Source organism: Anas platyrhynchos, chromosome 37, assembly GCF_047663525.1.
Source record: "Anas platyrhynchos isolate ZD024472 breed Pekin duck chromosome 37, IASCAAS_PekinDuck_T2T, whole genome shotgun sequence".
Classification (NCBI taxonomy): domain Eukaryota; kingdom Metazoa; phylum Chordata; class Aves; order Anseriformes; family Anatidae; genus Anas; species Anas platyrhynchos.
The window spans coordinates 932,048-1,076,226 of NC_092625.1; the positions used below are offsets into that span (position 1 = coordinate 932,048).

Genomic DNA, 144,179 nt, shown 5'->3' on the forward strand with positions numbered 1-144,179 from the left:
AATAGTTCAGACCCATGGGCCATCTAGGTCGCAGCCAGAGAGAGGGATATCCAGTGCTATCCAACAGTCATTTGCAATATTCCACAAAGGAAAGGGCAGCCAGCCAACAGACAGTAGCCTGGATTTGGTCTGTAATTCACACTGATTAAGGGTACAACAATGATGACCTCTGTCTGATATCAACTACAGAACACTGACATCACTGTTCTATGCCTTAGCTTTCAGTTTGAGATGGCTAGACAATAGCTGTTGAGAAATACTATCAGCTAAGATAGTATATCTTAACATACAAAATAACTTTAACTAAGAAGCAGAAAGATTTCTTGGATTTTGGCAGTCCTGGCTACCAACTTGAAAGGAAATTGTAAATATAACAAACACTCAGGATAAGACCTGAGTTTCGTAAGAGGACTGTAGATTCCAGCCAGATATTTGATTGAAACAAGGAGCATCCTTCTATCACTAAGTTTCGTTAGCTAATAAATTTTCAAACTCCTATCGAGCTGATGAAAGTCACAAACAAAACACTGTTTTTGGTGGCCTTCCTTAAGCACAACGGCGGTTTCCCAGATAATATTCCTCACAGCCTCCTCATCGTCTAGCACTTATCTTCTGTTTGACTTTGACTATGCTATTATAATAAAATGCATTGCAGAGCACTTTACCATTAAGCTTTAAGTCTGTGAAGCATATTGCAATGATCTTTTTTGCTTGTGTTAAAGGACCATGCCAGATTTAAGAACATGACATCTCATGGCATACAACTTGTCATTTGGAACACAAATGCATGTTGCAGTATGTCTGGTCCAGAAGACAGAAGTTTCACATGGTGAAACTAGTAAATTAACCGATATTGCAAGATGACCTCAGATAGCTTCACTGCAAAACACTCCCTTTCAGTAGACTGATTTAAGTAGTCAGAAACAACTTTCAGAGAATGAACCACCAAAATAAATAAAAGCCTTTTGTGTCCCATATATCTTTAAAGAACCAAGAGCCATATCAAACAGGTTGCACATTTTTTATCTCAGGCGTTCCTTGGTAAAGAAAATATACCAAGTTTATATTATTTCAGCTTCAGTGAAATTTCATTTCTCCAAGGCTAAAGAAAAGAAAAAAAAAAAAAAAAAAACAAACAAACAGAAAAAGAAAAATTAATCCAGGCAAAGTTTAGCTACAGTTGCATATTGTACACAAAAACTACTCTCCGCCTCCCACCCCTACATCCACCTTTTAAAAATCAGCTTGCCAGTTGCTATCTCCAACACATTCCTTGAGAGTTGAGGCATATCTTCTAATTTTTGCTATTTTCTGAAGCACCGGACATGTGCCATTTGCAAGCACCTTTTAAAATAGAGTTCTCCAAGGACAGCTTATACAGTATGCATCCAAAGTTTTAATAGAAGTAAAGGCAAAGACAGCTATTTGAGAACAAGATACGGGTATTGATCCATTAATAGAGTTTTAATCTTCACATAGATTATGATTAGACATTTTTCCTGTTTTAATAATATATTACATGAAGGATGGAATAACATTATACTGAAAAAGTACATTTGCTTCCAATTTGATTAAACGTAGTCTGTCAAAAATACTTTATCTCCTCCAGTATTCTTCCCCTTAAATTTTTGTTTCTTTTGTTCTTAATAAGCACAAAGCCAAACGTTAGTGCCCTGAAATCCTTTAAGAAATGAAAATTCAATCCTCAGCACACATGCTTTTGTCACACGTTTCTGGTTTTATTTTATTACAAGCCACAGCACCAACACAAAGCTTGAGTACAAGCACAATATTTCATGACTGCTGCAAAGTAAGCAACAAAATATAAAAATCTGTTTAGTAAAAAACTCGAGCAGTGTCTGCCTAGCTATAGTGGTGCTTCAAATATCTTCGGATTAGTGCCAAAGTAGTGCAGTATATGATTTAACAAGCACTTCAAATGAAGTGTTTATTTCATTGGTTATTTTATTTCATACACCATTCCCCCTAGATCTGCTAAAACATTTGAGAAACAGTAAAATGTAGTGGCAGACACACTAAGCCATACAACAATCTACTGAGGACTTTCTCAGACAGAAAGCTACACAAGGAACAATAATGAATAGCAAAGAAAAAAAAAAAAAAAAGAATATTGTAGTATGTTCAAGGAGCCAAGGATGTAGGCAGAAGAGGAGTGATCTTTTGGCATAAGGAATAAATTTAAGAAGCAACAGCTTTAGCTTTTAGATCCTGCCTCATCTGAACCAAGGCTTGTTGGACACTGTAGAAAAAATTGTTTTGATGTCCACAGGTTAGCAGTACTTTGCCTGAAGCCATCCAGGGGTGAAGCCTGATTTTTTCTTTGCTCAGGCTGCCAGCACATAAACCTGAACAGAAAAGGTGAGGGCCATCAAATTAGAGCAACAAATTTGCTGATTCCCAGAACACAAAAGACAAAATACCAGGAATCTTCAGCAGAGATGTATCCCAAAGCAAAGAAGTGGGATATATTCCATATACTGTGGAAGTGCTTATTTCACCCTTTCTTTTTCCTCCAAACCTTGTAGACTTACACCACACATAAAATAAGAACAATGATGCCTCTCTAAGTATGGGAATGGGAAGAGGGAAGGCTGCTAGGCACAATGGTCAGGAATGTGATTCCAAAGCCAAACATAAACACCTATCAGTTTGTGACAGATCATCTAACCAGACTGCTTCTGAGGAGTGGAAATAATAGAGGCTATCTTATAGAGATGCTTTGTAGTATTGATGATTCTCCAGGCTCTTATTTTTTCTTCACAACAAACTGCATTTATTAATGCTTCTGCATTTGCTCTGTTCTAAATTCCCTAACTACTTGCATCTTTTCCTCATGTAGGGTTCATTTTGAGGGTTCACTTTCTTTCTTTCTTTCACATACACACATTTTTAAAAAAATGCAAACCACAATGAGCTGAATATTAGTTGGACTCTAACTACAACTCTACTAAGCTAGTAGAGTTTTCTGTGCCTACCAGCAATTGACATCCATGCCTTACTAGAAGTACATAATCTACAAATTTCATAGGCATGAGTAAGAAGATGTCAGCTGTCCAGTTGCCTGCCTGTATGAATAGCTCTTCCCCTTTGTATTCTTTTTCAGCAAGGTTTTTGACCCATTCTCATCAACTCTTCCTATTAAAAATGATATAGAGGAAATTTGTTTATTCATTTCTGACATTTGTGGGAGTCTTGTTCATTCGTTACTAACAAAATAGAGCATGATTAGTCATTAGCATGTTGCCTAGCAATGGCAACAAAGAAAAAAAAAGAACCTCCAGTGCTCTGCAGCAGGCACAGTCCTTTGAAGTGTTAATATTAAAATTTCTGAGAATGCAACAGAGTTCCTGTGCCAGACAAACAAACAAACAAACAAAAAAGTGAGGAAGAGGCCTGCAAAAATGGAAACAGAAAGAGGGAAGGGAGACATTTCCTCAGTTTTCCTGAAATTTTTAATTGGTATTACTCAATCAGTTGTTAGCATCATTATTTTTAATTGCTATTACTAACTTTACAAATTAAATACATTATTTTGTAAACACACTAGTCCTTCTCTGAGAATGTGTTGGGAACAGCCCTGAGCAGGAAGCACCTCTCCTATGAAGACAGGCTGAGGGAGTTGGGGTTGTTGAGCCTAAAGAAGAGAAGGGTCTGGGGGGACCTTACAGTGGCCTTCCATTACCTAAATGGGGCCTACAGTAAAGCTGGGAAGAGACTCTTTATCATGCAGTACAGTGAAGGGGACACGGGGTAATGGTTTCAAATTTAAAAAAAAGGTAATTTAGATTAGGTACTAGGAAGAAATTATTTATTCTAATGGTGGTGAGGCACTGGAACAGGTTGCTCTAAGAAGCTGTGGATGGGATGCCCCTGGAAGTGCCCAAGACCAGGTTGGATGGGGCTTTGAGCAACCTAGTCCAGCAGAGGGTATCCCAGCCCATGGTAGGGGATCAAACATGATGATCTTTAAGGTCCCTTCCAATACAAACCATTCTATGTTGATAAGACAGGTGGAAAATTTAACCCCTTAACTAATACTCTTAAGCGTTGAGTTTGGCTCCTAAATTCACTAGGAGAATATGGGAACAAACAAACAAACAGCGAGACAAACAAACAAAAAAAACAAAACCAAACAAACAAAAAAACCCTTTGAACAGTCTTTCTTGCCATTTCACTTTAGCTGCAGTGACTCTGAATCTAAGCATAGTCCTGTAAGAGTTAGGAGGAGGTGGGAAGGAATAAATAAAGGAGCAATAAACAAGATAGCACTTTACCCTGAAATTAATTCAGATCCTATGAAAGAACAACCTTCACGTGACAGACTTCTGGGTGCCATAAAAAGGTGGTTGTTAGAATATTACAACAAATTTCCATAAGACTAGAAGCTTTGTGCTATCTCATTAACATGGCTAAAAAAGTAAATATCACTCCTGCAGAGGTTTTAAAAAATATTAAACAACAATAACAACGAAGCTATGTTTCAAAAGAAAAAGCCAACCTTTTTTTTTTTTTCTGTGAAACAGATGCTAAGCTTTCCAACAAAATTTACTCAAAGAAAACAACCTTTTTGTTTTGAAAATTAATTTATTAAATGCTCTTTTAAGGTTTTAGAAAATAAATACTTAGTGATCAACAACATATTTCCAACATATGGCTTAATTAAATCAAATTGATTTGTAATCTTACAAAGATACTAAGGAATAAAACTAGCTCCTTAGCCTTTAGAAAGGTCGTTCTTTTTTCCCCTGATTAAAACTCATAATTAAATTACAGCAGCTATGTTTTTCATCAAGGAAGTGGTTAAATTACTAATGTTATATAAATACATTACATGCTAGCTCAATAAATTAGAAAGAACAAGGATAATCTGGTTAGAATCCAATTCAGAGGAAACTGTGGGCGGATCCTTGTGTGCTAAGGATCCTTGAGCTGTGTAATGGCATTATTGGATGTGCCTAAATAGTTACAAAACTGTGTCTGTAGGAAGCCTGGAAACTATCAATGCGTTCTGCCAGAGCGAACTGGCAGCAAACAGAACTGGAGGTGTGCAGAAATTAGAAACGAGTGGGAGATAAGAGGTGACAAAGTTTGTAACATGGTAGAAGGGATCATAAAAACTAACTTAATGCCTTATTCGAAAAAAAAAAAAAAAAGTCTCTTTACTAGGTGAAGCTGTGTCAGCTGTGTCCTGTTGTTTCTGTACAGTTCACAGAACAAGCTTTAGAGACTCTGACTCCTAGTATCTGAAACTTTTAGTCAGTTTTTACTGAATACAAGATTCAAAATCTCAGGTGTATTTAATGATATGCATCCATTTCCTGCAAGTGCAAACTTGCTTCTGATCAACTTCTTAGAGACACTAGAAAAAATGAGGGCTTCATGGAAACTGGGCAGGTGTTTGTGGTCATCTAGCACAACTCTATAACTTGAAAGCAATTACTTGGTGTAGCTGGGAACCACTGAAGAACTAGTGAAACTGTTTCAGCTCCGTGGTGTGCCAGGTTAGTTCCTTGCTCTGTTTAAACAAATGCAAGAATTTTTCACTACATCTTTATCTCACACTTTGCATTTTGATTTTGAGGAAATGCAATATTTTTATTTAAAAAGAAACCAAAAACAGGCATATGAGGCCTTAAAAAAAAATAAAAAATTATATATATCATCCAAGTAAACTGTATATTGACAGATTCCAAACTTTGACACACCTCAAACGAGAACATCTGTAGGTCCTCTGCAGTATGTGAGGCAAAATGCACTCCTAAGACACAGCTTGAGGTTGCCTTAAAGTAGAAACTGTTGGTAATTTTTGTTTTTTGTTGTGTTTTTTTTTTCCCCACGTGCTGACTTTGCAAATAAGTAACTTCTTTGGAAGCCCGTAATAGAAGGCTGTGAACATTGTGTATGCAGTATTTTCTTAAACTCGTGTTCCTACAAAAAAAACACACTTCTAAGCATGTAAAAGCTTACTTTTTCAGTGGCTATGGCTGTACAAGAAAGATATATAGGGAGACCTTTTAGAAATTAAAAGAAAATCAAAAAAAAAAAAAATTGTAGAGCTTAGGGATATGGTTTAGTGGGGACTGTTAGTGTTAGGTTAGAGGTTGGACTCGATGATCTTGAGGTCTCTTCCAACCTAGAAATTCTGTGATTCTGTGATTCTGGATGGCCATTTACATGAGAAAGCACAGGATAAATAAGGTTCATAAATTATTCACAGCTCACCAACAAAATTTAGGGCATCAAATCTTTTTAGAAATTAAATGAGAACTGCTGGCAGAGTGATTCAATTTATTCCCCCTGAAGGGAGAGAAAAAATAATTTCCAATCTTCTAATAATTCTGATTTCTTTATTTTGTCAAAATTACCCTAAAAAGGAACCAATGACACATCACACTGTCACCAGTACTGGTATTAACCGTCTTGCTACAGTTCCGATGTTTCAAGGCAGATAACATAAGATTTTTTTGATTAAGTCTTTCATTTAATTAATGAATAAAAATGTCTGGTATTCCATTTTCTGTGTGAGTTACTCACATTAAATGGAATTTGGCCAATTCAAAAGCCAAATTTTTTTTGCAGCTTTAGAAAACTGCTGGTAGTGAAGTAACAGTCTGCAACCCTGTCAGAAAAGCAGTCTGTGGTGTGCATCAGAACATTCTAACAAGCTGGTTTTTAAGCTGTTCCTAAATCTTCCTCTGTTCAGGATCTGAATCTACCACTATTATACTATGTGAAAAGTTCCAAATTTAGGTGTTATCTTAAAACAGAGTAGGGCTTTTCACCTCCAGAATCTTTTTTTTTTCTTCTTTCAAAAGAAGAAGAGCAAGACTTTGCTCTCCCTCCTTCCAGCTAAGCTAAGGTTCTTGCTTCTTGTGCCGCAATAAAAGTTATGATGTAATCCTTATTTTTCCACATATACTATCAAGGCTTTATTAAATTAAATCTTATGATTAATATGGCAGTTACAGAAAGGAAGCTGCTGTCATCATACAAGGAAGCATTTCCAGAACCATTACTCTCTTCCTCCCTGCCCTGCCTTCTTTAAGCCCTTTCCTTCTTCATGCCCACACTGTTTACAGAATCTGTCTTCAATAACTAGTTAAAGCCAAGAAATATCTAAAAGGGAACGAATTGTACCTGCTTCTTCAATGCCTGAAGAAGGTGCAAAGTTCTGCAAAATCTGTGAAGTGTGAAGTATAGGAAGGTATTTGAAGCACAAAATCTGTCATGAAAATGAAACAGGCTGAAAAGGCTTTGCTATTTTGAGGCACCTCACAGGACTAGTCAGATTAGTGAGTTAGTTCTGCACAGAAGCCGTTTGATTTGTTTAGAATGTAGTAATTTCTTACCGTATTTACAGTACCCCCAAACCATGTATCTCTTCTCTTTCTTTTAGGAGGTAAATAATGGACAGAGAAAAATGGCTTCTCCTTTCCCGTACAAACTAAGCCTGGGCCATAAAAACAAAAACAACCACAGATTTTACAAGTTTCTGAAGTTGTGTATTTTTTAATGTATTTGTTGTATCTGCACATACGGATTCAGTATTTATGTACTTGCAGACTGTTATGGTTTAATTTGACACTTCTCATCTTTCAAGTGGAAAATTTTTAATGATGTGTAAAAGTCAAACATAAAATTGTGAACAGGATGGGTTTTTTGTTGTTTGCTTTTTTGTTGTTGTTTGTTTGTTTTTGCAATCATTTTTAAGCATGTTTCTTGAAAGAATCTTCCCTTAGTCCTACCCATAGTTAAAAAGGTTTTTCTATTTGTCAGTGTTTGCTTCATTTAAACAAGCTGGTACCTCGATTTTCTAGTGCACTTCAGCACACTGAAGTCATTCTGACTTCAAAAATTAATTTACCTGCCTGTCTATTTCATGAGTAATTAGTTACCAACTACTTTTATTAAGAAGCAAAACAAAACAAAACAAAATGTAATGTGTGCAATGAAGTGACCTGGATTGTTTTCTGATAGATAATCTATGCAAGTAGATTGAGGACAGTATCTACCCTAGACCTCCACTGTAGAAGAGCAAACTTGGCTAAGATACAGGCCTGTGGCACCAGGTTTCATATTGGTCTATGCAGATTATGAGGTATTTTATCCTACAGAAATAAATTACTGTTCTAAATCTTCAGAGTACAGAAGAACAGATTGGAGTGCAGTTTTGTTACATTCAACAATAAGCAGCCCCATATCATTTTAGAGCATCTAACAAGTTTTTCCACCCTCAGCCTTTGACAAAGATTTCATTTTACAGACTTTTTACCTGTTGAAATCTTTTGGATACAGAACCAATGACTTGATTGATTCTTCTACTGATTTCTTGTGTAAGTTCATCCTTTGTATAACAGGAATAAAAAAAGATGAAGCACATAAGAATTCAGCCTCACCTTCACAACCAAAGTAGATTGTTTGCTGACTCTCAATGTCCAATATGGACTGTGTGGATATTTGCCAGGCTAGACTTAAACAGCAGAATATGAAACGTCATAAACTCATATTCTGTTTCAATTTTTCCTCTTCTCAAAAGACTGACAGCAGAAGGTGGTCAAAATAATGGTATTTAACATGATCAAATGATTGCATCTGAACTTCCCAGCTAACCTTCTAAAGGGGCTAGTGCAATCTTTGGTTTGGGGCAGAATACAGAAAAAATAAATAAATTTTATTGAAAATTATCAGTGCACTTATGCTGCAGTCACTAACCTTTCAGATAACTGAAAACCCTTTCCAAATTGTGGAAACTACGTTAAAATACTTGAAGTCTTCACGGATTCTTGCCTGCTAGCTGTCTTAATCTCTGCTAATACAACTGTATACTTCTACACTACTAGCCCTGCTATGGAATGTGACAAATTAGTATTTTAATTTGGGACAGTCACAATAGCAGCTTCCACTGGCTATATGTATATTTGGTAATCATCATTTTCAACTCAGATAACAACAACTGGAAAAAGAGTCAACCGCTCTGAGCAACCATATATTCATGATATGTCCATCCCTGGAGATATTAAAACTTGACTGGACAATTCACTTAACAAGCCAATCTAAACTGATCTGGCTTTGAATATGACAGTTAACAAGATGTCTTTCAGAGACCAAATTATATACTTCTGATTTCTGTTTTGTACAAGTCCAAGCAAACATTCCCAGCAAAGACATAATTTTTTCCACTTACAGGTTTGGTACTATGGAAATGGACTGTAGGAGCACACATATTGATGTGATGGAAATATAGAAGTTCCTGTATTGTGCCTTGAATTGGTGTTACAGCAAGACCACAGGGACAGACTCTGAAGAGTTGAAGACTTCTAACAGTATTTAAAGGCAGTTCTCAGTGCTTTTGTATTCTAACATATGATGTTTGGATAGATATTATTTCCTCTCTTCATTTTCAAAATGCATCATTTTTCTCTACTCCTGCACAGAATTTGATACAACATGGATTTTAAGATATTTTATCTGCTGTATCCCAAACAAAAATTAATTTATTCTTTTCCATGGGTAGAGAAGGAAGGAGATGACACTGGCCTAAAGCACTTGACTTTGCCCTGCATCATGTAATATTTCAAAATGATGCAATAGGAATTTTCTTCAGATGGAATCATTCTGTCATCAATGGTCTTAGCCTCAGATGTATCATAGCATCTATCTTCAGTTCTCAAAAATGTCCATGTAATCTCAATGGAACAATGATCCTTGAATCACAGAATAGCAGGTGAGACTGGATACAAAAGGGCCTTTCAGCTTGTGCTCACCAAAAATGTTATGACTATATTTCACAAAGCCATCTTCATCACTTCTTTCCTATTATGTCCATCTCTAGCCTCTACCACGCCCACAACTCTTCCTCTTACTACCACAAACTCCGTTTTGAAGCCAGCCTATTCTATCTGATCACAACTGATAAGCACTGGCTGTTGATACTTGTCTCAGCTCAGCACAATGAGAAGCCAATGACAAGATAAAAACAGATCTGTTCGAGAAGCAACTCAGATGATCTTCCAGTGGTACAAACTACAACTAAATATACACTCTTCCTTCAGCTGGAAAGACAAAATATATGAGCCAACCCTTGGCAATCATAAACATGAGCTTTGAACTCGGCAACCAACACTACCCTATTAGCTTGCATATCAAACACATTTCCAGGGGTTCATAGACAGAGATCAGAAAGCCAGTCTAATAAATATAGTTCTTGCCTTTGAAGTTGGAAGTGTTGAGGCCTACTTTGATTTATTTTTGCTAACAGAAACTGCACACGTAGTTGAAAGGAAATAGTTAAAAAAAAAAAAATCAAAACAACAACAACAAAAAAAACCTGCTGAACTGCTGCTGGAAAGAAAACAGAAGATTACATGTATATGATTGATTACTAGCCAGCTACAGTACATTGCAGAGCAGCCATAACAATTGTAAAACAAAATAAAATCAAGTGCTACACATGCATAAAAAAAAAAAAAAAAGAACAGACACTGTCAGAAAATAGAAGTGATGGGCATCAAGGGTTCACTTATTCCTTGATGTTACAAGTGATACTGATGCACAGCATCTGGAGCATGCGCTGCCAAGTTCCTGCTATAGTTTGAGTAGAGAAGATGAAGGTTCCCCTCAGCTGCATTCACTTCCAAAAATGTATTTATATATCTCTCAAAACACTACGGAAAAATAGAGCCAATTATTCTGAAACAGAAAGGCCATGTCCTGGCTCAGTACCCATACAAACATAATGGATTATCCAGTTGATTTTAAAAGGGCTTTAAAATTTATGCCGCTGTTCTCCCTCTATTTTCTACAAAATTTTCTCTGCAAAGGTTTGCACTCAGCTTCAGGGTGGATATAAAATTCACACCACCTTATCTCCTTCCCTCAGCTACATCTGAAGCTGTGCTTAAAACCATAAATAACCCCATCAAGATGGCTATTTTACTGCAAGCTTTCAAACCTTCATACACATTTTAGAAAACACGGACAACCTGTGTATTGATTACTGTTTTGAGGTTCCATTTTGCATGGACCTAGCCAATTTTTTGGAAGGGTCCGCAAACCAGCTGCCCAGGTATACAGAAAAAAATCTGCATGGAAAATTCTTTGTACACTGTCCTCCCAGTTTCCTGCATTATCTGCTCCCTTGTGACACTGACATAACACCTACATGCTGTTGCTTCTTTACTTTCTGTTCAGCATCACGTGTTCTCTATCTACTGACTGTCACTGTAAATGAAGCAAGTTATATATTTTTGAATGACACACTAATTTTCAGAGCAAAACAGTCAAACTTAGGGACAAGGCTGGTGCAGACCAAAAGTAATATTCCCCCTCTGCTGTACAGGTGACAGAGCACTGGCACAGGTTGTCCTGAGAGATTGTGGGGTCTCCTTCCTTGGAGATCTTCAAAAGCTGACTGGGCATGGTCCTGGGCAGCCTGCTGTGGCCGGCACTGCTTGAACAGCAGGTTGGACAAGATGACTGCTAGAGGTCACTTCCAAACTAAAATAGTCTGCAACTCTATGAGATGTGAGATAAAGTAGAGAAGAAAAAAATAAGTCCAATTTGGCAGGAATTTTGGATAATCTTCTATTTGTCAGAGAGATCAAAGTAACTGTTTACTATAAGTGATCAACTGTGCACTAAGGCAACAGACAATAGCTTGTAGGTGTTGGCTTTGTAGGTGTTTTTGTGGCTTTCTCCTATCACTGTCTATGACCAGAATAAGCATTTGCATGACTATATGAAAGAGGATTTTTTTGGTTTTCATCTTCATCATTAAGAAAGAAACCACTAACAATTTACAGAGATCACAGACAAAGGAACTAAATGACAGATGGTTCTGATTTTTAAGCGGCACAAAGTACCCCAAAACATTGGAAAGTAGAATTTACAAAAGGCCTGGCTGCCTAAACTAATGCTGAAATTGGTAAATTTCAGTCCCACAACTGATCATTCACCTGTGATACTACACATAGCTTTACAAGCAGCACCTGCTTCAGGTACAGTTTCAAAGAAGCACATTTCAAAAGTTTAATATCCTTTACTCAGGATTCATTTTGCACTGTTATAATTAATTGTGTGTGACCTGTACATAAGCTTAAAAGGTTCTAAGACATATTATCGACAGCTATGGCAGGCACAGAAGATTTTGAATATTGAACATTAGAAACTATTTTCTCCTTACATTTACACCTAAATTTAGCAGATTTGTTTTAAAGAAAAAGTTTAAGTACATGCCTATTTGTTGAGAAGCCTAGATTACAATTTTTTTCTTTTCCAATCTTCTGTTGCAGAGGTGGAACTAAGCGGTTGGTTGCTTCCAACCTTACTGAACTGATTCCATCTGTTTACAAAGAAAACAGCTTGACTTTTTTCCTCCTGGATGAAAAACAAGATTTTGTTTATAGCAGGATGGCATAAACCATCTGCAAGGCTCCTTCAGATCAGTGAGAGTGATTTAACTTCCGTTCAGTACAGCTGTAGATCTTGTACAAACTTAAAGCTGCTTTCATTTATAATTCATAAAGGATTGACCCCAGTTTTCCAGATGGATGTATATGCTGAAAAAATGTGTCACAGTCTTCAAAGGCTGTGATTTTGCCATAGCACACACTCGTTCAAGTTATGGCCTATTTTATGCTACTACCAGTTCAAAATAATTTAAATAGCTCTGACTAATTTAAACAAAGCAACAATAACATAGGCAAAAAAAAAAAGCCCTCTCAGATGCCATTAGTATTTATGTAAGGTATCCTTCAGCTAGTGTATGTATTTTGATAAATAGATTCTTCATTTAGTTAAAAGAAATATTAGGGTACCCCAGTAAAACAAACCAAAAGTGAAACCATGAATTTGCAAAGTTGCTTTAGAATTTGACATTTCTGCTATTGGATTTCAAAACATATGTGGTATTTGACAACAATAAAACAAAATTAAAAGACCTTATAGTATACTGGGAATTACGCACTTATGATTGTATATATTCTAGAAAACAGCTTTATTTGTTGTTTTCATAACTACATACATTTATAAAACAACAGCAGAGAATCAGGAGGTAAGTACTGATATAAATATTTAGGTGTATCTCTTTAAATAAAAAGCAATTAGCCTTGATAATAATTTTGTTCTTCTGTCATATATGAAATGTTGACTAAGATAATGGATGTCATTCCCATATGAATCATTATACTTACATATTTACAGAGGAGAAAGTTTCTTTGTTTTAGAGATAAAAACACTAAATTGTGATCCTACTTGCTTAGTCTTTGCATTGAATTTAATCGGAAAATTTTGTCTGACAATTCCAGATATTTAATACACATACAGCTGAGGAGCAAAAAAGTAAATAAACAAACAAACAAAAATCTGTAAGATCACTAGAACTACTAGTATAATACACAAAACAAAAAGTTTAAATATAGTTTTAGGATGAACAAGTAGATGTTTTAAATGAGTACATTTGGATGTCGGCATTCACACTGATCAGTTTAAAATGGCTTCTGTCAGAGAGGTAGAGATAATTGAGCTTTCTTTAGCTGGCAATCTTGAATCTGAGTATTAGTCACTTTTTCATTTCCAAAGTCATTCTTAGGGAGAAAAAAAAAATGTTTTTTTTATTTATATATTCAGCTGTTCGAGACATTTATGCATTAATATAGAAATTAATGCATTAATATGGAAAAAGCATTATGTTTCAGACTGAATATGTGTATGGAGAAAAAGCAATAGGAAGTTTTTATGATTAGAATAATCAGCTACAATGAAAATAAAATCTGTAACTAAAAGAAACCAGCAGAAATCTTTGAAAATTGCTACGTAAACTGGTCTGGATGGATAAGTCTGTATGCACAATTAGCAAGAGGGCAAAGTTCTGATCTGGACATTTACTGACTTGCTTCATGGAAACGCTTCTTCTGAAGAAGAAGCCAGCATACTCTCTTGTGTTAGAAAGGGCCAACTGCAGTGTGCTGTTTGACACCTATAGCAGTAACACTTTGGTATAAACATAAGCCATCAAGCCAATAGCAACAAAAAAAGTTAAATAAAAATTCACAGGAGATAGTATATGCAACCAGTGCTTTGATGTGAATTTTTAGTTTTAAGGCCACAGTAGCTGATAAAATGTTAACAACAGAGCTATATGATACAGCTTGTAGAGTAACCTGGATAGGAATAATCATATTTTATGACACCTCTCCATCCCCACTACCTCTGGAATATTGGGTAATCCAGAAAGTATTAAGAGACCCATTTGAATTTCCTCTCTGTCACAGTGAAAATCACAAGGTACTAATAAATATTATATCACAGCCACCTGCTATAAGTGTTACTATAACCCAAGGCACTGTATGTCCTTCTCTACTAGCACCATAAATAACTGATTATGACACTCTAGGGAAGGTGGGTGGTTATTTTCAGTTATAAGCAGGATCCATGTTCAAAGAACAGATTACAGATAATTATGTGTGCATTTATCTCTATTAATTATTCATTAATAATTATGCATGTTTATGTCTCCTGTCAGCTCAGCCAGCAAATCACTGTTTTGAAGACAGTCTCATCATAAGACAGCTGGAAGCAAAATGAAGGCTTACACTCCATCTTTCAATAAACAGACACTATGCATTTTGTAGAACCTAGATATCTTCTAAATCAAAGTGTGTTCTACCTTACTAAAGTTTCACCTTCACCTTGTAAAATGCAAAAAGCTGAAACAGGAATACGACCAAAAACTTATATGCTTTCCTGATATTTAAAAAATAAAACATCAACATACATGTATATGCAAAATAATAACTACCAAACAAACAAAAACACTTATGAATATTTGAAAGGGTCAAGCCAAAGAATTACTAGAACTTGACAAAACAGTAACAGTCCACAGTCACTTTACTGCAGAGTACTGAATTTCTTTTTAGATATCACTAAAAAGGAATGAAAAGGAATGAAGGGTACATCTGTCTTTTTTCCTGTTGGAAAGAACAGAATTTTTTTTGAGCCATAATTACTAGAAATGAGCAACAAAAAGGGAACAGGTCCTTCATATCACTCCCGCAGTCATCTATGCCACAGAACCACAAGTTCCAAGTCTGTGCTTACCAGCAGTAGCTGTAATGATAATCAGCCTCAGAATATTGCTGTGTCAGGACAGAACTGAAAATACAATGATTCAGCAAATCATGAAAAAGTTCACTGCTCTGTCAAGAGAATGTCACAAGATTTCACTGTTACATACTTTCCCATCTACTTCAATTATAATGTACATTTTAAAAATAATCTAGTTTATATTAATTAATACTAATTAAATATAAACACTTTACCAAATCAGAGCTATTGCTAGATAAATTTATTACATAAAATAAAGTGTAGGCACTTTGTAGGTACTGAAATCTCTAAATCTTGTTAACAGTATGCACTGAGCATGTATGGTGAATGTGTAACAGGAAACTCTGTACCACAGCATGCCAGAAGATGAAGCATCTTATCTGCACAGTCCCTTCTCAGGACACTTCCCCAGCTGGCTCCAAAGGCAGAGTTGCTCATGGAACTGCCACCTAGGCTGGCCATGACAAGGTGCATGTGGAAAGATAATTGGGAAGTCCCAACATGCTAGTCTTGTGATTTCACCACTGAATTAGACAGTGAGAATCTGCTCTACAATTGTGCACTTCAAGCTTTATCTTTTAAAACTAATCTGAATGAGGTAGGCTTTTGTTTTTATATTACCCCATCAGCTGAAAAGAGTTTGATTCTATCATGCTGTCCTAACTTGGAAAACCTTACCTCTGCAGTCATTTACACAGAATAAGCAGATTCACTCTGCACAGACATCAACTGACATGATAGTTCAATCTCATTTCTCAACTTTTTTTTGCTGGAAACAGTCTCTTTGTACTGTTGAAGAAAATTCCCCTGGAATATACTACTCAATTTTATTCAAATGTACTGTTACTTTTCAAGCATTTCCAGATAAACATACCTTCATTTTAAAAACAGCAACATAGTAACACAGAACACACAAAAGAGGAAGCCGGTGCGTAAAGGACATATGCCTTCAGTTATAAACCGAAATGATAAAGTTATGGGAAAAAAAAATCCAACTTGCAATGCTCTCTTCTTTACTCCACACCAATACATGTATAACTAATTAAAAGGGAAATTTATTATTTCTGTAGCTTCATTTCTTCTACTCTGTTACCACAGAATTTTGTTTTACTTCTGTTATTAACAAAAATGCTTAAGAATAGCAGTATTTATTATACAAATACTGTTGCTTAGTGCGTTTTCTAATACATTTACGTTAATTAGGAAGAATTTATGCTTGCACAGAAAATTCAATATATCTTTCCCTGTTGCATTTTGTGTCTCTTAATATCTCTTAGTTTTCCTCCTCCTTTTTCTTCATTTCCAGGAAGTTTCTTGATCTTTGATTTAAAGTCAAAATCTTAAAAGTTTTGGCTCTCCTCATCAAATCATCATCATCATCTAGAAGAAACTGAGAACCATAGCTTGCTTTAGTTTTTTGAAAACATTTTGGGGAAGGAATGGAATAACAATCATTAAATATTTGTAGTCATCAATATAAAAATAAGCTTTGTTTCTGCTTCATTTCTCTCAGTCATTCTTCACGAATCTTCACCCATCACCACCACAACTAATACTTCATACTAACAGCATCTGCTTAGCATATTCTTTTCTATAAACTTCTTGTGGAAAGCTTTACCTGAACCTTGTTATGTAACTTAACATCAACTTTTCCTCACAAGTCCATTTAATGACATTATTACTTGCAGTCTTGGAAGCAGAAGGCAATCTAATCCTTGTCTTTCGGTTCTACTCAGTATTTTCCCCAGTGAACAACTAGTCTGAGTACAACGATTTACAAATACTGAGCTAGTGTCTTCCTACACCTCCCAATTTGTCTCAGAAACTATCCTTTCTGAAGGTCTTATTGCCTGGCATAGGACGCTGGTGCAATTGCTAGGCCATCCCTTGTGAAAGCAGTAACTAATGCTCTTCTTTTAAGAAACGCAGCATTCCTCTGAGTTAATAAATACAACTTACCTTGCCTGAAATTCCCTTCTTTTAACTATTCTTGCCATCTTCTCCCAAGTCTGTAAAGCAACAGAGGCCATAAGTGAAGGAAGAAGAGGATAAAACATGGATGGAAACACAAATGGCAGTCACACACTGTGCAAGCAGAGATGCACTTTTCACACTGTGGGAGGCCTCAGTAGCTGTTCAAACAGCAGGGTCTGAGTAAATCTCAGCTAGTCTGCCATGAAGAGAGTTATTACTCCCATTTCCAGGGAATTATAGGCTACCTGGTATAAGAGACTAAGAAGCAAAAGAGGATGATGTCTCGAACTCTCAGCAGAAAAGGTTGTAGCCACATTTTAAATTGGCTTAGAAAAGAGCATCCTGCAAAAGCAGGAGAGCACTGTTCCAGGGCCAGCCTCCTGGAAACCATCTGAGACATCTCTGCAGCTGTGGTCCTGGCAGTGGGCAGAAGGGAAGGCCTTAGCAACACCTTTCTCCAAAGACCTTTCTAAAAGGTTCTGCACATGCAAAGTAATGGCTACTGGCTTATTAATGTGGTTATAGCTTGTTTTGTGATTACCTGAAATACATGAATACGGATATGCATGAGATTTTATGCCAGACCTCCACAAATCCACAAGTGAGTTCACTGTGAACTTCTACAGAAGAATTTTTTTTCTTCTAATAGAGAAAATAGTTTACTAAAAATAAATTTAACTGGAAAATACATTACACTTCTGAAGATCTAGCATGTTGGAACTTTGGATTTCCTGTCAAATGTCATTGAAGCACGAAACAGTAAGATTTGAATCCTGTTTTAATTGAAAATATTGCTACAATTTCAACCAGGAAACTGCTAACAAAGCTTTCATAATAAAGATTTTAAAACAAAATTGTTTGTTTCTAAACTCTACACATGCACTCAGTTTTATTTTGACTGAAAATGTAATTATATTCTTAAAGGCAAGAATTATATTCTCTTAAAACTGAGACTACTGCTGAATTATGCCAGTTATACAGCCATTTCAAATTCATATTGAGCTTTTTTTTTAAGAGAAAATAAATACTTCCAAACAATCCTTTGCTTCAGAAAATATAAGCATCCTTTCATGATAAATTTGTGTGTGTGTGCATGTACAAACACGTATATGCATGAAAAAATAATTCTTCCCACAGTACTTGTCTTCAAGAATCTCACTGATCAATCCCTTATTCTATCATCCCTTATTCTATCATGGCAGCAACTAGGAATTAGTTTTATGCCTTGCAGTAGATGGCACCTTTTGTGTTAATCATGCTACAAAGCTTAAATTTTATAGCTAATAACTAAAATTCAACAATGTGAGCGATATGCTAAGGGCCACTTCAAACTTCAGAATAGCAAATCTATTTTCTGCTCATGGTTAAGTGTATTTACATTTCTGGAGGCCTGAATAAAGAGGTCCTATTTACACAAAGGGTCAGCCATTCTTGAATTCTGCATATTGAATGGCATATTTTCTTTTGTCACTCATGGTATGGGTACAGGACAAACAACTCAAGTTCAGGATTTCTACAGATATTCTTTACTTTTTGCAATGTGGACGTGTGTCATTTCTCTGTTGTTAATGTTTTTAATTCAACAACCTTCTTAGCAAAGAGGGAGTTGTTACATAAAATACAAGGACAGCAGTAACATGAAACTACTTAAATTTAAAACTGAATTATGTTGTGATATTATTGCACACAGACATGAATTCAAGCAAGAAAATGAAACATTTAATAAAGCAAGATGAATAAAAAATAAAAATAAAAATAAAAATAAAATTTGCAACTTGTCATGACCACACTTCCTCTCAAATCACTTTTGAAACCTGTTTTCATAACTTAACCAAGACTCTAATCTTGACTTCCAAAGCTTGAAGTCATTTTAAAAAATAACCAACAAATCAAACAATGAACAAACAATTCACAAGAATCAACTCACTTAGTTTGCTACACTGTCCTGGGTTCAAATGATATGACTGAGTTTGGGGAATTACACATCCAATATTGGTATACTACAATTTGAACTTTTGAATTTTTTGAATTTTTGATTTTTTTTCGTTTATTATTATTATTATTATTATTCCTATGGCTTCACAAAGATGGAAACAATTTTGTTTCAAGGGAAAAAAAAAAGTTTTTCTAGTTAGAAAACATTCTGGTTTAGGCCACTTACTTATTCACATTACACTAAAAGAGACCTCAGCATTTCACATGCTTCATTTCTCAGCACTATGACAGGAAAAGCTGTATCTCTAGATAGTCCTGACAATGATATTTCTAGAATTCTGGTAGGAAAAACTCTAAAAACTCATGGACACATGTAGCCCATTCCTGTATGATTCCATTACTTTTATATATATATTTTTTTTTCTCCTGAAGTGTTGTCTGAAGTTCTTTCTTTCAGTTTATATCTGTTACATATCTTAAAATACATTGCCCAAATCTGAAATGGACACCTTTCTCTGTGTAGCAGACTTTTTTATGGTCAAATATCTATGTTTCTAAATATTCAGAGTTTTTCTAAACTTCTTGGACTAAGCAGCTGCAATTCATTCACTTGTACCTAGCAGATAAAGATTTCTAGATCTCTGATCATGTTCATTTGTAGCTTTTGAGACACTGGGGATCAACTATCTGGGGGCTTGGCCAGAGTAATTCAGTTAAAATTCAAAGCTGAACTTTGAAAAAAAGCAATGCTGAGCACTTCCATTACCAGGGCTATAGCCCTGTTCATTCATCAGAGAAACAAATTTGCTAAACATTCCTTCTCTCAGTTAGTTTTTTTCTCTAGTTAGTTTGTTATTAAGCAGATAAATAAACAAATCTAATTCTTGTATATTATTCTAGCACTGGCAATTAAATAATGTCTTTCACATTTTTGTGTTTTGTGTTTTTTTTTTTTTGGTTGTTGTTGTTGCTGTTCTCAAAATCATGTTATTTTAAGTACATTCCATTTGTTCTATTTTTCCTGTTTTTGTCACTTTGTTGACTTCTTGATTAGACAAGTCTGTCGCTAAAAATGAAGTTCTCAAGCCATCCACCTTTCTTGTTCTTGCTGTACAAAAGTTGACCTACAGTCTGCAGTATCTAATGTTTTATTTTCTACTTTCTAGTTAGGGATTAAATTCTAGACCTCCTGCTCTTAAATTTTCTCTGAACAGAATGATCCCTCTGGCGTTATTCTCATACAGCACATTTCTGAGTTCCTCGAAATCACCTGTAACCCCTGATGACTCTCATGGAAAAGCATGTTTATGTGTTAAAATATGTATGCTCAGAGACAGCTAGATAAAGAAGCCCACTTTATCGTGCAACCTTAAATCTGTGTGTGTGTGTGGTGGTTCTACTGTGCTAGGCAGCCAAACACCACAGCCACTCTCTCACCCCACCCCCCCAATACAGTGTGCAACAGTGTTATCCACCTTTTCTACGATGCATAACTTACGAGCATCACCTGCTATTAACAAGTAAGCAAACACTTTCAAGCTTGACATTTCTTACAAATTGCTATAATTGTCTCATACGCAGAAACAGAGCAAAACCTGCCTCAGTTGTTCTGTTCATGCTCTGTAATACAACAAAACAAACTAACCAAGCATTTAATTTTACCATTTAACAAATACACTACTTACAAACACAGAGACCACAATACTGGCTTGTGAAATCAAACCCGATCTCCTGCTTGATTATTTACGTTTCAAAATCTGTCTTCCCTACTGAGACTCTACAGAGAGGTTCAAGTCATTGCAAGTTCTAGTGGAGACAATTGCCTATTCATTTGAAACCACATAAGCATATTTCATCTATACAGCTAAAAAAAACCCACCCATGAGATGGTAAGGTCTTGCTGTTTTATTACAGGGCTGCCTATGAATCAGTCGCTATACAGACAAAAAAGTTTCAAAAGTCTTTTATTATCTCTGAATCAGAAGTGATCCAAGAATCAGCATTTTCTCATTTATCTTCCTTCACTGAACATAATCAGGAATCCTCACTGATCAACAGAATTATTTTGCATAGGTTGGCACATCTGGAAAAAATGGATTGCATCACTCTTCATGCTGATAAATATTTTAAATTACAAACAAACTTTGATTATCATACTTATCCACTTATCCAAAGCATAGAGAAGCATAACTAGAAACATGGGAAAATGATATGCATAAAAGCAACAGACAAATGCAGCAAGCATAATTTAGGTGATTTAAAATGTAAGGATTTGGACCTAAGAAATATTCTGCCAAAAGTCTGTAAAATTTGGTTTTATTATTTACTGAACTATAAAATACAAAGTTTAGAAATGTAAATTTTGCACAGTGCAGATGACACACGATGTGAAAGTAAGCAAGTCACTATCACATTCCTTCAGAGACTGATGACGTCTAGTTGCATGATAAATGTGCCTTAGGGAGGCTGTGGTAAGCTCTCATAGGACTAACATGAAGATCAGTGTTTGCCTTGTGGCAAGCAGGTGTTGGAATAATTCGTTAAGTTTTCCTTTAAGAGCACTGTGTAAAAACAATAAGGCTATGCAAAGGAATAGTAAATGTTGTGAAATAAAAGGAAGCTGATTATGCTAGGTGAAAGGCCACAATCTCCTTTAAGCACCTGCAAGAACAACTGCAAAAATGCTGATGTTTATAAAGTAGCCTGCTGGGACTATAATGAAGATGTCAAAACCTCAGGCGGGCAGCCTTTCTTTAGTCCCCTTAAACCATCTGTGGATAATGTGTGGAGGGGGGGATGATCTCACAAACCATGTAATCACAAATTTCGTGTCTTTTAGTCTCTTAAAACAAATATAAAAACAAAGATCAAAGCCACCATCTAGACTGTGCTGATTGACTTTTTGAAGAACAGCCCAAAGCTAGCATAAGCAAGCACTCAGAGTTCTAAACAATCAGTATCAAAAAAGACTAAACAAGAACATGTTTATCTACCAAATATCTTCTTGTATCCTTTTTCTGTTTAAATCTTCAGCCAGCTGGACATTCAATTTATTGAAAGCATGCCTTCATTTACTAAGAACATGAGTATATTCTTATGGATATGAAAATATATATTTATAGACAAAGTAGAGAGAAAATACATATTAAGCTGTACATAAAATGAGGCAAATGGCTGAGAAAATATGTACTCAGGCAATGCATCAGCTGGTTATCTTTATTTTTTCTTTTTTTTCTTTCTTTTTTTTTTTTTTAAATGGGAAGTTTTTATTACAACTTATTACATAGCTTGTAAAGTAATGTAAAATCTCTGATGTAAAGTCTTATATTTCATATTGAAATGCAAAGAACCTGGAATTAAAACTACCACTTAAAGATGATATTTTTATGGAAACTTGAATCCTATCACTGTTTTTGATTCGAAGTGTTCTGAATCATTATTTCTCATAATTACATGCAAATTAACATCTCATATGAACACATGGATTTCTATTTTATTTCATTAAGAGACAGAAAATAGCAATCACAAACAAAAAGTAACTGAACTCTTTCCAAAGTCTGAAAGTCTACAGACAAAATTTGCTTTGGTCTTTCAATAACCCAAGCACTTGCCCAAATTTTTAATCTTTCTGGATCCTGCTTCTCTGCAAGTCTTCCAATGTTTTTGCTAGACATAGCCTGATTTCATATGGCAATAAATATTTAAAACAAGAACAGACCCAAAAGCACAGATTTCCTGCAACAGACACCGAGATTTAACTCTTAGTTTTTCACTAATCCAGGAGCTCCAATCGTCAAAAATAATTTACAGCTTTTTTTGTCTTGGTCCCTCATTAGCTATGCTAAATGTCCTTGGCATCAAGAAATGAAGTAGCCATTTGCTCACTGTAGTATCCTTTGAATGGCTGTAAACCAGTAACATCAGGAAAGGTACTGCTTTGCCTCATTAGATTTATTGAACTAGCAGGGAACCATTCTGTTGCATGACTGAAGTCACTATTTGACTAAGTAAACATTTAATGTATTTTAACTAATGTTTCATGCCTACTCACAGCTTACAACTATTGCAACTATATATTTCAGCCATTTTCCTTTTTTTTCCATAACTGCCTCTGATTTTCTTCAGTCTAAACAAGACAAACTATAAAAAGGTCTTGCTCTGCCAAACTGCCAACCTGCATTGGTAATTTACATATTAATAATTACATACATAAAAGAGTAAAGCATTACTTAGCACAATTCATTAACAAAAAGCAGTTTGCATGTTGCCAGAGTTGAACATCACACAAGAATTGCAAGACCTGTCGCCTTTACATTAATATGCAATGCAGGACTTCAGCAGGTGCTCTACCTCCTGAAATCATTTTCATGAACAATTCGTCATGAAAAGTACTCTGATGGAAATATAATTTGCAATAGAGACCAGTGAAAAAATCAGATGTTGTCTCTGGCAACTGTACCAAAATTTCCAGTCACTTGTATGGGTCAAAAAAAAACTTAAATCCAGTTCCATACCCTCACGTCAAATAAAAAGATAAACTTATTAAGTACTGTCCATAAGGATATGAGTGTTTTTATCTGCTTTTCATGAAAAACAAAGAAAGAAAAACACACGCACCCTATCCCAAAGTATCACCTCTCCTAAGGCTTGAAATTTGCTTTTAATTGAAGTTTTAACACATCTGTGCTCCATTCCTACCTCATCTCTGTGTGCCAATGGTGTCCATACAGAAATACATACTTCATAAGAGAAAAAGAAAGATGATGACAGTTCCCTTGATCAATTTTTAGCAGGCTCCTCTAGGCAGCTGTAGCTTTAATCCCAGAGTCAGAAATTAAGACTAAATCTGTGAAGAAGTGCATTAAACAAATTTCACCCACTATGAGGGTGGTGAGGCAGTGGCACAGGCTGCCCAGAGGAGCTGTGGGTGCCCCATCCCTGGCAGTGCCCAAGGCCAGGCTGGATGGGACTTTGAGCAACCTGGTCTGGTGGGAGGTGTCCCTGCCCATGGCAGAAGGGGTGGAACCAGGTGGTTTTAAGGGCCCTTCCAATCCAAACCATTCTGTGATTCTATGAATTGTTGGAACTGTACTGTAGCATTCCAGCCAAGCTTTGTGTACTGGGTACACATGGTAAAGGTTTGGCTGCAGGGGTGAGCAGAGCCCAGCAGCTGCCTCATGTCAGAGCAGAGCTAGCTCCGGCCGGCTCCAAAAGGTTCTGGCTGCTGGCCAGAGCTGAGCCAGAAAGTTTAAATCACGAATTTAAACTTTCCACTTACCACAGCAAACTTCTATGTATGTCACCTCTTGGTTGCTTAGATCTCTTCCTGATGCACAGTAGCGCAAGGCTCAATTTTAAAAAGTCCCTTATTAGGAAACCAGGATGAATGTGACAAGGAGGGAACAGTTTATCACTTCATTCTTTCTCTAACTATCTCCCATTCTTCACTTCTAGGGCAGGACGCTCAATTCACTATAAGCAGTAAAAAAAAAAAAAAAAAAAGGCAACAGGCTGTAGCCACCAGGAAAAAAACAGCTATGATGGAAAGCCTTCAAGGTAAATCATTAGCTCCTAGACCTTTTTAAGTCCAGTCAACTGATCTCGTCATAAAATGAAGATGAAAGACATGGTCAATACAAATTCAGAGAATGGTAGAACAATCTGTTTCTTCAGACACAGAACGTCTGCATCCAGCTAGTTTGCAAGTAATCCGATGTGCACAGGAGGATCAGGTGGAGCAGTCAGTTTACTGCAATACCACTTTTCTCAACTTATAACTTTGTAAGTGCCTTGTTTTATCTCTGCTTGTCAAGCCTTTTGTACCAGGTATGTTTTTGTACCGTGCCTTCTGCCTATTCAGGAGAAAGCAGAATGATAAGGACAATATGCTTGCTTGCCTACTGCATGCTACAGTAGACAAATCATGGAAACCTTAAACATGGAAGTTAAAATTTTCATGAACGTCTTAAAAACAATAATAGGAAACTTCTTTAATAGTTGCTATGATCAATCTAAGCACAACTTTTAATTTCCAGACCACTTGTTTTCAATTTTTCATTTCTAGACTATGTCTTTCTAACTGTGGGATGGGAAGTGGACAATAAAATTAAAAAGAATCATGGATGGATTGAAGATAAATTAATACTGATATTACTGATATATTTTTATTAACAGGCTGTGAGCTGTGTCTATTTTCAGATTAAAGTTTGCTATAAAAATACGAAGCCAGCATAAGTTTAAAGCCTTCAAATATATTTTGGGTATTTGCATAATTACACTTGCAAATTAAAATTCCACTATTAATTACATATATATACAAGCACACCTTTTTATTACTTTTTTTTTTTTTTAATGGATTGGCACTGGACATTTTCTGTAACAAATCTTTAAATGACGTTTAGATGTAGAGCTTAGTGATATGGTTTAGTGGAGGACTTGTTAGTGTTAGGTCAGAGGTTGGAATAGGTGATACTGGAGTCCTCTTCCAACCTAGATGATTCTGTGATTTTGTAAAATATGAATGACCGTGATTTTACCACACTTATTACAAACAATTAAATATCATGCCAAGTTTATTACATCAAGGCACATATCTTTGTTGAAGAAGATAACCACAATGCAATTTTAACATTTAAATGATAGTACCCAGCACCTCAATTAACCTAGTGCTCATGGCACTGAAAGGAAAAAAAAAAGACAAAGAACTCCATATGCATCTGCACATTTCTTAGCAAAGAGCAAATTAATTCTGAGTGAGCAGTTTTGAAGTTAGATACATCATGCATTTGTGTCTCTTGGTAAGAAGTCAGTTTCTCTCGTATGCACGGTTGAGCTACAAAATAAGGAATTACCAAGCACCTGACCTGTTGTATGTCCACACAGATATGGAAATCAAGCTGAATTGTTTGCAGTTTCTATCTTTTCTAGAAACCCTAACAGAACGCAATGAGGATAACACAGGTTTAATTCCTATTTTCCAGACAAATGGCAGTCCTCCCTCTAACATAGTCTATACTTATGGGTTTAGCTTTAGACAAGTGTACTTCAGAGAACTGAAAGGATTGGCCATCTTAATAGTAACAAAGGAATTTCTCAGAATTACTGACCACAGAGATTCATAGGAGCAAAGAGTAAGAAAAGATTTTGTAAAGGTTTGTGTACTCTAGGAGACCACAATCTCTTTGTCCCCTCGCCCCCCCCACCGCTATAGCCAGAATTGCAAATGGCTCTGTAAATGTTATGGAGAGCTTTTCTGAAATCAATTCTAATAGCTTTGAATATAACTATAATCAGATTTTGTTTAAAGCTCTTGATATGTTCTTTGCACAGGATGGCTATCAGGCACATATAATTGAACATTATATAATAAAGAAAAAATACATTGGCTTTTTGTTCTAGGCACTAGTTTCCATGGACTACTTCTCATTGTATATTACCATTTTCATAAAAGCAGCTCCAAACAGTTGCAAAGACTTATATATGTAGTCATTTTTTTGCAACGCCCACAAGCTTTAACATTTCAGTTGTTCAGAATCTTACTGGCCTATGCCCCTTTCCCCAACAAAGGAAATAAGGGCACAAAAATAATTTCTCTTCTTGTTTTCTAATGTCTTAGAACAACACATATTCTACCTACACCTGAAGAGGCAACAAGTCACCAAATTTCAGGAAGCATAAAGCATTTAAGCAGGGAAGTCATGCATACACTATTTGGCATGTGTGAAAACCATTCAATTTCAAACATTCTTATCTGTATGGAGAATTTAGGCACTTCAGCAATTCCATGCAAATGGTCCAATACTGCTTTCACCATGTTCTCTCTTAAATAATGTTAACCTCATTCATCTCCAGAATCACAAAATTGGTGCAGTTTACTAAAATTTTGAATGAATTCTCCACCTATTTCCAACACTTGCTTGGAAACAGAGCTGAGAGTGACACCTTACCAAATATGTTTCATTTAGAAAAGATTAGAAGACAAAACGTAAGTTTACTGCAAGGAAGTACATAAATTTTAAATTATTTAGAAATATTAGTACACACAAAAAGCAATATACTATTTTGAATAAATTCCTGGTGCATTACTAAGTAACTTTAGGTAAAATAATGTTTATCTAAGAGAAACACGGAATTGCTTTACAGGCAAGGAGTAACCTAAAGAGGGGAGGCTTAGTTTAGATATAAAGAAGAAATTATTTGCCCTGAGGGTGGAGAGGTACAGCAACAGGTTGCCCAGAGAAGCTGTGGATGCACTTACCCACAGAGAAGATGTGGAACACTTCCCCACCCCTGGAAGTATTCAAGGCCAGGCTGGATGGGTCCTTGGGCAACCTGGTCCTTGGGCACCAGGGAGGTGTCCCTGCCCTTGTCAGGGGGCTTGGAACTCAATTATCTTTAAGGTACCTTCCAAACCAAACCATTCTATGATTCTGGGATTCTCACATCCTCTTTCCTTACTACCCTTTTGGAAGTCAGTACTCTTCAGACAGCTGCAGGCCCTCTTTCAACCTACATTTCTGGGAACAAAAACAAATTTTCATGTTGAATTTATGTCTCACTTTTGAGTATTTGGGCTCCTCAGTGTTGTATTTGTAAATATTTAATTTCTCTGAGTTTGCCCTTTAAAAACCAAGGGCATTAAAGATCTCTTCCTGTTTACCCATTTAAGTTAAAGCAAATCAATGAAGAATCATAGGATCTAAAGTTCTTTTGTTTTTTCCTAAAATTTTTCTTAATCCTCAATATCAGATTTGTCATGGCAAAGAAATCAATGAAGATACTGGTTGAATGTCAGTACCTAGGCTCTTGGATTATTACTACCATTTTTTTCCCCATAATCCATATTTAGAAAGCTAAAATGTCATATATGACTAGAGTGAACACTCCTATCTACTTTTTTCCCTTTAATACTGTTAGAGAGATCTACAGTTTCCAAAAACTACCTCATCAGAAATTCCTTAGTATCTCTTCCAGACTTCACTGACTCAAGAAACAATGTTATTGACCACACATCTTAGCTTCCTTTCTATTTTCTCTGAACATCATCTTAATTTTTGTAATTACTTTCGTTAGTTAACCTATAGAGCTGGGGTTCAAGCAGATCAAGTTCCTATGTCTAGACATATGTTCCTATGTCTATGAGACTTCCCCCATTCCACACGAACACCTCTATAGTGGCATGCTAACCACAACTAATTAATAATCAAATCCATTCTTCAATGGAGTTACATATCTGGTTATCCCTATTATCAGTATTTATATCTTCCTTTTTCCCTTGCCACTTCTCCTATTACTCTTTTGCTATTTTTACTACATTTGCCATTTTCTTTTTTTAATTCTTCTTAAGTACTAAGTTAGTTTAAAAGAATTCATTACTTCTTCCAAAGTCTCATTTTTGACACTTTCTTTTACTATTTTTCCACTCTCAATTTGAAGATTACACTATTGCAGTGGAATCTATCCATCATGAAGAGCTTGATTTCGTTGAATGTTACCTTGTAGTCAGGTATTCTAAATGAATCTTGAAGTGATTTTTGTTTCTTTTTTAACTTTTATTTATTTATTTATTTATTTATTAAGGGGATTAAAATAATTTCACCCATATAGCCCCAGCACCTTTCCTAATCTTGGGCAATTACTCGTTACAGCAAATAATTGTCATTTGTTCCAAGTACCAGTCTTTGCTAGTAGTGACATTGTTACCAGCTTACCGTCCCCCTCCATACTAGACACCCAAAATTTTCTTTTTAAGTGAAAGAATGTCCTTCTAGAGAATGGAAGTTTTTACCCTGACATCTTTTAAGGCACTGATCCTTTATTTCCGTCTTACTATTCTAATCTTACTAATTACTATTTAACCCCCAAACTACTCTTTCCCATTATGTTTTTGTTTGTTTGTTTGTTTGTTTTAACATAATTTGCAAATTGCTTTCAGGAAAGCATTAAAGATAATGTTATTTCATTAATTTAAAATTAGTCAAGGTGATTCTCATGATATTTTCTGTTGTTCTTATGCACAAATTGCAAAACACAACTTTTATTAGCCTCACACTGAATTACTTAATTACAGGATGAAATCATATTCAGTAATAACAACTAAAGCACTTAGCCGTGTTCAAGAATGAAGTGAAAATCATTTAGATTCTTGCAAGTGGGTTCTCAGAGTTCCAATACATTTTTAAAGATACTTTTATATCACATAAAACGCATTCTTTTATATGATAGGACAATCCATAACAGAAGAAAATGAAGATCTTCATCCACTACAGCACTCTTTACTCTGAAAGAGAATGTCATGCTATAACCATTACAAAGAATTTCATTATTCTCTCAACCACAGCAGCCACCCAGTGGCTACTCTTTTTAATACTCAGACACGCATAAAACCAGGAATTTAGGAGATGGTCAGAACCTGCAATTTTCAGTGATAGCCTCTTGCATTAAATATTCCTTTTATGTGAAAGAGGAAATAAAGCCATCAACATTTTTTCTTTGGAAGCAGACTCTACACAAACATTCAGAAGAAGAGGAAGAAGAAAAAAACAAAGATATGGATGTAAATGTTGTGAGGCTCTTTTGTCATTACTGTTTATATATATATATATATATATAAACATATATATAAACATATATATATATAGTGTCTGTTTGCTTTTCTTTAAATAAGAGTGTTAATAAGAAGATATATTGTTAATAAAGTTTTAATAGGAAACTATTTCTGTGTGATAGGCTATTTTTTTTCTTTAAACTATAAATCTAGAGAGAAAAAAAAAAGTTATTAAATGGAAAAAAAGTTATTAACGGATGTTAAAAGTATCAAGAAATTTAGACCAACAGCACTGACAGATGTTTCTGAACTACATTATAACTCGTTATGAAAGTTTTGCAACAGTTCTCAATCTTGCAGGAACATAAGAGAATTTATTTCATGCCTTATTTAAGTGTCTTTTTGCGTAGGTGCCAGAAAATGGCTTCATATCCAAAAGTTTGCCTGTTTTTTTTTTTTAACTGTATTGGTCTAGCTAAAAATGTTACTCTCCCTGCCATTTTTGCCTTGAAGATATCTGTAAACCTTCACAGTTTCAATATTAGTGATTATTAGACACTTTAATATTTATAAAGCAATTATATACAGCCAAAGAGGAACTTAAATAATAAAATTCATTTAAGATGACAAGAAGCATGAAGTTCTTCATCCACATTCTTATGATCTTCCAAATACTCTACTTGAAACCACTTCTTTCCATTTTCTAAGTTCCAAGTTTAACAAAATCTGTGTACATAATGTTTCAATAATGAGGAAAACCTCTATAAAATTCAAAAACTATAACAAATATAAATTATTATCAATGAATAATGCATGTTACTACCAGACAAGAAGTGACAGACGATTACAAAGAAAAGAACCAATACACTTTGTTGTAAATGGCATCGGTTTCTGCTGTGCATACCTAAGTATGTTGGAAGATATATACTTATTGTTACAGGAGTTCCCTCCAGCAATCTTAATATTTGGAAACTGCTATAGTGCACTCTCATTTCAATTGAATGAATGCCATTCTTTGATATTCCTGTATAAGAAACAGAATCAGGAATGATTCTTTGAAATATAAACTTGTGTAATAATTTTGCATTCTTTCACGTTATTACTAGCCTCTACAACTGTATTACTTGTGCTTTCAGTAAACTGATAAAAATTTTTGCCATTTCATCTATAATGATAATGATCTCTAGGAAACAAAATACATAATTAAAAAATCATAAGCTGACCTTCAATGTATGTTTGACCAAAGTCTGGAATTTCTCTTTGAACTGAATCTGATAATTGTGTTCTGTGCTAGAGACGATCACGTACAGTCAGGACTATGCTGCAGCTTCCTTGACACAAAGCTACACAGTCAGTGTCACCAGTCTTCCATACATGTGTAGGACAAGCCCACTTTCTGCATCAAGCTGAGTGAAGGTCTACATGAAGTCTTTTAGCAGCACCTACAGATTCCTGGTTTTTTTTTGTTTGTTTTGTTTTGTTTTTCTCTCAGAGATAGCCACTTCTTTTTGTCACATTTTCTGCTTACTTAAATTTCTTTTTCTTCTCCATCATTATTAGTCCCCAACTTCAAGATGACCCATTTATTTCTGCCCATTTTTCTTTGTAGAGGGTTCAGAACCTCTAACTGAGAACCCAGGAATCAAACATTTTGACACATCTACTTGTTGGTTTGACACCTGGAATTTGATATATAAGTTCAGGTTGAGGAACTGGTATGTTCTCCAAAGCAGACTGCAGGCAACACACAAAAAGTTAATGGAAATATGTAATTTCTTCATACATCATCCCTTCTCATGGAGGAAAGTAGTTACTAGCTTATCTTTGTTCAACTCCTTAACCTGAAACTATTTGCTCTCAATAATTTATATTTGACTTTAATTACGTTTCAGTTCTAAGTTCCAATGAATTCTGATAGACCATATTACTGAAAACATTTGCTTAGTGTTTGCATCATTTAACCAAGGCTAGGGTCGATAAATATTAGCTAGCAGTAGGCCTACAGTCCTAATTTTTATTTTTTTTTAAATTCCTTCTGCTGGACTACAGTACTACCTGAAGCTATGACTTCAGTTTTTCCACTGCAACATGCTTAGCCACTGACAGACTAGGCTGTTGTATGGATAATACCCTTGCCAGAATTTTAAACCCTGCCCAGTGAGATTCAATTTTTATTGGACATTGGAATTAATAATGAAATCAGTTCTTAACTGAATTTAGCAAATCCCAAAGACCTTAAATTCTCTAATACTTGATTTTTTATTTTCCACTTGGAGTTTCTAAAACAAAATGAGAATAATATTAATAAAGTAGTGGAAGTAAACAAAACCAAGCATTAATATTGGATTAGTATTAATGATCCAATTAATGGAGCAGTTTGTCATTCACTGATGGATCATCAGATTAGCCATAAAACATGCAACATGTTACAAAGAAGGGTTCAACATATCCACTATTTAGAATAAACAACTGATGTAGTGTATGCCTCCGTACCTGATGTACGTAGTGTATAAGTGAATGAGAAATTTGGAAGAAGCAATAAAGTAGAGTGAGCCAGAGCACAAGACGGTATGAGAGATGAAGAGGGACAATGTGACTGTGTAAGAAAAAGACTTGGGCAAGCACACAAGACTAAGCATGAAGAAGCACGTGTGAGAAAGACAGAGCAAGAGAGCACGTGCCCATGACTGAACACAAAGGAGCATACAGAAGACTGACGAACAGCAAGTGAAAAGGCAAGAGCCAAGACAATGAGAGACAGCACGTGAGCAAGAGGTAAAATGAAGAGAGTGCGTAACAGAGGGCACACGGGGGAAGGGGTGCACACCCAATGATGGCATGAGAGCACAACAGAGATACAGAGCACAAGGTCTCTTCTCTGGTATCTCTTTTAAAAATCAGCACATTATAGCATCCAGATATTTTCTCATATTAGGAAAAATCAGGCAATGTTACCCACATGAGTGATCACCACTCAAACACTGTAACTTCACATAGCATTTGGCATGAAAGGCAAATTACTGGTTTGGAAGGTGGGGGGGTTAAATCTGACAGGGAGCTAACACACACACAAGTGAAAGAGGAACTCTTCACACGCTACTTTCGTGTACAAACAAGAATTTCATCACAGTGGAGCAAAAATATATAGTAGCAATAGCACAGGTGTCCTATGATCAGCAATATCAACAATAAAACCACAATCTTACCAAAGACAGGAGAGAATATTTAAGGTTTTAAAAACAGAGTCAAAAGTTAGTAATTATTTAAAAAAAAATGACTCACCCACTCACCTAGTGCATTTTAAATTGGAGAGCAAAGTTAGGAGAAAGACAGCAGCTGTCTCTTTCACCAATTAACTGCCAGTGCTAAAGTACTACATTTGCATCCACAAAATGCAATGCAAAACTAAATTTTACTGCATTAAGAGAACTGCTTAGTCTATCGCTTCACAGTTCAGAGAAAACATAGAAGACCCAGAACAGAATCTTGATGCACTTCTGTTTTAAAATGCAAGTCCTGACAACCTGACAATGTTTCATGTAGCCCCTTTATCTCAAAAAATATATAATAATAATAAAAATTAAAATTAAAAATCTCTCTCTCATATGAAACTTGAGCTATCCCAGAATGTATTGTTTCATTTCCAGCACACATGAAATGTAACAAGATATTGCACTTTGGTTGCCTTTTAAAAACAGAAGCACAGCAGAACTCAACATTATCCATAATCCTTTCATTCACATATTTCCTCTCACCTCTTTCATTTTTTAATCAGAGAATTGAATTATTATTGGCCTTAAAAGGCTGATACTTTACCACATCTTGCAAAGTACAAAAGCAACTTTACCTTTTCCCTGCTGCAGCCTGCCTTTTGTTCTTCTTAGATTAGTCATTTTTAAAATCTTCTCCACTGTGAAATCAAACAGGTCGCGCAGGCAGGGCGAGCAGGAAGGGAGGAGAGCAACCCCCGCCCACACGAACGCCTCTTAACGACGGTCTTTAGCTAGGCGATAATGGTCTCCACAAGGCACGGAGCGCTCTGCAGGAGGTCGGTACACACCCAGACCGACTGACCGTTAAAGAATGCAGCGGTTCAGGTCACCGGATGCAGGGAGTGTCAGAGCCTGCTGCTGCCGTCGGCGTGAGGCAGAGACACTGCGTGCGTGAGATGTGAGCAAGTGGATGACCTGATCCGCATGGTGGCGGAGCTCAAGGAGGAGGTGGAGAGGCTGAGGGCCATCAGGGAATGTGAGCGGGAGATAGACTCCTGGAGCAACTCCCTGCAGGGCCTCAAGGAGACGTACCGGGGTGAGACACCCCAAATGGGGGTGGACCCCCTGCCCTGTCGCCGTCGGACAGAGGGAGGGGATCTGGGAGTTGAGGAGGAGTGGAGACAGGTCCCTGCGCGACATGGCAGGCGATGCCCTCCCCTTCCGGCCCCACCTTCCCAGGTGCCCTTACAAAACAGGTTTGAGGCCCTGGAGATTGAGAGACCAGCAACTGAGGAAGAGATAGAAAGTGTTCCCAGGAGGATGCCTAGGGCGAGGAGGTCGACTCTACGCATCAGGACTGCCTCCACCAAGAAAGAAAGAAGGGTGATTGTCGTGGGAGGCTCTATCCTTAGGGGGACAGAGGGCCCTATTTGTCGGCCTGACCCTACCCGTAGGGAAGTCTGCTGCCTCCCTGGGGCCGGGGTCAGGGATGTTGCCAGGAAGCTCCCCAACCTGGTACGCCCCTCTGATTGTTATCCTCTCCTGATAGTCCAGGCGGGCAGTGATGACATTGATGACAGAAGCCTGAAGGCTATCAAAAGAGACTTTAGGGGGCTGGGACGGTTAGTGGACGGAGCAGGAGTGCAGGTAGTATTTTCGTCCATCCCTACGTTGACAGGGAGGGGTACGGAGAGGACAAGGAAAGCCCACCTGTTAAACACATGGCTCCGGGGCTGGTGCCTACGCAGAAATCTTGGTTTTTTTGACCATGGGGCAGTTTACTCAGCACCTGGTCTGATGGCCGTAGACGGGTCCCTATCCTTTAGGGGAAAAAGGATCCTGGGCCAGGAGCTGGCGGGGCTCATTGATAGGGCTTTAAACTAGGTAAGAAGGGGGATGGGGCTGAAGCAAGGACTGTTGGGGCTATGCCAGGGGGAGCAATGGCAAGGCCGGAGGATAAGGTAAAGGCCCAGCTGAAGTGCATCTACACCAATGCACGCAGCATGGGTAACAAACAGGAGGAGCTGGAAGCCATCGTGCAGCGGGCAGGCTACGACTTGGTTGCCATCACGGAAACGTGGTGGGACCAGTCTCATGACTGGAGTGCTGTGATGCCTGGCTATAGGCTCTTCAGAAGGGACAGGCAGCACAGAAGGGGTGGTGGTGTGGCTCTCTATATTAGAGAGTCTTTCGATGTTGTAGAACTCGAGGCTAGGAATGACAAGATCGAGTCCCTTTGGGTTAGGATCGGCAGGGACAACAAGGCTAGTGTCCTGGTCGGGGTCTGCTATAGACCGCCGAACCAGGATGAGGAGACGGATGAGGAGTTCTACAGGCAGCTGACAGAAGTTGCGAAATCGTCGGCGCTTGTACTCGTGGGGGACTTCAACTTCCCTGACATATCCTGGAAGCACAACACAGCCCAGAGGAAGCAGTCTAGGAGGTTTCTGGAGAAAGTGGAAGATAGCTTCCTGACGCAGCTGATTAGTGAACCTACCAGGGGTGGTGCCCTGCTAGACCTTCTCTTCACAAACAGAGAAGGACTGGTGGAGGATGTGATTGTCGGGAACAGTCTTGGGCAGAGTGACCACGAAATGGTGGAGTTCACTATTCTTGGCGGGGCCAGGAAGGGAACCAGTAAAACCACTGTATTGGACTTTCGGAGGGCTGACTTTGGGCTGCTCAGGACACTAGTTGGTGGAGTCCCATGGGAGGCGGTTCTGAAGGGCAGAGGGGTCCAGAAAGGCTGGGCGCTCTTTAAGAGGCAAATCCTAATGGCGCAGGAGCGGTCTATTCCCATGCGCCCAAAGATGAGCCAGCGGGGAAGAAGACCAGCCTGGCTCAACAGAGAATTGTGGCTTGAGCTTAGGAAAAAAAAGAGGGTTTATAATCTTTGGAAAATTGGGCAGGCCACTAAGGAGGACTATAAGGATGTAGCGAGGCTGTGCAGGGACAAGATTAGGAAGGCCAAAGCTCATCTGGAGCTCAATCTGGCTACTGCTGTTAAAGATAACAAAAAACGCTTTTATAAATACATCAACACCAAAAGGAGGACTAGGAAGAATCTCCATCCTTTACTGGATGCAGGGGGAAACTTAGTTACAAGAGATGAGGAAAAGGCGGAGGTGCTCAATGCCTTCTTTGCCTCAGTCTTTAGCGGCAAAACTGGTTGCTCTCTGGATACCCAGTACCCAGAACTGGTGGAAGGGGACGGGGAGCAGGATGTGGCCCTCACCATCCACGAAGAACTGGTTGGTGACCTGCTACGGCACTTGGATGTCCCCAGTCAAGGGTTTTTTGGCCGTGATGGTAATTGGTGATTTCCATGTTCTTATCACAGGTTAGGAGCTTTTCCACCCTGCCCTGTCAAGGACAGGGTGTGGGAGGCTGGAGGAGGCTAGGTGGGCACCTGGCAGTTGCCACGGTCAAGCTGTTTTACTGGTAAATAATATTCATGGTGTATTTGGGTGACCCCTGAAGAGACACTCCAGAATACAGACCCAAGTCTGTATTTCCATGAAAAATACATGCCAAAACAAGCTCATTTTAAAAATCTTACCCCCTTTGCAGAAACATACCTGTCTCTAAAGGGAAAGAGGAAAAAAAGAAAGAATTAAATGAAGCATTTGCCCTGCCAATAACCATTATTTATTAATGGCAACACCTCACACATAGTCTGAATTAATCATATTGCTTACAGAGTTTGCATTTACTGCAAGGTAAGTTTTAAATTTTTATAGATGGTTAAAATACAAATGTATCCTAAATTCTCAGAAAGTTGCAAGCATAGAGGAGTAATGACTCTAAATTTCTTTACGAGCATTACGTGGGCAAAAATATATGCTGGGTTTTGACTGCGGATTGGATTCTCGTTAGAGAGAATACTTTTCTTCTTTTTTTTTTTTTTTTTTTTTGAGCAGAATAATAAGGGTGTATTCTTATAGCTCCCTTTCTACCTCTACAATTACTTTAAAATGTTGTGAAGACTCAGCTTCTCAGCACAAGCTAAATAGGCAGTTCTTTGCCAAGATCCCTGTCCATTGTGCATTCATGAAAGCAAACATGAATGCCATTGATCCCAGCAGGAAGGCTTGCAGGCTTGACACACTCTGTGCCAAAGCAAGGGCTCTAATTAGTGATCCTTCCAGCTGGACAGTAAAGGCCTTACCCTTCCTTAGGGAATAATAAGACAGGCCATGTCTGAAGTCCCCAAGTAAGCTTTATAGAATAGGGAGCATGCAGAGAACTGCATTAAAGGCACTAAACCAGCCGACACAGGTGACCGAACAGTGAACTGTGCACTTGGCAATGAACAGAAAAATGCCTGCTACACAAGCATCATCTGGTCTTTGGTTCCTCCTGTTTGCCTGAATTACTGTCAGAATTCAAAGGACTGTAATGGATGGCGCAACTATTTAAAAGAAAGCAATAGATTTGTTGCAACAGTGATAGTTTTGAATATCTTCAAACCTTTTCTTCAAAAACAATGCTTGTTGACAATATAACATACCAATTCATAACATCACCATTCTTTGCAGAATAATGATAAAAAACTCATTAGCAGTAACAGGCTTTGAAAAATAGGCAGCATGTGTAATTTCAGCACTTCAAAACTGTTCGCAATAAAGTCACTTTTAATTATATTTCTTTATAAAGAAAAATTATCTAAAGGATTAAAAATAGAAAGTCCTTTCATAGTAAAGATTACTAGCACTAGACTGCAAACACTGTAACCAGAGAAAAGCACTTATACATATATGCAAAGTGTACATCTAGGTTTCTGTATATAAAAGATCTTATACAACTTCTTTTATTGCATTGCTGCTTCAGAATTCTGACAACCACAATATTCAAAACGCGAGTTTCACTGAAAAAGCAGGATCTACTGAAAACAGTGGCTTATTTAAACATACTTTACATATAAGCGCATGAAATGTATAAAGAAGCATTGACATCTTGAAAGATTACAATGCCAAAAATTGCGTGAAGCTACAGTAGAAAAAAAATCCAAATGGTATATGCATATCCATTGTATACATCAATTATCTATTAACAAATTCCCAACGTAGATAAATTCCTCCTCTGTTCAAAAATAAAAATAAAAAAATCCTAAGTTAACACTTTTAAAAATAAACGAGAACGTACAAGTTTACACCCTTCTAATCCAACCACATTTGCTTTTTGAAAGCAAATGCAAATTCTAAAAGTGAAATATTAAAAGTATTTAAAAACGAAAATTTTTCACTTAGAATTATTATCCTACCTTGAGAACTGCAGTTTCTTTAGCCAAGCAAAATGCTTGGTCCTTCTGATGTTTGTTCCATTTTCACATCAAGTGGATATTAATTTTAACTACTAGCTTTCACTGAGAATCTTTCATTCTTGAAGAGAAATAAGAAAATTACTTATTGAAAACAAACAAGTCTCATTTCAAGATAGCAGCTTTTAGCCAATAGTTTTCTGATTTTCTACCTTTTGTTTAATACTGGTTATTCTTACTTGCCTGAAAGACTGCTACATTTCTCTTATCAGCAACATTATTATATTTTTTCTAAAAATAAGATTGAAAAAAGAGAGGAAGAAAGGCTGTAAACAAAAAGCTGTAGAATACAAAGGCAGTTAAAAGTTGGCTTCACAGCTCCTCAAAATAAATACTGAAGGATTATGATTCTGTAACCACAATCAGGATCTTTTTTACATCAAAGCTAGAGAAAAAGTAATGATATTAGTGCTTTGGACTCTAAATGGAACATACTGTTATTGCTGGGCAATAACTGTCCTTGTGCTGAGTGACAAAAAAAAAAAGGGGAAAAGGCGCACTTCCCCTCCCACATTCCCTGTATATCTCTAAAAATAAAGGACAGGTGAATATTCAAGGTGAAAATCAATATAATTTTTAAGATAGCCAGGAAGCCTTTAAATTACCTGAAGCACATTCTGTGCTCATTTAAAGAACATTCTGTATGCAGGCTGTAGTAAGAAAAGTATCTGTAGAATTAAGCAAAAGATCAATGAACAAATTTTCAGTGTACCACAAACACAAAGAATTCATAATGTAATAGTTATAAAACAATTGACTTTATGATTGTTTAATATTATCACAGGCTCATAGAGATGTATATTCAAGGTATTATAAGGTTGCATTAAAGAAGGTCACATTAAAGTGAGGACAATAGCTCTGAATCTCAAAGGATTTGGTCTAAGAATGTATTGGAAAACGAGAGATTCATAATAGTTTTTTCAGCCTGTTTTAGCATGTTTTCTAATACCATGAAGTCTTATGACATATTTAAAGTCAGTTTAAAGCTTATTTTTCTTCATTAAGACAATGAAGTGTGTTTTTCCTACATTCATGCTATCTATAGCACTTTGGTTTGCACTTCCGGATGCAGCCCAGCTAGTATGCATTTTCTTCTACATTCACTAATGAGGTGGTACAAAAATAAAAATAAAAATCAGGGAATAAATTAGGAGACTAAAATGCAACCTACAGTGAGATGCAATCTACAGGTGGAAAAACATAAAAATTGAGAAGTATGTCAGCGTAAATTCATAGAATCATAGAATATCCTGAGTTGGAAGGGACCCTTAAGGATCATCAAGTCCAACTCTTGACACCGCACAGGTCTACCCAAAAGTTCAGACCATGTGACTAAGTGCACAGTCCAATCTCTTCTTAAATTCAATCAGGCTCGGTGCAGTGACCACTTCCCTGGGGAGCCTGTTCCAGTGTGCAACCACCCTCTCTGTGAAGAACCCCCTCCTGATGTCAAGCCTAAACTTCCCCTGCCTCAGCTTAACCCCGTTCCCGCGGGTCCTGTTGCTGGTGTTAATGGAGAAAAGGTCTCCTTCCTCTCGACACCCCCTTACTAGGAAGTTGTAGACTGCGATGAGGTCGATTGTTAATTGATTGTTAATTGATTGTTATGCTCTGGTAAAAGACGTATTCAAGTGGAGAGAATATCTGTCCAGGCTTGGAGTCAATCATATGCAGTCAGTAGAACCTGGCTCAAATAACAAAACCAGTTTCTGACACTAGGTCCTTACTACTTCAAAAATGAGCAGCTAGGTTCATTTGATGCTAGACACTGCCCCTCTGGTAGTCTACCCAGGGCCTAGAAGGGACATACCTCCAATCTCTAATGACCTAATAGGTGGGCTGGCAGGAAACTGGCCATCCAGAAAATGACAGGTCCAAGTTTGAGGTTTGATAGGAAGGTTTTGAGAGCTCTCGCTTTGTCACAGCCTGCCAGTTTTCTATGCCCAGGAGAGAGCTCTACTCTTTTTCTTCTCATGGTTTTATTCTCCATCTGAACACATAGAAACTGGCTTCAAAGTCTCAATTCTCCCCACACTGTGATCAAATAAATGAAGTAGTATCGAGGCTCATTCTGATCTCTCCACTCTAATTTATGTACCAGAGCTCTCTAAATGGCATCTGACAGACAAACTCCCTCTGCACCCATGTCTCTGGCTGGACAGCAATTCAAATTCAAATAATAATAATAATAATAATAATAATAATAATAAAGCTCTCTGTCTTTTCTTCCTTTTTTGAAAACTAAGCAGTTATCACAATGACAAAGAAAAATGACTGCCCTCCTTAAGACATTTGCAAACAACAGATGATTGATGATTATAGAATTTGGCTTACAGAACCTTAGTAACCAGTCAGAAGAACTGCAAATGGCATATACATGTATACAATTTTACCACATGGCATCAACTTGTACCCACCTCTGACTGCCACACACCTTAAGTTAGCACCACTCAGTCTGCAGGAAGGGGCTGTTACCTGCCTTTAATGTTAAATGTTTAATGTCTAAAAAACACACTACCGTGTATAGAACTTGTTGGAAGTCTCTCACCAAACATAAGAAACTTAACTAGCTTAGCAAACGAGCCAACCTTTCAGACTTTATGTTTATCCCTACTAATGAGAGCAGTACCACCACGATGAGGCAGAGCTGAGAAGCCTGCATGTGTGGAAAGAAACCTCACTAATGTACTGCACGAGCACTAAGCTTTACATACTGCTCAACATGAGCATTAAAATAATGGTGTGCTTTGCAAGCCCTATAGTTTTTAACAAATAAAAGAATCTGAAAAGCTGAATTAGTAAGTATTTTAGGAAAGACTTAAGTGTTAAATATTCTGTATCACTGAATTAAAGCTGAAAGGTTCCCATGTTATCCACTCTAAAAATATCCACTACCCTGCTTTACAGCCTTTTGGAGGCTGTTTTCAGCTACGATGGGGGAATAGACCCCAGCTAGACCTCACACGTATCAGACAAGCCTCAACTCCAATGCAAACGGAGCTGTCTGACCACCAACTAAGGCTCATGAAGTGACTAAACACTTCCTTGACAAGTGCCAAATGCTGATCTAAAATTCCAGATATAAACATGTAGGTAACATAGAGCCACCACTGTGGGCTCTTTATACATACAGCAATTACTTTTTTTTTTTTTTTTTTTTTTTTTTTTTTACTAATTCACACACCTTAGCAATTACCTAAACTATAAACTTTAACGCTCCCACAATCTATTCCCTTTAGGTTTATTACTAATTTTCATTTGAAACGGAACACCTGAAGCAATAAAACTGCTAAGCATTCATATCTATCTTGAGAACAGTAGTTTCCTAAAACTACTATGAAAGAGCCCACTATATGAACTGCACTGTTCAAACCTTACACTAACCTACAGCTTTTGGGGATTTATAAAACTCCTTGCAGAAGAGAATGTGCAACATTTGTACACTTGGCATGGATTCTGCTATTCATTAGAAAAACTTTATAAACACTGAGTTTTTTCTGACACCACAATGATCATTCATGTACATACACATATACATGCATGCATATAAAATGGGTGAAACCTATAATGCTTAAAAATACAAAAATTTGAATGTACTTATGTGTATTCTTCATGATGTCAGCCAGGTCCTTAGAAGTATACTGACCAGTCAAAAATAACAGTATTTTTTACAGTGCTTATTAACAGTTACATCAGTACAGACTTCTAGAGAAGTTTCATGGTTAAACTTCTGACTTTAAGATCACATTTTGTTTTTTGCTTTTTTGTTTGTTGGAACTGTTCGTCTGTTCATGCTGAAATTTAAGATCTGATTTCACAAATTCAACTTTCCAGATGCCTTAAGAGCCAAGAATTAAATTCTGGATAGCCTTACTGTCCACTATATTATGCATATATTGAAACAGCCAGCCTCTTAATTAGCTGATTATACAGGGAGTTAACATCCCCTTTTTTTGCATGGAGTTACCTCATTTGGATACTCACGTTGCAGTCACATATTCCTCATGTTTCTAGCAGAAATACTTTATAGACTAGTCCATATAGGCAGCTTATAAGAAGGACTACACGAGGACCTACATGAGAAACCAGAAAATAATTTCTCTGCCATGCCATCTTGCAGGACGGAGGGGGAAGGAACCACCACCAAAAAACACTTCAGTTTCATCTCTAAAACACTGCCGCCCCCCAGAGGCAGCGGTTCGCGAGCTGCAGCTCTGTCAGCTAAAATTTGCAAAATTCGAGCAAAATTTGAGCGCCTGAGAAACATTGCTGGGCGTTTTCGCGTTAACCGGTGCAGACAGAGGTAACCGTGATAACATATAATGGAAAACCAGCCTCCATGAGCAACATCACACCGCAGGTTAGACATGATTTGTTCCCAGGTATTGCTACCTAACCACACACGGATGGGATGGCTGCAGCTGTATTTCTGCCTCTTTGGGCCCCGGTATTAGTTATGGCAATAACGGGGTGTCACGGCGAAGAAACGTGTCCGCCCCGGGACTCGAACCCGCAACCCCCGGGTCTGGAACCGCCCCGCCCCGCCCCACTGCCCTCTGCGTGCGCACCGAGCGGGGCTGCCAGGCGCATGCGCACTGGGAGCCTCCACCCCCCCCCCACACACACCCTCATGGCCGTGGGCGGTGGCCGCGCATGCGCAGTTGCAGCCGGGGGGCAGCGCTCTGGGTGTCTGGTGCCGTGGGTGGTGTTCCCACTGGATCGGTCTGGGCAGATACACATGCAACCCCATTAACTCTTTTAGAGTAGAGCGAGGGGTTAAGCCATCACCTTAAGGCTTATTCTGTCTCGATTCGTAGAGGCTTGTTTTGTCTCTATTTTGAGTTGTAAGTGACTTTGCTACCGGCTCGGTATGCGAAGATACATCGGAGGACACGCGTCTCTATGTAGCTGCCAGGACCCAAAACAAGCTCCGCCGGTAGGGCGAGGTAGGGGAGAGGGGGGCGTGCGCATGCGCGGTGCGTCCGCGTGAGGCCGGCCAGCCCTGTGAGGGGGGTGCGGGCGCGGCCGCCATGGGGAAGCTGAACGTGGCCGTGCTGCGGTACCTCAGCGGGCAGCACTTCAGGGTGCTCACCGCGGTGAGACGGGACGGGACGGGGACAGGGGAAGGGAAGGGAAGGGAAGGGAAGGGAAGGGAAGGGAAGGGAAGGGAAGGGAAGGGAAGGGAAGGGAAGGCGCAGCTCCCCCCCCTCCCCTCCCGTCCCCTCCCCGCTGATGCCGCCGACCGTTCCCTCTCGCCCCCCGGCAGGTGGAGATGGGCATGAAGAACCACGAGATCGTGCCTGGCAGCCTGGTGGCGCCCATCGCCAGCCTGAAGCACGGCGGCTGCAACAAGGTGCTGCGGGAGCTGGCCAAGCACAAGCTCCTGGCCTACGAGCGGACCAAAAGTGAGTGTGGGGCCTGCGCTGGGAGCCTCCTCCCGGCCCTCCCGGTTCTTCAGCGCCGCAGAAGTGCGGTAGCTTGGTCATTCGGGTATCCGGGGCGTTTGTGAGCCCCGTCTCGCCTTGGGGCTAGCTGGGGAATGTGAACTCCTTCAGCAACAAATGGTATTGGTGATTTCTGAAATTCATGGATTCGTTCGTCCAAATTCGTGGATAAAATAAATAATTGTTAGCTAAGGTAGTATTTAAGTTCACATAGGGATCAGCCCAAATGTGTTACAGTCTTACAGCAGACAAACTGGAGCGGACTGCAAAAGCCTTATACCTTCAGCCGGTCAGGAACGATCACTAAAGTAGTATTTATTCTGTCCCATTCTGTTAGTAGCGTTGGATTTCCTTTAGTCTTGCACTTGCATCTGGCTTTGCAAGCACAATGTGGGAGTCTTCATGAAATTCATCTCCTTTTTGTCTCCGTTTTTCAGACCATTAAGGTTTGGTTTAGGTCTTTGAAACAATCCTGAATCCTTGCCGTGTCTCCTAAGTAATCATCTTTCAAAGTAATCCTATGCAACTTGAACCATTGTCACTGCCTGCGTTACCAAGGGGCTAACAAAATGTCTACTTTTTATCCAGTTAGTTTTCAAAAGGCTTGCACGAATTTAAACTTACTGTCAAGTTGGGTTGATACTAGCCAACAGTGAAAATACTATTTGAGTGTTGTGTACCATAAGCAGGAAAAAAAAAAAGAGAGACCAAAATGAAACTTCTTTTAAAAGAAACACATGCATAATATGGAATGAAATGTTGTGTAATTTATTTTTTCCTAGCTGTCCAGGGCTATCGGTTAACTAAGGCAGGATATGATTACCTTGCCTTGAGAACTCTGTCTTCCCGGCAAGTCATCAGTTCTGTTGGAAACCAGATGGGTGTTGGCAAAGAATCAGGTAATTTAAAAAAGTGTTTTCAGTATATAATTTTTTTTTTTAGAAGAAATGGGTCTGTATTTTTGTTAATTTGTTGGAAACTTGGTGAATTTACCTTTGGATAGTCATATCAGTTAATCTGTCAAACACCAAAATTTATGGTCACTTCAAGTTCTGTGTGAGTCTTGACTACATCTGATTTTTTTCACAAGTGTTGTTCCACTTTGACCATTTTGTACAATTCTTGGATGGTTCCTTAAAAGGTATTTTGCAAACAGGTGACAGTTGTCTTGTGACTTGCAAAGAATTTTGAAGCCTTCTGTCAAAAACATCAAATGTTTCATCCCACCTAAAAAAAAAAAAAGTAATATACAGTCCAAACTACTGGAGTGCTATCTTGGTTTCTCATGCTCATATGTTGATTGTAATTTGGCACAGCATGTCTTTTGTCATTAAAAAATGACGAAAAAAAAAAAGAGGATTATTGGGGACAAATGGTAAAAATGAAACATAGCCAATTGCTAACACTGTTTTAAAGTAAGAGGTACCTTGAGTTTTCTGTCCAGTCAGGAGAAGTCTTTTCTAGTGTGCCATTAAGTTACTTCTTATCCCCTAGTCTGAAATATGTTTCAGATCAGATGGATGGTTCAACCAGATGATCTTGGAGGTCTTTTCCAACCGTAATGATTCTATGATATTCTACTAGTGGAGCAGCATAATCTCTTCACCAATGACTTCTTCTTGTTCAGATTTGTAATACATAATATACAAATTTGGTTGTCTTTTCTGTTAAAAGAAGTGTAGTAGACTTTGCTATTCCAGAAATAGCAGTTACAAGAAGTCAAGTAACCGATTTCTCACTGCACTGTTGCATTATATACCTGTCAGATACCATTTATTTCTCAGATCTGTGCTGCTGTTTTTTCTCCTAGATATTTATATTGTTGCAAATGAAGACGAGCAGCAGTTTGCAATGAAATTGCACAGGCTTGGAAGAACTTCCTTTCGCAGCCTGAAAAATAAGCGTGACTACCATAAGCACAGGCACAAAATGTCATGGCTGTATTTATCCCGGCTAGCAGCAATGAAAGAGTTTGCCTACATGAAGGTAGGTGGTTGTTTGCACCATATTAACAACGATGTAATAGTCTGGAATGTACTTCTCAGATTATCTTCTCATCACTTCATATTTGCAGTATATGTTAGGATGTATGCTTTTTATTTGTTTTTTTTAGTGGACTTAAAGTATACATTTCAGAGAATGACAGTGCTGATGCATTTTGTATACTTTCAAGTGACAAAATCAAACTTTGCCATGGAAGTCGTATGGAACTGAAGCAATTTCCATAAAATTTCAGGTGAAGCTGTCCAGTCATCTGAGTCTTAATAAAGGCAGTGAATAAACTATCGCCATTTCACTTAACCTTGTCTTAGGAAAGACTATATGCTAGGGAAAATTCGTGAAGTATCTACTAGTATTTTAGTCTTGTCAATTTGGATCACTTCCACAAACATAATTACAGAGTATTTGTTAGGTCTGTAAGCGATGAGTTTCAAACTGGGAGGAGAGCACACTGAGAGCAGCCCTGCAGAGAAGGACTTGGATGTTCTGGTGGATGAAAAGCTTGACATAAGCCAGAAGTATTTGTTTGCATACCCGAAGGCCAGCAGCCTCCTGAGCTGCATCAACAGAGGAGTGGCCAGCAGGTGGAGAGAGGTGATTGTCTCCCTCTGCTCTGCCCTTGTGAGGCCCCACTTGGAGTGCTGCATCCAGGTTTGGGGCCCCCAGCACAAGAAGTATGTGGAGCTGTTAGAGTGGGCCCAGAGGAGGACCACAAAGGTGATCAGAGGGGTGAAGCACCTCTCCTGTGAAGAAAAGCTGAGAGTCAGGGTTATTTAGCTTGGAGAAGAGAAGGCTTAAGGGAATGCTAATAGCAGCCTGCAGTACTTAAGGGGGCCTACTGGTAAGCTGGGGAGGGACTCTTTCAGGGAGTGTTGTGATAGGACAAGGAGTAACAGTTTTAAATTAAAATAATGGTAGATTGAGATTAGATACTAGGAGGAAATTCTGTGCTCAAGATGGTGAGGCACTGGCATAGGCTGCCCAGAGAAGCTGTGGATGCCCCATCCCTGGAGGTGTTCAAGGCCAGGATGGATGGGGCTTTCAGCAGCCTGGTCTAGTGGAGGTGTCCCTGCCCATGGCAGAAGGGGTGGAACCAGGTGGTCTTTAAGGTTCCTTCCAACCTGAGCCATTCTGTGAATCAAGTGAATGATTTGGTAAATATGGTTAGAGCAAGCTAACAGAGCTACAAAATACTATGGCCTACCTTTAGTTAATCTTTAATGTAGTGTAATACTGGATATTAATATTTAAGAAGAAACTTTTGCCTTACTGAGACTGAGTGTGGATTACCTGACCAGGCCAAACTGTATTTACAAGAACTGTTGAACCTTTTTCTAACACCCTATTCCCAATTATCTGCTGGTGGTTTCTTAAGCTAACAGACCAGATACGATTCTGCTGTTTTTCTATCCTGTTGTGTTTTCCTGCCACCTGCAGGATAACTAAACTCTGGAAAATACAGAAGCATAGTTAGTAGTGAAAGTTCAGATTGCTCTTCCTCCTTAAGCACATGATTTGACTTTTACAGTTAGCAGTTGAATAATGTGTAGGATGCTGCTTCCGCAATGGTGCTTAACTGCTTATCTTATATTTGTAGTTTGTCAGGTATGTAATGTTTTCTTAATGGTTATCTTTTATTTTTTCAATATGTTGTCTCTTTCCAGGCTTTGTATGACAGAGGATTTCCTGTTCCAAAACCTGTAGACTACAACAGGCATGCAGTTATTATGGAACTCCTTGATGGCTACCCTTAGTAAGTTTGGAAGCTTGAAGTCTGTTTTACAGAAACCCTAACAACGATAGGTTCAGTAAGACAGCAGGGATGACGTTTTTCCTTATCGTGTGAGTCAGTTCTGATCATGCTGAATAAAGCATGAATAAAGTCAGGCCCAGAACAGCTAGGGTTCTGCTTCATTATATTTGGAGAAATTGGTGAGAGAAGGAAAACTAAAAACATACTCTCTTTGTCCAAAAAGACTGGTGGAAATAGACTTTTTTTTTTTTTAAGTACGGAATACATCAGAGGAGCAATGTGATACAGAGGTTAGTGCTACAACCATTTTCTACACAGAAATTTTATGTTCTATATGTTATCTATTCAATGATATTCAATATTGATATATTCAGTATATCAAATATTCAGTATTGAGTTGTGTATCCTCCACGTTCTGAGCTCCAGTTCATGATCCATGTTGTGGTAAAGATTCAGGTAGGATTACAACTTGTACAGTTGCCATTGTAGAACTTCTGTGTTGATTTTTTTGGGGGGTGTTTGTTTTTTGTTTGTTTTATTTTTTATTTTATGTATTTGTGTGCATTGAACGCTGTTTTTTGCTCAAGGAAGATTACTTTTCTTCAGTTTTTCAACATCCAGAAACATGAAAAAATGTTGAATTTTGTATGTGAATGAATGGCTTGTTTTGTTTCCATAGCAGAATGCAAAATAGCTATTTGATACTCTGTATAATGTACAGTAACAAAGGTTCAGTGTAATTAATCCCAAAGTATACAGTTGAAGAGTTACATTGAAGAAGTGCCTTTTAAGACTTTATTCTATCCCATTTCCCCGCCTTTGTTAAATAGTTCCACATCTGTCCTGTAGACAGAAAGCTTTAAAGTTACATGTGGGCATTGCAGGTGAGGCTTACCATGCTATCCCAGTTCTGCAATTTTAACTAAGCATTTCCTGAAGGAGATGCTGTACTAGATGAGAAATTATTTCAGGTGATCAGCATCTCAGAAGATACCAGTTTAGATGACTTCCAAATTCAAAGAACAAATGATATATTTTATGATACAGACCTCTGGCTATAAGAAATGTCACCAATTAATTTTGCTGTTAATATGAAAATATTCAACAGCAGCCTATTACAGAGCTGCTTGAATTCCATTGTGTTTTGTTTGTATGTGCAACTGATATGTTCTCATAACACTACAGTGTTGCATTCAGGCCAAAATATATCACAAATTAGCTGTAAATGACGGCTTCTTGACAGCTCCTGGTATAATAAGACAGCTGCCTATTTATTCTGCTTGTAAAAATAAGGTGATGTCTATTCTGCGCACTTTTGGGGCAAAACATATACTTTGCTTTTATTCTGGAGTTTATGCTGGAGTATATTCTGGAGTGCTTTAAGCTATTTTTTTTTTTTTTTTTTGGCTTTGCCTTATCCCCAGCTTAGTCTTGAAAACACTTTTTTGTGAGACATTTGAATGGCATTTGAATACAAGAAGACCTAAGTTACCTAAAACAATCCAGACATAAAAATTCGCTGATCCATTGTTTAAATTAGGCAGCATAACCATCGTGTTTGATAGGAGTACAAGAGACAAAGGGCTTTAGTTAAAACGAGGGATTTAACCTGGAGATAGGAGAAGCTTTCTCCCCATGAGGGCAGTGTGGTGGAGATTGCACAGTATGTTTCCATCCCTGGAAACTTTCAAGCCCGCATTGGTAGAGCTCTGATTAGTCTCATCTAATCTCAGAATTGACATAGCTATGAGCAGAGTATTGGACTAGTAACCTCTGGAGATCCCTTACGACTCAAATTGTGACCCTGTCATTCTCTCAGATGTAACTCATATGCCTTGTCTATATTTTTAAATTAATTCCTTCAGGGTTCAGGATATTTTCTTTTTTATTTAACTTTCCAGATGCCAAGTACACCACATCGAAGACCCTGCCGCTGTCTACAGTGAATTAATGGATCTAATTGTAAAACTTGGCAATCATGGTTTGATTCATGGGGATTTCAATGAATTTAATCTCATACTGGATAATGATGATCATGTCACTATGATTGATTTCCCTCAGATGATATCAACATCACATCCAAATGCTGAATGGTACGTACAAATGATGTATGCAAAATAAACCAGTTAAGTGCTGATAACAACAAATAGTCAACCATGATTTGTTTTCATAAGCCTGCTTCAAATTCTTTTTCTACTGTTTTCACCATACATTACAAATGCAATTTGTTTCATGAATGAGTAGAAATCTCCTTAGGATAAATGTGTAATTAATTGCTTCTCAGTTAATATTATTTCTTTCAATTAAGAAATGAATAGAAATAATCTGCATTTATGTATGTATACCTACACGTGTACTTTCTCACTTCGAGTCACTGATGGTTATTAATATTCAAATAAAAGGCAAGAAAGTAGAGTAAAAGTTTGTCATACCAGTAGACTTAATTTCCTTGATTATTGCATTTTTACAATTCTGTATTTTTTAAACAGGTATTTTGACAAGGATGTTAACTGCATTAAGGAGTTTTTTAAGAAATGCTTCAACTATGAGAGTGAGCTCTTCCCATCATTCCAAGATATCAGGTAAAAAATGCCAGCTGACTCGTAATTCCCCCATGTTATGGTAGTTACGTTGGTTTTCTGAGAAAAATGGATGCCTCTGAGAGATGATTTTAGAAGTGAACAGGGGGAAAAAGAGCCAATTTGAAATATTTTTGTCATTCTTACAGTAAAAAGGATACATACTTTCTTCACTGGCAGTTACTAAAAGTGGTTTCCAAAAACTGAAGCACGTCTTAAAATCTGCTGTCTCCTTTGTCTTACCTCTTGCAGCTAGGGGAAGGAGATACATCCAAATGCCGTAAATGTTACGGTGACGCAGAATTAGTTTCTCTGACTCTTAAAACCATATTTAACAGTCCTGGGGGATCAAGTATTAACTTAGTTTTTAATTTTAAATTTAATTTTCAAAATGCTAGTACATGTGGTGACTGCCTCTTCAAATATTATCTTCAAAATTTTCCTACTGTAGCTTGTCCCTTTTGAAAAGCAAACAATTTTCTCACATATTTTAAGAGCAAAGCTGATTCAGTTAAAAGGGTTTTATATCACTCTGAGCCCTTTCTCAAAGGGGAATTGTCTGTGTGTGTGTCAACATGTCCTTCATCGTTCTGTTTGCACAAGCATAATTTAAGTATTATATTTGTTAAAATCAAATTGTTTGCTTTCAGTAAGTGCTGATTATGAAGATGGAATCATCTTGTATGAAAGTCTGGTTCTGTCAGGCTACATTCTGCTAACTACCCAAAGCCCTGCACTGTAATATGTTACCTATGTTCCAATGGAGTATACTCTTTTTGTTAATAGCATGGTAATTATAGTCTAACTGGGTAGTATTTTTAATCCAAAATACAGCATAATGATTTGATATATTAAAAGAAAGCTCACTTCTATTTCTTTCAGGAGAGAGAGTTCTCTTGACATAGAGATTGCTGCCAGTGGTTATACAAAGGAAATGCAGGAAGATGATGAGCTGCTTTTCCCAGAGTGCTCTGATGAGGATGATCATACAACAGAGGAGAGGGAATTTGTAGAAGATGCTGAAAGTAACGCCAACTTCCTCAGCCAAGATAAAGAAAACAATGCAGACTTCATATATGAAGTGGTTTCTGAAAGCAGAACCTCTGAAGACTTGTTATCACAGTGAAGATGCTGAAGCCACAGAAAGTAGTGAAAATTCACAAGGACTGAGTATGTCAGAGTTGAGTTCAGCCTTAGAAAAGGTTGAAGGGCAGCCTGTGCTTTCGAAGTCCAGTGAAGATGCAGAGAGTTGTGCACTTGGTTTTTCTGAGCACAAAAGAATACCTGACAATGCTGCTGAAAATCAGACAGAGGGCAGCAGTGATAAGGACAACGATGAATGCCCTGATCTGGTTGACTTGTCAACTTTAAATAAGGAATTGAGACCTTACAGGTAAATACTTATATTTACTGTCTAGTGGTGTGGTGAAATTTTCTTCTTTTTTCTTTATTTCTAGTAATAATGTGAGTAAAAGGTTTTTTTTATATTAAAACGCTGCTGCTGCTAAGTAGCTTTGACAAGTGAGTTTATAATTAGAGTGCTCTTTCTCAGCCTCTGCCCCTCATTCGGCTGAAATTAGCAAGAACAAGCTCTTTGGAATATATTATTCAAATATATTTTACTGAACGTCATACCATGTGGCTTTTAATGCCTTTACTGACACACTTGGAAATTCCTTCTTACCTTTAAGCTAACCCCTTCTTATATAAAATTCAAACTATTAGTTTGCAAGCTCCCCATGTACCTGAATGCATATATAAAGTTCATATACCCTGTTTTCTTTTTGAATTTTTCCTTTTTCGTGAAATTCTACGCCTAGGCAATGTACAGAATCTGAATTAATCTTTTTAGCGTTCTGAAGCTTCTTTTTCTTACACTACTTTGTGTAGTATGTATGTGGCTATTGCACTATAATCCTTCCTGTCATAAAATGTGTTTTTTGAACTAGTGTTAATATTTCAAATGTAAATGTTCTTTCTGTAGTACTCAAATGTTCTGCTAGCACTTTTGATTGTATATCAAAAAAATGACTGAAACATGATGCTCACTGAATGGAATAAAACATTAATTTACATATTTTAGAAATGAAGACAGTATGGTTCATATTGCGGAGCACAGAACAAGAACTAAAAGTACGTCAACCAGCAGTGTTGGGAGCTGTTCAACCATTCCACCGGTAATTATTACTGCTACTGTCTAGTTTACTCTGATACCATCTTAGGACGTAGCTGTTGAAGATATTTTTACAAATACGTAGTTAGCAGTAACTGTCTTTAATTGATTACTACTATGTACATCTTTGGTTTGTAGTTCCATGTTCACAGAAAATAGGTCTGATGCTTTCTACATGTTTACAAGTGAATTATATCCAGTGCTGTACTTCATGTGTTGTTCTTTGCTCTTTCACAAAAGCTCTACTCCGGCATTAGCAACTTTAATTTCATTTCTGTTGCTAGAAATCAATTCTGTTGCCCATAATTAATGTTTTTGTATTTTAAATTTGCATGCGTGAGTAAAGATTTAACTTGGCCTTTTTTCATCTGTCTTTTTAACACATCTCTTACCACATTTCTGAAACATAGATATGAATTCATTGTAGTCATGGTGTCTTTGGCAATATGAATTTGACTTTCAGCATTACATAAATCAATACTTTGTGGCAGAATTTTACATCTTTCTTCATCCCTACTCAGTATACTATCCAGTATGGCTACCTCTATCACATTTTAAAGAGTGTGTCTAAATTTTAAATGGAAGAAAGGCCAGTTTTATGCATAAATAAATGTGTTAGGGAACAGCATGTTTGCAAGTTGTGTAAGACTTTTACAGGACTTCGTGTGAAGGAAAGAGAGACTTTTGTTAGTCATCCCTGTTCTTACTGTAGGACATGGCCTTGTGCCTTATTAAGGAGAAAAAGAATTAGCCTTGAATTATGAAATGAAGTAAAGAAGAGCTAGGATAAATGCTAGGATAAATGCTAGGAATCGCCTGGCTTCTGATCCATGCGATACATATTTTTTCCCTTTCAGTTTGCTAACCTAAATGTGTAGGATTTCTTTTGGAATCGCCTATAGATCCCTATTTGAAATTATATTTCTGTACACCAGTAGGTGGTAGCAGTGGTCACTCACTGTAGAAACCTTCCTGATTGTTTAGCAAACACATGTTTTTTCTGTAGGCAGACACATCGAACTTGTTAAAATATTCAAATGGCATTTAAGTACCTAATATTCTGTTCTAAAAGAAAGATAAAAGCAGAAGCAGCTTTCAAGAGATTCAGCCACATAAACATCCTGTGTCAATTTACTTTGTGTAATCTTTCCATTTATATGCTCTTACGCTAAGTAAAATGTTTCTGCCCATTGTTAAATCTTATTTGAACTTTTGAATACTAGAACTAAAGAAAGGATATGCATGATGAGCTATTTGTAACATCAGAACGTGATTGCAAAACGAAAAACACAAAAGGCACTGCAGTAAGACCCACTGAGCTGCTTAGAGCCAATGCCTGTTACTGCTTCTAGCACTTCTCTGTTGTTTATATAGCTTTCTCAATGAAGAAACACATTAAAACATAAGCAGGTTTCCAGATTAAACACACAGAAGGAATTCATATGGGCATGTATAAACAATAGCAGTAGGTGCAGTCATAGCTGGGTGACTGTGCCAAAAAGAAAGCCTTATGAGTTACAGACAATAAGCTATTCCAGACAAAATAAAATGTCTTGTTGTGCTTGTACAAATCTTTGTAGGGACTGCTGCAATTTAATTATAGGAAATAATGCAAACTATGCAAAAATTTAAATAATAAATGATAGATTTGTTTATTCATTTTGCTTACAGTCAGGCTTAGGATGATGGAGAGACTAGTGAGACTTGCATGCTGTGGTTGAGCAGTAGTATTTTGTGAATTTACATTTTTGCATAGTGAAAATATCTGGTATTTGTATTGCAAAGTTTCTTCTAGCGAGCCTTGTATGAACTGTGAAGGAAGTCATCTGTCCACTGAAGTGGGAGAAGTAGAGAAGCCTTCTTTCAGAGCTCTGCCTATAAAAAGCAGAGGATGACAATTGTCTTACTGACAGAAGAAAAACATCAGTGGCCCAGTTTAAACTAGTTCTTACCAGCTTTCCTCAGGAATTTCTTCTGGAATATTTTTAAAGAGCATTCACAGATTTAATTTCCAAAATGCTCTTGTTTAAATACTGAGTTCTGCTAAGCTTCCGAGGAAAGAAAGACAGATCTTATACTACTCTTTTTATTCACATTTTTGATAGTCAACCTGCATGTGGTAAAGCTTAGGAAACTACTATTCAGGTGAATACTATGTAATTACTACAGCATTCTTACTGAAATCAGCATTGGGTACCTGGATTTATTTACTACCTTGTATTTGCATAATTTAGTTGTATTAGTCACAGCAGTTTTTAAACAGTGCCAAAAGAATTCTTTCTGGTTCCTGACTTAACTACCAACTTACTACTTAATGTGCTGACAGTATCATAAACAAAAAACAAGGCAAGAGAAATTGGGGTAAATGCAAAAGAAATGTTACTAGATTGTGGGGTAATTTTGCACCAGCAGGTACCTCAGCTCCTCCATGCTTCTCTTAGCCCTGTCCTCAGGTGGAAAAAGGGGGAGAAAACATGATGATGTAAAAAATATTCATGGGTTGTGATAAGGACAAGGAGATCTCTCCTTGTGCTGGAGCAAACTCTCTTGGTCCTTTTTCTACTTACAAGATGTTTGTCAAATCTCCGAGCACAGGACATTATCATTTTTGCTGAAGGCATATGTTTTGCACTGAAAAGTACTGGTTCATTATGATTCCTGAATGAAAGGCACCTAAACTCTGCAAGATATCACCTAAGATGCTTTTTATTAGAGCTAACGCTAAAAGAAAAAAAAAATAGCACAGGTGATCGTACACCCCTTCAAATGCTAGAGCCCTGACCCTGACTCCAAACCACATAGCTATACTGTAGACCTTGTCTGTAGCAGAGGTTCTCCCCTTTCACTCAGTTGAGATAATTACATGATTTTCTTACAAAGAAACAACTCTGCTTGCTCAATTTCTGCTGTTGAGAAGAGGTGAAGTTCTTATTATAACTTCTTTCTGCTCTGTTAGATAAAGGCAAGACCACAGAGCAGTGGTAATCACTGGAACCAGGCGGAAGCTGCCTGCAGGCTCCTCTGTCCCAAGAAGCTGGCTGAGTTTGCCCCAGGCCAAGGGATTTGTGCAGCCCCACAGGGGGTTCTGGGGCCACACAGTATGGGCAGCACAGCACAGGGCAGACTCGAGTTAACCCTGGTGTGGATCACCAGCTGCTCAGCGCATGGTGGTCTTCTCGACAGGTTCACTACCACATGTTCATGTTAGTACTGAGAATACAGTATCATTATGGTAATGTTAGTACTAAATGATGTTCAAAAACTTCTGATACTGAATTGTTTATTTATTTGTAGGAACTGGTGAAAAGGAAGATAAAACGTCAGCTGACAAAACAGCAGAAGTCTGCTCTGAGGCGACGACTACAGAAAGGAGAGGCAAACGTTTATACCAAACAACGTCGAGAAAATATGCACAACATTAAGTCAAGCTTGGATGCAGCTAGTTTCTGGGGATAATTTATCATAGCTGCCACCGAACATGAGAAAACTCACAGTACATACAGCTAAAACAGTTACCTAATAACCAAGCATCCTTTTATACAGTGGAGGAAAAAGTTCTTAACGATACCGTGTATTTTTGGAAACTAATAAACATCACGCTGGTTCCTCTGGTTTTGTTTGCATGATTTTATTTTGTGTTCCTAGTTAAAAATATCGACTGTGATTTAAAATAAATTAGTAGTACTAGGTACGATCATTTAAGTACAGTATTTCCAACAGTATCTTGTTTTAGGTCAATTTTACTGTTTTTGTATAGATTAAGAATCTTCTGATGTGCAGAGGATTCCTCTTTAAAAATTTTCCTTTGTTCCTACAACATAAAATTTAAATGTGAAATTCTGCCCTCAGGTTACAAACAGATATTTGTTTGATTTAATTAAAAATCAAAAGGAAATAAAAACTGATAGCTTTTAACACTCTAAAATTTCTTTTGAACCTGTACAAGGATCATCAAACAACATGATAATGTACATTCTTTGAACCAAGCAATTCTTACTTGTTTTTCCTTTCACTCCAGGATCTTGTATAGATCTTGAAAAGATCTATAGATAAGAGAAAAGGAATAAGTCAGTGCTGTAGAGATCTGGCAGTCACTCAGGTTTTGAATTTGGCTGTGCAGTTACCAATAAATCTAATTCATTTAACAATTTACATAAAGTGGTGAGCATTCTGAACTTCTCTTTTTAAAAAATATTACCATGTTTTTTTTTATGTTATTTTGGGTCTCTGAAGACCTAGAAAAACAAGTATCTTGATGTATCTGTGATTTAGGTGAAGAGCCTTCCTAGAGACGTATGACATGGTAAAGTTTGTCATCAACCCATAGTTTGCAACGTTTTAAATCTTTTACTTGGCTGGGGAAATGAGGAAGTTTGGATTTGAGGTTGATTTTTTACTCACACCTGATACTATCTATATTCTACTTTACCCTAACTGAAAATCAGCTTTTAGTCTATTGAGAATTACAGCCTCTGTCCTGTCTTGCAGCATGCTCTGCTTTGAAAGTTTTCAACTTCTGTCTTTTTGCTTTTACAATAAAAAAACTAGTCTTAGCTAGCAGCGGTATACATTCTTAAAAGCATGGCAGGCCGGAGCAGAGATGTAATAGATAAGTGTTTCTTTTAGCATCAAAGCTGCAGGAAGGTCTGGTGACAGAAGTAAGGAAGTCCAATTAAATCTTAAATGTGATTGTTATCAAGGTATGTAGGGCTGTTTCCTGATGCAAATAGCTCTTTTTAGCACGGGCAGAAAAGCAGCCTAATTGAATTTAATTTTATTTCCATTTTAAATGTAAAGGGAAAAAACATACTTTTATGTTTCTACACTCTTATCTGTTAAGGGGTTGTTTCAGTGACTGCTTAATGAGATTTCAGTTGAAGCTCTTTGCATAAGATGTGCACACACTTTTTGGCTTCTAATTTAGAGCTTTTCACAGTGGGTGAGTTCTTTCTGGTGCATGACCTGAAGTCTGTCTTGGTAATGGGTTCCAAAAATATACAAAGCCTGTCCCGTTTTATTGTGCTCCATGAGAATAGAAAGGATGGAATGATGGAAATCCATGCTGTTTATTTTCAAAACGTTCCTTTAAAGCATCCATTAACTCTTTTAAAGGTATTCTAATGGATGGCTGTAAGTTATCATTTTCATTTACTCTGCCAGACGAGACTTTTCAGAGAGTAGAGTAAGTGAGGGAGTTACAGCTTAATATATCTTTATGAAGCCTTTTTTTTTTTTTTTTTTTTTCAAAGCAGCAGAATTCCTGAAATATCTGAAGTCATCAAAGGTCGCCACAAAGTTTACACATGGGATGAAGTTTAGAGTTCTCTTAGAGTGAACTTGGGAAAATGCAGAGGTTAAGACAATAGCATTATTGATTATCTTAGCGAATTCACCTAGCAAGGAATGTGCGGGTAATAACAAAATGGGTTTTAAATGTTTTAGTAAACAAACACAATGTTAGTTCATTAATTTGTAAACAAAACATGAAGATAAAGAGTAGATACACCTTGTGCAACGCACACTCTATAAATGAAACAGTATGTACTGAAACTTGCAAGTGATGGAGATAAAAGGTTGCCCAGCAGTTTTCCACTGCTGCATCTTTAAAAAGAAAAAAAGAAAAAAATTTTTCTTTGGGAAAGACTGTACAGTAATTAAAGAACACACATCCTTACTTTGGGATTTTTTCCAAATCAAAAAGAAGACTTTACTGGAATTGAAATAAAAGTAAGCTGAGCAAAGCAACTATTTTGTACAGTTTATGACTCTTACACAAATGTGTGTGACAGCAATGTATTTACATTCGTGCTTCAAGCTTTTGCCACTGCATCTGTGTTTGCCTTGATTGGAGTGCCTCTTCAGACCTCTGCATATCCCACAGGTCCTTTTAGATGTAAAAAGTTTAATTCACTGGTATTTTAATACATTTATTGTATAGGGAGTAAGGAAACTGCTTTTCAGGAAACCAGATTCAAATTGGGTTAACCTAATATATCACAAGTTTAATTTTGCTAATCGGATTAATTTTCTATTTGCCATTAATATCCTTCTTCTCCAGTTACATAGTTACAGGAAGAAAAAAAAAAACACCATACTTTTTATCGAATTTGTTGTTTTCAAACAAGAGCCTGCATGCTGCTTTCAGGCTATCACGTTTAGTATAGCTTTACATAAGTATTTCCTTATATTTGCAATCTTTTCCATAATTTGAGGGTTTGGGTGAGCAAGAGAGTCTCTTTATTCATTTGGTATGAACCAGAGAGGTCTTTGCCTCAGCACATCGCCAATAAACCGATGAAACAAACTTCTTTCTGGTGATTAGCTTCTCTCCCTGGCCTGTAGGTGGGTGTGTTTAACAGAAGGAAGGAGTAGGAATGCGCCTGTCAGCCTGCCTTTGCAGCTAATTAGCTCAGCATACAGCAAAGATAAGCAGTCCGGGGAGGTGGACCCTGCGGAGGGTCGTGGGGTTTGAGGCAATGCCTGATTGGGAGACGTGGGGAGATTCCTCAGGAATCCAGAGTTGGTACAGGACTTGCCTGACTCAGGCATGAGGGCAGCTTGTGGCTGCTTTCTGGAAAAGCAGAGCAGAGATGGATAGAACCTTGGAGTCTCTGCAACTTGTAATTGCCCAAGTTCTGCCTCATCGAGACCCTGCCCTGGTTTTTAAAGACTGTAATTACCAAAGATAATGATTTTATTTCCCTGATAGTGAGTGTATTTAATTCAAATGTCTGTTGTACCCAACAAATTAAGAGAGAGAAGTAATTAACATGCTTGTACATGTATTCGTGTGCATACCACAAACTATCATTATTTTATCTTGCCTATTTGAAGGCAGTGTTGCTGCTTATTTTTTAAGTTTGCATTTCAGAAAACTGATTCACAACTTTTACCTAGGATATTTAATTACATTCTAATAACATGGTAAAAACTTTACTGCTTGACAATTTTGGAAAACTTTATGCCAACTCTCTTTCTGTGGTTAGTTTGTCCTATAAATTACCTTTCTTGACTGTAGTACTGCAAAATATCAAATATTGCAATCTTAAAACATAAGATGTTTTCCTGCAAGTATATGGAATGTGATTTCCCTCCCCCCCCCCCCATATCAGACTTGACTATGGATGCACTTTTTAAACCTGGCCAAAACACTTTATTCTCTCTTTCTCTCTCATTTTACAAACTATCCCTTGTGAAATGTTCTGAAGTACCTTTCAGTAGATGGCACATAATAAACTGGCCTGATACATCCCTTGAAACAGAGTTCAATGCAACTCACATCACGGAAATAAGAGTATTTAAATTTGAATTTATGATTTGAGTGGGGCTATGCATGGAACAAAGTGCTATTTAATTAGTAATTTCTTAGAAAATACATCCACAGATTTCATACAATGGAAAAAACCCTCTTCAACAGATCAAATGAAACAATAGTTAAATTCCATTGTTCTCAGTTTTCTTCACAGGTGAATGAGATCTCTTGATGTCATGCCCCCAAATCTGGTCCTACATAAACAATTTGATTGTAAAATTAATATTTTGCTGGGTGTCATTTCAGTCTGAATCACCTAGTCAATCATTTAACATGCAAACAATGCTGGAACAATGTTAGATTTTTAGAAGGGAGTTTTATTTATTTATTTATTTAACATTCACTTCTAATTGTAATCTCCCGTGTGACCTGAGGCACACTGCAGAGACATTTATTTAATCTCCACTTCATTCTTTTGTCAACAGCTCTGTTAGAGTTAATAAAATCAGTCTCATACTGATGACCTCAACTGTTGCCTTCTAAACTTGCTGTAAAAGGAATAAAGACTTAAAGACATGGCTAGTGATGGACCTAGGGGAAAAACCCATGTACATCTGCATTAAACAACTCCACTTGCCAGATTCTTATGCTCATAGCCACACTGAAAAGTCAGAGGCTGACCCAGTAGTTCCCTGGGACTAAGTTGGATTTACTCTTGTAGAAGGATGCTACTCTTGTGTGAATGTAGCATAAGGATCTGTCCCAGAGCTTAGGAGTCTGACATCTGTTTCTCAGGCCACCCTGCAGGAGGTTTGTATGCTGCTGGGTAGGTTTGTATTACTGTTGCAGTCTTGGGACCTCGTGGAGCAGTCTGTGAATGTACACACATCACAGGAACAAAGAATTTGATCGGGGTGCAGTGTGGGGGGTGGGCTCGAGGAGAGGGGCATTCCCTTTCATAAGTTTCCACTGGTAACCAGTTCCTGCAGGTCTACTAACAAGGCTTTTATTGAAAGTGTATGTACAAGCTGCTTGGACAATGCATTTGTAACCACCCACAGATCTAAGGGAGGGAGAGATGATTAAATAGAAACAAAAGTGCGAGTGGATTCGTGTAGTTTTGTTTTTTTTTTTTTTTCTACTTTAGATTTTCTGAGGTATGAAAAGAATTTTGAAGGCATTCTAATATAAATTTAACCTATACAGGCTTGAAGTTGCTGTGAGTGTGTGCCACTAATTCTGACTGGTGACAGACATTCATAGTGCTTTGTCTGTAAGTCAGATGAGAATTTACATGCATTCTTTTTATCTTCAGCAAAAAGTCATCTTTAGATCTAGGTGGTGTCCATCTCTGACTTTTAATCAGATTTAAATACAGCAAGCAAGTATTAGACTAGAAAGAACATAGTGTCTCATGTTTCCCCATGGGACCACGTCCACATCTCTTACAAACGCATTACTTTCAGACCTTATTGGAAAGAACAAAGTAAGAATGAAGTCCATTCAGGATCTACTTTGTTGCAGCAGCATCTACCCTTTTCACAATGTGGTGTGACTCAGTATGTCAACAGGACTGAGTTTTGCTAGGGCAAGATGTCAGAGCAAGTCTGCTCATCACTGCTCAGCACCACATACACTTTTTGTTCCCATTCCAACCTAGAGGTCTTGGCTTGCACTGTCCCAACACTTTGTTCTGTTGGGAATGTCTCACAGAGGGCTTTCTTCAACAGCAGCAGGGAGAGACAAGATGTTCAAAAGTCCCTGCCCTCCTGGGTGCAGCTTGCAGGAGCAAATACAGTGAGTGGTGCTGTGCCTGCTGCAGCAGTGCTCCTTCTGGGCTAGCATCTGCCCAGCAGAGGCAGAGATGATGGGATTTGGGAAAGATGCAAGATCATGGCTGGGTGCCCTGGCAACAAGACAGCAGGGATAATTTGTTTCTCACAAGTTCCTCCCTGCCATGAGAATGCTTTATCCTTATAGTGGTAAACAATCTTTGGCAGAGAGCAGGGGTCTGAGCAAGGCCCCGTGGTGCAGGCCTGTCACCAGCCCACCGATGGGGGACGGGGAACAGTGGGCTGCAGAGGGGCTGGCAGCTCCAGCAAGAATGGGACAGGCAAAGACATGGAGGAGGAAGGCAAGAAGAAGGAGCCCAGTGCTCAACCCATGCTACTGCAAGAGTTGTGTTTGCTTTTTGGTGTGTGTGTTTCCCTGAACTGTGCGCTGTATGTAGCTTCCATCCCAGATAACATGATAAAAAGATAATGCTTTCTACCATGCAGACCTAATTAACCCCAGCACTGGTCTAATCCATATGCTGACCTTATTACAACTTCGTTTTCATATCAAAAAATATTATGGTATCAGGTAGGAGTTACGATAAAGCTTGGAAAAAAGCTAAGTACTTCCAGAAAGTCTTTTTAAGCCCTGACTTGAATTCATGGTTCCTAGATGGATTGCTACTTGGTTGGTTTGTGAACATTTAGCAAAGTGATTTTACATCAGCTGAACAGCACTGTGTCTCCATTTCTTTTTACTGGTAGCAACAAATCGCACATTTTCCTTTGCACGTTTTGCCAGCAAAGATTTCAGGTCAGCAATAGATGGACAGGTTAGACTGTAGAGTTTTTAATAAGAAAGTATGTTAACTTATGGGGATCTGCCCATAATTTTTGGTAGAATCAGCCCAGCTCACTTTTCTTCATTTAACATTGAAATAGATTTGTCAGTGGGTACCATACTAGCTCTCTGATACAAGCTTTTAAATTGAAGTGCACTATAGCCAGAGTAAGTCAGTTGCCTTGGAGAAATATTACAAGATTAAAAGTTTTATCAAACAAACAGTCTTTTCCTTTCTAGATTAATGTTATTATTACTATACTATTCCTGTGCGAATCAGTTATACTTCTGATTATCACAGGAGATTGACCAATTTATAATTCTTTATTGCTATATTCAGATGCTGAAATTATACCAAGGTTCTTATCATTTTCCCATGTAATGCTACATAAGAATGTAGACCAAGCCAAGCTCTTCGGCAATGATTAACAGTTGTCTTCAGACTATCAGCTTAAAAACACCTGACTTTAGTATGTCTACTCATTCTGTTCCAAGTGATAACCTGCTTACTCAATTCATAATGCTGCAGGGATTGACTTTTTGCCTCAGTCCAACGGTGGTGTCAGTGAAACCCTCCCAGTCTCTACCCTTCCTTTCCCTAGCTGCATCTAAATCTGCTGTGACTACAAACATACCAATGGTTCACAAAGCCTACACCATTCTCTGAGCTGCTTGCCTCCAACATCTTCTTCTTTCTTCCTTTACTTGGTAACATGTTCAGAATGGCTCTTGAGGAGGCCATCCAGTTCATTTATTTAATTTTATTTTGTTCTTTTTCCAAATCCTTGAAGTCTAGGAACTGTCAGTCAGTGCTGGATTTAAGGTAGCCATTGCCAATTAAAGATGTTGCTTCTCACAAGTGGAATCTCACCCCACAATCAGATCTTCTTTTCCTGAAACAACATCTTGCTACTTTTTGTGCTTTTTAAGGGTTTTAGACAGAATCACCTAGTAGTCCACTGCTAGATCAGCTCACTCATATAGCATCCAAATCCATCATGGAGAAGGAAAAATGCCCCTGAAGTCCTCTCAGCATATTGTTGGTGTCCCAGTACATGATACTTGATAATGTTTTTATATATATTTAACAATATACCTAATTTCATTAGGTTTAGTAAGGATATGGGGCTTTTTATTTTTGTACATATACATGGAGAACAGAATAGTATAGCATATGGACCAGAATATCCTAACAAAATCACTGCTAACATGCTAATACATAACATAATATATATGATAAATGCATAGTAAGATCATGGGAAAATTAATTGATATTGCCTACTCACATTTGTACCTTTTTTTTCCTAAAGCTATTATTTATATGTTTAAAAATATGCAAAATAAATCAAAAGAGAAGCAATAAAACCTTCCCTCAAAACAGCTGGATCCCACTCCAGTTGCTGCCTTTTTTTTTTTTTTTTCTAGAGATTTAAACAGTATCTCTTTGCTAGCCTGAGCCCAATTTAACAGCTTCCCTAAGATGTATGCATTAAGTTACAAGCCTTAATAGGCTGCAGCTGGGGAAGGGTGCACTTGTAACTTATGAACTTTGTTTAAACGATATAGTTTTACTGATTATGTGCCATGGCTTGATTTAAGACATGTAAGGGAACTTTACTAGCCTCTCACTGAAGAATCTTCTTTAATAGATTTCATATTACATATTTCTTTCATTCAAAAAGCTTGTATTTTTCTTCTGCATTCACGTATTAAATTAAATCCACGAAGGCAGTTAAAAGGACTTTTAGAAACAGCTGTTTTAAGTTTTAAAATGACAAAGTAGGTGGTTATCTTGTGTGTGTGTTCTTTATACTCCACTCTCTCGGCAGTGAGACGTTGTCAAGTATATGACTCCATTCCACTTCAGTGGCAGAGTCACTTGGCTCCCACTCCGATTTGCCCTTCCAGTCTTGGCCAAAACACCCCCCTCCCAGTTGGCCAGCCTCCTGTTTATGGCATTGTTTGTTTGCCTTGGTTGAGGTGAATGCCTAGCCAGTATTTTTAGCAGTAATTCACAGAAATCTGGAGCTATTTTTTTTTCTGGCATCAATGCAGTGCAAACTTACTGACATAATCCAAGTTGGAGAGTTCTGTTTCCCACTTAGAATGATATTTAATTTGACTCACAGACTTCCTTGAGCAGAGGCAAGACAGTTGCTACTGAAAGGTGAGAAATTGTCTGGAAAACAATGTTGTGTTATAATAAATGTGTTATCATTTAATCCTCTTTCAAACACAGTTCACATCAAACTGTATTTCTGAACTCTCAAAAGAGCTCAGGGTTCATTTAGGGTAAATGCAGCTGTATAACCCACATATTTGTTGTTCCACAGAACTCGCAGCCTGTCCTAAATTCAAATATATATATATATATAAATAAATAAATAATAAAAAGTCCTTAGAGTATAGGAAAACTTCAAGAACTCTACCAGGATTTGCACTTGGGGACAGCTTCATTTGGTACAATGCTCAGCCCCTGGGCAAGAGGCTTTTCCAGCTGAGTAAAAAGCAAAGTAGAGAAGAAAAATCATCTTCTCACCTCGTAACTAGGCATTACAGCCAGCTTCAAATAGACTGTTGTGGAACCATTAATATTCACAGATGGGAGAGTACTAAAGGAGGGTATATGGAATTCTTGCTCTTGAACTTGGTGATGCACGTACTACTATGAAACTCTAACTGAGAAAGATCTGAGGTATAAAGTGGATAAAATATTGTCTGAATGGGGTCTTGGCATTGCCTACAACAAAATCAATACTGTTAACTAATTCAGCAACTGACAGTGTACAAAATAAATTGTTTTAAAGCATGGATGATTTAATCCTGAAGAAAATTGTTTGTCATTGCATACAAATACTATAAGCATTATCTTAAAAACTCAACCACATCATAGGCATCTTTCAAAATACGAAAGTCAATTACAATGAGAATGTCCTTTCAAAATGAGACGTAAATTACAGTATTTTGCTGCATTAAACCATGAATCTTGTTGTTTCATTTATGTACTTCTGAAAATTCTCATTGTTTTCCATACTGCATTTTTAGACTTAAGCCAGTTGGATTCCAAATACCGATATACAGCATAGAGACTGAACAACATTCTGCCTGGAATGTTTAGAAATGAAGGCAAACAATGCATGTGATTGCAGGAAAAATGAATATTGAGAGATCTTAATACAACATTAGTAATCATCATATTAGTAATCATTAGTTACTATCTTAGAATAGTAACTTAGTATATTTGATTGTGCATCTGATCATATGTATACATTTTTCACATCTTCCTAAACTACTACAAATCCATGTGATACATAATGAAGGAAAAAAAAATAATAGTGGCTGTAGTGGCTGTTAGGCATAAATAAAATCTTTTTTTTTTTTTTTTAGTAGAGAACTGTTTTCACACACACCGAATTTTTACAAGTTTAGCTGAAATTGTTTTAATTATATATTTGAAATTGATATGCTGTTTTAATTTAATGATGATAAACATACTGATTCAAGCTAAACAGTTGAGTAAAATAAAATTAATTAAATCAAAACATAAAGAATTCTTGGGGAAAAAAAAGTTTGAGGCTTTGATATCATGGCTGCATTCTGTAGTTTAACCTGATGCATCTTCATGTTCATCACTGTTTTGAGGTGCTAGTTTTGGCTAGGATTGAAAAAATCACAGCAAAAACTGCAGTGATAATTTGATGCTGCCACTACATATATACCACCAAGTATTTCCTGCTACCATCCTCACAGCTAAGCCAGGTTTTATGTTTATCCAATTCAGTACAAACCCAGGCACTTTTAATTACTTAATTACAGAGATATCCAGCTGCACTGTGGGATAGGCACATAGCTTTCATTTGACAGAAATTCTAAACAGAATAAAAATGATGCTGCTCAGCTACTGTTTCTGTGTTAGTCATACACGTATTAGTTTAATCTGTAGCAGCTACTCACTGCTTACTAGTCCTCTGGTAAAATATTGCTTTATCTGTAAAATTTGAGACAGCTTAAAGCATGTTTCAGGATTTCAGGAAAAGAAGGGAAATATATTTCTGTTGGTGTATTGCAGTGAAAGTAGATACCTCTCTATAGCTCTAAAAAGTCTTTTGAATATTAGTTTTCAGAGTGGAAACTTTCAGCCAAGTGAGAGATGCAGGCTGTCTAAATGCTGAATTACCATCGAAAGGACTCATGAACAAGAATGGAAATTAAAACAGAAATTTTACACTCTGAACTCTTAATTTCTGTAAAACTAACAACAGAAGAGAAGCAAGGATCAGACACACAGCAATTTAGGTCACTTATTGCTATCATTGATACTAAACAGTTTAAATACCTGTTTCTTTTATAGACCACTATACCAGTATAATTTCCTCTTGGTAAGCAAAAGCACGCATGATATTTATGGGTAGTTTCCCCTCCATCAATGAGGGGCTTAGGATACTAAAATCTAGGGACTTGGACTGGACAAAAAATGATCATGCTTGGGATTTCCCTGTGCAGCTTTGCCAATTGCATTGTACATCTTCTTAGAAGACTCAACAGTTTATTACCTACAGAATAATCGATCTCATCATGATGTGGGAGAAATCAAGCTTTATTAAAATTTATTTATTTATTGTTTTACCAAAAGTTGTATCATACAGGCTGAATGATGAGACCAGAAAGAGTACTGTGGGTTACCTACACCACCAAATTCATTATTCCTGTGGACTTTGCATTATTGTTTTTAAGGACTGCACTCTTGGACAACAGTTGTTTCAAAAACCAAAGCACTTTATGGAAACATCCTAAATCAGTGATATTCTTAAAGCTGATACTTTCTGTTGCTATCTATTTCAATACCAGTAAAGGACTGAATGTCACCAATACCATTCTCACACTGAAGCAACAGCTCCTACTGAATTGTCATGTTTAAACTTGGAAATTTTACATTCATGAATTTTATGTTCAAATATCAGTTTTCACTTAATGGGTTTAAAATTAGATTGTTACCCAATGTGTGCATGCTCTGTGGAGCAGAAGGTCTCATAAAAAAGAAAAAAAAAAAAGAAGAAAAAAAAAAACACTCAGATGTTTACATCAGTGAGGTATTCAGCCAGAGACCAATTTCTGAAGGTGGATTACCATTTGGAGTCCGTACCGGTAGCAGTTTCCCTGGCTAGTAGACCAGTTTTTCTCCCACATTCATCATCATTTAGAAAAGCAGAAGTCAGTTTCTGTGGTTAAGAGTTCCTCAATATTTCAGTTTTTTCTCACAGCTGCACTGAGACAGTGGTTATCCCAACGTGTTTCCTGTTACAAATACAAAATTTATTCAGATAGCTTTCTTCTTTACGGTGAAGCAATATTCCAATGCCATGAGAGTTCTGCAGCTTTAAATGCCCAAAATGCCAGAACTGGTAGGAGCCAACACTGCTGCTGCATCCGTGACACCATCCAGTGGCAGACAGCAGTGTGCTCCAAACACCCTGCCTCGCCTCCCCAGAGCTCAGACCACGCCACCCGCACTTCCTCATGGCTTGAGCACAGCAAAAAGGGAACTGGTGATGACCACACTCTGTGTGTCTGCCCTTGTCATGGCTAAATGCCAAGAAAAGCTGTTGTCTGTGAGAGCAGTGCAGCTGCCAGAAGTCAGGAAACAGGCGGTGACAATATTGGAGCTCACATTGCTCACCCTGCAGCAAACAGAGCAATGCCCTGTCCATAGATTGCATGTGAGCTACCACCAGGGTGACACTGTCTCAAAATGGATCACTTCTACATTATTCCACTACTAACAAGGTCAGACGAGATGAAGAAAGAGGAAAATTATACATGTATGAGGAAAATTATCTCTGCCACTGATTCCTGTATGCACTAACACTTGATACTGAACCAGTATCAGTACTCTGAAGGACCCATACTGCTGCCTAGGGCTTCCATACTTCCACTGGAAGGTCCAAATTAAGAAACATACTTCTTACCTTCTGAATTTAAATTTTCAAGTGAGAAATGATGAACATCATACACAGCTGTTTTTTTTTTTTGTTTGTTTGTTCATTTGTTTGTTTTTGCATAGTGTTGTGGTTTAACCTATTAGGCAGCTAAGCACCACGCAGCCATTTGCTTACCCTCCTCCCTCCCTCTGTGGGATGGGGGAGAGAATCAGGAAAAAGAAAAAGAAAAAAAAAAAAAAAGGAAAGAAAGCCTGTAGGTTGAGATAAAGACAGTTTATTTGGAGAGAGGAAAAAAAAAAAAAAAGAAGAAGAAAAAAAAGGAAAATAATAATAATGATGATAAGAGTATTAATACCACTAATGTGTACAAAACAAGTGATGCACAATGCAATTGCTCACCACCTGCTGAACGATGCCCAGAAAGAAAGAAAATTATCTCTAAGCTACACATGGCTCTGTAAAAGGAGTCTAGATAAACTATACTAAAATTCTTTTCGAGTCCAAGCCGAAAAGTGTTGAGAAAACCCCAACACAGAACGTAAAACTTTGGAGTACTGGCTCAATAGTCATGATGTCAATTGGATTTCTGGTTTTCACATTTCTATTTTCACATTAGCCTGCAACTATTATCATCATAATATACAACACCTTTTTTTCCAGCTACTTCATAAAGTTTTGCATTAAAAGTCAGCTGCTTTCCTTGCATGACCATGTGTTTTTGTTTTTGTTTTTGTTTTTGTTTTTTTTTTGAGAATGGAAAAGAGGAATCTGAGTATAACATTTTCTCATGTTTGAAAGTGAGCAGCTTAATGGCTGCTGTGATATCAAAGTTCCAACACATTGACTTAATAGTACAATATTGCTGACCTGCAATTTATGTACTACAGTAGCCTGCAATCCCAGAAAGTCCAAAATTGCCACAAAATCATATTTTTCACACCAGCAGAAATAATCACAGACATTTTATTATCAATAATAAATGTATCAAGCTCATATGTCTGCATTTCTTGTGTAACACAGAAAACACTAAGATCAAGGACATGTATGCATCCTACATTCAGCATTTTTATGTCTTTGACAGTGAATGTCGTAGCAATATTGCAGGAGTTCTGGGAAAGCAAACAGAAGCAGAAGGCCGTATTCCCAAGTGAAAGCATCATTGTGTATGAATCACTGAGCTCCCTGGGCCCACCATTTGTGAGCTATGTTACCTTGCCGGGAGGAAGTTGCTTTGGTAACTTTCAGGTAAGTGTCAGCTTCCAATCTTTGCCAGGGGAATTTTATCTATTTATTTATATATTTATTCAGGAAAATTCTTTTGCCATAGAAGATACAGGACAACTACTTCTGTAACAATGAATACTACACTTGACTTTTCCAATCTCATTCTGTCCCAGCCCTCACCGACTTGAGAGACAAGGTACCTGAAGGAAAACAACACAGAGTTCTAGGAATGATTTTACCAGTCTTGTCTCTGGTTTCCAGTCATATCTACAATGAAGTGAAACATTATGAGTAACTCAAGTCAGGCCAGATATGTCCCTTCTACGTCAATAACCAAACCTGTCAAGTTAAGAACATGGAATTAATGAAAAGGAAATCCTTCTATTTTGATCTGAGTTCACTTTTTTTTTTTTTTTTTTTTTTTTTTTCTAGACCAAGAAGAACCAGCAAAAGTCGGGTGAAAAATGAAATGAAAAATGTTAAGGCCAGGCAGCTTGCTCACTGCAAGTGCTAATCTGAAAGCAGATGGAGTGCATCTTCATACACTCCATCCTGAGACACTCCACTCAACAGGCCAGACCAGCTGATGAAGTGCATTGCTGTCCTGAAGTTTCATGTGATGGGCTACTTTTAAGTCTCTTGTTTATGCTGTAGTACTTGAGGTCTATGGCAGGACCACAGCACACTCTTATTTGTCTACCCTTCTTTCTTGATCGTGTGTGGGAAAGAGAGAACGTGCAGAGGCCCTCAGCCACATGGTGCACCTGTCACTCTGTGCAGCTACATCCCTGAGCCAAAGTACCAAACTTCATGCTTGTGAAAGGACTTTACACAAACTACAGAAATCTAAAATGAAGCATCCAAACACTTACAGAAGGGTGGGCCCTCTCGATGCACCTCAACGTGGGATCCACAAGTCCTCACGTGGTTTCATCCAGCACACTTCTCTGTCCCTCCTCGCTAAACTTGCTCAGAGGCAGCTGTTACCAAGGTGTCACAGTGACATCATTCAATTCTGTTTCTGAAGTCATCACCGTAGGCCCCTGGCAGCGGCAACACAACACTCTCTCTTGCTAATGCGAATGTCTCTGAAACAAGTAGAGAAGTCCCACTCTCCCCAAGCTGACTTTAATTGGAGTAGTTCCAAAATTATTCTCTGCCCCCCTACATCTGGGGAAGGTGTGTGAGAAATCTTTTCCTTAAGAAAGGATTACAAGCCAAAAAAAGCTTGCTTCTGATACGTTCCCCTTCCTTTTAGAGCTGTTCACCTTTGATTTCCAAGGAAGAAAAAAGAAGGTGAAATCAACAATTCTCCTCCTCCGAGTTGGGAATATGAAATAAGCCCAATTATTTAGGAAGCGTGAAAAAGGAAACTATACATTTCCTTGTTAAACACCTTGTTGCTTCTGAAAACTTTTCCAGTACTTTGCAGCTGCAGTGCTTTTCGGTGGGTGGGCAGCCGAGCTCCATCACGGCCACTCTCTCCCTCCCCCTCCTCAAAGAAAAGGGAGAGAAAATACGAGGCAAAGGGCTCAAGGGTTGAGACAAGGACAGGGAGATCGCTCAACAAGGATCGTGATGGGCAAAGCAGACTCAGCATAGGGAGACAGTAAGATTTCCTGCCTAACTACTACTACTACCAGGCTAGACAAGTGAGAACCAAAGGAAAGAAACCAAAAACACCTTCCTTCCCCCCATCTGAGCTCTTCCAGCTCCTCCCCCCGTGCAGCGCAGGGGAACAGGGGGACTGGACTGGGGGTTGTGGTCAGTCTGTAGCACTTCATCTCCACCACTCCTCGGTCCCTCTTTGCCCCTGCTCCACGTGGGCTCCTGTCCACGGGCTGCAGCTCCGGCCCGGGGCCTGCTCCTGCGGGGGCTCTCCATGGGCCGCAGCCTCCTCCAGGCCACAGCCACCTGCTCCACCGGGGGCTCCTCCACCCATGGGGGGGCTGCAGCGTGGAGATCTGCTCCATGGGGGACCCATGGGCTGCAGGGGGACAGCCTGCTCCACCAGGGGCCTCTCCCTGCACAGCCCGCAGGGGAACTGCTGCTGCCTGCCTGCAGCACCTCCTGCCCTCCTGCGGCGCTCACCTGGGGGGCTGCAGGGCTGCTTCTCTCACGCTTTCACAATCCTCTCTCCCAGCTGCTGTTGCACAGCAGTATTTTCCCCCCTTCCTTAAATCTGCTCCCCCGAAGCCCACCCAGCAGCACTCCCTGCCTCGGCTCTGGCCAGCAGCAGCTCCTTTTTGGAGCCATCTGGAGCTGGCTCTGCTCTGATGCTGACAAGATGGGGCTGCATTCATTTCCAAACTGCCTGTCATAAAGGCCTTCACCTTTGCATTACATTGAGGCAGCGGTGATCTCAGCCTTATTGTATTGCTCTGCGTAATGTAGCTCCCAAAAGAGATCCCAAGGTCCAGAACAGACATGGAAATAACTGGGGGGTTGTAAGGAAAACAATTGCATTCCATCTACATGCTTGGGTGTTATTAACAGAGCTTTGTATACTGAGCTGGTGCTTGGTAGGAGAAAAACCATAAATCTTCCCTAGGAAAGTAGGACCCCCTCAGCTACATACTGCTGTGAGGAAACTCAGATGTAAGAACACACTTAAATAACACATCAGCAGAGCTGTTGTGCTCCTGACCATCAAAGGCACCTTTTTCCAACACCGTCGTACTGGAAGTTGATGCAGCTGGTTCCATCCTTAACGTGGGACTGTACAGTGCTTTAAAAGAAATATTTTTTCACAGCTTTGGAGAAAGCGAAGCAGAGAAAACCCCACCTAACCACTGATACCTGGACCCCAAACTGCCACAGACTGACAGCGATGCCCACTGGATATCTCCTGCTGCCTTCTGCCTGCTCCAGCAGAAGTCCCGTTTGAATTAGCCAGCAGGTCCCTCTGAGTGGCTTTGCTGAAACTCCTGCCGTAGGAAGTATCCTACGGGAGCCAAGTTGCTAAACTGATGTGTGGTTTTCCCTTAACCCCCTCAGCCCTGACTTTGCAGCTCCTGACGACACTGCCAACGTGTGCAGTGTCACCGTGTGCCAACTAGGTGCCAGCTGCCATGGTTTATAGATTGTAAAATGAGTGATTTGGGACTCGTGAGCACTGAGAACAGGTTAGCAATTGCTTAAGAGCTTTACTTGTGTCGCTCTGGGGCAGGGAGATGGGTGAAACATCTTAGGCTTGAAAAGTGATTCCCTGCAGAGGGACGTGCTCAGATCTGCACAACAGATCTGTTGTTTTGCTCACCTTATTAAATCCCTGCTTGAGAGGTTGCTTGCAAGAATCGATTCCTCTTTACCTTGATGTGTCAAGCTAAAGACAAATCTGTGCCAAAGCACTGTCTGATCAGACGAGTGCCTCAGTTCAGGATTGTTCTTGGACAGCTCCAGAAACACCAGGACGATCAGCGCCTTCAGGAACAGATTAATTGGATCTCGAGGCTGTCATAAAACAGGTCCCTGAAGTTTGAAGACTCTTCCAATAGTTTGGGCCAGCAAGGAGCAGCTGTACCTGGCGGCTGCGGTAACTCGGGGCTCAGAGTCTCAGAGAGCGTGGTGAAAGGTGACCCCCAGCTGGCTGCTGGAGGAAGCTGAGGCAGCGTTCAGCTCTAACCTTTGCCTTCTTGGCTGTCATCTTTGCACTCCTGCTGTCAGTGGGTGTTGAGTGTCCTTCCCCCCAGCCTCAGAACGTGCCCTCAGATGTAGGCAGCGTTTAGCAGCTAGAATTCACTCAAATATAAAGAGTACAAATCATGCGTTTTCTGCTTTTGCTTTGGAACTCTTAGCTTGAGGTTTTCCTGCAGGCCATGAGGTTTCTTGCAGCAGCAGGGATGAGTTCTGTTAGCAAGAGGCTGTTCTGTGCTTCGACTGTGGGAAGATGAATGGTTACCTGTGCACCGTTAAATAGAACTTGACACCTAGCACACCGCACTTGCAGCCTGTGGGGTGCTTTAACAAGCAGGTAAATCAGCAGAGGCTGTTTTGCAGCCGGGGTGATGCTGGGTGATTAAAAAGCAGGGGCAGAACAAGGAGTTTCTAGTGTTTGTTCTTGCTTGTCATCCGACTCTCCACTTCCACTGTTCGTTAGAAAAAAAACAAAAACAAAAACAAAAAACAAAAAACAAGGGGTAAGCATCTTAATATCTTTATTATAAATGGAAGGCACAAAACAGACCAGCTACAGAGACTGTCCAAGAGAAATACTTGGTGCTTTATAAACAAACAAGGAAGTACCCTTAGGTGGGTGTGATAATCCTCCTCTAATGCGTTTTTGGAGTGCAAAAATAGATTTGTTCCTTTCTTGCTCTTCTCTCCAGGACAAAGGCAGAATAGGCAACTGCAAAGTTAGACCAGGGAGGTCAGTTTGTTCCATACTGAGAAAGACAAGCCTGTAAAACAAACTAGACAGATTTTCTTGGTACTATTCATCTTCCTTCAGCAAAGGCAAAGCTTATGACACTTGTTGGTGTGTATTTCCAGACCCCCAGCTACTGGCACTGTAGCGCATCTCTAATTCTTTGGTACAAAAGGTTCAAAATCTCTTAATGCAAACATTTTACCAGCACCCTGGAGCAAAAAAAAGAAATCTAAAAATCTTACCAACTTCTATTACAGACCTGCTGAGTGCACCAGAGTTACTCATTTTTATTCAGGCTTTCAGGGGCAACTTCAGTTGGTTTAGCGCCCGGATTGCCGTGTTAGCAGGTGTCAGTTTAAAAAAAAAAAAGCTTTTGAGGTCCTTTTTAAAATGAGACTGCTTTTTTGGAATTTAGGGCTGCGAGGTATGCTTGGTTTTGCTTTCTTCCCATTCCTTAGACCAGATCCATTCAGATTCTGAACAGCGTTCCCGGTCTGTTCAGGAAACTGGAAGGCAACAAGCAAAATGATGAGCTCCTTGGGCAGTCAAAAGAGCTAAATCTGGAGAGTGTTTTGAGTCAAACTTCCATGCTAAGGAGCACCAGTAACTGTTAGAAGTAGATGCAGAGGAACCTGCATGGCACTGGGTGTGTTTCTGAAGGTGCTAAAGGTCCGAAGTGACGATTCCTATCCATAGTAAAGAAGAGAAGGAAAGCTTGCACTTAACTACTGTTTTTATTCCCTTTGCCCAGCAGTCAAAAGCAGTAACTAATATGAGAAGCCAACTTTTCCTCTCTTTATTTTAGATTTGGGAAAATTCCCTGCCAAAAAAATATTTCCTGGAAAATTCACTAGTGTTTGTGTGAGTAAAAGGTTTCAACCTTTGATTATTAATTTGTAAGAACTATTTCATCCACTTTTGTCCAGAAGAGTCAGAAATAATTTGCACAGAAATGTGCAGCGTTTTAATGAAAGGTTTCAGAATCACTCTAATTTGAACTTTATCTGGTCTGGTTGCAGGTTTTGTGTTTAGTGTCTTTAAAAAAAATAATAAAATTTCTGACTTCATCTCAGAAAAAAGAAAAAAAAATGCTTGTGGCTAAATAAAATCTGTTGCAGCTCTGCTCATCGAAAAATCATTGGCTGTTAAATTGGACCTAAGTCGTCTTCTCTAACCTTTCATGATCCTGCAGCAATGGATGAGGATGGATATATGGATTAGGGAACAGCACGTGGTGGCAAACCTGTGGTATTTGCTACAGCGCAGAAAGAAAAACCCAATTGCTTCCAAAAAATCCAACTAATTCAAAATCCTTGGCATCATGCAGTCATGCCACTGGCAAAGTGAGCATTCCCCTGCCTCTCAAAGCTTGCTGTACCCTTGATCTGCTGTCTTCCTGCTGTTAATTGATTGCAACTCTACGTGTCTGATCAGGGCTACGAGTTGTTCTCGCTATGGAGATCATACAACATATACTGTGCACGCTTGTGTGTATAGATCTGTTTATCCTGTATGCATGTACATACGTCTGCATATTTGTGTGCTGGCCCCCAGATCACTCATGTTACAAAGCATCGGCCTCGAAGGCATACTCATCAAAATCTTTTGTAGAGCCTCCATTTTTTTCTAGTTCCCTCAAAATGAGAGAATTTTTACGCGCTCTCTGTGTCGAAAAGGCAAAAATTCTGATTTTCACTGTCGCTCTCGCTAACTTTCTCTCACTCCCTCCTCGTGTGTGTATAAACACAGATGTGTGTATGCGTATGCACATCTGTGGATTTATATGCACTGGTATGTTTTTTGCTGTACAGGTAATAAAGACGGGGAAAGGTTTTTGTGTTTTCTTAATAGGTGAAGAAATCTTGAAGACCAGAGATTGGAACATACTGAATTTTAAATTAAAAAAAAAAAAAAAAAAGTTAAATTGTCCGGCTGTGGAAGATGGAGCCTCATTTTTGCAGCCACTTTGAATCATGAGTTCATCTCTAAATGCGCTGGGTTTTTTGTTTTTGTTTTGTTTTGTTTTTTGGTTTTTATTTTTTTGAAGAGCTAACTATCCCTGGCTGTCTCCAGTCTGAGAGAGCATTCAAATGGACTTGCTTCCTCTATTAGTTATAAGCTGTTTAAAAGCACATCCTATGTTTGAATTGTGGATGAGAGGTTCCCTTGGCAAAGTGAGGAGGAAAATTCTTCCTACCCCTTTATTTTTAATTCACGGATTCAGTCTTGGTTTGGCCTACAGGAGAAGTTAACTGGAAGTCTTTGAAGATCGATAACTTTGCTGAGGTTGTCCAGGTAGGTGAAATGGAAGACCCACAGTGCCTGGAACGTGCTGTTTAATGCGTCCTAACTGTGTTCTAGAGAAGTTATTTGTAGCCAGAGTTGATTATTGACTTGCATGTATGATCAGGTGGTTTTTTAAGGAGTGACTCCGTTTTCAGGCTTCCAGATGTGCTCCAAGTCATCTTATTGAGGATGTGGAAGAGAACGCTTGCTGACAAAGCTCCTGGCAGCTTTACGGAACTTTCATATTTAGTTAGTTCATGTAGCAGCTGATTTCAAGGCTTTGCTCTCTTCGAGAGACTGATAACTTGATTTGATGAACTGAAGAAAGCTGGAAAAATGTTGGTTCCTCATTATTTTTCACTTGTTACTTTCTTTAGGGTTACTTTTCAAAAGAAGATTTCCCTGCTCACAAGCCAGTAGAAGACTTTCAGCCCAAGCAAGGGTGAAGACAGCTCTCTCCAAGAGCAGAGGAAGGCCCTGTGGAGAGAAGCCGAGCTTGTTAGCAGAACTCGTCGGCATGTCTAAACAAGGAGAGGATTGCTACTTCTATTTCTATTCTACCTGTACCAAGGTATGGCTGGCTTTCCTTTGCTTTGCTTTTTTTTTCCCATTTTTTTTCAGGAAGGAGTAGATTAGGAGGAGGAAGCACGCTGGTCTTTGGTTAACTTGAGAACCAGATAGATTCTGAATTCAGTTGTAGCAACATTAGGCAGCAGCATGGCCATTTTTGAGGCTGTACTCTATTTTCCTCGTTGGTTTCCTTTTGGTTCCAGGGAGACAAATGTGCCTACCGCCACTGCGAAGCTGCTCTGGGCAATGAGACGGTCTGCAAGCTGTGGCAGGAGGGTCGTTGTTTCAGGAACGTCTGCCGATTCAGACACATGGAAATTGACGTGAGTGCCTAACGATGTGTTCTCAAAATCAATCAACAAAAACATTTTTCAGTGCCGTAGGTGTACTGATTGTGCTTTTGCAGGATAGATTTATTTGCTTCAAAATCATACTGGTTTCTGTTACCAAGAGAGGGGGTGGGAGGAAGCAGAGGAAAATAAAATCAATGCCTTAGGTATGTCTTAGCAAGATATATATATTTTTATTAGATGCTGACAGTTTTCTCAACAGATGCAGAATAGCTGTTAAATAGACTGCTAAAACCTGCTGGAGCAGGGGGGTAATAAACAGGCTGTTCTATCGTCATGGGAGCAGGCTTGATAATGAACTCTCAGGTCTCTTCTGACCCACAGTCCTTCCGATAACGCTGTTCTCGCTGCCTGGGGTAGGAAGTGGGGAAAGTTAAAGGTGCAGAAGAACTAAGTCTCCAAGAAGTAGTTCTAGACAGGGTTAACCTAGGCAATTTCAGATGTTCTTTTTCCCTCTGAATAATGCTAGTATAATCCTAGGTGTATTAGTTTAACCCACCCTCAACTGGTGTCTGAGAGTGCCTGTCTTCTCTAACTGAATGATGACAAATCTAAATGTGCATAGTGGTTCCAGCTTATGCAAACTTTGTGAATATGCCCAGAAATACTCCACTTAACTGAGAAACTGACCTTTGGAATGATGTTTCAGCACTGTGTTGTGACAGCTGTCATGATCTGGAGCTGCGCATCTCTTTGCAAGCCTCAGGTGCATGTTATCACGAGCTTTTCTTTCTTTCTGTCTTCAGAAAAAGTGCAGTGAGATTCCTTGCTACTGGGAGAAGCAGCCGGGAGGCTGTCAGAAAGCCAACTGTGCTTTTCATCATGCAAAGGGACGTTACATCGATGGACAATTCTTCCCACCAAGCAAGAGTGAGTTTAGGTCCTTTTTCTTGAAGTGCTGAAGACTTAATTTGGAGTATTACTTAGTGGGTGCCAATCCTGTAGGGGGCATCAGGTAACTGTTCATTTGTGAGTACAGGAAAAGGTCTGCAGTCATAGGTGTACTGCACGGAGTGTACTGCTGGTGTTTGTTTTCTGCTTTCGTGCTCAGCTTCTCTTGGCTTTGTGTGATGTTTGCCTTGCAGTTTGCTTCCTGTTGTTTCATCTTTTGCTGGGTGGTAGGGAGATGTGTTGTTGTTCGAAGGGAAGTCTTTGTTGACGGTGTAAACAGTGATGGGATGGGCAAAAGGAGATGATGAATTCATTGTCTGTGCGGGTTATCTGCCTTTCCTACCACCTCTTTGCTAAATTGTGGTCAAAGTTTTAAACTGCCATATTACCGATGATCATCCTCTTCCTCTAGCTACACTGCCAAGTCCGCCTGAGTCCGCGGACGATGATTTGAAAGTGGCTCAGATGTCACTGCAGCAAAACAAACTTTCTGTCCAGTCAAATCCCTCTCCACAGCTAAGGGGGTGATGAAAGTGGAAAACTCTGAAAATGTCCCAAGCCCTACACACCCTCCAGTTGTAATCAATGCTGCAGATGATGATGAAGATGATGATGGTGAGCATGTTTTGGTTCTTGGAAGGAATTTGTGCTGTAAATGATGGTGTAAATCTTTGGTTCTTGAAGGAATCTGTGCTGTAAAGGAATGTAGAAATCACAGATGACCTGAGGTCTGACTAGCGATAGGGCAGGCAGTGTGGCCAGGTCACTGGTGGCTTTGTCCGGCAGTCAGTGGACAGAACCTGAAACGTTGGAGGAAAGCTTAGAACCACTCCTGGCTTTAGCTGGTCTGTTGTGTAAAGTTCTATGTGAAACTAGGAAGGAAATTTCTTTTTTCTGTCTGAAGAGCAATGTGTTGTGTAGTAGTTAAAGCTGCAGAGAGAATCTAGAGTCCTAGATGTTTTGTCCTAGTGTATTCTACTTAGGAGTTCATCAGGTCAATGTAGCTCTTTAAAAAACAAAACAAAACAAAAGAGCAACAAAGTTTTTTATATGAAGCATGGGCTGAAGTGTCACTGCATGAGCTACTTAATCATGAACAATCTGGTCTATGCATAACTGAATAGATTTTTCCCCTTCAGACCAACTTTCTGAGGAAGAAGAAACTAAAACTCCTGTCCAGCAACCAGCTGTGGAAGGCAAAAATGGATTACGGGTGATTTCCACTCGCAAAGGCAGTTCTACTGCTACTAAACAAGGTATTCCAGCACCTTAGTAGGATAAATCAGAAGAACTTGACAGTTAACTCAAAAGCAGTGTGGTGTAAAAACACAACAAAATGTAGGGGTGCTGAATGGACTCGGTTATTTCCATGATCTCATTTCTGCCATGAATACCATCATGTGCCAATTGGGTCAGAAAGGTGAACTCCTTTTCTTTACTTTTGGAGAACAAAACAGGGCCACAGCATGGAGTTGAAATGGCTGCATGTGCAGCCTTGCAACCACTGTTGATAAGCCATATCTAACGATAGAGGGATCTAATATCGTGTAAATGGATTAAAATTAAAACTACATTTTTAAGCCTGAAGGATGAAAGGAGGGGCAAAATGCCCTTGGTTCTCTGGCTCTTTCACTTGTGAGGAGTGTTGACAGGCTTTATTCTAAATACTTCAGAAAGTTGCTGAGCGCTAAGAAGCCTGAGGAGCTGTGGTCCTCAGTGAGTGCCTCTAAGCCAGTCTCATGAACTGTTTCCTATTTTCAGAGGGAAATCTGAATTTTGGAATAAAAACACTTGAGGAAATCAAATCTCAGAAGATGAAGGAAAAAAATAAGAGACACAGTGGTGAGTTAGTACAGTCAGTACTTTAGGTGTTAGCTGAGCACGTGTTTCGATGATAGATGGTGGCAAATAAGCATGTTAGTAATAGACACAAGGAGACAGCGTGTGGGAAGATGCTCTTTTCAAAGTTCTTGGAAATCTGTGGCTTTATTAGTTTAGTTGAAGATGGAAGTGGTTCAAGAGGAACTGAGTTGTGTTTTTGGGCTATTCAGCGTATTTTCCTTGAAACAGTAGATCACCGTATTTAAAGCTATGTGGTTATTCCACAAATGCTTGAAAGTCTGCTCCTAACGTCAGCCTAGAGTCCTAAATTGTGATGTGCTGCTCATTTCTTTGTGGTGTTTGAACATTTGCCAGTTAACTGTAAATTCATGCATGTATACAAAGCTGTACGCAGACCAGGAAGCTGCTGATGCTCCAACTGAGTTTCTGGGTGTGCATTACGCTCCTCTTAACATGTGTGTTGGGGGCTTACAGCAGTGCTTACAGTAGAGCTATTTGACCTGCAGTGTGGGTTAAGGTGGGTAACATAGAAAAGGGATTCGGTGTTACTGAAACACTGGATATGTTACTTTTATCATAGTTAGCTTTGTTACATCATGTCTAAAACTAGACTGAAGCTCTTCAGGGCATTGTCCTGTCTTCTGTTTCTGAGAAGTACTTAAATGCTTTAGGGAACTGAAGCTAGAAATACACCCTTTTGTTTCAGTCATTTCACAGTTTAGCTTTCTAAATGTCTCTTTGTTTATCAAGTCTTTAGGGTGGAGTAAGCTCTGTGTACTTACAAATTGCTGCATCAGACATGCTAAAGCAGTGTTCCATGTCATTAGTAGGACCGACTTGGTCTTATCTGTTGTTTTAATATAAAAATCTGAAATAATCCATTCACGTATGCTGACATGGTTTGTAGAAAAGCATGACCTACAAATGAGTAAAGCACTAAATAAATAAATAAATAAATTACTACTTGCTAGAAATAACCATTGCTATAATGTTGCCTTAAAATTATATGGTACATGTATATAATGCTCATCTTCTGTTGGTGATGCATGAATCTGAGTAACAGGTACTTTTGGCTGCAGGAGCTGTGTTCACAACTCTTACTGCTTGGAGCAGACTGCACAGAGAGTTGCACTAACAGCCTGCTAGTGATATGCAGATCAGAACGTTTGGGAACTGGGTCATTTATGGGAGCTGTCAATCCATGCCATGATGGTGTTGCAAGTTGGATTATTGAGGGATCTTTTTGTAACGGGGTTACTTACTTCCTTGACACATTAGTGAAAGCCTTCTCTCAAGACTATGGCTCTTGCTAATACATAACACAAATGGAAACAATTTCAAATACTTGCTAGCAGGCTTTGCTTCCTTTTACCTTCATGCGGATTTTTCCTGTAGCCTATGTAGTAGGGAATATTGTGTTCAGATAAATAGGGTTTGGGCAACAGGCTGTTATTTACTTCCAATATTTTACCGCACTTCAAAACTCTTCCTTGAAAACTACTGTAGAAGTTGAAATGATGCTTCAGGTCATAGTTTGATCTGTGGAATTATGAAACTCCTTGTGGTATTTGATTAAGGAGGCATTGGGGAGGCATTGGGGAAGCAAGGACAATCCCCAGACAAGGACTGTATATCTCGAAACAAGACGCTGCAACTCATGATAAGGAAGCGGTAGACAGACAGAGAAACAAATGGAAGGACTATAAATCTCAAAACTGGACATTGGAATTCATTATAAAGATACAACAAATGGAAGAATTAGCAACAACCAGCGCTTGCAATTAAGAAACATGCCAACTCAGCAGATTCCTGACCAAAGGTGAAAAGTACACTGTGAGGAAGACTCGGGGTCTTCCTCCCAAAGACCCCTGCCCACAATTCTTGGGAGGCTCTACGCAGGTGCAAGGTGCCAAAAGGCTAATTAGCATGAGAAGCGAGGGAAGGCGGGGATAGGTAAGGAATATGTATAGGCACTTGTAGAATATTGAGAGATTGATTGTATAAATTCAAGACTGCTTTCCGCCTTGGGTATGCACGATAGGTGGAGAGATCCCCTGTGCATCATCCAGCGCTGCAATAAAGACTATACCACTTAAAGGAATTTCGGCTTCGATCTTTGAATCATATTTGAACACTTTCTTTCTGTGATCAAAAAGCTTCCTTAAACACAGCCTCAAGCTCAATTACACCAGTGTGTTTTTAATTTTCTACGGCTGGTTATTTCTATAGCAATACAGAATAACACTGCTCATAATTCCTGAGGTGGGGGGAACTATACCAGCCTCTGAAAGGGTGCTAGCAAGCACCTCTAATTAGCTGAAAGCTTTTGAGGTATCAGCCCATTGTTTTTCCAGGGAGGGGGGAATGGGAGCCATACTTTGAAACTGAAGTGCTAGGTGCTTAATAAAATGGGTCTGCCAGAATTGTAGGTGTGGTGCTAAAATATGAAGCCTGGCATGGTGGTAGGCCTTGGTGAATCACTGGATCCATCTTTAGGTGTTGCAGAAGTGGGATAATTTGATCCTGCTGTAATATGAATAGTATTGAAATGTCCTACCAACTGAATTAGCAATGTTAACAACTATCTGCGACTCAACTAGAAAATAACCTGCAATCTCATGTATTTGCAATTCACTTTATAAACTCATTGCCATCCATTATGATGATGATGATGTAGAAACACCGAATTCAGGAATAAGGTTTTGTAAATTGATATCATGTTGTCACTATAGTATTTCAGTGAATTGGAACAGCAGAATTCCATGGGTAGTACTTGTTAAATGTACTTGTCAGCTGGGCTCTTAATTGCATGCCAACTACGATAAGACAGCAAAGGTATACTTACTGGTGTATTTATATTGGTGTATTTATAGACGAAAGAAGGGAGTTTGCAGCCACTTTATGTACCTGTGTAGAGGTTCAGCTACGTGTAATTGTTTTCAGATTGTATGTGCAAAAAGAAGGATTTGGCAGCATTAGCCACTGCTGCCACTGTACAAATAAAGACTGTTGTGCCGTTGTACTGTTTACATTAACTATAAATACACCACAGTAGAGAGAGACTAGAAATTCCAGGCTTTTACTGAAGAGTCATACTATAGTTCTTTTTTTTTTTTTCTTAAGCCAAGCACAGCAGGGAGTCTGCAGACAAAACTTTGAGTGCTGTCTGCTTTAGAGCAACATCCAGCATCATAAGTTCTTGTGGAACATGACTGAGCACTTTTATCTGGTGCTTTTTCTTGCTGTAAAGATGCACCTGTAATCTTTTCTCTGAGCTTCAAGTTTCAACATATTTTGTGTCCAGCTAGTAAGAGCATGAAGTCTCTCAACTTTAACTAATTTCCTCAGCTGGTTAACTATATAGTTATTTAGCATTAAAATATTTGTCAATGTATGCACATGTGTGCATATGTGCACAGTCTTGTCTGCACAAAAATCCAAATGTATCCTGTTCTGTCATTTAAAGAGTGACAAATATGAATTACTTATGATGTAGATATGATTGACCTGTATTTTCTAGATACATAGTTGTGGTCTGATCAGCTAATCTGAATATCAGCATCAAGTAGATTCACAGCTCAATGGCCGTTTTCTCCTAAGATGACCAGCTTCATTTTCTCTTCTTTTGAGAGAAATGGAATTGAGTAACTTTGTGTGACGAGAATGCTCTTTTCTATAACCTTTTTGTCTCCTGTAAACTTAAGAGTAGAGCATGGTTCTTTCATCTCTGAAAAGTGAAATGACATATTCCTTTTAAATCATTATTTTGGGGAATGGTCTCTGCCATGCTATTGTTGCATGTTGACATATCTGAGTATATATGGAGCACCTATACAATTTTGGACTGGAGAAATTCTGGAGTTAAGTGGTAAAGAGAGCCTGTGGAAACTTCTGCAGAGTCTCATGTTCTTTTGTAATAGTACTTAATAAGGAACAGATTTGTAGGTTATCTAAGCAGATAACTCAAGAACTTGTTTCAAAATCTAAAGATCCCTTTTGAACAGTAATTTCAAGAAGTATGTATTATCTCACTACACCTCTGTCATAATATGTCAGCATATCTAGATGTCTGTTTTCTATGAAATTTGTAATCAGAGATGGATATCATCACTTTCAATACTCTGCTAATTGACCAAACTCTGCATGGAAAAATTGCAGTTGGACAAACATAGATATACGCAGGATCTAGCTTTAATGTTAGGTAAATGATTTGATCTTTAGAATGGTGTCCCAGGGATGTACATGTTGCTTTTAGCTACAGGCAACAACAGAAGGCATAAGTGTTACTTAGTTCTGTCTCCTCCCAACGTATCCTCTGTGTCTTGCTCTAAGAACAGGTGAACTTGATGTTTGTGGACGGTACCAGCTGAAATGCTGGGTTCACCTCCCTGTGGAGAAAACTGCTTGCTGAATCTCCAGTGCATTGCAAACAAAATTAAACTTCTTGTAAAAGAAGAGATAAGGCTGCTTACCCCAAACTGGAGCTTGCGTATGTGTATTATCTACTTCATTTTTAAATTGTGTTTGTCAGGCTCTGGGGATGGCATCTGAAATAGTTTTTAAGCACTAAATTATTCTATTCTATTCTATTCTATTCTATTCTATTCTATTCTATTCTATTCTATTCTATTCTATTCTATTCTATTCTATTCTATTCTATTCTATTCTATTCTAATTGTGTCTATTTCCACCCAGAACATGAAGACCAGCTTCTTGTAGAGCCACCTTTTTTCCACGAAATCTCTCAAGAGCGAATGTATTAGCCTAAAATGTGTTTGGTAGATTGTTGTTTTTTTTTTTTTATTTTATGTAATTCTTCTTTAGTTACCTAAGGTAATACAGTGTAGTCGGTTAAAATATAAATAAATTATACTGTATCTTTTTGATTTCTCCCTCATTCCCCCAATTCCAGCCCTGTCTTATGCTTTCTGAGCCAAAAAAAACCACTTCTGTGGTTTAATGATATGAATTATTGCTTGTTTGATCAAACAATGTTTTCATTCTACCTTCTGTGCTACTTTCCCAGGAAACTGATAATTAAAAGAAGCCAGCTCAGTAGAATTCCAGACATGGCAGTGGAATCTGCTCTAATCAGTTCAGTCCCTACCATTGCGTCTCGTTTTGCCTTACTACAACTGGAAAGTGATACTGATTCAGAGCCTGGAAAAGGCAGAAGTGGCCGACGTGCTGGTAAATCTCTAGCTTCAGGGTGTAGATCTATAAATGTGAAGAAAGGAGAGAAAAGAAGAAAAAAGAGAGAACATCAGCAGAGTGAGGCCAATGATGTAAAGGGATTATATTTTCAACAGTGAGTAAGGTTGTTGTCTCATCAAGAGTTTTTGCTGTCCCTGAAAAGTCATTGGTTTTGGTTTTCCCTGTGAAAGAAGAACTACTTAATCGCAGATTACATCTTTACATTGTCCTGTCTTATGTTTCTGAGAAGTACTTACACGCTTTAGGGAACTGAAGCTGGAAATACACCTTTTTGTTTCAGTCATTTCACAGCTTAGCTTTCTAAATGTCTCTTTGTTTATCAAGTCTTTAGGGTGGAGTAAGCTCTGTGCACTTACAAATTGCTAAAGCAGTGTTCCATGTCATGAATGGGACCGACTTGGTCTTATCTGTTGTTTTTCATATACAAATCGGACAGAATCCGTTCGCGTTTTGCTCCTTGAGCTCTGTCGGCATTGTGTCTACAGATGTGTCTGTGTGTGGACGTGTGCCTGGGCACTCCCGGCGGCTGCTGGGCCAGCAGCTGCGAGCAGTTGTGAGCGTGGCTCGCCTACTTGGAGACCGCTTGTGTTTGAGGGAAAACTCAGCCTTTACCGCTGAGCTCCACCGGAGCCGTAAGGAGACGCTCTCCTCCATGACGAGCGCGGCGATGGAAGCCGCATTTCGCACCCCTGCTTTGACCACAAGCAGACGGCCCCCTCCACCCTCCCCAGGACTCGAGGGCGAGCTGTGCGCGTCCCTGGGGGCCGGGGGCTGCCCCCCGCTGCCCCCCGGTGTCCCCTCACACCCACCCCTCAACCCCCACTCCGCCTGCGCCCTCCTGCTGCGGGGGGCCACTGTGCGCGGCGGGGCGGCGCCGCCGGAGGTTGCGGACGTTGCCTAGCGAGGTGCTGTCACCAGCAGCGCGGGCGGCCCAGGCGCGGCCCGCCGGCCCCTCAGCCCGCCCGGAGGCTGCCTCCCGCCGCCCGGAGCAGGTTTGGAGCGGGGAGCGACGGGGCCGGGGCTGGGGCTGGGGGGAGCCGCCCCACAGCGCCGCTGAGCCGGCATTTTGCTTGGTGTTTGTTTGAGGAAGTAGGAGATGGGATCTCTCCCCTCCTCCGCCCCTCCCCTCCCGCGACTGGTTTGGGTGTCATTTTGGGAGGGGGGGGCGGGGGGGGAGTCAGTAAGTTTTCAGTATGTGCTCGTGATTGCCGTGCCCTTTCTGAAATGAGCAGGATTTCAGGCTCTTGCTTCTCTTTCTTGGCTTCCCTTTGCTCTGTTCTGTACAACAAGGCTTTTTGTCAGCTTCCAAAGTTTCTCAGCTCTGAATGGACAAGCCCTCAATGCAAATGGGTGTGAGTGAAATGCCAAAACTCTTCTCTTTGCAACCACAGAAGACTTGTGTTTCAATCTGGTTGCATTTTCATGCAGGCTGAATTTGATGTGCTTAGCTGGTGAGTTCTGCCAGTTGGGTAACAGAGCAAAAAGGCTGCGTGGGAGTTGAGCAAGAAGGAAGTTCAGCAAACTGTCCTTTGCATGGCAAAGCCTCCTTGACTGAGAATCAGCAAGAGCAGAAGATGTGTTTGGGATCCGGCAGCATTTGATACCCATCGAGGCTTTGGAGTGTTTCTGGTAGACATTTGTAAAGAAATCCTATTCGATGCTTCTTCTTGTGCTTCAGAATTAATAGATGGGGGGCAGTATAAGGAACCATGGTTGCTGAAATATATAACTAATAAAAAATAGTTCCATATGGGCATAAAGAGACGGATTAAAATCAGAGGAATGCTTGGTGTGTAGTAATCACAACTATTTAAAATCATACCCACCATGTAAGCAACACGACAGCTTTCTGTGCTTCTGAAATTCTAAATACTTGGCCCTTGTAAGCAGAAGATGGCTTTCAAGCACGTGTGTGTCTATAGGTATTAATTCCGGATAAAAAGGTTTTTTTGAATAATTTCTGTTGCCTATGCATCGGTACTGTAGCAGTGAGAAAATAAGGTTCATTGTAAGTCTATGCTTTATCAAGAGTTCATTAACAAGATCTTACAATATTGTTGCTTCATCCGGCAGTATAACGTCCAAACAGAAAGTCTGACCACTTTCAGACCAAAGGTTAAGTCTGCTAGCTTAGAAGGTAATAGAAGCAAAATTAGTTTCTGCACTGGTTTAACAGTTGTTAACATATCTGCTTTTTTATCACAGTTCCTTTCCAGGGTGTAATGTTGCTTATGTATTCTTTGGGAAACTCTTCAACATTCTGCTTCAGCAGGGAGTTAATTCTTTCTTCTTTAACTCGGAAAACATTTTTTCTTAGGTGCAGAAAATTGCAAATGAGGTGAACAGAGGAATTGTAACAGATCTCGTAATGACTTCCTGAATACTGAGGGGGGAGCACAGAGATGGAGGCCGGCATGGAGGAGATCCTGGTTAAAGTTGCAGTAAGGGTCAGACCTCTGCTTTCCAAGGAAGTACTTCATAACCACCAAGTATGCGTGAGATTAGTCCCAAATACACAACAAATAATCATTGGGAAAGACCGTGTCTTCACTTTTGATGTTGTATTTGGCAAAAACTCAACCCAAGAAGAAGTTTATCCAGTTTGCATTAAACCTCTTCTAGTGTCTTTGGCTGAGGGATATAATGCTACAGTATTTGCATATGGACAGACAGGTTCTGGGAAGACTTACACCATTGGAGGTGGTCACATTGGTACGTTGTAAAAAGTCTTTTTTTGTGTGTGTGTGAACAATGTAGTTCTGCAAATTAAGTATTTAATACATAACAGATGATGCTTGAGAATTTTTAAGAGATAATGAAAAAATGTATAGCAAAAAAAGACATATATATTCCAAAGTTTATGTGATGGTTGTGTTCTAAACACAAATTCTGTGTCCGTTAGGCTATACCAAAAGTATGAGAGAAAAAAAAAATAAAAAAAAATTAAAGTGCTCTTTCCCATTCTCTATTCTAACAGGCAACTTACCCTACTTTCTGAAACACAGTGCTTTAGAAATTTTGGCTCCATTTATCCTACTTAGAAAGTATCTGCTTTAGGTAATTGTATGAAGCAAACTCACTCTTGGACTTTTTTCAGAGTCTGACAAAGAGATTTCATAGATAAATTTCATGGAATAGAATCCTAGAATGATTTGGGTTGGAAGGGACCTTAAAGATCACCCAGTTGCAACCCCCCGCCACGGGCAAAGATGTCACCCACTAGACCGGGTTGCCCAGGGCCCCATCCAGCCTGGCCTTGAACACCCCCAGGGATGGGGCATCCACAGCTTCTTTGGGCAACCTGTGCCAGTGCCTTGCCACCCTCTGAGTAAAGAATTTCTTCTGAATATCTAATCCAAATCAACCCTCTTTTAGTTGGAAAGCCATTCCTCCTTGTCCTATCATTACACCACCTGCCAAAGAGTCCCTCCAGAGTCCCTCCCCAGCTTTCCTGTAGGCCCCCTTTAGGCACTGGCAGGCTGCTGTGCCTAAAGCCTCTTCTCCAGGCTGCACAACTCCAACTCCCTCAGCCTGTCTTCGTAAGAGAGGTGCTCCATCTCTCTAAGTATCCCTGTGGCCCTCCTGGACTCTCTCAAATACTTCCACGTCCTCGTGCTGGGGGACCCAGAGCTCCAGGTGGGGTCTCACGAGAGCAGAGCAGAGGGGGACAATCACTTCCCTCCCCCTGCTGGCCATGCTGCTTTTGATGCAGCCCAGGATATGGTTGGCTTTCTGGGCTGGAAGCACACATTGCTGGCTCAGGTGGAGATTCTGATCAACCAACACTGCCAGGTCCTTCTCCTCAAGGCTGCTCTCAATCTGTTTTCTGTCCAGACTGTAGTTGTGCTTGTAACTGTTCCAGCACAAGTGCAGAACCTTGCATATTGGCCTTGTTGAACTTTATGTGGAATTCAAATTTTGCTTTTTTAAAGGCAGATATCTGAAACTCTACTATTCGACTTACTTGGTATTTCCAAGTCAGTGTTTCTCAAACACCTGAGACTGGAAACTACTATTTTTCTGTATTAGTTCGCAGAAGAATTCTTCAGCTTCTGCATGTATACAATTTTGCTTTCTGACTTTCCCTGAAATCGTGTATCACCAGCTCTGGTTATCTTCCCTTCCGTATCGAGAAGTCACAATTTGTTTGTCTGTTCTGCTGAATAAGAGAGAAGAAGTGGAGTAGCAGGAATTAGAAGACTATCTGGATTTTTCTTGGTCCTTGATTCTGAATTTGAAACCCTGAAAATTATGTATTCGTTCTTTTTGCATAAAGGATTTGAAGTTTTATCATTAATTCATTAGCAAGTTCAAAATATTTTTTTCTTCTAGCGTGATTTTTTACTGATTTAATTTTCTTGTAGTCTCGTACCCGCAGAAAGTAGTAAAGTTCTGTATCATTTCCATGCATTTCTGATCAACAGAAAAGCAAATCTTTACATGAAAACTTGGGAAAACTGAGCTCTTCCTATTCCTTATTATATTGAGTGATAAACCTCGCAGACTTCTCTTTAGTTTTAGTCTTTGTAATTTGTGTGACAGAATGACTGCAAGTGTCTGTGACATCTGTGTTTCTATTTTAGCATCAGTTTCAGAGGATGAAAAAGGCATAATCCCACGGGCTATTCAGGAGTTATTTCAGCATATTTCTGAAAACCATAACATCGATTTCCAAGTGAAGGTATCTTATATAGAGGTTTACGAGGAAGAACTTTGAGATTTATTGGAGTTGGAGACCTCTGTGAAAGATTTACATATCTGAGAAGATGAAAACGGAAATACAGGTAGGATTTCAGCTCTAGAACTTCGTGCATTTGATTTCTGTTGTGTGCACAAATTATTGTTTCCATCTCTTGAAAAGAGAGCTTACCGATGACTAATACTAGACGAAGTCACGTTTTCAAAATATCAATTCAGTTTAGCTGATCTGAAGCAGCCTTCATTTGAGATTCCTATGAACAATATCAATGTTCCTCCAGAAGCAGCATCAGGTGGTAAGGTAGTACTGTTACTGTTTCTGCAAATTCAGCATAGAAACACAATTGTGCATGATTATTCAGTTGAATGAATGCTTTAAGATTAAGCCTTTGCTTCTCACTTCAAAGTTATATTTGTTAAGCTACTTATGCTGTAAATATCTGCTTCCATTCCACTAAGAACTATGTTCTTAACATAGGGTGGGAGTCACTTTTACTACAAACTTTCAAAATTTCTGTCTTTTTTTTTTTTTTAACTGACAAAGTAAGCTTTGAGCTAGGTTTGCTCATACTTTTTTTCTAGATAGCACTAGGTTGCAAATTTCATAAGACGATGTGTAAACACCTAAGTGTATTCTGTGTATTCTGTTTACAATACTGTTTCAAATGGTGTGACAAAATACACCCATATATTCTATTTCTGCAGGTTTCAGATGTGCTGTACTTCGTGCTTTCCACATACTGTTTTATTTTATTTAGCTATGTGCTACGACCTTATAATAATGCAGGCTTGTATGCTTGTGTGATTTGTGTTTATAGATTGACTCTTCATAATTGCAGTAAGCTTTTACTGAAAAGTTTAAAATTAATGTAATTATTCTGATTTTCTTTTGGTGTTTGAAGTGATTGTTGGTGCTAAGGAATTCCAAGTAGAATGTGCAGATGAAGTGATGAGCCTGTTGGAAAGTGGCAATGCAGCTCGTCACGCAGGCACAACACAAATGAACGAACACTCTAGTCGATCACATGCCATTTTTACTATCAGTATTTGTCAGAAACAATCTGCAGAGTCTCAAAAAAAATAGTGATCCACAGGATTCATCTTGGAAATCAGTCCAGATGATTGCTTCAAAGTTCCATTTTGTGGATTTGGCAGGATCAGAGAGGGTGACAAAGACTGGAAATACCGGTGAAGAATTCAAAGAATCAATTCAAATCAATAGTGGTTTGTTGGCCTTGGGAAATGTCATCAGTGCGCTTGGAGACCCAAAAAGGAAAAGCGTACATATTCCATACAGGGATGCTAAAATCACTCGCATTCTGAAAGACTCCCTAGGAGGGAACGCCAAGACTGTCATGATAACATGTATAAGTCCATCCTCATCAGACTTTGATGAATCTGTAAATTCGCTCAAATATGCAAACAGAGCCAAAAACATTAGAAATAAACCAGTTGTCAACTACAACCCTGATCAAGACCGGATTGATGAAATGGAACTTGAAATCAGATTGCTCCGAGAAGCTTTGCAGAACCAACAAGTTGGTAATCAGTGTTGACATGACTTAAATCAAGAAAGAACCCGAATCAGTTTGCTAGAAGAACAGCTCACCCAGCTTCAAGCTCAGTGCTTCAGCTACAGAAACTGTTTGGATGAAGCCTTCCCATTCCTGGTTGATTTGAATGATGATGTTAGCTTAAAAAGCAGGAAGCTCTCACCGTGCAGCAAATTGACACTGGAACTGGCACCATGCAAGAGCCCCATCATATCACAATTCTTCAGCTGAGGAGAGAACTAAAGAACTGCCAGGTATTTCATTCTAAGTTGATTGTTTAGGTACCTATGAACAAATCAGGAAAGCTAATGTGTCTGTCTCGTAGGAGGAGGAGATAGAGTTCCAACAAGTTAGAATTTTATAAAATCAACCTATTTTCATTTTTCACACTGAATTCTGGTAAGCCTGTAGATTGTTACCTCGCAATCGCATACACAAATTCTGGCTTTTCTTGGTTCTCATCATCCTAAATTACAGCTCTGTTATTTATTCTTCATTTTTTTTCTCTGGCTTATTGTAAAGCTCTGCTTCCCAGGTTCAAAACAGTGTAAGAGCTGGGTTTAAACTGAAAGATACCCAGGTAAGCATGCCATCCACAGCTCGGAGGAGATGGTTAGGGAGATGCTAAAATAAACAGGGCAATAAAGGCTCTTGAGCAGCTCTTAAGAGTTGTATTTACTTGAAAGATATAGGTTGTACAGAAAAGATACAGTTGTACAGAAGTATCTGTCTTTAGAATGGTAAGACATAGTGTGTCTATACTTTGCATTTGGCTCCTAAAGGTTTTCTGGAAGGCCAACTACATTTGGAAGTAACCTTCAATCACTATTGGATCACTTGCCCAGAAAAACATCTGAAAAAAAATAACATTATAATTTCTTTAATCTTTAGGCTCTTCTTTGAGATGAAAAATGAGGAGGGCCATCCTTATTTTTTTGTTTGAGAAGTGTATTAATATTATGATTGATGCTGAGATTTTACAGCCAAATCTCACAGCACACCGAAGTAATTGGATTTAAATACCCACTTTGTAAGGTAGTGTTGGTTATGGGTCCATTATTTCCTTTGGGAGAAAGAAACTTGTCAAAACAAAATCAATAGATGAGAAACAGAAGTAAAGAAACGACTGGTGGAAACCACTTTTGAAGGGAGCAGCTGATTCCCCAGAGGGCCATGCTGCCATAGCCACAGGGACCTTGACAGCATAGAAAGGTGGGCTGACAAGAACCTCATGAAGTTCAGCAAGGGCAAGTTCAGAGTCCTGCACCTGAAGAGGAACAACTGCAGGCACTAGTGCATGCCGGGGGCCACCCTGCTGGAAAGCAGCCCTGCAGAAAAGGAGCTGGGCGTCCTGGTGGCCACCAAGTTGAACATGAGTCAGCCATGTGCCCTTCCTCCTAAGAAGGCTAGTGGTTTTGTTGGCTGCACTAGGCAAAGTGTCACTAACAGGTCAACAGATGTGATCCTTCCGCTCAGTGAGGCCACAGCTGGAGTAGTGTGTCCAGTTGCAGTTGCAAACTGTATTTTGTGGTGCGTTATACACAGCATAGGCAGCCAGTCAAAAGAGGAGTCTCCCACCATATTTAGCATTGATGTGGCCTCACCTTGAGTATCGTGTGCTCAGGGGCACCCCAGTTGAAAAAGGATGTGAAGATAATTGAAAGTGTGAAGAGGAAGGCAACAAAGCTGGTAGAAGGGCTGGAAGGCAGGTCCTATGAGGAGAGACTGAGAACACTTGTGTTGTCCAGTCTGAAGAATAGGAGGCCAAGAGGCGACCTCATGGCTCTCAGCAACTTGCTGAGGAGGGAAGGTGCTGGTCTGTGCTGCTGGTAACTGAGGGAAGAATGCATGGGAATGGCACAAAGCTGTGGGGGATGTCCAGTTCACGCTGGACATCAGGGAAAATTTCTGTACCATGAGGATGGTCAGACACTGGCACCGGCTTCCTAGCGAGCTGTTTGGTGCCCCATGCCTGTCACTATTCAGGAGGCGTTTGGGCACTGCCCGCAATAACATGCTGTAACTTTAGGTTAGTCCTGAAGTGGTCAGCCAGTTGGACTTGATGATCTTTGTAGGTCCTTTCCAACTTCTCTACTGCATTCTGCTTGATTCTGTTCAGTTCCGGGCTCCCCCATGCAAGAGATTCAGGGACATAATGGAAAAAGTGCAGCAGAGGGCCACAAAGATGCTTAAGGGACTGGAGCACCTCTCCAATGAGGAAAGGCTGAGAGAGATGGGACTGTTCAGTTTGGAGAAGAGGAGGCTCAGTGGGGGATTTTAGCAATGTCTTACAAATACCTGAAGGGAAGGTGCAGTGAACGTGCAGCCAGGACAAAAGGCAGTGGGCATATACTGGAACACAAGAGCTTCTAGGCAAACATCTGGAAGCACTTGTGTACTGTGTGGTGGCCGTGGCTGTGCACTGGAACAAGTTGCCCAAAGAAGTGGAGTCATCCTCTGAGACCTGCAAAAGCCACCTGGACATGGTCCTGGGCAACCTGCTCAAGGTGGCCTTGCTTGAGCCAGGGGTTAAACCAGGTGACCTCCAGAGGTCCTTTCCAGCCTCAGCTGTTCTGTGATTCCATGGTGGGAGAATTTGCCATATATACGTCACAACTTTGCAGTTCCACTCACATCTTTGAACAACAAATAAATGTATGTATGTATTTAATTTTCCAACTTCAAGAATAACAATGCCTGCTTTTCCACTGGCTGAATTTTCCTTTTATTATCTAGCAGGCTCTAGCTATGGATGAAGAAGTATTCAGCCAGAAGGATCATGAATTGAAGATATTGCAGAATCAGATAAAGACATTAATACAGGAAAATGAAGAGCAACTGGAATCTTTAAAGAAGGCTGAAGAAAGACATAGATTACAGGTATTTTTCCTCTGGCATATATTACATATATCTATATCAAACCATCCGTCCACTATAGGAATGTACTCATGATTTCAAGACAGATCCTTCAGAATTTTTTTGGATGTAAACACCTACCAGTCTTACAAGCACCTTGTTTGAATTAGAGCTGTATTCCCTAATGAGCTGAGATCATCTAGTGGGTGAATCACAGTACTGTGATTCCTGAAGTTTGTGTATCAGCCTAACTGCCACAGCCTTCCTGTATGATATTAAGTGATTCATTCACCCTCTCTTTGCTTCCTGCCTTCCTCCAGATCTGTGTTGTTGCTAAGTTGTTTCAGGACGATTCATGATTTAGGACTTGAAAGGCTTTAAAAGATTGTTTAGAATCTCAAAAAGACCATCAAGTTCCTACAGAATGCTTTAATTGAAAGGCTGTGTAGAAACATGCTTTGTTATATCTTTATTCAGTGTGAGAGTAAAGTATTGTTGCCTTTTGACTTTTTAAGACAGAATTTCATCCTAGTATTCTGAGAGTTTACTATTACAAGAAGCTGAGTGACACAGTGGAAACACTGCTTGCCTCCTTCCCTCTCTAGATCTTGTATATGCTAATGAAATTGTAATGGGTAGTAAGTGAATAGCATTTCAAGATCCAGGAGACCATATATAGGATAGTTGATAGATCTGACTTTATAGGATGATAGATCTGACCTTTTTTAAAAGGAACAGCATAAACATGGCTAGTTAGTACTCTTCTCCTTTTTCTCCTTTTTTTCCTTATTCTCCTTATTCTCCTTATTCTCCTTTTCCTCCTTATTCTCCTTTTCCTCCTTATCCTCCTTTTTCCTCTTCTTTGCTGATGGCTTGGGGAGAGTCAATGAATGAAAGGTAAGTACACTGGTCACCATCTTTTCCTTCCCTCTGTAACTTTTTTTCTGTTCTGTCATCTCTGGATAGGCTTTTTTTGTGTGTTTTCCTTTTTTAACCCATACTGCATATTGTCAGCTTATTAGACTGAAACAATCCATGCTTCTAATACACATAGATGCTTATATACGATTATGCTTATAATTGTATCCTATGGAGGATACGAGGCAGATGTTATGAACAGAAACAGTTGTACTGTAGGCAAAAGATCGCAGCTCTCACTTTTACTTAAAAACAGAAAAATCAGTATAATAATTAAATCAAATGCTTGTGTCAAATGGCTTAAAGTTGTATGCACAGGAAAGTGTCGTTTCAATGATACATGATAGAATAAGAACTGTAAAAGTAGCATGTAAATGTTTGTACCCATGTATTTATGTAACAGGTTATGCACTATGGGGTTGTATGTACAAGGGCATAAGGGACAGAGTCTTATAGGGATTAAAAAAAAAAAAAAGTTGTAAGGTGGAGTTGCCCATTACTACTTCCACAATCATAAAATGTATGGTATTGACATATATATTCTTTTTGCTATGACACAGAAATATTATGTATTGTATTCCAACAAAATGTCAATTTGTGGGGCATTGTCTATGTATGGGGAAAGGACTTGCAGTCTAAGAAGATGAGAAAAAAAGAATAAATAAAAAATATATGATTCAAAGTAGGAGAATGCATACTTTAGTTAACTATCTCTAGCTGTTATTCAAATTTCCTGTTGGTAGGCAAGATTTTCGATGTATTCTGAAAGGAACAGAGAAGACTGAAAATTGTATGGTCTTGGCCTTATGGATAAATCAGTTCAGTGAAGATATGTAATTTTGAACAATGCACAGAGATTGCTGTAGGAAAGGCAAGTAAGTTCTTCAAACTAGCATTACTGACAAATTTGAGGCTGGGTAGAAAAGAAAGTAACGGTTGATACAGGGGATCCTGGGGTCACGTCCAATTTTATGAATGTTAATTAATAAAAATAATCTTTCAAGTTGGACCACTCCAAGAGGAAGAGGAAGCCTACATGTATGTACATTTCATTCTTTAAACTCAGACCATGTGCTTCATTTGAACATTTTTCTTGAATTACCGTTTTATTTATCCATGAACACACAAATAAGGCAAGCAAGGGCTGATAAATATGTCATCTACTTCTCACTAGATGTCTAAATCTAGCTGACATAATTTATATAGGACAGGTCCTTTAGAGACAAAAATGTCTCAAAAAAAAAATGATTGGAGTTTGGGGAGAGGTAAGATTCTACCTGTCATGCCAGAGAATTTTCAGTTTGTTGCAGAATTTGCCTGTGCACTGCAGAAGAATTTAGAGTTGGTGAATGATATACAAGAAGACTGACCTTTATAATGAATTTAGAAAGGTATGATGCAAACCTGATGATCAGCAACCGTTTTTGTTTTTGTTTTTTTCATATGAGAATGAAAAAATGGTGGAACAGCAAATCCTTATTGATCAGCTAAAAGAAAAATTAGAGAAGTTTATGGTTGTGAAAACTTGGGACTTCTCAAGTGCTTGTGGAGATGGGCCTGCTGTTACGGCATCTGCAAGAAGGCCATACAGTGTCCCACTCACAAAGAGTCTGCTACACTCCCTTTACCCATCTTCAGGGACAGAGACACGAAAGGTAAGGTCTACCTAAGCATTACATTTTTTTTAACAGTTATCGTTCAATAATTCTATTGGGCGTGACAAATTATGGTGACCTATTGTCAGCTGCTGTTTGGCTTTGAAGCATTTTAGCATTGAAGACTGAAAAAGTACTTTCGAATGTCTTGCGACACACGCTATGTCCCAGTTGTCCAAAATCTATGGGTTTACATTTTGAATCCCAGAATGGCTGGAGTTTGAAGGGACCTTTAAAAATCATCTAGTCCAACTCTGCCATGGACAGAGACACCTTTCACTAGATCAGGTTGCTCAAAGCCCCATACAAATTGACTTAAAACACAGAATTTATCACAGTCATAAAGCTGTAGTCTTTAGTGATCTTTTTGTGCAATGTTTAACAGTTCAGATAGGAAGCATTCCCAAAATGAATGATTATTCTGTACTGATAAACTGAACATTTTGGGTAATAAGTTGGTAACAGTACCTTCTTTTGCACTTGGGACAAGTGTTCTAAGCAGAACCTTCTCTTGCAAAACCTTCTGGTACACAGGTACTCAGAAATATTATTTAAACACCTGCAATTCTGCATACAAGGTCAGGTAGTGAAAGACTTTTAAACTGAAATACTATTGGAATATCAATAAAGAATTACTGAACTATTCCAAGTGTTTTTTTGGTGCTTTTTGGCAGGTGTATACCAGTCCCCCTGCTTTTTCCCTGGCTCGGATGATGGCAGGATTCCGTGCTCGTAGCCAGATGATACTGAGCTACATAGAAGATCAAGATGAAGTCCTTCACTGCCACCTCTCTATCAGAGTGATGAAGAGAAAGAAAATACAGACAGTCAAAAGTAATTTATTTTTTTTTTTCTCATTTAGGTAATTTTTTCTTTAACTTTTGTTACAGATAAATATATAGCAAATACAATATTACTGCCTAATCCTACTGTAAAGTGAGGCCATTTGTGATACTACTTAAAATAAATTTGCAGGACCAACTAGGCATATTATGAAACTAGTTTAAAAACCACATTTTTTTGATGCGATAAAGATTGCATGATCTTTGTTTTGGGGACATCATCCAACAAGATCAAGCATGGGAAGAAGAAGGTGCAAATGCTTATGTAAGCTTTCTCAGTTTGGCACTCTTCTCTTTAATATCATGTACTTTATATAAAGTTAAAAGAAAAAAAAATCCCTTTGTGTTTAGAATGTATCATGTTTTCCATTCTTTCTTAGGCATTCAATAAACCAAAAATGGACACGAAAACAGGCTTCTCTGTGCTTTCCCTTTGAGCAAAGTGACATGAAATGTCAAGTTGACAAGTCCAGCTTATGTGACAAATCTGTGCCACAGACTGATACAGCCACAGGTAAAATGGAAGTCATGAGAGTAAATTGTGTTAGATATAATACTAGAATATGCAATAATGTCTTTATCACATGTAATTATTTTTCTCATCAAAATGTCTTTATTTGCTACAAATACTTTTTTCATTATAGCTCAACATAAATTTATTTTTTAATTATTTTCCTTTTCCCTTTTCTGAAATTGACATCAGTGACCTTAATGTTTGAGTACTACTTACTAGCGAGAAAGCACTTGACCTACAAATCTAGTACTAGTTCAAGAAAAGGAAACATGCTATTATTTCATCAGAGATGCACTGGAAATGCTTAAATTAAATATGTTTTTTCTCTCTCAGATTAGCATTCATTAGCATTCTTGAAATGCTAATGCATGCTGTCATTTCCATATTTAGACGGCAGGGAAAAGACTCTTTGCAATACTCTCTCCTTTTGGCTCTTTCGCTTCATTTGTAAGAATTCTATACATACTATATTTCAGATCACTGTCTTTTGGCTAAAGAGTGTATTCCTTTTATTCCTTTTTTATTCCTTTTTTTTTTGGTCTCCACATTGTTTTGTTTTCTTTCAAGGTGAAGAAATCGACTGCCTCCAGAAAAGTCATGTTTTTAACATGCAGAAGTTAAAGAATTCAGAGTTGAGACTCACTGAGGCCAAGCAAAAAATGGGAGAACTTGCACTTAACATCAAAATGAAAGAAGAACTTATTAAGGAATTAGTAAGAACAGGTAAGTGACTGAAAAATTGAAATGAAGACATTCAGAAATAAGCAAGAAAAAAGACACAAAACTTCTGAAGACCTGCATATCTTAGTTTTTGGGTAATTTTCTTCTGCGGGAATACTTCTGGTAACTTACAGTTTCCTAACTTCTATGAATTACTTGCTATGAGTGCATTGAAGGCTGCAAATTTTTATTGTGTCCTACTCAGCTGTGATCTGCAGATTTGTTTGTTAAATATTTTTTTGTGTTTTGTAGCTTATTGTGTTTATCCACCTATAGTGTAATTTTTCATGTATGCTTAGTGCAACTGATCTCTTCATGGACATGTGTTTGTCACCCAGTGTCTGGGATAGGAGAGAAGATACGACACTGTGCTGGGAATGCTTGCATTGCCATCATAGCAGTAGAGAAGCAGGAGTCAGAAGTGGATGAGGGAAAAGGTCAGTGTCCCTGTTAGCCTATATCATTACACACCTGTCCTGATACATATATGCTTGCCAGAAACTTATCATTGTGATGACCCTAAAGATCTGTGCTTACCTGTTTCAATCACACTCTTCTAGTGTGTACATATTCTCCTGAGGCAGTCTTTTGGCATTGAGAAACATTGTGCGCCCCCAGTAACAGTACTTACGGAATCCCAAACAGAGCAAATCAGATTGCCCGAACAGGGCAAATCAGTAGAAACACAATCGAGAGTTTTTTGCTGATTACCAAGTTGAAAGCTGAGAAATATGTAGCATATTCTTCTGGGGAACAAACAAACAAACATACAAACAAACAACAAAAAACATAATAATACAGGCAAGCTATTTTGTCAAGGACTGCAGTAGGCAGAAAATTTTCACTTGATGTGGCACTCAGGTGTTACTTTCTTTGGTGACATCAGATGGTTTATGAAGAGTTCAGATTTAAAATTCCTTTGTTCATCTATATTTCAGTGTTATAAGGGAGCTGTTTGTTTAGGTTTGGAAAATGTCTCAGAAATTTTTGGTTTAATCAGGATGAAGTAAGTAACGATTCAATTACAGGTTTAAGTGATACATTGCAAATTATTAGCTTGCTGTTTTAAAACTATTTGGATATGATGTCTTTAAGGTAAGGATGCAGAGTGTGTAAGCAGGCAATATTCTTTGAAGATAACTAAACCGGAGCAAGAATCCGAGCAGGCCAAAATGGAACTGGCCGAAACTCAAAAACAGCTTCAGGAGCTGGAGAATAAGGAGCTGAGAGAGCTTCCTGAGAAAGCCAAGCTGCAAAGAGAGTTCTGAAAGAAGATGGATGCAGCTAAGCTGAAAGTGCAGGTATTTCCAATATGACCATTAGGATTTGCAAATTCCTGTCTCAGCATCACCTGAGACACTATCATCCGTACACTCTGCTTGTGAAACTCTCACCAGCTTCACACAATTGAAGCTAGTTGGATTGAAGTAGCCAATGAGAACCTTCACACAGTTATACCCACTACTATTTAACAACTAAGTAGTTAGATAGTTCTGTCTTTGATGATTTTACGAAGGCTCAGAGACCTTAGAGATAATGTGTGATTGTTGTGGCAAAATGTAGCAAGTCTTGCTCACTGTCCTAACTCAGTGAAATAGAGAATTAACCTGAGTCGGGTTTTAGTTTTAAGTTTTCCTGTTGTTAAGCTGAAATTTTCCATGAACATTCAGGCCTTACAGAAGAAGAAGCAAGACACTAAGAATCTGGCTTCTCTATCTAACCAAAGTGAAAAACGAGCAATAGAACTTGAACAGAACGTGGCTCAGATGAAGCATCAGCAGACCCTGCTAGAGAAAAGACTGCGTGAGGAGAGTGAAAAAAAAGAAGCAACTAGAAGCAGAGCTTCAGCGGGACCAGCTACAAATTAAAGTAGGATTCTTTCTGTTTCCTTATGACAAAGAATAAGATCAACCAGTTTGACCTTTGTTTTCCCAAAGGCAATGTACTATACTACCAGATTTTGTCCTTTTAAGTAATTGCTTACTTGACACTGAAGAAATTGTGTATAAGTATTTTCACAGAAATCTTCATTCTTCCTTTCTCTTCAGCTATTTTTTTTGAATGTTATTATGTGATGTCTAGCCCCGAGTTGCAATTTTGCATGTAAATTAGTTCAATATTTCTGATTTCATGATTGTGTAGATTCTGTCATTAAATGTGTTTGAAAAACACACTGACTGAGGCAGAAAGAAAGTTTTGTTTGTTTTTGTTTAGAGGAACTTCAGCTTAAGATGGAACAGCAACAGAAGATTCTTAAAGACAGAGAGATTGCTGCATTTAAAAAGAAGAAAAATAACTCGGTGTGGACTTTACAGAAATCAGAGGTAGCTAATCTATTCCAAATCTGTGTGGACACTGAAAAGAAAGGTGTCTTTATTCACCCCGTGTCATCTTTGTAAAGCGTTTGGAAGAAGAGTATTCCGTCCTCCCTCCCCTGTTTTTTTTTTAAATTGTTTTTTTTTTTTTTTTTTTTTTTTGTAGCAAAAACTGAGACAAGTCAAGAAGCTCTTTAACTGGTTTTGAATGAACGAAAGGAGAGGGCTGTAATGTCTTTGTTTTTTCTATGACTTGTCAAAGGTAGTAATTCAGATAGCTGGAAATTCAACGAGTTTGGTTGTCTGGTAGGCTTGAAGGTGATTCTGATGAGCTCTGTTATAAATGTTGCACGGTTTGTTTGTTTATTTCTTTTCCCATCTGACAAATATGACAGACGGCTATGGTTTTGGTTGTTCATGACAGTGTTAGAATAGTAGGTTTCCTGTGCAACAGTGCTACCTGCATGATTTCAGAACTAGACATTGGAACATGAGAGTTTCATGAGTTAACCAAAGTCTTTAGAGGTGAAAATCAATTTAAAAAACGAAATAAAAGCAACTTCTTAGCCATACCAGCAATATGCCCACTGATAAACCATTGCTTCAGAAGAGACTTATAATAGACTCTGCTAGCAGGATCAGAACTCCCATTTTTTCTTTCTTTCAGCATCAGAGTTTCTCATCACGATGTGTTTTTCCACAAATCTTGGTCTTGGGCAAGAATCATGCAATGAGGATGGGCTAGCTGATTTCTTGTGGTACCTTTCAAACTTAGTTGTTGTCATTCTATATATGACATCTATTTCTATAACTGTTTTTAGGAAAATAATACATTTCCTTAAAAGCATCTGATAAAATTGTTTGCATAAGATGTAGTAATATAACATTGCTGAGCCTCTCCTTAAGTCAGTCCTATTTCTGTATTATCCTGAATCAGGATTCTGTTGAACACTTAATGTTAAGAATTGAAATGTTGATTTCTCACGTTTTATCAGTTACTCTAAAAGAGGAAAAACATAGTCATAAAATTCTGACCCAAATAGTCCTCGTTAATGCTCTCTGGATCTCTGTTTAAATTGTAGAAGTTAGAAGAGCAAAAGAAATGGCTGGATGAAGAAATGGAAAGAATTCTTCAACAGCACCAACAGTTAGCGGAACTAGAAGAAGATTTAAAGAAAAGAGAAGCCATTGTAGCTAAAAAAGAAGCATTATTGCAAGAGAAGAGCCTCCTAGAAATCAAGAAACTGAGATCTAGCCAGGTGATTTAAGAAAAAAAAAAAAGAAAGAAAGAAAGAAATTTAACACAATTGTAGAGCTGCCTGAAAAGACTATGGGAGGAGGGCAGCCGGATAACAGAAGAGGTTTAAGCCATGCGACTTGTATCTCTAGCGCTGCCATTACATTATTGTGTGGCTTGATCAAATGAACATTTTAAACATGAATAATTTATTTACATGATATCCCCGAAATTCTAACAACAAAACAAAATCTGACTTCCAAAGTTCTGTTATTGCAGCACATTAAATAACAATATCTAAAAAATTGCTCAATGCCTGCAAAGTAGAGAACATGGCAGAGAAACATTCTGTATTATTTACTTTGGCTACTGAGAAACAGAAATTGAAATGTCATTGTCACCGTAGTGACTAACTCATGTAAGATATGTAGAAAACTGCACATTGCTTTTCTTTGTTTTCTTTCATCTTTTGATTAAATAGTAAATTTTATGGTAGCTGTCTACTTAGCCTAAATGGCGTCCCTTTACAAGAAGTAGACAGGTCTTCCACTTTAGGATGCGACAGTCTCATGTACATGTTTATGGGGAAGGAGTTTTATATTTACGGTTTCTTTCATTCTTCCTCTTATTTCTTTCTCTCTCTCTCTCTCTTTTTTTTCTTTTTTTAAAGGCTTTAAACAAAGATAGTATGAAATTGTCTACTCGCTTAAGTATGCTGGACCAGGAATTGTGTGATAAAGGTATGCAGCTTCAGGACAGCACTACTGAAGATAAGACAGACATTCTGGAAAAAATTCAGGTTCTTCAGAAGGAAAGGGATCAGCTACTCAGAAGAAGAAATAGTGTGGATGAGAAACTGAAAGAGGGTAACTGAAAAGTGTTGTCAGCTGAAGTAAGTAACTATCTCTGAGATACATCAAAGTTTTAGGCAATGTTGTATAATAAAGTATTCCAATCATGACCTAAAATGTCTCCCAGTATTAGACAGTAGAGAATCAAAGAACTGAGGTTGGGTGTTTTTGTTAACAGCCGACATGAAAATACTGCTATAATGGCACTACTTCCATAACAGTGAACAACATATACTTTCAGAGGAACTTACTTACTTTAGCTAGAGTCCGGACAAATGTCGCTGGCCTAACAATTCTATAATTAGAAATAATGAAACAGGATGTCCATCAATTTATCTTAGGCAGCTATTTTCCTATCAGGACATAGAACAAGGTGAAGTACTCTAATAGTGATGTCCCTTGATTTTTTTTTTCATAGGCTTTTGTGAAAGACCAAACCTCACCTGAAGGCCTCCATATAGTTACAATGAAAATAAGCCATATTGTGGATGTTACACACTTGAATTGATCAGTATAATTAAGTTGAAGATTGAATAAATTGATGTAAAATACACAGATTTGTTTTAGGTCTTGAGAAGCAGCAGTTGGGGCCTATTACTGAGCTGATAGCATGCCAGAAAGAATCCTATTTGCTTCACTCCACAGAATCTTCTGCAATACTTCAGGGCATGAATTTCTGCCACCTTCCTGCACAGATAATGGTCACCAAACTGCTTACAGATCTGATTGGTTCATTAATCGCTAATTAGAAAACTAGTTCAACTGAAAAAGTAATAGAAGTCATCAAATTGTGGGGAGGGGAAAATGGAGGAAGAATAGAATGTAGGCTTTTGTGGTGATGAACCATTTGTTTGAACTCTGGTCTGTGGAAGGGATATCAAGACATTTCCTGCTTGCTCCAAACAGGTTCTAGATTTGTACTCTTCCTCTTATTTTTCCCATTCCATTCTCTGTACTACTACTAGTTAGTCTTGCTCTTCAATTTAGATTCACCTTTGAGAATGAAGTTAATGTCTTATGCACACAAAGGTTTGTTTTGTACTTTTTTTACAATCTCACTCCTGTGTTTCTGTGTAGGAAGAACATGTCCTTTTGCAGCTGGAAGAAGGAATTGAAGCCCTGGAGGCTGCTATTAATTACAAGAATGAAAGTATTCAGAGTCGCCAGTACTTGCTTAGATCCTCTTCACAGATCCTTTCACAGAGTGAGGATAATGCAATAGGAAAACTAGTTTCCTTGTCTGCTGATGAGCTCAGAGCTATCCTCTTCAAATACTTTAACAAGGTTTGCTTTGGCTAATGATCAATATTTTATCCTATTACCTGTTATTGCACTAAATAGTTAAATGAAATAGTGTCAAGAAGTAAAGTCAATTTAATCCACTTTCCTTGAAAGCCTGCTTAGGTTACTCACATCTGTTGTTAATTTGGATATTTTGCATCTTGACATCAACATAAAAAAAGATGCTTTTCTATTACTTGTTTGTATCTTGTTTTGGTGTCATTAGCTTAAAAGGTGTTGCAACTCTGGAAATTTCCTTGCTCCTTTCCACTGCTTTATGCTGCTAACTTCTCAAGTAGCAACATATTTAAACAGTGGTGTCGTATTGAAATTCTTCCCACCTGCAGTCTTTATTAACCTCAGGATAGTATTTCTTTTTTCCAAATCCATTATAAAATCTTTCTGCAAACAAGCGCTTACCACCATATACTGAAGAATCGTAATGACACCTGGAAACATAAAAAAGAAATGCATTAGGACTTGGTGTCTCTCTTTGCCCATGGGTGAACCTTGGGTGATTTTGTGAACAAGTTGTCTGTGGTACACAAATTGGCAGTTTTCCAGAAACAGGAAAAAAACTCTTGTATCAGTTTAAGTTCTGCACAGGGCATTAAAAAATCCACTAGTCCATGTGATCAAAATCTACAGAGCTCAATTCTGAAGTGTGAACTCGTGTCAGCAGGCAAATCTGTTTCCAGTATAAGCTTACAGCTTATACAGACAATTGCTTTTGTATCCATTCATCTATTAAGCAGAACTGTAAAAGCATTTGTTGAAATGGTTTGATAGAAGTGTATTAGATTGTCTTAGATTGTTGGCCTGCGAGAGTCTGAACGTAAATTACAACTGCAGACTGAAGAACAGGAGATGAAGGTCATAGACCAGGAAAATATAATACGTGAATTGGAATCTGCACTTGAGCACATCAAGTTGCAGTGTGACAGGCAGCTGACGCTACAACACAGAGAACATGAGAAAAAACTACAGTTGATACTGCATCATTTCAAGGGTGCTTGTTTGTTTTCCAAGGGGAATTGTACAGCAGATATTATCTTTAGTCACTGTTGAGAAATACTGTGTTTCATATGAAAGAAAAAAGAAGATATGAGGTAGAAAGATAGCATTTTGGCTGTTACTAATTCTGATGTCATGTAGGATGCTGATGAACAGACACAAGGTGCTTGTATAAAAGAAAAAAGCTGACCATTTTTAAAAAACGGTCAGAATTGTCACATTTTTATATTCAATTTGTTGACATTGGAAAGGTGAAAGATAGCAATCCCCTTGATCTTTATCCTCTAAATGCTCCTATTAAAATGGAGAATTGGGGTTGGCATGGGCTTTTTGCTCCTCTGTCATACTAGTTTAAATGTACACCCTGAAAGCAGAGTGTCAGCAAAATACAGGACATTCTCTAGCTGGGCATCTTGATTTTGGCACAGAGAAGTGAAGTGAAGATTTGATTCTCATACTAGTTTTACTTGCCCTAGAACAAGATGGTGAAGGTATTGCAGAAACCTTGAAAGAGTATGAAGTAAAAGTCCAGCAACTGGAAAAAGACTTCTTTTATTCTAGAGAAAACCAGCAGAGAGCTGAAGAAGAAATTGAAGGGCTTTTTTGGAGAGTCACCCCATCAACTAATGGCACCTACTAAATGTAAGTACATGATCTTAAAATGCTTTTGTGTTTGTCAGTAGATCATTTGAGGGGTAGCAAACAGACAGAATTATATCAGATAGACATAAAACTCATATTTTTACTGAACTAACTCTTATCCAGGAAGGTACTACATCTCCCCACACTTGCAAAGGAGAGACAACATCAGTTTGTAATAGAGGCAGTGGTATAACACTGTTCTAAATTCGTGTTTGGTTTTCTGTGGATTCGAGCATAATTTCAGAAGCTACAGTCTCACACTGTTGTGGTTGAGAAAACGGTATTTTATGATCTGAAAGACTCTGAATGGCATTATAATTAACAAATGTGTAATATGCTATGCTTTTAGATGCCAGTATTTTAAACAATCAACTTGATTTTGCTGCCAGCACTTGATTTCATAGAAGTTATTTCTTGGAAGATTGTCAATGAGGAGGTCCATACTTCCAGTTAACTAAAATCATTCTTTATTAAGGTTAAAAGACCTAGATATTTGTAGTAAGAAGATAAGCTTCCTAATGTGATCTATGCTTTGACCAAAAAAAAAAAAAAAAAAAAAAAAAAAAAAAAAGGACCAACAAACAACTATGAAAAGTTTTTTTGATTGTTCCAGGTCCTACTAACCACAACTCAAACTTAAAATGAAGTAGTTCTAGTGTAGAAGCAAAAATGGTTTAATCATTGTCATTATCTTGGTTGTCTTACACCTCACACTGCCACCACCACCACTTCACACGCACAGTGCAGCCTTCTTGGCCCCGTGTTTCGTCTTAAGGCTCAGCGTGACTCATTCTTCCTCTTAACTGATGGTTCTATTTCGTCACACTTGAGGTAGTGCCATGTCTTTGTAACATGTAGATGCTGGTCACATATGCATCTGTTGCTACCAGAGTGAATTGAGGTTTAGCTCTCCAGGCAGGATAATAAGCCTAGAGGTTCATTAGTCGAAAGTATGCTGTGACGGTGTGAACATGAATATTGCACAGGTTGGACTGTAAATGAGCATGGGGAAGATTATTCTGTGTCTAATACACAAAGAAGCATGTAGTCCAGGACATGTTTTGCTGTGAGGAAACATCCATCGCAGCCAAACTGTAGCGAAATGTAGAAGGGTGAATGTCCCTGTGAATTTCTAACTTTTTCAAATCCATATGTTTGTAACGTTTGTAAGAAGCGCTCAGTATTTTTGTATAATTACCTTTAGTTATCTTTCCTCTGAATATATTTTGGGGCATAATACAATGTAATAAAAAAGTGATGAGCTTTAAAAATAACAAAAATCCCTGTGTACATTAAAGTCACATTCAAAGACTATGTTTTGTGTGTTCTGCTACTGAAATTGCAGACTACTTTTGAAAATACGAAGAATTTCATATTTTACTGTCATGGTTCAGTTGTTTTAAGATTGCCTAAATTGCAAGTTAGAATGGTGAAGCTTGTATTACAAGCAAAGAGCCAGCGGAAAGTAAAAGACACAGTCTTTTACTTCCTTGTCTTTCGGGTCCTTAACATACAATGGTGCTAGCTCAGACCTAGGAATAACCAGTCTTTATCTTGTTCCCTGTCTCAAGTCCCCCCTTTTCTTGAGCCTAAGCAAATTCTTTGGCTTATTACAATCCTTCTTGATTAAAAGTTTTCATTAAATTCTTACCAGTTTTGACTTGGTGCTTGTTTCAGTTACACTTCCAGGTATCATAATCTAGTCCTTCATACAGCACCAAAATGCACATTGTACCACTACACAAGTCAAGACTACTACTCTTAAAAAGAAGATCAGGATTCCCCTAAACGATTGCTTAAGCCAAGAAAAGTTGGGTAACCAAAAAGGTGATTTTGTTGCATAATTCTCGAAAACCCCAGGAGGTGTCATCTTGAATTACCTTATGTAATCACCTTAGACTAATCACCTTATTACCGTAGTCTTTCCCCAAATGTTTTCGTGCTCAGTCTCAATTTCTCCTGCCTCATTTACACACATACAGCAACTAATATTGATTAAAGTGCATCCTTCCCCTTGGGAGGCAAATAAAAGGTCTAGTGCCTAAAACATTGATTTGTTCTAGTTGCTTGCACCAAACTGTAAGATGTTGTTGCAAATATTGGTTTCCGAAATGGGTTAGATCTTCTCCTTTGTCCGGCATTTGGTAAGGCCTGCCATCCAATATCTCCAAAGGGGCTTAGTTTGACCAAGTTTGCTCCTGGGGGATGGATGGAGCCCGTGGTAGGGAGCCATGTGGGAGCAGTGCTTGAGGAGCTGCTGCCTTTGGCAGCCCCTGCAGGCTCACTTCGGGAATCCCGTGTGAGGGATGAAGTTCTGTGTTTTTTGTTTTGTTTTTGTTTTGTTTTGTTTTGTTTTGTTTTTCTGAAGAAACCGGGTGTTTAAGAAGGAAATGCAGAGTTGCCTTTGTTTGGCACTCGATGGTCTTGAGGTCTCTTCCAACGTAGACATTCTGTGATTCTGTGAAGTCACAAACGCCAAGGCATCACACTGGCTGGCTCTGCAGCACAGATGCCAGGAGTGCTGCTTGGCATGGTGGCGGCGGCGCGGTGCCCCAGCCCCAGGCCCATCCCAGCCCCAGCGCACGTCGCCCTCCACTCCCCCATGGAGCCCCCCGCCGCCTCAGCAGCCCCGTGGCGGACGCCCCATGGCAGAGCCGCCCCCGAGGAGAAGGAGCCCGCAGCCCTCTGCCCGCAACGCACCGCACTGCACCAAGCGCCGCGCAACGGCTGCCACCACCGCGGGGGCTCCTGGTGTGAGCGGCAAGCGGTGGCAAGGGGGGGCTGTGCTTCCTGAGTCAAGCTGCTGGACACCGGCTTGCCTGGGCAATTGCCCATGTTGCTGAGGAGGCAACAGAGCCAAAGCCCTTCGGGCTGAAGATCCAGCACAGCTGGGGAGGCTTTGGCATTTCTGCACAATGCTGCTCAATCCTGCTTGGGAGCCCAGCCTCAGGTGCGGAATGAAGCCAAGCAAGCTCGAGGGAAACTGTGTGCTGGTAAGTTGTCAGTTCTTGCTTTCTTTTTCATTCCTCACGCCTAAGAAAACCTAACTCTTTCAAGCACCTGTTTGAAGACACGGTTTGATGGACTTGATTCTGGGTGTGCTCCTTAAGCTTGTTCGGCAGCTGTTGAACCCCGCTACACTTGCAGGAGACCTATGCTCGAGTTGATGCTTGCTGTGATCAAGTGGTGTTCTTTTGCTCTTCTTTGCTTTGGGGATGGTGGGTGAGGTTGCAAAGAGTTTTCAGGAGGATTCTTCTTTTCCTTTGCAGAATCCCAGACTGCGTATTAGAGCTGCTCTTCATCTCTGCTCGGAAAAGCTTCACCAAAAGAGAATGGAGATGAGGAAGGCAATGGAGAATGATGAGGACTATTTGCAGTTAGCACCCGTAAGCTTTGTGAAAGAATCAGGTGCATTTCTGTAGTGGTAGAAAGCGTAGCTGGAAAGACTTCCTAAGAACGTCAAGTCCAATTCATTGTTCTCAGTTAGAGCAATCCCGTAGTTTAGACTCCTGATAAGGTATTTGTCTGTAGGCAGCTGCCAACTTGTCCAGCTAATCCAATTCAGCCTGGAAAACAAGCAAGCAAGCAAGCAATCAAAAAGCACAGAAACCTGCAGTTTATGGAGTGCAACTGTCTCCTTTCTAATCTCATGGGTTTCACCAAGTTTTGGGTGACTCCAGGGCTGGCTTGCCAGGGAGACTTTCTTGAATTGCTGGCAGATCAGCCAGAAGGGCAATACAAGACCCTGGCTAAACACAATCTGTAGGCTGCTTCTAGATCAACAGTTTCCTTGGTTACTCCACAACCTCCACAATCTCCACTTGCTTCGAAGCTGTGAAGATTGCAAGTCCACTTTGTGTTTTTCAGCCACTCTGTGTCAAACGCTAAGAGTTTTCACTGGCTGTTAAAACAGAAAGGACAAAGAGCCCCTCCTCTGGGTCTTCAGAAGGCTCCTAAGATCCCCCAGACTGGCTAAGTAGCAACGCTCTAGTATAGATGCATCTAGATGCAGTAGAGCTAGATGGTGGGAGAGAGGCTCTAGCATGGACGTGACACGCTTTGACAGCATCTTTTCTCTGACAGCAACTTCTGCCTTGGCTCTTCCCATCAAGCCAGAGCAGTTTCTTGGCCTGCGCAACCTGCAGACTGACCTCTCGTGTGTATCCGTGCTGGACTGAGGGTAATGTTTGGAACACACACTGATGCTGTATTCACTAGAACTTTGAGAAGAGAGCACAAGAAGCTAACCTGCATACGAGTTTCTTAGGTTTCTGTAGAGAGAGAGAGATGTACATGCATACATATTTACTTCTGTCTTTACTTCTTTCAAGATATCTTTTGTTCTCCAAAATGAATCCTCTGACTGTTACTAACGTATGGGACACAACTTGACACTCTAATGGCATAGAAATACTTTTCAGCTCATCCTTGCTATTGTTTCTGGATTGAAAAAATAATTGTGAATATGATTACCTGCTTGGAATCTTTTTTTTTTTTTTTTTTTTTTTTTTTGTATATATCTATTCTATTATGAAATCCTATAAAAAGGAGTGAACTCAAGAGGAAAAAAAAAAAAAAGAAAACAATTTTATATCCACTTCTAAATTAGCTCAACAAATGAAACAGTAAAAAATGCACATAATATTTCTTCTATCCCAAGATTTCATGGTACAATAGTTCTTTGCCTAACCCTGCAATAGCCCCATAGGCATTGCAATTGCTTACTTGTGTTCTTCTCCTTTGCTTGTGTTTAGTGTTTGCTTTTCTAATGTTACAACATTGGATTGATTTACCTCTTTAGGTATCAAGAGAAGAAGGCATTTGCTTCAGAGGACAGTACTTTGATGCTTTCCAGGGCTAATGGCCAAAGTTCTCAAAGCACTTTTTTTTCTTTTTTTTTTTTTTTCCCCATCAGTGATTTATACATTTGTCAATCTTTCCATCTTCATTTACAACTCCGAATTTAGGTTTTAGGTGAACAAGAACCCTGAAACCAGCTGAAGCCATATCAGACATGAAGCCATATCAGACATAGTAAGGACATGTGTCTGTGAGGAAGTAATTCAGAGTGATTCTCTGGTGTCCTTTGGACAGCTTTCCTCTGGTCCTCTGCACTAAGCATCCCCAAGGGATATTTCAAAGCTCTCGGAATGATCTGTCATTCTCTCTTCCACTAGAGTCTCCATTAGAAAAGCGTGACTATTCCTTGCCCATGTGGAAAAGAAGTCCTCCTTGCGTTGTTTCTAAGCAAAACCTCTTTCTTGTGTTCTATGGACAGAAACCACTTGGCTAGACAAACTCAATCATTGCAAATGGAAGGAGTGGAACTACTTCAGCACCGTGCTTCGGCTTCTAAGCAGAACTGTAATGTAGGTGGGGACGTAGCAAGAGGACATGGCCAAGCCAGGGTGGACTTGAAAGTGCCGTGTCCGAGCCACAGCAAGAAGTCCGTGATTGCCCCTTGGAGACTGCTGCTCACCTAGTAGCACAGCAGCTGGAACGCTTCTGGATACTGCTGATGGATTGCCACGAATCAGGCAGTGACACAAGCTACGAGAACGACGGAAGTGACTGGAAGTGATGCTTCTCCCTGTTCTCCATTGCAATTTGTGAAAGAAAGGAGAAGAGAGGAGAAGAAGAAAGGAGAAGACGGGAGGGAAGGGGAGGGAATGAAGAGAACGGGAGGGAGGGGAGGGAAGGGTAAAAACGAGAATGGGAGGGGAGGGAAGGGCAGGGGAGGGCAGGGGAGTTCTGGGGAGGGCAGGGGAGGGCACGGGAGGGCAGGGGAGGGCAGGGGAGCAGAGTGTAGTGGAGTGTAGGGTAGTGTATGGTAGTGTAGGGTAGTGTAGGGGAGGGGATTGTTTGGTGAGGAGAGTGTAGGGGAGCGTAGGGGAGGAGAGTATAGGGGAGTGTAGGAGAGGAGAGTGGAGGGGAGTGTAGGGAAGGGGAGTGTAGGGGAACAGAGTGAAGGGGAAGGTAGGGGAGGTGTGTGTAGGGGAGTGTAGGGGAACTGAGTGAAGAAGAGGGTAGGGGAGCAGAATGTAGGGGAGGGTAGGGGAGCAGAGTGTAGGAGAGTGTAGGGGAACTGAGTGAAGAAGAGGGTAGGGGAGCAGAGTGTAGGGGAGTGTAGGGGAGCAGTGTGTAGGGGAGGTGTGTGTAGGGGAGTGTAGGTGAGGAGAGTGTAGGGGAGTGTGTGTGGGGGGAATGTATGGGAGTATAGGGGAGGAGAGAGTCGGGGAAGGAAGTGGAGGGGAGGAGAGGGAAGGGGAAGGAGGGAATATTGCCTTATTTGTTACCTTTTTACTGTCTTCGTGTAGAGCCGTGACAGGCAAAATAAACTATGTTGGTGAAAAGGACGTCTTTGTCTGGTGTGATTCCCGCTCACCCAGTTTAAATTAATCAAGAATAATCTGCTCCTGATTGAGGTCTTCCCTTACTAGTGCAGTGCTAGGACCTACGTGCTCAATGTGCTGAGGATGTGCAAGAGTCTTAGAAAACAGTCAAGTTTTCCTCCCTCCTTGCTTCTTTATGAAATAAACATGATATCATACAGCACCGGGCTGTTTTTCATGACGGAAATTCACTTCTACCCTGCACAACAAAGCTTATGATATATCCAGACCAGAGCTAAGCCGTCAGCTTGGGCAGCCACTGTCAGGCGTTCGCTTCTGTCCAGTCGCCCCTTGGGGAAGCCACTTGCACTGGTTGCTTTCCTCACAAGTTTACCAAGTTTGCCTAAAGCTCCAAAGCTCAGGCCTATGCAGACACAGACCTGCTGCTCCTTTAACACACAAGAGGGGGCTATTGTTCACAACAGCTTTTCCAGTGCTTCTCTCCGTTTTTTGTTGGAAATCTAGTCCTTGCTTGCAGATTGGCTTTTTCAATTCAGTGATTAGTGGGTACTGGAAGGTTCAAAAACAACACCTGACAATCTTGTCCATACGTAGGTAAGGAGAGATCTAAGGAAGGAACAGGTTGCAATACCTAAGGCTTATGCATCGCTCAAGCTTCCAGTTGAGCTGTGAAATCCACGCCTCAGGTCACTTGAGGTACCAGGAGTCCCTGTAGAACATACAGGGGTCTCCAGCAGTGAGGTTCCCTGAGCAGAGGGCTTCAAGAGCTCCACAGGGAATGAAAAGAAGACTTGTGATATCCATGAGGAATGTGGCTTGCTCTCGGCAATAGAGACAAATTCCTTTCTGATTAATGCTCCACCCTGCTCCACTCCAGGGACAGATGCCTATGGCAACCTGGTCCCAGTACGTAGTACTAGGATGAGGTGGCAGGGACTGTCCCCATTCATTTTCTTTCTTCAGGGTGGCCATGCCTCCTCTCTGGCTGAAGGTGGGCTTCATGGACCGTGTGAAGGGGAGAGGTCTGGGGAAGGACTGAAAAACTTGAGAAATACTCCGAGGATAAATCAAAAGTTGGTTGCACTGAAGTAGATAGGAAGTGCAAATGATAGCCTGGGTAGATTTGCTGCAAAGAATCTGAAGAATCTGGGTCTGCTTGCCAGAGCACTCATCCCAGTGGCTCATGATTTCTTTTGCACAGTTTTGGTTTGTTGTTCCCCAAGTCAGGACGGAATTTTGGGAATGCTCTTACACTTACCTCATGAAAGAAAGACATGTTCTTTACTAGGTATGATTTTACCTGCTTAGATTTAGGGTACTTAGGCTATGCTATACAACTCTTCTTCACAAGAATAGTCTTCTCTATACAACTCTGTATAGTTGGTCTAATGAAATGAAAGGAACAGTGTCAATTTACAGGAACAGTGTCAATTCCAGCATTTGAAGCAGTGCTGTGGCTTCATAATTAATAGACAGCTTTTAGAAGAACAGACAAAAATGATTCTATCTATCTTTATTTCCTGTGTAGATTTACTTAAGTGGTTCTTTCCCATTCATACTAATCCAGCTATTCACATACAGACCGGAGTTATGCACTAAAAAATTATGTCACTCTGTCACTTTCTGTCATGATGTAATTATTGCTTACAAGCAGCAGTCAATTGAACAAAGCCTTTCACATGACTGGCTGTCTAACAACTATGCTGCTGTTGTATTTCCCAGGTGAACCACTTCAGAATTTCATAGAAGTGAAGAAGGATGCCTATATGGTATGCTATCTGGCTACCCAGGTGTAGTCTGTTGGTTCCAAAACTGCCTGTCTTCACCTTGGGCAAAAGAACACAAGGTACTCAATATTGAAAAGATACCAGATAAGCATTAGTATCTTGAGTGTCGTAAGTACTCCAAGCCCGAAGGGAATTGCCACATTTCCTCTTGGCCAGCACAGCCGTGGTGTTTTTAATATCTTGGAAAACAAAATGATCAGGTATGCTGTGAATCAGCTGGCAATTTGCTTTGTGGCTTTTCTCATGAATTCTGCATGCTTCCTTTCTTTGGAGATACTTGACTTGTACATCCAGGTCTTTCTTCTTTAAGAAAGTAGAAGCATCTCAAAAAGCAAAAAGTTACCAAGGTGTTTGAAAACAGGAGTCCAAATCTAACAGATGTAGGGATTTATAACAGAGGAAGTGGAGACAAAGATCAGCCATGAAATAGATCTGAGAAAAACACAGGTAGCAGTGTCACATGCGGATAAAGGAAAAGAGATAACCAAATGTCTTTCTTGAAGTGGAAAAATAATGGGGAAAACAAGACTCATGGGAAAAGCAAGCATCTTAGCTGGGTGGGAAAAGCAAGAATCTTAGCTGGGATTGACAATAAGTAAAAAGCTACTACGCAGAAGTCTGTAGCTGTTGTAAAGTTGCCATGCCATTTTGCAGAGCAGAACGCAAACACATCAACGTGCATTCTGGGCTTAGAGGAAGAAGCTCGTGAATTCTTGGTAGTTCTCATTCTGAAGTGAAGGGTCTGTAATGTACATATTGAAGCAAAAGTCACACTTGTACAATATGTATAGAATTCCCTGGAGCATTTAACAAAAACGCCTGACTGGTAAGGTAGGACTGGCTAAAGGCTCCCCTGGAGAGTTCACTTGTACCCAAAGCCTTCCTTTGCGGGCACTTTTGGATGGGCGAAAGGGGATCGCAACGCGTTTCCTGGGGCCCAATTTTTCAGACGTCTTCTATGCCGGCTAGGGATACATTAAGGCTTGCTCGGAAACAATGAACCCGGAGGGTCCAGTTGCATGTGGGGCTGCGTAAAGGCTCTCCTGGGGAGTTCACTTGTACCCAAAGCCTTCCTTTGGGGGCACTTTTGGATGGGCGAAAGGGGCTCGCAACGCGTTTCCTGGGGCCCAATTTTTCAGTCGTCTTCTATGCCGGCTAGGGCTATATAAAGGCTTGCTCGGAAACAACGAAACCGGAGGGTCCAGTTGCATGTGGGGCTGTGTAAAGGCTCTGCTGGGGAGTTCACTTGTACCCAAAGCCTTCCTTTGGGGGCACTTTTGGATGGGCGAAAGGGGCTCGCAACGCATTTCCTGGGGCCCGATTTTTCAGTCGTCTTCTATGCCGGCTAGGGTTATATTAAGGCTTGCTCGGAAACAACGAACCCGGAGGGTCCAGTTGCATGTGGGGCTGCGTAAAGGCCCCCCTGGGGAGTTCACTTGTACCCAAAGCCTTCCTTTGGGGGCACTTTTGGGTGGGTGAAAGGGGCTCGCAACGCGTTTTCTGGGGCGCGATTTTACAGTCGTCTTCGATGCCAGCTAGGGATATATTTAGGGTTGCTCAGAAAGAGAGAACCCGGAGGATCCCGTTGCATGTGGGGCTGCGTAAAGGCTCCCCTGGGGAGTTCACTTGTACCCAAAGCCTTCCTTTGGGGGCACTTTTGGATGGGCGAAAGGGGCTCGGAATGCGTTTTCTGGGGCCCGATTTTTCAGTCGTCTTCTATGCCGGCTATGGATATATTCAGGCTTGCTGTGAAAGAGTGAACCCGGAGGGTCCAGTTGCATGTGGGGCTGCGTGAAGGCTCCCCTGGGGAGTTCACTTGTACCCAAAGCCTTCCTTTGCGGGCACTTTTGGGTGGGCGAAAGGGGCTCGGAATGCGTTTCCTAGGGCCCGATTTTTCAGTCGTCTTCTATGCCGGCTACGGATATATATACGCTTGCTCGGAAAGAGCGAACCCGGAGGGTCCAGTTGCATGTGGGGCTGCGTGAAGGCTCCCCTGGGGAGTTCACTTGTACCCAAAGCCTTCCTTTGCGGGAATTTTTGGATGGGTGAAAGGGGCTAGGAATGCGTTTCCTGGTGCCCAGATTTTCAGTCTTCTCCCATGCCGATAAGGGCTATATTTAGGCTTATTTTGAAAGAGTGAACACGGAGGGTCCAGTTGCATGTGGGTCTCCGTAAAGGCTCCCCTGGGGAGTTCAGTTGTGCCCAAAGCCTTCCTTTGGGGGCAATTTTGGATGGGTGAAAGTGGCTTGGAATGCGTTTCCTCGGGCCCGGATTTTCAGTCTTACGTGCAGGTAAGGGATATATTTAGGCTTGCTATGACAAAGTGAAGCCGGAGGGTCCAGTTGCATGTGGGGCTGCGTAAAGGCTCCCCTGGGGAGATCACTTGTACACAAAGCCTTCCTTTGCGGGCACTTTTGAATGGGCGAAAGGGGCTCACAACGATTTTTCTGTGGCCTGATTTTTCAGTCGTCCCTGATGGCGGCTAGAGATATATTTAGGGTTGCTTGGAATGAGTGAAGTCCGAGGGTCCAGTTGCATGTGTGGCTGCGTAAAGGCTCCCCTGGGGAGATCACTTGTACCCAAAGCCTTCCTTTGGGGGCACTTTTGGATGGGCGAAAGGGGCTCGGAACGCGTTTTCTGGGGCCCAGATTTTCAGTCTTCTCCCATGCCGGCTAGGGCTATATTTAGGGTTGCTCCGAAACAACGAACCCGGAGGGTCCAGTTGCATGTAGGGCTGCGTAAAGGCTCCCCTGGGGAGTTCACTTGTACCCAAAGCCTTCCTTTGGGGCCACATTTGGATGGGCGAAAGGGGCTCGCAACGCTTTTCCTGGGGCCCGGTTTTTCAGTTTTCTCCTAATCCGGCTAGGGCTGTATTTAGGTTTGCTCGGAAAGAGCGAACCCGGAGGGTCCAGTTGCATGTGGTTCTGCGTAAAGTCTCCCCTGGGGAGTTCACTTGTACCCAATGCCTTCCTTTGGGGGCACTTTTGTATGGGCGAAAGGGGCTCGCAACGCTTTTTCTAGGGACCGGATTTTCAGTCTCCTCCCATGCCGGTAAGAGCTATATTTAGGCTTGTTGTGAAAGAGTGAACCCGGAGGGTCCCCTTGCATGTGGGGCTGCATAAAGTCTCCCCTGGGGAGTTCACTTGTACCCAAAGCCTTCCTTTGCGGGCACTTTTGGATGGGCGACACGGGCTCGCAACGCGTTTTCTGGGGCCCGGTTTTTCAGTTTTCTCCCAGTCCGGCTAGGGCTGTATTTAGGTTTGCTCGGAAAGAGCGAACCCGGAGGGTCCAGTTGCATGTGGGGCTGCGTGAAGGCTCCCCTGGGGAGTTCAAATGTACCCAAAGCCTTCCTTTGCGGGAATTTTTGGATGGGTGAAAGGGGCTAGGAATGCGTTTCCTGGTGCCCAGATTTTCAGTCTTCTCCCATGCCGATAAGGGCTATATTTAGGGTTGTTGTGAAAGAGTGAACACGGAGGGTCCAGTTCCACGTGGGGCTGCCTAAAGGCTCCCCTGGGGAGTTCACTTGTACCCAAAGCCTTCCTTTGGGGGCACTTTTGGATGGGTGAAAGGGGCTCGGAATGCGTTTCCTCGGGTCCGGATTTTCAGTCTTAGTTGCAGGTTAGGGATTTATTTAGGCTTGCTATGAAAGAGTGAACCCGGAGGGTCCCGTTGCATGTGGGGCTGCGTAAAGGCTCCCCTGGGGAGATCACTTGTACCCAAAGCCTTCCTTTGGGGGCACTTTTGAATGGGCGAAAGGGGCTTGCAACGCGTTTTCTGGGGCCCAATTTTTCAGTCCTCTTCGATGCCATCTAGGGATATATTTAGGGTTGCTCGGAAACAGTGAACCCAAAGGGTCCAGTTGCATGTGGGGCTGCGTAAAGGCTCCCCTGCGGAGTTCAGATATCCGCATAGCCTTCCTTTGGGGGCACTTTTGGATGGGGAAAAGGGGCTCGCAACGCGTTTCCTGGGGCCCGGTTTTTCAGTCTTCACCCACGACGGCTAAGGATATATTTAGGTTTGCTCGGAAAGTGCGAACCCAGAGGGTCCCGTTGCATGTGGGGCTGCGTAAAGGCTCCCCTGGGGAGTTCACTTGTACCCAAAGCCTTCCTTTGCGGGCAATTTTAGATGGGCGAAAGTGGCACGAAATGCGTTTCCTGGGGCCCAATTTTTCAGTCGTCTTCTATGCCGGTAAGGGATATATTAACTCTTGCTCGGAAACAGCGAACCCGGAGGGTCCCGTTGCATGTGGGGCTGCGTAAAGGCTCCCCTGGGGAGTTCACTTGTACACAAAGCCTTCGTTTGGGGGCTCTTTTGGATGGGCGAAAGGGGCTCACAACGATTTTTCTGTGGCCTGATTTTTCAGTCGTCTCTGATGACGGCTAGAGATATATTTAGGGTTGCTTGGAATGAGTGAACTCAGAGGGTCCAGTTGCATGTGGGGCTGCGTGAAGGCTCCCCTGGGGAGTTCACTTGTACCCAAAGCCTTCCTTTGCGGGCATTTTGGATGGGCGACAGGGGCTCGGAATGCGTTTCCTGGGGCCCAGATTTTCAGTCTTCTCCCATGCTGGTAAGGGATATATTTAGGCTTGTTGTGAAAGAGTGAACCCGGATGGTCCAGTTGCATGTGGGGCTGCGTGAAGGCTCCCCTGGGGAGTTCAGTTGTACCCAAAGCCTTCCTTTGGGGGCAATTTTGGATGGGCGGAAGGGGCTCGCAACGCGTTTCCTAGGGCCCAATTTTTCAGACGTGTTCTATGCCAGCTAGGGCTATATGAAGGCTTGCTCGGAAACAGTGAACCCAGAGGGTCCAGTTGCATGTGGGGCTGCGTAAAGGCTCCCCTGGGGAGTTCACTTGTACGCAAAGCCTTCCTTTGCGGGCACTTTTGGATGGGCGACACGGGCTCGCAACGCGTTTCCTGGGGCCCGGTTTTTCAGTTTTCTCCTAATCCATCTAGGGCTGTATTTAGGTTTGCTCGGAAAGAGCGAACCCGGAGGGTGCAGTTGCATATGGGTCTGCGTGAAGGCTCCCCTGGGGAGTTCAAATGTACCCAAAGCCTTCCTTTGGGGGCACTTTTGGATGGGCGAAAGGGGCTCGCAACGCTTTTTCTAGGGACCGGATTTTCAGTCTCCTCCCATGCCGGTAAGGGCTATATTTAGGCTTGTTGTGAAAGAGTGAACCCGGAGGGTCCAGTTGCATGTGGGTCTGCGTAAAGGCTCCCCTGGGGAGTTCACTTGTACCCAAAGCCTTCCTTTGCGGGAATTTTTGGATGGGTGAAAGTGGCTAGGAATGCGTTTCCTGGTGCCCAGATTTTCAGTCTTCTCCCATGCCGGTAAGGGCTATATTTAGGCTTGTTGTGAAAGAGTGAACCCGGAGGGTCCAGTTGCATGTGGATCTGCGTAAAGGCTCCCCTGGGGAGTTCACTTGTACGAGGCAGGAGACCTTTTCTCCATTAACAGCAGCGACAGGACCCGCGGGAACGGAGTTAAGCTGAGGCAGGGGAAGTTTAGGCTGGACATCAGGAAGGGGTTCTTCACAGAGAGAGTGGTTGCACACTGGAACAGGCTCCCCAGGGAAGTGGTCACTGCACCGAGCCTGACTGAATTTAAGAAGAGATTGGACTGTGCACTTAGTCACATGGTCTGAACTTGGGTAGACCTGTGCGGTGTCAAGAGTTGGACTTGATGATCCTTAAGGGTCCCTTCCAACTCAGGATATTCTGTGATTCTATGATTCTATGATTCCTTTGGGGGCACTTTTGGATGGGCGAAAGGGGCTCACAACGCGTTTTCTCGGGCTTGGTTTTTCAGTCTTCTCCCACGCCATCTAGGGATATATTTAGGCTTGCTGTGAAAGAGTGAACGCGGAGGGTCCCGTTGCATGTGGGGCTGCGTAAAGGCTCCCCTGGGGAGTTCACTTGTACCCAAAGCCTTCCTTTGGGGGCATTTTGGATGGGCGACAGGGGCTCGGAATGCATTTCCTGGGGCCCGGATTTTCAGTCTTGACCCATGATGGCTAGGGAAATATTTAGGTTTGCTCGGAAAGAGCGAACCCGGAGGGTCCCGTTGCATGTGGGGCAGCGTAAAGGCTCCCCTGGGGAGATCACTTGTACCCAAAGCCTTCATTTGCGGGCACTTTTGGATGGGCGAAAGGGGCTCGCAACGCGTTTCCTGGGGCCCGATTTTTCAGTCGTCTTCTATGCCGGCTAGGGCTATATTAATTCTTGCTCGGAAACAGCGAACCCGGAGGGTCCAGTTGCATGTGGGGCTGCGTAAAGGCTCCCCTGGGGAGTTCACTTGTACCCAAAGCCTTCCTTTTGGGGCACTTTTGGATGGGCGAAAGGGGCTCGCAACGCTTTTTCTGGGGCCCGGTTTTTCAGTCTTATCCCACGCCCGCCAGGGATATATTTAGGCTTGCTATGAAAGAGTGAACCCGGAGGGTCCAGTTGCATGTGGGGCTGCGTGAAGGCTCCCCTGGGGAGATCACTTGTACCCAAAGCCTTCCTTTGGGGGCACTTTTGAATGGGCGAAAGGGGCTTGCAACGCGTTTTCTGGGGCCCAATTTTTCAGTCCTCTTCGATGCCATCTAGGGATATATTTAGGGTTGCTCGGAAACAGTGAACCCAAAGGGTCCAGTTGCATGTGGGGCTGCGTAAAGGCTCCCCTGGGGAGTTCAGATATACGCATAGCCTTCCTTTGGGGGCACTTTTGGATGGGGAAAAGGGGCTCGCAACGCGTTTCCTGGGGCCCGGTTTTTCAGTCTTCACCCACGACGGCTAAGGATATATTTAGGGTTGCTTGGAATGAGTGAACTCAGAGGGTCCCGTTGCATGTGGGGCTGCGTAAAGGCTCCCCTGGGGAGTTCACTTGTACCCAAAGCCTTCCTTTGCGGGCAATTTTAGATGGGCGAAAGTGGCACGAAATGCGTTTCCTGGGGCCCAATTTTTCAGTCGTCTTCTATGCCGGTAAGGGATATATTAACACTTGCTCGGAAACAGCGAACCCGGAGGGTCCAGTTGCGTGTGGGGCTGCGTAAAGGCTCCCCTGGGGAGTTCACTTGTACACAAAGCCTTCGTTTGGGGGCTCTTTTGGATGGGCGAAAGGGGCTCACAACGATTTTTCTGTGGCCTGATTTTTCAGTCGTCTCTGATGACGGCTAGAGATATATTTAGGGTTGCTTGGAATGAGTGAACTCAGAGGGTCCAGTTGCATGTGGGGCTGCGTGAAGGCTCCCCTGGGGAGTTCACTTGTACCCAAAGCCTTCCTTTGGGGGCATTTTGGATGGGCGACAGGGGCTCGGAATGCGTTTCCTGGGGCCCAGATTTTCAGTCTTCTCCCATGCTGGTAAGGGATATATTTAGGCTTGTTGTGAAAGAGTGAACCCGGAGGGTCCAGTTGCATGTGGGGCTGCGTGAAGGCTCCTCTGGGGAGTTCTCTTGTACCCAAAGCCTTCCTTTGGGGGCATTTTGGATGGGCGGAAGGGGCTCGGAATGCGTTTCCTGGGGCCCAGATTTTCAGTCTTCTCCCATGCTGGTAAGGGATATATTTAGGCTTGTTGTGAAAGAGTGAACCCGGAGGGTCCAGTTGCATGTGGGGCTGCGTGAAGGCTCCCCTGGGGAGTTCAGTTGTACCCAAAGCCTTTCTTTGGGGGCAATTTTGGATGGGCGGAAGGGGCTCGCAACGCGTTTCCTAGGGCCCAATTTTTCAGACGTGTTCTATGCCAGCTAGGGCTATATGAAGGCTTGCTCGGAAAGAGTGAACCCAGAGGGTCCAGTTGCATGTGGGGCTGCGTAAAGGCTCCCCTGGGGAGTTCACTTGTACGCAAAGCCTTCCTTTGCGGGCACTTTTGGATGGGCGACACGGGCTCGCAACGCGTTTCCTGGGGCCCGGTTTTTCAGTTTTCACCTAATCCATCTAGGGCTGTATTTAGGTTTGCTCGGAAAGAGCGAACCCGGAGGGTCCAGTTGCATATGGGTCTGCGTGAAGGCTCCCCTGGGGAGTTCAAATGTACCCAAAGCCTTCCTTTGGGGGCACTTTTGGATGGGCGAAATGGGCTCGCAACGCTTTTTCTAGGGACCGGATTTTCAGTCTCCTCCCATGCCGGTAAGGGCTATATTTAGGCTTGTTGTGAAAGAGTGAACCCGGAGGGTCCAGTTGCATGTGGGTCTGCGTAAAGGCTCCCCTGGGGAGTTCACTTGTACCCAAAGCCTTCCTTTGCGGGAATTTTTGGATGGGTGAAAGTGGCTAGGAATGCGTTTCCTGGTGCCCAGATTTTCAGTCTTCTCCCATGCCGGTAAGGGCTATATTTAGGCTTGTTGTGAAAGAGTGAACGCGGAGGGTCCCGTTGCATGTGGGGCTGCGTAAAGGCTCCCCTAGGGAGTTCACTTGTACCCAAAGCCTTCCTTTGCGGGCACTTTTGTATGGGCGAAAGGGGCTTACAACGATTTTTCTGTGGCCTGATTTTTCAGTCGTCTCTGATGATGGCTAGAGATATATTTAGGGTTGCTTGGAATGGGTGAACTCAGAGGGTCCAGTTGAATGTGGGGCTGCGTAAAGCCTCCTCTGGGGAGTTCACTTGTACCCAAAGCCTTCCTTTGGGGGCATTTTGGATGGGCGACAGGGGCTCGGAATGCGTTTCCTGGGGCCCGGATTTTCAGTCTTGACCCATGACGGCTAGGGAAATATTTAGGTTTGCTCGGAAAGAGCGAACCCGGAGGGTCCCGTTGCATGTGGGGCAGCGTAAAGGCTCCCCTGGGGAGATCACTTGTACCCAAAGCCTTTTTTTGCGGGCACTTCTGGATGGGTGCAAGGGCCTCGCATCGCGTTTTCTGGGGCCCGATTTTTCAGTCGTCTCTGATGCCGGCCAGGGATATATTTAGGGTTGCTCGGGATGAGTGAACTCGGAGGGTCCAGTTGCATGTGGGGCTGCCTAAAGGCTCCCCTGGGGAGTTCACTTGTACCCAAAGCCTTCCTTTGGGGGCACTTTTGGATGGGCGAAAGGGGCTCGCAACGCTTTTTCTGGGGCCCGGTTTTTCAGTCTTATCCCACGCCCGCCAGGGATATATTTAGGCTTGCTATGAAAGCGTGAACCCGGAGGGTCCAGTTGCATGTGGGGCTGCGTGAAGGCTCCCCTGGGGAGTTCAGTTGTACCCAAAGCCTTCCTTTGGGGGCACTTTTGGATGGGTGAAAGGGGCTCGGAATGCGTTTCCTCGGGTCCGGATTTTCAGTCTTAGTTGCAGGTTAGGGATTTATTTAGGCTTGCTATGAAAGAGTGAACCCGGAGGGTCCCGTTGCATGTGGGGCTGCGTAAAGGCTCCCCTGGGGAGATCACTTGTACCCAAAGCCTTCCTTTGGGGGCACTTTTGAATGGGCGAAAGGGGCTTGCAACGCGTTTTCTGGGGCCCAATTTTTCAGTCCTCTTCGATGCCATCTAGGGATATATTTAGGGTTGCTCGGAAACAGTGAACCCAAAGGGTCCAGTTGCATGTGGGGCTGCGTAAAGGCTCCCCTGGGGAGTTCAGATATCCGCATAGCCTTCCTTTGGGGGCACTTTTGGATGGGGAAAAGGGGCTCGCAACGCGTTTCCTGGGGCCCGGTTTTTCAGTCTTCACCCACGACGGCTAAGGATATATTTAGGTTTGCTCGGAAAGTGCGAACCCAGAGGGTCCCGTTGCATGTGGGGCTGCGTAAAGGCTCCCCTGGGGAGTTCACTTGTACCCAAAGCCTTCCTTTGCGGGCAATTTTAGATGGGCGAAAGTGGCACGAAATGCGTTTCCTGGGGCCCAATTTTTCAGTCGTCTTCTATGCCGGTAAGGGATATATTAACTCTTGCTCGGAAACAGCGAACCCGGAGGGTCCCGTTGCATGTGGGGCTGCGTAAAGGCTCCCCTGGGGAGTTCACTTGTACACAAAGCCTTCGTTTGGGGGCTCTTTTGGATGGGCGAAAGGGGCTCACAACGATTTTTCTGTGGCCTGATTTTTCAGTCGTCTCTGATGACGGCTAGAGATATATTTAGGGTTGCTTGGAATGAGTGAACTCAGAGGGTCCAGTTGCATGTGGGGCTGCGTGAAGGCTCCTCTGGGGAGTTCACTTGTACCCAAAGCCTTCCTTTGGGGGCATTTTGGATGGGCGACAGGGGCTCGGAATGCGTTTCCTGGGGCCCAGATTTTCAGTCTTCTCCCATGCTGGTAAGGGATATATTTAGGCTTGTTGTGAAAGAGTGAACCCGGATGGTCCAGTTGCATGTGGGGCTGCGTGAAGGCTCCCCTGGGGAGTTCAGTTGTACCCAAAGCCTTCCTTTGGGGGCAATTTTGGATGGGCGGAAGGGGCTCGCAACGCGTTTCCTAGGGCCCAATTTTTCAGACGTGTTCTATGCCAGCTAGGGCTATATGAAGGCTTGCTCGGAAACAGTGAACCCAGAGGGTCCAGTTGCATGTGGGGCCGCGTAAAGGCTCCCCTGGGGAGTTCACTTGTACGCAAAGCCTTCCTTTGGGGGCACTTTTGGTTGGGCGAAATGGGCTCGCAACGCTTTTTCTAGGGACCGGATTTTCAGTCTCCTCCCATGCCGGTAAGGGATATATTTAGGCTTGTTGTGAAAGAGTGAACCCGGAGGGTCCAGTTGCATGTCGGTCTACGTAAAGGCTCCCCTGGGGAGTTCACTTGTACCCAAAGCCTTCCTTTGCAGGCAATTTTAGATGGGCGAAAGTGGCACGAAATGCGTTTCCTGGGGCCCAATTTTTCAGTCGTCTTCTATGCCGGTAAGGGATATATTAACTCTTGCTCGGAAACAGCGAACCCGGAGGGTCCCGTTGCATGTGGGGCTGCGTAAAGGCTCCCCTGGGGAGTTCACTTGTACACAAAGCCTTCGTTTGGGGGCTCTTTTGGATGGGCGAAAGGGGCTCACAACGATTTTTCTGTGGCCTGATTTTTCAGTCGTCTCTGATGACGGCTAGAGATATATTTAGGCTTGTTGTGAAAGAGTGAACCCGGATGGTCCAGTTGCATGTGGGGCTGCGTGAAGGCTCCCCTGGGGAGTTCAGTTGTACCCAAAGCCTTCCTTTGGGGGCAATTTTGGATGGGCGGAAGGGGCTCGGAATGCGTTTCCTAGGGCCCAATTTTTCAGACGTGTTCTATGCCAGCTAGGGCTCTATGAAGGCTTGCTCGGAAACAGTGAACCCAGAGGGTCCAGTTGCATGTGGGGCTGCGTAAAGGCTCCCCTGGGGAGTTCAAATGTACCCAAAGCCTTCCTTTGGGGGCACTTTTGGATGGGCGAAATGGGCTCGCAACGCTTTTTCTAGGGACCGGGTTTTCAGTCTCCTCCCATGCCGGTAAGGGCTATATTTAGGCTTGTTGTGAAAGAGTGAACCCGGAGGGTCCAGTTGCATGTGGGTCTGCGTAAAGGCTCCCCTGGGGAGTTCAAATGTACCCAAAGCCTTCCTTTGGGGGCTCTTTTGGATGGGCGAACGGGGCTCGCAATGCTTTTTCTAGGGACCGGTTTTTCAGTCTCCTCCCATGCCGGTAAGGGATATATTTAGGCTTGCTCGGAAACAACGAACCCGGAGGGTCCAGTTGCATGTGGGTCTGCGTAAAGGCTCCCCTGGGGAGTTCACTTGTACGAGGCAGGAGACCTTTTCTCCATTAACACCAGCGACAGGACCCGCGGGAACGGAGTTAAGCTGAGGCAGGGGAAGTTTAGGCTGGACATCAGGAAGGGGTTCTTCACAGAGAGAGTGGTTGCACACTGGAACAGGCTCCCCAGGGAAGTGGTCACTGCACCGAGCCTGACTGAATTTAAGAAGAGATTGGACTGTGCACTTAGTCACATGGTCTGAACTTGGGTAGACCTGTGCGGTGTCAAGAGTTGGACTTGATGATCCTTAAGGGTCCCTTCCAACTCAGGATATTCTATGATTCTATGATTCTATGATTCCTTTGGGGGCACTTTTGGATGGGCGAAAGGGGCTCACAACGCGTTTTCTCGGGCTTGGTTTTTCAGTCTTCTCCCACGCCATCTAGGGATATATTTAGGCTTGCTGTGAAAGAGTGAACGCGGAGGGTCCCGTTGCATGTGGGGCTGCGTAAAGGCTCCCCTGGGGAGTTCACTTGTACCCAAAGCCTTCCTTTGCGGGGAATTTTGGATGGGCGAAAGGGGCTCACAACGATTTTTCTGTGGCCTGATTTTTCAGTCGTCTCTGATGATGGCTAGAGATATATTTAGGGTTGCTTGGAATGAGTGAACTCAGAGGGTCCAGTTGAATGTGGGGCTGCGTAAAGCCTCCTCTGGGGAGTTCACTTGTACCCAAAGCCTTCCTTTGGGGGCATTTTGGATGGGCGACAGGGGCTCGGAATGCGTTTCCTGGGGCCCGGATTTTCAGTCTTGACCCATGACGGCTAGGGAAATATTTAGGTTTGCTCGGAAAGAGCGAACCCGGAGGGTCCCGTTGCATGTGGGGCAGTGTAAAGGCTCCCCTGGGGAGATCACTTGTACCCAAAGCCTTCATTTGCGGGCACTTTTGGATGGGCGAAAGGGGCTCGCAACGCGTTTCCTGGGGCCCGATTTTTCAGTCGTCTTCTATGCCGGCTAGGGCTATATTAATTCTTGCTCGGAAACAGCGAACCCGGAGGGTCCAGTTGCATGTGGGGCTGCGTAAAGGCTCCCCTGGGGAGTTCACTTGTACACAAAGCCTTCCTTTGGGGGCACTTTTGGATGGGCGAAAGGGGCTCGCAACGCTTTTTCTGGGGCCCGGTTTTTCAGTCTTATCCCACGCCCGCCAGGGATATATTTAGGCTTGCTATGAAAGAGTGAACCCGGAGGGTCCAGTTGCATGTGGGGCTGCGTGAAGGCTCCCCTGGGGAGATCACTTGTACCCAAAGCCTTCCTTTGGGGGCACTTTTGAATGGGCGAAAGGGGCTTGCAACGCGTTTTCTGGGGCCCAATTTTTCAGTCCTCTTCGATGCCATCTAGGGATATATTTAGGGTTGCTCGGAAACAGTGAACCCAAAGGGTCCAGTTGCATGTGGGGCTGCGTAAAGGCTCCCCTGGGGAGTTCAGATATACGCATAGCCTTCCTTTGGGGGCACTTTTGGATGGGGAAAAGGGGCTCGCAACGCGTTTCCTGGGGCCCGGTTTTTCAGTCTTCACCCACGACGGCTAAGGATATATTTAGGTTTGCTCGGAAAGTGCGAACCCAGAGGGTCCCGTTGCATGTGGGGCTGCGTAAAGGATCCCCTGGGGAGTTCACTTGTACCCAAAGCCTTCCTTTGCGGGCAATTTTAGATGGGCGAAAGTGGCACGAAATGCGTTTCCTGGGGCCCAATTTTTCAGTCGTCTTCTATGCCGGTAAGGGATATATTAACACTTGCTCGGAAACAGCGAACCCGGAGGGTCCAGTTGCGTGTGGGGTTGCGTAAAGGCTCCCCTGGGGAGTTCACTTGTACACAAAGCCTTCGTTTGGGGGCTCTTTTGGATGGGCGAAAGGGGCTCACAACGATTTTTCTGTGGCCTGATTTTTCAGTCATCTCTGATGACGGCTAGAGATATATTTAGGTTTGCTTGGAATGAGTGAACTCAGAGGGTCCAGTTGCATGTGGGGCTGCGTGAAGGCTCCTCTGGGGAGTTCACTTGTACCCAAAGCCTTCCTTTGGGGGCATTTTGGATGGGCGACAGGGGCTCGGAATGCGTTTCCTGGGGCCCAGATTTTCAGTCTTCTCCCATGCTGGTAAGGGATATATTTAGGCTTGTTGTGAAAGAGTGAACCCGGAGGGTCCAGTTGCATGTGGGGCTGTGTGAAGGCTCCCCTGGGGAGTTCTCTTGTACCCAAAGCCTTCCTTTGGGGGCATTTTGGATGGGCGACAGGGGCTCGGAATGCGTTTCCTGGGGCCCAGATTTTCAGTCTTCTCCCATGCTGGTAAGGGATATATTTAGGCTTGTTGTGAAAGAGTGAACCCGGAGGGTCCAGTTGCATGTGGGGCTGCGTGAAGGCTCCCCTGGGGAGTTCAGTTGTACCCAAAGCCTTCCTTTGGGGGCAATTTTGGATGGGCGGAAGGGGCTCGCAACGCGTTTCCTAGGGCCCAATTTTTCAGACGTGTTCTATGCCAGCTAGGGCTCTATGAAGGCTTGCTCGGAAACAGTGAACCCAGAGGGTCCAGTTGCATGTGGGGCTGCGTAAAGGCTCCCCTGGGGAGTTCACTTGTACGCAAAGCCTTCCTTTGCGGGCACTTTTGGATGGGCGACACGGGCTCGCAACGCGTTTCCTGGGGCCCGGTTTTTCAGTTTTCACCTAGTCCATCTAGGGCTGTATTTAGGTTTGCTCGGAAAGAGCGAACCCGGAGGGTCCAGTTGCATATGGGTCTGCGTGAAGGCTCCCCTGGGGAGTTCAAATGTACCCAAAGCCTTCCTTTGGGGGCACTTTTGGATGGGCGAAATGGGCTCGCAACGCTTTTTCTAGGGACCGGATTTTCAGTCTCCTCCCATGCCGGTAAGGGCTATATTTAGGCTTGTTGTGAAAGAGTGAACCCGGAGGGTCCAGTTGCATGTGGGTCTGCGTAAAGGCTCCCCTGGGGAGTTCACTTGTACCCAAAGCCTTCCTTTGCAGGAATTTTTGGATGGGTGAAAGGGGCTAGGAATGCGTTTCCTGGTGCCCAGATTTTCAGTCTTCTCCCATGCCGGTAAGGGCTATATTTAGGCTTGTTGTGAAAGAGTGAACGCGGAGGGTCCCGTTGCATGTGGGGCTGCGTAAAGGCTCCCCTAGGGAGTTCACTTGTACCCAAAGCCTTCCTTTGCGGGCACTTTTGTATGGGCGAAAGGGGCTTACAACGATTTTTCTGTGGCCTGATTTTTCAGTCGTCTCTGATGATGGCTAGAGATATATTTAGGGTTGCTTGGAATGAGTGAACTCAGAGGGTCCAGTTGAATGTGGGGCTGTGTAAAGCCTCCTCTGGGGAGTTCACTTGTACCCAAAGCCTTCCTTTGGGGGCATTTTGGATGGGCGACAGGGGCTCGGAATGCGTTTCCTGGGGCCCGGATTTTCAGTCTTGACCCATGACGGCTAGGGAAATATTTAGGTTTGCTCGGAAAGAGCGAACCCGGAGGGTCCCGTTGCATGTGGGGCAGCGTAAAGGCTCCCCTGGGGAGATCACTTGTACCCAAAGCCTTTCTTTGCGGGCACTTCTGGATGGGTGCAAGGGCCTCGCATCGCGTTTTCTGGGGCCCGATTTTTCAGTCGTCTCTGATGCCGGCCAGGGATATGTTTCGGGTTGCTTGGAATGAGTGACCCCGGAGGGTCCAGTTGCATGTGGGGCTGCGTAAAGGCTCCCCTGGGGAGTTCACTTGTACCCAAAGCCTTCCTTTGGGGGCACTTTTGGATGGGCGAAAGGGGCTCGCAACGCTTTTTCTGGGGCCCGGTTTTTCAGTCTTATCCCACGCCCGCCAAGGATATATTTAGGCTTGCTGTGAAAGAGTGAACCCGGAGGGTCCAGTTGCATGTGGGGCTGCGTGAAGGCTCCCCTGGGGAGTTCAGTTGTACCCAAAGCCTTCCTTTGGGGGCACTTTTGGATGGGTGAAAGGGGCTCGGATTGCGTTTCCTCGGGTCCGGATTTTCAGTCTTAGTTGCATGTAAGGGATATATTTAGGCTTGCTAAGAAAGAGTGAACCCGGAGGGTCCCGTTGCATGTGGGGCTGCGTAAAGGCTCCCCTGGGGAGATCACTTGTACCCAAAGCCTTCCTTTGGGGGCACTTTTGAATGGGCGAAAGGGGCTTGCAACGTGTTTTCTGGGGCCCAATTTTTCAGTCGTCTTAGAAGTTAGCTAGGGATATATTTAGGGTTGCTCGGAAACAGTGAACCCAAAGGGTACAGTTGCATGCGGGGCTGCGTAAAGGCTCCCCTGGGGAGTTCAGATATACGCATAGCCTTCGTTTGGGGGCTCTTTTGGATGGGCGAAAGGGGCTCGCAACGCGTTTCCTGGGGCCCAGATTTTCAGTCTTCTCCCACTCCGGCTAGGTCTATATTTAGGGTTGCTCGGAAACAACGAACCCGGAGGGTCCAGTTGCATGTAGGGCTGCGTAAAGGCTCCCCTGGGGAGTTCACTTGTACCCAAAGCCTTCCTTTGGGGGCACTTTTGGATGGGCGAGAGGGGCTCGCAACGCGTTTCCTGGGGCCTGGTTTTTCAGTTTTCTCCTAATCCGGCTAGGGCTGTATTTAGGTTTGCTCGGAAAGAGCGAACCCGGAGGGTCCAGTTGCATATGGGTCTGCGTAAAGGCTCCCCTGGGGAGTTCAAATGTACCCAAAGCCTTCCTTTGGGGGCTCTTTTGGATGGGCGAACGGGGCTCGCAATGCTTTTTCTAGGGACCGGTTTTTCAGTCTCCTCCCATGCCGGTAAGGGATATATTTAGGCTTGCTCGGAAACAACGAACCCGGAGGGTCCAGTTGCATGTGGGTCTGCGTAAAGGCTCCCCTGGGGAGTTCACTTTTACGAGGCAGGAGACCTTTTCTCCATTAACACCAGCGACAGGACCCGCGGGAACGGAGTTAAGCTGAGGCAGGGGAAGTTTAGGCTGGACATCAGGAAGGGGTTCTTCACAGAGAGAGTGGTTGCACACTGGAACAGGCTCCCCAGGGAAGTGGTCACTGCACCGAGCCTGACTGAATTTAAGAAGAGATTGGACTGTGCACTTAGTCACATGGTCTGAACTTGGGTAGACCTGTGCGGTGTCAAGAGTTGGACTTGATGATCCTTAAGGGTCCCTTCCAACTCAGGATATTCTATGATTCTATGATTCTATGATTCCTTTGGGGGCACTTTTGGATGGGCGAAAGGGGCTCACAACGCGTTTTCTCGGGCTTGGTTTTTCAGTCTTCTCCCACGCCATCTAGGGATATATTTAGGCTTGCTGTGAAAGAGTGAACGCGGAGGGTCCCGTTGCATGTGGGGCTGCGTAAAGGCTCCCCTGGGGAGTTCACTTGTACCCAAAGCCTTCCTTTGCGGGGAATTTTGGATGGGCGAAAGGGGCTCACAACGATTTTTCTGTGGCCTGATTTTTCAGTCGTCTCTGATGATGGCTAGAGATATATTTAGGGTTGCTTGGAATGAGTGAACTCAGAGGGTCCAGTTGAATGTGGGGCTGCGTAAAGCCTCCTCTGGGGAGTTCACTTGTACCCAAAGCCTTCCTTTGGGGGCATTTTGGATGGGCGACAGGGGCTCGGAATGCGTTTCCTGGGGCCCGGATTTTCAGTCTTGACCCATGACGGCTAGGGAAATATTTAGGTTTGCTCGGAAAGAGCGAACCCGGAGGGTCCCGTTGCATGTGGGGCAGCGTAAAGGCTCCCCTGGGGAGATCACTTGTACCCAAAGCCTTCATTTGCGGGCACTTTTGGATGGGCGAAAGGGGCTCGCAACGCGTTTCCTGGGGCCCGATTTTTCAGTCGTCTTCTATGCCGGCTAGGGCTATATTAATTCTTGCTCGGAAACAGCGAACCCGGAGGGTCCAGTTGCATGTGGGGCTGCGTAAAGGCTCCCCTGGGGAGTTCACTTGTAACCAAAGCCTTCCTTTGGGGGCACTTTTGGATGGGCGACACGGGCTCGCAACGCTTTTTCTGGGGCCCGGTTTTTCAGTCTTATCCCACGCCCGCCAGGGATATATTTAGGCTTGCTATGAAAGAGTGAACCCGGAGGGTCCAGTTGCATGTGGGGCTGCGTGAAGGCTCCCCTGGGGAGATCACTTGTACCCAAAGCCTTCCTTTGGGGGCACTTTTGAATGGGAGAAAGGGGCTTGCAACGCGTTTTCTGGGGCCCAATTTTTCAGTCCTCTTCGATGCCATCTAGGGATATATTTAGGGTTGCTCGGAAACAGTGAACCCAAAGGGTCCAGTTGCATGTGGGGCTGCGTAAAGGCTCCCCTGGGGAGTTCAGATATACGCATAGCCTTCCTTTGGGGGCACTTTTGGATGGGGAAAAGGGGCTCGCAACGCGTTTCCTGGGGCCCGGTTTTTCAGTCTTCACCCACGACGGCTAAGGATATATTTAGGTTTGCTCGGAAAGTGCGAACCCAGAGGGTCCCGTTGCATGTGGGGCTGCGTAAAGGCTCCCCTGGGGAGTTCACTTGTACCCAAAGCCTTCGTTTGGGGGCTCTTTTGGATGGGCGAAAGGGGCTCACAACGATTTTTCTGTGGCCTGATTTTTCAGTCGTCTCTGATGACGGCTAGAGATATATTTAGGGTTGCTTGGAATGAGTGAACTCAGAGGGTCCAGTTGCATGTGGGGCTGCGTAAAGCCTCCCCTGGGGAGTTCACTTGTACCCAAACCATTCCTCTGGGGGCATTTTGGATGGGCGACAGGGGCTCGGAATGCGTTTCCTGGGGCCCAGATTTTCAGTCTTCTCCCATGCTGGTAAGGGATATATTTAGGCTTGTTGTGAAAGAGTGAACCCGGAGGGTCCAGTTGCATGTGGGGCTGCGTGAACGCTCCTCTGGGGAGTTCTCTTGTACCCAAAGCCTTCCTTTGGGGGCATTTTGGATGGGCGACAGGGGCTCGGAATGCGTTTCCTGGGGCCCAGATTTTCAGTCTTCTCCCATGCTGGTAAGGGATATATTTAGGCTTGTTGTGAAAGAGTGAACCCGGAGGGTCCAGTTGCATGTGGGGCTGCGTGAAGGCTCCCCTGGGGAGTTCAGTTGTACCCAAAGCCTTCCTTTGGGGGCACTTTTGAATGGGCGAAAGGGGCTTGCAACGCGTTTTCTGGGGCCCAATTTTTCAGTCCTCTTCGATGCCATCTAGGGATATATTTAGGGTTGCTCGGAAACAGTGAACCCAAAGGGTCCAGTTGCATGTGGGGCTGCGTAAAGGCTCCCCTGGGGAGTTCAGATATACGCATAGCCTTCCTTTGGGGGCACTTTTTGATGGGGAAAAGGGGCTCGCAACACGTTTCCTGGGGCCCGGGTTTTCAGTCTTCACCCACGACGGCTAAGGATATATTTAGGTTTGCTCGGAAAGTGCGAACCCAGAGGGTCCCGTTGCATGTGGGGCTGCGTAAAGGCTCCCCTGGGGAGTTCACTTGTACCCAAAGCCTTCCTTTGCGGGCAATTTTAGATGGGCGAAAGTGGCACGAAATGCGTTTCCTGGGGCCCAATTTTTCAGTCGTCTTCTATGCCGGTAAGGGATATATTAACTCTTGCTCGGAAACAGCGAACCCGGAGGGTCCCGTTGCATGTGGGGCTGCGTAAAGGCTCCCCTGGGGAGTTCACTTGTACCCAAAGCCTTCGTTTGGGGGCTCTTTTGGATGGGCGAAAGGGGCTCACAACGATTTTTCTGTGGCCTGATTTTTCAGTCGTCTCTGATGACGGCTAGAGATATATTTAGGGTTGCTTGGAATGAGTGAACTCAGAGGGTCCAGTTGCATGTGGGGCTGCGTGAAGGCTCCCCTGGGGAGTTCACTTGTACCCAAACCATTCCTTTGGGGGCATTTTGGATGGGCGACAGGGGCTCGGAATGCGTTTCCTGGGGCCCAGATTTTCAGTCTTCTCCCATGCTGGTAAGGGATATATTTAGGCTTGTTGTGAAACAGTGAACCCGGACGGTCCAGTTGCATGTGGGGCTGCGTGAAGGCTCCCCTGGGGAGTTCAGTTGTACCCAAAGCCTTCCTTTGGGGGCAATTTTGGATGGGCGGAAGGGGCTCGCAACGCGTTTCCTAGGGCCCAATTTTTCAGACGTGTTCTATGCCAGCTAGGGCTATATGAAGGCTTGCTCGGAAAGAGTGAACCCAGAGGGTCCAGTTGCATGTGGGGCTGCGTAAAGGCTCCCCTGGGGAGTTCACTTGTACGCAAAGCCTTCCTTTGCGGGCACTTTTGGATGGGCGACACGGGCTCGCAACGCGTTTCCTGGGGCCCGGTTTTTCAGTTTTCTCCTAATCCATCTAGGGCTGTATTTAGGTTTGCTCGGAAAGAGCGAACCCGGAGGGTCCAGTTGCATATGGGTCTGCGTGAAGGCTCCCCTGGGGAGTTCAAATGTACCCAAAGCCTTCCTTTGGGGGCACTTTTGGATGGGCGAAATGGGCTCGCAACGCTTTTTCTAGGGACCGGATTTTCAGTCTCCTCCCATGCCGGTAAGGGCTATATTTAGGCTTGCTCGGAAACAACGAACCCGGAGGGTCCAGTTGCATGTGGGTCTGCGTAAAGGCTCCCCTGGGGAGTTCACTTGTACGAGGCAGGAGACCTTTTCTGCATTAACACCAGCGACAGGACCCGCGGGAACGGAGTTAAGCTGAGGCAGGGGAAGTTTAGGCTGGACATCAGGAAGGGGTTCTTCACAGAGAGAGTGGTTGCACACTGGAACAGGCTCCCCAGGGAAGTGGTCACTGCACCGAGCCTGACTGAATTTAAGAAGAGATTGGACTGTGCACTTAGTCACATGGTCTGAACTTGGGTAGACCTGTGCGGTGTCAAGAGTTGGACTTGATGATCCTTAAGGGTCCCTTCCAACTCAGGATATTCTATGATTCTATGATTCTATGATTCCTTTGGGGGCACTTTTGGATGGGCGAAAGGGGCTCACAACGCGTTTTCTCGGGCTTGGTTTTTCAGTCTTCTCCCACGCCATCTAGGGATATATTTAGGCTTGCTGTGAAAGAGTGAACGCGGAGGGTCCCGTTGCATGTGGGGCTGCGTAAAGGCTCCCCTGGGGAGTTCACTTGTACCCAAAGCCTTCCTTTGCGGGGAATTTTGGATGGGCGAAAGGGGCTCACAACGATTTTTCTGTGGCCTGATTTTTCAGTCGTCTCTGATGATGGCTAGAGATATATTTAGGGTTGCTTGGAATGAGTGAACTCAGAGGGTCCAGTTGAATGTGGGGCTGCGTAAAGCCTCCTCTGGGGAGTTCACTTGTACCCAAAGCCTTCATTTGCGGGCACATTTGGATGGGCGACAGGGGCTCGCAACGCGTTTCCTGGGGCCCGATTTTTCAGTCGTCTTCTATGCCGGCTAGGGCTATATTAATTCTTGCTCGGAAACAGCGAACCCGGAGGGTCCAGTTGCATGTGGGGCTGCGTAAAGGCTCCCCTGGGGAGTTCACTTGTACCCAAAGCCTTCCTTTGGGGGCACTTTTGGATGGGCGAAAGGGGCTCGCAACGCTTTTTCTGGGGCCCGGTTTTTCAGTCTTATCCCACGCCCGCCAGGGATATATTTAGGCTTGCTATGAAAGAGTGAACCCGGAGGGTCCAGTTGCATGTGGGGCTGCGTGAAGGCTCCCCTGGGGAGATCACTTGTACCCAAAGCCTTCCTTTGGGGGCACTTTTGAATGTGCGAAAGGGGCTTGCAACGCGTTTTCTGGGGCCCAATTTTTCAGTCCTCTTCGATGCCATCTAGGGATATATTTAGGGTTGCTCGGAAACAGTGAACCCAAAGGGTCCAGTTGCATGTGGGGCTGCGTAAAGGCTCCCCTGGGGAGTTCAGATATACGCATAGCCTTCCTTTGGGGGCACTTTTGGATGGGGAAAAGGGGCTCGCAACGCGTTTCCTGGGGCCCGGTTTTTCAGTCTTCACCCACGACGGCTAAGGATATATTTAGGTTTGCTCGGAAAGTGCGAACCCAGAGGGTCCAGTTGCATGTAGGGCTGCGTAAAGGCTCCCCTGGGGAGTTCACTTGTACCCAAAGCCTTCCTTTGCGGGCAATTTTAGATGGGCGAAAGTGGCACGAAATGCGTTTCCTGGGGCCCAATTTTTCAGTCGTCTTCTACGCCGGTAAGGGATATATTAACTCTTGCTCGGAAACAGCGAACCCGGAGGGTCCCGTTGCGTGTGGGGCTGCGTAAAGGCTCCCTTGGGGAGTTCACTTGTACACAAAGCCTTCGTTTGGGAGCTCTTTTGGATGGGCGAAAGGGGCTCACAACGATTTTTCTGTGGCCTGATTTTTCAGTCGTCTCTGATGACGGCTAGAGATATATTTAGGGTTGCTTGGAATGAGTGAACTCAGAGGGTCCAGTTGCATGTGGGGCTGCGTGAAGGCTCCTCTGGGGAGTTCTCTTGTACCCAAAGCCTTCCTTTGGGGGCATTTTGGATGGGCGACAGGGGCTCGGAATGCGTTTCCTGGGGCCCAGATTTTCAGTCTTCTCCCATGCTGGTAAGGGATATATTTAGGCTTGTTGTGAAAGAGTGAACCCGGACGGTCCAGTTGCATGTGGGGCTGCGTGAAGGCTCCCCTGGGGAGTTCAGTTGTACCCAAAGCCTTCCTTTGGGGGCAATTTTGGATGGGCGGAAGGGGCTCGCAACGCGTTTCCAAGGGCCCAATTTTTCAGACGTGTTCTATGCCAGCTAGGGCTCTATGAAGGCTTGCTCGGAAACAGTGAACCCAGAGGGTCCAGTTGCATGTGGGGCTGCGTAAAGGCTCCCCTGGGGAGTTCACTTGTACGCAAAGCCTTCCTTTGCGGGCACTTCTTGATGGGCGACACGGGCTCGCAACGCGTTTCCTGGGGCCCGGTTTTTCAGTTTTCTCCTAATCCATATAGGGCTGTATTTAGGTTTGCTCGGAAAGAGCGAACCCGGAGGGTCCAGTTGCATATGGGTCTGCGTGAAGGCTCCCCTGGGGAGTTCAAATGTACCCAAAGCCTTCCTTTGGGGGCACTTTTGGATGGGCGAAATGGGCTCGCAACGCTTTTTCTAGGGACCAGATTTTCAGTCTCCTCCCATGCCGGTAAGGGCTATATTTAGGCTTGTTGTGAAAGAGTGAACCCGGAGGGTCCAGTTGCATGTGGGTCTGCGTAAAGGCTCCCCTGGGGAGTTCACTTGTACCCAAAGCCTTCCTTTGCGGGAATTTTTGGATGGGTGAAAGTGGCTAGGAATGCGTTTCCTGGTGCCCAGATTTTCAGTCTTCTCCCATGCCGGTAAGGGCTATATTTAGGCTTGTTGTGAAAGAGTGAACCCGGAGGGTCCAGTTGCATGTGGGTCTGCGTAAAGGCTCCCCTGGGGAGTTCACTTGTACGAGGCAGGAGACCTTTTCTCCATTAACACCAGCGACAGGACCCGCGGGAACGGAGTTAAGCTGAGGCAGGGGAAGTTTAGGCTGGACATCAGGAAGGGGTTCTTCACAGAGAGAGTGGTTGCACACTGGAACAGGCTCCCCAGGGAAGTGGTCACTGCACTGAGCCTGACTGAATTTAAGAAGAGATTGGACTGTGCACTTAGTCACATGGTCTGAACTTGGGTAGACCTGTGCGGTGTCAAGAGTTGGACTTGATGATCCTTAAGGGTCCCTTCCAACTCAGGATATTCTATGATTCTATGATTCTATGATTCCTTTGGGGGCACTTTTGGATGGGCGAAAGGGGCTCACAACGCGTTTTCTCGGGCTTGGTTTTTCAGTCTTCTCCCACGCCATCTAGGGATATATTTAGGCTTGCTGTGAAAGAGTGAACGCGGAGGGTCCCGTTGCATGTGGGGCTGCGTAAAGGCTCCCCTGGGGAGTTCACTTGTACCCAAAGCCTTCCTTTGCGGGGAATTTTGGATGGGCGAAAGGGGCTCACAACGATTTTTCTGTGGCCTGATTTTTCAGTCGTCTCTGATGATGGCTAGAGATATATTTAGGGTTGCTTGGAATGAGTGAACTCAGAGGGTCCAGTTGCATGTGGGGCTGCGTAAAGCCTCCTCTGGGGAGTTCACTTGTACCCAAAGCCTTCCTTTGGGGGCATTTTGGATGGGCGACAGGGGCTCGGAATGCGTTTCCTGGGGCCCGGATTTTCAGTCTTGACCCATGACGGCTAGGGAAATATTTAGGTTTGCTCGGAGAGAGCGAACCCGGAGGGTCCCGTTGCATGTGGGGCAGCGTAAAGGCTCCCCTGGGGAGATCACTTGTACCCAAAGCCTTCATTTGCGGGCACTTTTGGATGGGCGAAAGGGGCTCGCAACGCGTTTCCTGGGGCCCGATTTTTCAGTCGTCTTCTATGCCGGCTAGGGCTATATTAATTCTTGCTCGGAAACAGCGAACCCGGAGGGTCCAGTTGCATGTGGGGCTGCGTAAAGGCTCCCCTGGGGAGTTCACTTGTACCCAAAGCCTTCCTTTGGGGGCACTTTTGGATGGGCGAAAGGGGCTCGCAACGCTTTTTCTGGGGCCCGGTTTTTCAGTCTTATCCCACGCCCGCCAGGGATATATTTAGGCTTGCTATGAAAGAGTGAACCCGGAGGGTCCAGTTGCATGTGGGGCTGCGTGAAGGCTCCCCTGGGGAGATCACTTGTACCCAAAGCCTTCCTTTGGGGGCACTTTTGAATGGGCGAAAGGGGCTTGCAACGCGTTTTCTGGGGCCCAATTTTTCAGTCCTCTTCGATGCCATCTAGGGATATATTTAGGGTTGCTCGGAAACAGTGAACCCAAAGGGTCCAGTTGCATGTGGGGCTGCGTAAAGGCTCCCCTGGGGAGTTCAGATATACGCATAGCCTTCCTTTGGGGGCACTTTTGGATGGGGAAAAGGGGCTCACAACGATTTTTCTGTGGCCTGATTTTTCAGTCGTCTCTGATGACGGCTAGAGATATATTTAGGGTTGCTTGGAATGAGTGAACTCAGAGGGTCCAGTTGCATGTGGGGCTGCGTGAAGGCTCCTCTGGGGAGTTCACTTGTACCCAAAGCCTTCCTTTGGGGGCATTTTGGATGGGCGACAGGGGCTCGGAATGCGTTTCCTGGGGCCCAGATTTTCAGTCTTCTCCCATGCTAGTAAGGGCTATATTTAGGCTTGTTGTGAAAGAGTGAACCCGGATGGTCCAGCTGCATGTGGGGCTGCGTGAAGGCTCCCCTGGGGAGTTCACTTGTACCCAAAGCCTTCCTTTGGGGGCATTTTGGATGGGCGACAGGGGCTCGGAATGCGTTTCCTGGGGCCCAGATTTTCAGTCTTCTCCCATGTTGGTAAGGGATATATTTAGGCTTGTTGTGAAAGAGTGAACCCGGACGGTCCAGTTGCATGTGGGGCTGCGTGAAGGCTCCCCTGGGGAGTTCAGTTGTACCCAAAGCCTTCCTTTGGGGGCAATTTTGGATGGGCGGAAGGGGCTCGCAACGCGTTTCCTAGGGCCCAATTTTTCAGACGTGTTCTATGCCAGCTAGGGCTCTATGAAGGCTTGCTCGGAAACAGTGAACCCAGAGGGTCCAGTTGCATGTGGGGCTGCGTAAAGGCTCCCCTGGGGAGTTCACTTGTACCCAAAGCCTTCCTTTGCGGGCACTTTTGGATGGGCGACACGGGCTCGCAACGCGTTTCCTGGGGCCCGGTTTTTCAGTTTTCACCTAATCCATCTAGGGCTGTATTTAGGTTTGCTCGGAAAGAGCGAACCCGGAGGGTCCAGTTGCATATGGGTCTGCGTGAAGGCTCCCCTGGGGAGTTCAAATGTACCCAAAGCCTTCCTTTGGGGGCACTTTTGGATGGGCGAAATGGGCTCGCAACGCTTTTTCTAGGGACCGGATTTTCAGTCTCCTCCCATGCCGGTAAGGGCTATATTTAGGCTTGTTGTGAAAGAGTGAACCCGGAGGGTCCAGATGCATGTGGGTCTGCGTAAAGGCTCCCCTGGGGAGTTCACTTGTACCCAAAGCCTTCCTTTGCGGGAATTTTTGGATGGGTGAAAGTGGCTAGGAATGCGTTTCCTGGTGCCCAGATTTTCAGTCTTCTCCCATGCCGGTAAGGGCTATATTTAGGCTTGTTGTGAAAGAGTGAACGCGGAGGGTCCCGTTGCATGTGGGGCTGCGTAAAGGCTCCCCTAGGGAGTTCACTTGTACCCAAAGCCTTCCTTTGCGGGCACTTTTGTATGGGCGAAAGGGGCTTACAACGATTTTTCTGTGGCCTGATTTTTCAGTCGTCTCTGATGATGGCTAGAGATATATTTAGGGTTGCTTGGAATGAGTGAACTCAGAGGGTCCAGTTGCATGTGGGGCTGCGTAAAGCCTCCTCTGGGGAGTTCACTTGTACCCAAAGCCTTCCTTTGGGGGCATTTTGGATGGGCGACAGGGGCTCGGAATGCGTTTCCTGGGGCCCGGATTTTCAGTCTTGACCCATGACGGCTAGGGAAATATTTAGGTTTGCTCGGAGAGAGCGAACCCGGAGGGTCCCGTTGCATGTGGGGCAGCGTAAAGGCTCCCCTGGGGAGATCACTTGTACCCAAAGCCTTCATTTGCGGGCACTTTTGGATGGGCGAAAGGGGCTCGCAACGCGTTTCCTGGGGCCCGATTTTTCAGTCGTCTTCTATGCCGGCTAGGGCTATATTAATTCTTGCTCGGAAACAGCGAACCCGGAGGGTCCAGTTGCATGTGGGGCTGCGTAAAGGCTCCCCTGGGGAGTTCACTTGTACCCAAAGCCTTCCTTTGGGGGCACTTTTGGATGGGAGAAAGGGGCTCACAACGATTTTTCTGTGGCCTGATTTTTCAGTCGTCTCTGATGATGGCTAGAGATATATTTAGGGTTGCTTGGAATGAGTGAACTCAGAGGGTCCAGTTGCATGTGGGGCTGCGTAAAGCCTCCTCTGGGGAGTTCACTTGTACCCAAAGCCTTCCTTTGGGGGCATTTTGGATGGGCGACAGGGGCTCGGAATGCGTTTCCTGGGGCCCGGATTTTCAGTCTTGACCCATGACGGCTAGGGAAATATTTAGGTTTGCTCGGAGAGAGCGAACCCGGAGGGTCCCGTTGCATGTGGGGCAGCGTAAAGGCTCCCCTGGGGAGATCACTTGTACCCAAAGCCTTCATTTGCGGGCACTTTTGGATGGGCGAAAGGGGCTCGCAACGCGTTTCCTGGGGCCCGATTTTTCAGTCGTCTTCTATGCCGGCTAGGGCTATATTAATTCTTGCTCGGAAACAGCGAACCCGGAGGGTCCAGTTGCATGTGGGGCTGCGTAAAGGCTCCCCTGGGGAGTTCACTTGTACCCAAAGCCTTCCTTTGGGGGCACTTTTGGATGGGCGAAAGGGGCTCGCAACGCTTTTTCTGGGGCCCGGTTTTTCAGTCTTATCCCACGCCCGCCAGGGATATATTTAGGCTTGCTATGAAAGAGTGAACCCGGAGGGTCCAGTTGCATGTGGGGCTGCGTGAAGGCTCCCCTGGGGAGATCACTTGTACCCAAAGCCTTCCTTTGGGGGCACTTTTGAATGGGCGAAAGGGGCTTGCAACGCGTTTTCTGGGGCCCAATTTTTCAGTCCTCTTCGATGCCATCTAGGGATATATTTAGGGTTGCTCGGAAACAGTGAACCCAAAGGGTCCAGTTGCATGTGGGGCTGCGTAAAGGCTCCCCTGGGGAGTTCAGATATACGCATAGCCTTCCTTTGGGGGCACTTTTGGATGGGGAAAAGGGGCTCACAACGATTTTTCTGTGGCCTGATTTTTCAGTCGTCTCTGATGACGGCTAGAGATATATTTAGGGTTGCTTGGAATGAGTGAACTCAGAGGGTCCAGTTGCATGTGGGGCTGCGTGAAGGCTCCTCTGGGGAGTTCACTTGTACCCAAAGCCTTCCTTTGGGGGCATTTTGGATGGGCGACAGGGGCTCGGAATGCGTTTCCTGGGGCCCAGATTTTCAGTCTTCTCCCATGCTAGTAAGGGATATATTTAGGCTTGTTGTGAAAGAGTGAACCCGGATGGTCTAGCTGCATGTGGGGCTGCGTGAAGGCTCCCCTGGGGAGTTCACTTGTACCCAAAGCCTTCCTTTGGGGGCATTTTGGATGGGCGACAGGGGCTCGGAATGCGTTTCCTGGGGCCCAGATTTTCAGTCTTCTCCCATGTTGGTAAGGGATATATTTAGGCTTGTTGTGAAAGAGTGAACCCGGATGGTCCAGTTGCATGTGGGGCTGCGTGAAGGCTCCCCTGGGGAGTTCAGTTGTACCCAAAGCCTTCCTTTGGGGGCAATTTTGGATGGGCGGAAGGGGCTCGCAACGCGTTTCCTAGGGCCCAATTTTTCAGACGTGTTCTATGCCAGCTAGGGCTCTATGAAGGCTTGCTCGGAAACAGTGAACCCAGAGGGTCCAGTTGCATGTGGGGCTGCGTAAAGGCTCCCCTGGGGAGTTCACTTGTACCCAAAGCCTTCCTTTGCGGGCACTTTTGGATGGGCGACACGGGCTCGCAACGCGTTTCCTGGGGCCCGGTTTTTCAGTTTTCACCTAATCCATCTAGGGCTGTATTTAGGTTTGCTCGGAAAGAGCGAACCCGGAGGGTCCAGTTGCATATGGGTCTGCGTGAAGGCTCCCCTGGGGAGTTCAAATGTACCCAAAGCCTTCCTTTGGGGGCACTTTTGGATGGGCGAAATGGGCTCGCAACGCTTTTTCTAGGGACCGGATTTTCAGTCTCCTCCCATGCCGGTAAGGGCTATATTTAGGCTTGTTGTGAAAGAGTGAACCCGGAGGGTCCAGATGCATGTGGGTCTGCGTAAAGGCTCCCCTGGGGAGTTCACTTGTACCCAAAGCCTTCCTTTGCGGGAATTTTTGGATGGGTGAAAGTGGCTAGGAATGCGTTTCCTGGTGCCCAGATTTTCAGTCTTCTCCCATGCCGGTAAGGGCTATATTTAGGCTTGTTGTGAAAGAGTGAACGCGGAGGGTCCCGTTGCATGTGGGGCTGCGTAAAGGCTCCCCTAGGGAGTTCACTTGTACCCAAAGCCTTCCTTTGCGGGCACTTTTGTATGGGCGAAAGGGGCTTACAACGATTTTTCTGTGGCCTGATTTTTCAGTCGTCTCTGATGATGGCTAGAGATATATTTAGGGTTGCTTGGAATGAGTGAACTCAGAGGGTCCAGTTGCATGTGGGGCTGCGTAAAGCCTCCTCTGGGGAGTTCACTTGTACCCAAAGCCTTCCTTTGGGGGCATTTTGGATGGGCGACAGGGGCTCGGAATGCGTTTCCTGGGGCCCGGATTTTCAGTCTTGACCCATGACGGCTAGGGAAATATTTAGGTTTGCTCGGAGAGAGCGAACCCGGAGGGTCCCGTTGCATGTGGGGCAGCGTAAAGGCTCCCCTGGGGAGATCACTTGTACCCAAAGCCTTCATTTGCGGGCACTTTTGGATGGGCGAAAGGGGCTCGCAACGCGTTTCCTGGGGCCCGATTTTTCAGTCGTCTTCTATGCCGGCTAGGGCTATATTAATTCTTGCTCGGAAACAGCGAACCCGGAGGGTCCAGTTGCATGTGGGGCTGCGTAAAGGCTCCCCTGGGGAGTTCACTTGTACCCAAAGCCTTCCTTTGGGGGCACTTTTGGATGGGAGAAAGGGGCTCGCAACGCTTTTTCTGGGGCCCGGTTTTTCAGTCTTATCCCACGCCCGCCAGGGATATATTTAGGCTTGCTATGAAAGAGTGAACCCGGAGGGTCCAGTTGCATGTGGGGCTGCGTGAAGGCTCCCCTGGGGAGATCACTTGTACCCAAAGCCTTCCTTTGGGGGCACTTTTGAATGGGCGAAAGGGGCTTGCAACGCGTTTTCTGGGGCCCAATTTTTCAGTCCTCTTCGATGCCATCTAGGGATATATTTAGGGTTGCTCGGAAACAGTGAACCCAAAGGGTCCAGTTGCATGTGGGGCTGCGTAAAGGCTCCCCTGGGGAGTTCAGATATCCGCATAGCCTTCCTTTGGGGGCACTTTTGGATGGGGAAAAGGGGCTCGCAACGCGTTTCCTGGGGCCCGGTTTTTCAGTCTTCACCCACGACGGCTAAGGATATATTTAGGTTTGCTCGGAAAGTGCGAACCCAGAGGGTCCCGTTGCATGTGGGGCTGCGTAAAGGCTCCCCTGGGGAGTTCACTTGTACCCAAAGCCTTCCTTTGCGGGCAATTTTAGATGGGCGAAAGTGGCACGAAATGCGTTTCCTGGGGCCCAATTTTTCAGTCGTCTTCTATGCAGGTAAGGGATATATTAACTCTTGCTCGGAAACAGCGAACCCGGAGGGTCCAGTTGCGTGTGGGGCTGCGTAAAGGCTCCCCTGGGGAGTTCACTTGTACACAAAGCCTTCGTTTGGGGGCTCTTTTGGATGGGCGAAAGGGGCTCACAACGATTTTTCTGTGGCCTGATTTTTCAGTCGTCTCTGATGACGGCTAGAGATATATTTAGGGTTGCTTGGAATGAGTGAACTCAGAGGGTCCAGTTGCATGTGGGGCTGCGTGAAGGCTCCTCTGGGGAGTTCACTTGTACCCAAAGCCTTCCTTTGGGGGCATTTTGGATGGGCGACAGGGGCTCGGAATGCGTTTCCTGGGGCCCAGATTTTCAGTCTTCTCCCATGCTGGTAAGGGCTATATTTAGGCTTGTTGTGAAAGAGTGAACCCGGATGGTCCAGCTGCATGTGGGGCTGCGTGAAGGCTCCCCTGGGGAGTTCACTTGTACCCAAAGCCTTCCTTTGGGGGCATTTTGGATGGGCGACTGGGGCTCGGAA

General features: G+C 42.1%; 3 long non-coding RNA genes and 2 pseudogenes across 5 annotated transcripts; 2 read left to right on the top strand and 3 right to left on the bottom strand.

Annotated features, from left to right (window-relative positions):
- Window positions 1-12,996: 12,996 nt before the first annotated feature.
- LOC140001091 (uncharacterized) lies at window positions 12,997-24,262 on the bottom strand. 2 transcript variants are annotated; one of them, XR_011806237.1, is made up of 4 exons: window positions 23,731-24,262; window positions 17,083-17,132; window positions 15,118-16,513; window positions 12,997-13,604 (listed from the first exon to the last, which is right to left on the bottom strand). It is a non-coding gene; the product is annotated as an uncharacterized lncRNA (long non-coding RNA). The 2 variants fall into 2 exon arrangements; XR_011806236.1 differs by lacking the exon at window positions 12,997-13,604 and having other exon boundaries at window positions 15,100-16,513.
- Window positions 24,263-37,242: 12,980 nt separating this feature from the next.
- LOC140001092 (uncharacterized) lies at window positions 37,243-42,961 on the bottom strand. Of its 2 annotated transcripts, XR_011806239.1 has the most exons (5): window positions 42,503-42,961; window positions 42,095-42,183; window positions 38,716-38,778; window positions 38,054-38,171; window positions 37,243-37,872 (listed from the first exon to the last, which is right to left on the bottom strand). It is a non-coding gene; the product is annotated as an uncharacterized lncRNA (long non-coding RNA). The 2 variants fall into 2 exon arrangements; XR_011806238.1 differs by having other exon boundaries at window positions 42,095-42,961.
- Window positions 42,962-43,062: 101 nt separating this feature from the next.
- On the top strand, window positions 43,063-55,672 carry LOC140001090 (serine/threonine-protein kinase RIO2-like; annotated as a pseudogene).
- Window positions 55,673-58,099: 2,427 nt separating this feature from the next.
- LOC140001095 (kinesin-like protein KIF27) lies at window positions 58,100-107,023 on the top strand (annotated as a pseudogene).
- On the bottom strand, window positions 64,725-70,176 carry LOC140001096 (uncharacterized). Its single transcript, XR_011806243.1, has 2 exons — window positions 69,964-70,176; window positions 64,725-67,223 (listed from the first exon to the last, which is right to left on the bottom strand). It is a non-coding gene; the product is annotated as an uncharacterized lncRNA (long non-coding RNA).
- Window positions 107,024-144,179: the final 37,156 nt, after the last annotated feature.